Raw genomic sequence first — 142,640 nt, forward strand, 5'->3', positions numbered from 1 at the left:
ACTGAGCAGTCACTGACAATAACAAATACTGTGTATTTCTATGAGTACATGCTGTAGTGCAGCTCAATTCTGAAAAGACCTGTTGAGTAATCAAAGTTTCAGTTACTTCACTCTCATGGCATTAGAACTACATTCAGGACAATAACAAACAAAACAGAGTGAGAAAACAGGACAATAGAAGAATGGAGATTAGCAGAGATCTGGTTATGATGAAGGACAGAAGGACAACATTGCTACAGCACAGAAACCTGTTGGTATCTTTTGTGCCTGACGCAATGATCAGGTAGAAGCCACACAAGTGCCCTATCTGACAGTGGTCCTGGCATCAAATCCTGTGTAATTGAATCTAGTATGGAACCGTGTCATGAATCTGTAGTTATTCTGTGTTTGCTAATCAACTCCTGACAGTAATTTTTTAAAACACATGACCACTTGCATCTCTAAGTCATGCCAAAGCATATTTTTATAGAATCAATGTATTATGATATACTACTCTCAAACTTTCATTTTAGTGAAACATAAACACAGATCCTTTTCCAAACACAGATCCTTTAAATATTTATGAAATACAGGATACTTTTACTTAGGCAGCAGTCTCTAGACACCCAAGTTTAAAAGCAGATCTGTATCTGAGTTAGAATACATCTTCCTGGATTACATCGGAAAGGCCTGAAACTAGCTAACAAGTAGTTACCCTAATTCAGTAAGCCATGAGTCCCATATACTGGGCCTTTGGACGCTGAAATCAAGCATCTGTTCTCCTGCACCACATCGCACATTAAGATGACTGTGAAAACCTGACGTCTTCTAAATGGTGGCAAGCTATTTCACGTAGTTCAACAGACACAAAGACTCCAAAACCTTTAAGCTGTTTCTCAGACTAAGCTATGTTTCATCCCCTTGCTCACTGTTTCCAAGCTTGTATGTTTTATTTTCTTTCTATTTTTTAATCTACTCCTCAAATCCCTCCCGTTGTCCTTACTGCATCAATGGTCATCACTGCCATTCAGTTTGGTGATGCTCTGCTTAACTTGTCACAACTTGTACACGAACAACCAGACACAGGAACTAATGCCGCCATTCCTGTTCATTTTGCATAGTGACCCATGCTGTAGGTAGTTCATTCTAATGAAAATAAAAATATCAATGAAGAATTGTCATATAATATCTGGGAGCTTTTTCCTTTTGTTGATAAGAATAAGGGAAAAAGACACTGACAGTTAAGTTTTCTCCCAAGTTTATATGGCATGTAAGTTGAATAATAAACAGTTTTTAAAGCTAAAGAAAATAACTCTTCATTAGTGTTGTATTTCACATGTCAAGCTATGTTATGTTGATCTTTCATCTTCCTTCTTAATCTGAACTATCATCATGTCAAAGATCATGTAATAGGTGGAAATATTTTTTCTTTTGTGTGATCACACATCTGGGTGGGCTAGGGAATAGTACTTCCTGACACATCTCACTTTTTACCAGAAAGAAATTTTTACCACTTTTTGAATGTTCTCCAAAGCTGTAAGCAAATAGGCTTGGAGATGAAGGAGTGTAACAACTGATGTCAAAGCTGTTCTGCTTTGAAGAGCCAAGAAGGAAATCTAGAGAGCAGAATTCTGGAAACACGTGAACTCCCAATGTTTCGTCATACTGGGCAAAACGGACATTTTGAAAATATTCAGCCATCAGGTCCAGTAAAAATGATAAGATATCCCTCAAGAACAACTCAGGCTTTACAGATAAAAGGATTATGAGTCATGTTTGAAAGTCTGCTAGTTTTAAGATTTCATAGGCATCACTGAACACTCTCCAGTCTATCTGCCCGGTATTTAGCAAGCATTACTTACTAGTAAGGAAAAGTATCGCATTCTCATTACATATTACCATTTCCAAAAGCCGGAACAGTTTCCAAAATTTCAATTTCACTTCAAATATTGTATTATATCTCCAACTCATGAACTGCTAGTTTGGCATTAGAGACAATATAACAAATACGAAGTAATTATCTTTTTCTCGTAGTATAAGCTCAGTTTTTCCTGAAAACTCAGAATCTGTGTAAAACTTAAAAAAGAAATTACCATAATGATATAAAATAAAAGTACACCCAAAAAAGAGTCATTCAATTTTGCTTCAAGTCAGGATATACAGTTTCAAACTCTTTAAAAAGCAGAGGCATCCTGGGTTCTTGATCTAAAAAGGGGGCAAAAGTAGTCTAACTCAACCACCCAGATACGCTGTGAGGGGCACAGACATTCTGATACTGGGAAATGTGTGAATCTCTAAAATAATCAGTGACTCATCTATTGGTAATCTGCACCATGTCTTGACTGGCAGCTGTACACAGTTTTCTGTGATACAGAGATTGAAATTAAGAACATTATTTGAGCACTTAAAAGACTTTTTTTAAAGTTTCATTTCTGTGGTCCTATTTTCATGCCTTACTCAGAGCGTGGGTAGACATAATTTATCAACATGGACCGTTCAGACTGTACTATAAAAACTACATTGATAACAATATTGATGATGAAACTCCTTAAAAATGGAATATAACCAAACAACTGCATTAGAGCCTAGTAAAAGTAAAAGTACAAGTACAAGTAAAAGTTTCAGAAAAGTAAAAACGGTAGCCAACATCCTGTGCGTAACTCTATTTCTCTTTGATGCACCTCATTCTCCACAGATAATCATGCAATTTATAGCTAGTGTGGTACCATAAAGGAACTTTCCTTAGTAAAACAGGTGGGTGGAAATACTGTGGGAAGGCTCCCAACAGATATATAGCGCTGATCCTGAAGAGCAAGTAAAAGCAGTAACAGAGAGATTACAAGGTTAAACCAAGAACTGGGAGGCAGAAGTACCATACGTACACTGGACTAGTTGAACATCTTACCATACATCTACTGACAGTTGTTTACTTCAGAAAGGACTAGAACAGCCAGTTTAATGCAGGACTATTAAATACTCTTGCTGAATAAGAATAAATGAAGCACTTGACTTTGTGATATTTGATTTGTATATTTAGAGGTTTATTAGTGTTATTAACATCTGTTCCCTAAATAAAAGATAAATTCACAAACATTATATGGAATCCTTCTGAAAAAAGATTATCAAGGAACAGTAAATGTGAAGTATGTAACTAAGTATGTAACTGAAATGCAAAAAAGGACTTAAAACTTCAAGACTACTAGGTGACAAAGACTGTTTACTAACAGATAAATACAGAATAATGATGTAACCTTAGCTTATCTTTCTGGGAAGCATTAATCGTATAACATAGGGAAAAGAACTGCAAGAAGTAGTAGAACAAAGAAACAACACAAAACCTATTGTAAAGAGAAGAAAATCTACAGGAGGATTTTGCATTTCACAGAAGTTCATTTTTTATATTTGATTCTCTTTCAGATCAATGAAAGCCTTAGTAGACACCAAAAGCAGGGGAAATCTTGCTAGGACATGCAAAAACGGAGCACATCAGTAAAGGAAAATGAAATTAAGGAAATCACCTAATTCATGTCTGGTTTGTTTCCCACAAATACAAGGCCCCTTCCAGGCAAAGGAAAGCAATGCTTCAATGCTCAATGTGAGGTAAGGCTACAAGAACAGTGGTTGAGAGATAACAAAAAACACTATTTTGGGCACCCTTCTAAAGAAGAGGAAGTTGAAGCAACCATAATTTGCACATACAAGAATCTGTAGGAACATGCATCAAAGCAAACTGTGTGCATATACTGGAGTCAGTACGTACAAGAGAGAGAAGCTGGAAAGCTCTGCAAACCTTTCCTAGCTATTCCTGTTACTGTATCCTCATATAACACTTTCTCACTGTTCTGCTCCTGGGTTCCTTCCATGATTGAAACGATCAGACATATATTTTGAAACTACCCATAACAGCCCTGGCTCTTTTTGATGACTGCATTAGATACTCTTCCACCCACAGGCTAATACAAGCTAATTTTGAGAAGCACCTGAGATGCTCTCATGCCCAGATCCTCTCTCTTTAGCAACACTCCCCACGCGTCCAGAAGCTGCCTTCTGGATCACACCATTCCTCAGCACATCTCTGCCTTATTTTGGCATTCACACTCCATCAGGATATGCTGATAGTCATACCCAGAAGTTTCAGGCCTAGGCTGTCCCTGAGACCACCATTCATTGGAGACAACCTGCCACAAGCCCAATCGTTCCTGAGACTATTTTTTTAAGAGTAGCATTAATATAGCCTGTAGGCCTCAAACTTTATCCCTTCTGACTGCATACCTATATAAGTAAGCATGCAGCAGAATGTCTGAGATCTCTGCCACAACTTCTTTCCAATACCACTTCTCTTACTCTAACACAAACTTCAGCGGCACTGCTATGCTAAATCTTGCACATTTTGCAGTACACAAGGCAAAAGCAATGGAACACATCTTTTTACCTGTGGCAGGCAAAAGCAAAAGCTTTAACTGACTTCTTTACTATTTTTGATTAATGGATTTCTTTTCCTCCCTACAATTTATGATAGAGTTAATATTATCTTCTCTTTGTGGATGCAGTTCAGTAGTAACAAAAGGATAACTGGATTGGTGTAAATGGTATAAATCAGCCCACTGATTTTCACATTGATTCTTGCAAAGCTATTAAGGATCAATGCCTTATTTTGAAGAGTGCTTTTTCTCTCCCATCCGCAACTGTGTTAAACTGTATCCTTGGTTGCATCTTTATGCTCCCATTTTTTTTCTTTCATACATTCACAAGCCTACTCTTTTGATCCTCTCTACAAAATACAAAAAGTATAACTGTGCTCTCAAGTAGCTCATCCAGAAACCACCTCACCCTGATGTTACTACAATTTTCTATCTTATATGTTTGTTTACTTTCTCACTTGCAGGAATTTTGCATTTCTCAACCAGACACATCGGTACAATTATTTTTACTTTATTTTATGCACCCTGCTGGGTATGTCTACAGGCTCACAGTCAAACGTCTGCTTCCTCGGCAACTGATAATTTTCCAAGGCTCTGTGTGACTTAATCACTTGTCTGTGCTAAAGGGGCACAGTGTTCTTTAACTCGCTGCAGCAGGGAGCTGTTGAATTTTTTTTACCATGAGGAAAATTAATGATGAGCAAAAACAGGGATAAATTTGCTTTCACTCAATTAACTCAAACAAGTACTCATTCAAAGCAGAGTCCTATTTACTCAAGTCTGCTAAAATAAGGACATATACCTCCCATCTACTTGGGCTCTCCTTTTAACTAAAGCACAAACACATGCTCAGTCAGGCCATGATGTAAACGCCATCAGAATCTCTGTTAAAATACTCAAGTGAAAATACCAGCATGATCGTGACACGTGTACAGCATTAGTATATAAAACCATGATATAATCTAGGTAAGTGCTTAATCATGCCAGACTTTTAGTCGCTCTGCATCCAGTGTGTGCTACTGAATCAGACCTTAATTTTTTTCAGGCAACCACCTACCATATGGCATAAATAAGACAAAACAAATAGCAATTTTCAGCCTGTGCTCTACCGCACATGCGAGACAGCATGTCCCACTAGACAACAGCACCTAATTTTAATTCATGCACTCAGGTTTCCCTTCCTGATTCAGCCTCTGGGTGCACTGGACGAGTCATTTCAGCCTACTTTTCCTGTGAAACAGAACGATAATATTGACCACCACTACAAATCGCTTTGAGATTTAATGATCAAAGCAATGCAGAGAAGAAAGGAATACTCATAATAAGGTGATTATCATTTAATTGTTGACACATCAGTAAAACTAAAATTAAATGGTAATGCAATAACTTCAAACAGGATGAAAATTCAGCTATTGAAGACTGCTCTATTGTGCATTTGCTAAACAATGTGCTGATAGTTCCCAACATGCATTCTTCAAGTTACTATTACCTGCCACCTAGAGGTATAGCAATTACTAATAACTTCACTGATAAGCAATAACTTATGATATAGGACTGAATTCTCTCTCCTGTGAAATTTGAGCAATTGTTTTAGTTCTTTTGGGTACTTTCAGCATGCTCAAATCCTCCTTTTCTACCAAATGGAATGGCTAATAATTACTTCTGTTAAACCATCAACTGATCAGAAAAACCCCATGCAAAACCTAAGACAATGGAATTTCAATGTAAGGTTGACTTGGGACAGCATCCCTCTGAGATGCTCTCCCCTTTGGGAGAAAAATGGAGAAATTATGTGCTTCAGCTTTATCCTGCAAATTGAGTTTCCAAATCTTATGAGGTTGTATTTCAGATTCTTCTGCAGTATTGCTGTTAGAGTCTTACTAAACATAATCCTTGGAAAATCCCTGTTTTGTTATCATCTCCTTAACAGCTTCAATTAATTGAGATAGGAAGATTAAAAATAATGTGTGCTAAATAGCAGGAAGCGGTGTCAGATCCAGTAGTTCATACTAATTTCACAGTAGTTGCATTCATACCGTGGTACCAGCATATGTTTTCCCATTTGTTATCCCCCCAAAATAAAAATAAATAAGCAGGCCCTTCACTCACATCCACCTACCCATTCTAGAGCCTTTGATGAGTACTACTTCAGCGATAAAGTGTAAGCTAGCTATTCTATTGAAATGCATTCATATTCTGATTTAGAGAAACATTTTGTGTGCAGTTTTGAGTTTGGTTAATTGCCTTACTAGTCTAATGCTGAAATATGATTTCAGTGGTCATGATTATAATAACTGCATGCATAAGATAAGTAACATGTTCATCTTGTTGGTGTTATATCACACAATAAATATATATGGCTTGCTAGGAAACAAGTAGAAAGATTTTCTTATATTCTGACTAATGTCTTTTATCCCTGTGGGAGCCCAGAAAAAGCAAAAAAAAAAAAAAAAAGGTATGTACCAGAGTAAAATCATGTAACTGCTTTTCTCCTAAGGCCCTCAAAAGAACCTAGCTGTGGATATCAGGGGGCAAACAGTCAGCAATCATTTCATGAGAAAAACAGCCTCAAGAATGACAAAAGGAATGAAGACTTGATTAATAGGTCAAATTTCAGATTACTTGCTGAAGTAATTGTCAAATTTCCTCTGTCTTGGGTGATATACTCATTGAATGACATAAATTGTTATATAATAGTCGAAAAACTTTGATGATATTCAATTATGGTAACTTTCTCTTCTTTACATGACATACAAGTCAAGTATAAGGATGATAAGAATAATATATAGTATGCTACAGCAGAATTGATAGATACACTAATTAGATTAGAAACTGAAAAAGTTATGAAAATAAGCAAACAGAACTAGGTAAGCATCTTCTGCAGATTGAATATCTGACAGCTAATTGAAATATACAAAGTAAAACAAACATCCCTAATAGAACAAAGATGGAATGAGGTAATATAAAGCTATTAATTAATTCTGTAAATATTTATTTTGCTCTTTTCCTTATAATATATTCACCAGTTTTTTAAATTTATTGTTATTACTATTGGATAGTATTGGTAATGAGCTGTTTACTTTGGTTTGATAGGCAGATATTGCCATTAAGATTTAGCAGCCTCATTAAATATGAATAAATAATATTTTCAATGTCAAAGCATCTCCTGTACTTAATATTGCTGTATTACAATATGTTTTAGAGGTGTTTTAAAGCTCTCTATGTATCTACATAAAGTACTATGCTTACATGGAATGCAGATAAACTCTCTTAATAATGAAAATTACCCATTATTCTTTCTGTAACTTCCCAGGTCAGGCTATATGGGAGATACTCAGCTGTTTTCCTCAAGGGAGTCTACATATCAGAAGCAAGATAAAACACATTTGAGGGCACAGTAGTCTAATATATAAAGCTTTTGAAAGCATACGACAGATATTGGTACGCAATCCAGAACCCCCCCATGTTCAGCAACCATACATTAAAATTTTGTTTATAAAAATTACATTTAGAAATGAACTTTTAGCTTCCCTGACTCAGACATGAAGTTCTTATGCAGTAAGAAGAGGATCTGTTTGTCCACTGCTCTGTCATTTTCTCTGCAATAGATAAACGTAAGTTCTTGAAGAAATTCTCTGCATTAACAGATCAAATTGTCACTTGTTCACACAGACCTTCATCCTGCAAATATTTATGGGCAGATAAAATTCATTTCCTCACATTTGCAAGCAGCCCTATTGGTGTCCGTGAGAATACTAACATAGATAAAGTTAAACACAGAATCACAGAACAGTTGGCAGTGCAAGGGACCTCTGGAAATCAGCAGGTCCATAGCCCTCTCAAAGCAGGGTCAACTGAAGCAGGTGACCCAGGACCAGGTTCAGTCAGATTTTGAACATCTCCAAGGAGGGAGACTCCACAAGCTCTCTGAGCAACCTCTTCCAGTTTTCTACGACCCTCACAGTAAAGAATTGTTTTCGTAAGTTCAAGTGGAATTTCCTGTGTTTTAGTCTGTGCCCGCTGCCTTTTGACCTGCCACTGGCCACCGCTGGGAAGAGTCTGGCTCCACACTCTTAGCATCCTCCCTTCAGATATTTATACACACTGATAAGATTCCCCTGAACCTTCTCCTCTCCAAGCTAAACAGTCCCAGCTGTCTCTGCCTCTCCTCGTATGAGAGATGCTCCAGTCCCTTCATCACCTTTGTGGGCCTTCACTGGACTCTCTCCAGTAGCTCTATGCCTTTCTTGTGCTAGGGAGCCCAGAACTGGACACAGTACTCCAAATGTGTCTCACCAGTACTGAGCAGAAGGGAAGGATCACCTCCCTCAACCTGCTGGCAGCATGCTTCCTAATGCAACCCAGGATATTACTGGCCTTCTTGGCCATGAGGGTGCATTGCTAGGTCATGGTCAACATCTTGTCCACCATGACCCCCAGGCCCTTCTCTGCAGAGCTGCCTATACCAATGCAAGTACCTAAATACGTAAGCACTTACAAAGCTTGATGCCAAAAATTCCAGCATCACAACCTATAATATTAAGCAGTCGCTCAAGTAAACCTGAACACAGCTCACTGGCCTACAAACCATTTTAGAGACAGGGAAGTTCAGCCTGCAGATGGCAGACAGTACAATGGCCTTTTGATTTCCCAAACGGATGGCAATGCTCATAACTGGTGATTAGAACTCACAGAGTCTGATAGGTGAATGTATCAGTGGGCTCTGATGGGCAGGTTGCCTAAATTCTCCAGACAGGAATTTCTTCAATGGTTAAGCTACTTTTAGCATGATTCTTAAGATTATGCTGAAAATCACCTATACAATCTATGAACCTCTAGGAAGGATACACACAGAATGGGAATAATTATTGTTAGAATGTTTATTGGTTTAATATCAGTTTTCCTTTTGTTTTTTCTTCAAGTACACATTAATTTGGGGGACGTAAAGTCTTCAATAACATGACTGAAAACTGTGAGCAAACAATTATCCATGTAATATTTTCTTAACTAACATTTTCTGTAAAATGTTAGTATATTTTTGTAATTCTACTACAAATAACTCAGCTACAGGAAAAAGCACTAGGCCAAGTTAATTCTATGGTGCAATTCTACTGTTAATTAATGGTATTATTCCCAGCATGCATTTGTCCTATGTTTTGTGCCAAGACAGCACATTCAGGTCTCTAAAAAGCTAAATGAGTTTAGGTGAATCCTTTTCATCTCTGAATTGGAACCTCTTCCTACTGTGTTTGAATTAAATGCATTAATGCATCAAGGCCCACAGAACCAACTGTAAGTCTGTGTCTGAAAACTTCTGTTACATCCAGTTTAATAGAGGAAAAAGTCCTTTGAGTGCAGGGTGCTAACTGCAACAGCACTTTACTGTGAAGCAAAGGAGCGTAACTTACAAAAAGTTCACTTCCCAAAACGAACAAGAGGATTTCACTTCTGTCTCCTATGTGCTTGTAAATGGAGATGGGTGAATCTCCTTGACATTACTAGCTTTCTCAGATGATTAGAGATCCAGATAATGTTCCACATTCCTGCAGAATTCAGCTGAATTGAAAATAAAGTGGATTAGAAACTTCTGTCCTAAGGTCGAACAGTTCTGTAAATTACGTGTTATGTAACTCAGTAATTTCCTTTAACAAAAATATGAAATGAAACAAAAAAACACGTTCTATATTTGATGTCATAACCTATGCCTGATTTTCTCTCTATCATCAGGCATGGATAAATCTACACTCAGAGTACCAACTGCTTCCCAGCCAAACGAGGCTAGCAGAATCCAGTCAGCATCCCCAATCTGACAGACCAAAAGTACAGTCCAGAACCCTGACCATGAACTGGGGTCCTTGCTCAGCTCATGAGACTCTGCAATACATTCATTTTTGTTACAGGAAAGCGTGCCTAGATATCCTGAGACCACAATCACTTACATTTTCACACCTTTCCTTGAACTATCACTTAGTCTTTTTACTAGTTACTCTTTGGCCAGCATGGATTTCTAATTAAGCCTTCTTTTAGGCCAGTAGAGCAGAAAAATAGAGAGCACAAACTTAGCCATGTAAGCCTGGTTTAGCCAAGGAATATGTTCACTCTGTGCTTTTTAAAACCAATGCACAGTTGCTGTGATGATCTGTTCCTCTGCTCAGAAAAGCAGCCCTTTATTCCTGCTATGCAGGCAGGCTGAATATTTGCAGATTTTTCAACCCACTGTTATAAGGAGCTGGACCAGCAATTCAGAAGCAGTCAAGGCTCATGATCCTAAACTGATGTCTGATGCTTTCTCAGTCACAGGCCCTCCAGAACTTGTCACCAATCTTGTCTGGAATACATCAGAACAGATTTGCCTAGGTGAGCTTAGGTACACTTTGGGCACTTAACACAAAATGCAGGTCACAGTCTGAAGCAGGTGTATCCCCTGTGTCACAGCCACCTTCTACCTTTCCTCAGCTTAGAAATAAAACATTTGCTGATTGCTAGCAGTCACTGAGGATACTATGTGATTTTTCTTCAATGTTGTTTTATCGCCGATGTCCTAGCCAGATTCTAGACAGGTTGTTGCATTCTACTTTCCTCATCCTCCTTGTTATCTTTAAAGCGGACAGGATATTCTTTTTCATTTCCCTTCCTAAACTGACACATATTTATTTGTAAATAAGTTTCCATTTTACTACATTAAACTGACTGAAGAAATCCCTCTAACTATTTGAGCTTCTTGTGATTTTTATAACGAAACTGCTACAGTCAGTGTTGCCGCCTTTACTAATAGTCACTGAATCCACCAACAACTGTAAAAATTCAAAACTCTATCACATAGCCACATTTGCTATGACTAGAGAAATAACTTATGGGTCCAGTTAGATCTGCCCTAATTTAAAATGTATTCAAACTACATAGCAAAGGAATTAACATGTTGTGATACTAATTAGATAACGTAGTCTTAATCTTACTTAATTCACAGAACATGGTATTGATGATTTAGAATAAGGGACATAGTATGATGTACCCTCATAAAAATGTAATGATTACAATTCAGAATAACCAAAACCAGATAGGAGACTGAAAATAGCCTTGAGATTATCACTTTTTTGTAAATATGTATGAATATATTATTGACAAAAGGAAAGGCTTGGCTATTTTATCTCTTAGGCATCTTATCACTTGTCATAAAGGGTAACTACTCTACACTCTCACTATGTTCCTCCCTTCACTCCCAATTTGTGACCTTTCTGTGTTATGGGATTCTGTTTTCAGCAAAACACACTGAACCTAAGCAGTGGATGGATGAAGATTCCTCGTGCACCATCAATTTGGATGTTATGAACCAGTCGCCAAAAATTTAACAGAGATGCCTGCCCAAGTTCAGTAGCCTGCTTTGCCACTTAGCATACCCTGGGAGTAAAAGTGTTCGATGAGAAGTTCAAAACATATGTAGTTAAAAAAATATAACTCTAACACTGACAGATCTCCCCAAACTATTGGATTTTCACCTGAAATAAAGGATAACCAGTGACAGACCTTAAACAATGCTATTTGCATAGCTCTATTGAATCTTACCATAAATGCACCTCAAGCCATCTTCTGAAATGGCTCCCAGTTCTTCAGACCTACAGCTCTCAGCAATTCTTGTTTTCTTCTCACAGCTCAATCTCTTCATATTCCCACGTTCCACCCTTCAACGGTCTCTGCCTTTTCAATGCTTAGTCTTCTAAGCAGAAAGGTCTTCAATCTCACACACCATTTAACACACAGTCCCAGTTCTCAGGGATGAAGAGCAGCCCACAACCTTATCATACTGTTTTAAGGGGCAACATAGCGATTTTCTACATTTGCACTAGCCAATAGAAGCATTCCACAAGCCAACTTATTTGAGAGGCCTAGGACTATCCACAGTTCCTGCATAATCGTTCCATTCTGGAGCAATCAGCAGACCTTAATTGCTCCGTAAGAGGCTATCATTGTTAAAGTTCTAAGAACAAAGCGTAATCTAGTGGAAACTTACGATCTATAGATACCTTCAATAAGTGAACATCCTCATGATTTAGAGCAGTGTCTGTGAGTCCTTCCTTAAGGTGAGATTAAAATGAAGAAGTAACTCACAGCTCCAAGCATATAATCCAAAAAAATGGTTATCTAGTATATTCATTTGCTGATGTGACTAAGGGGATTCATTGACCTATTACGTCAATCTTAATTATAACTTTGATTTGATCATATTTTTGCTCTATTTTTAATCACTGTAATTGTAAAACTCAGTAATAAGGTGCTAAGAACAGGTCTCTCCCTTTACTTTTTATGTTCTGCAATGAAAGCTTGGTTGAAGACACTCAGACTGTCAACAGTAGATAGCATTAGTGAATTCCTCTACTTCAAATACTGATGTCTGGTAGTGGAGCTAAAGAGCTATGCAGCTGTTAGTAGTCTAAGACTGAAGAGCAGCACAACCCTAACAGGAATTTGGAGGGAAAGGCATGGCTAAAGGAAGGACAGAAATTCACCTTTGACAATAAGTGTTTATTTTGAATAATTACTGCACTGATGACTTATGCATGGCTGTTCCCAGACCTTCTATAACAGCATGAATGAGGTCTGCACAGGAATATCTGAAAGTATTATTTCTGTAAAGCCCAATTGTGATACTGTATCTATCTTTTCTACCTCACTCTCTCTCTCTTCAGTTCTCATATTTGCACTCCTTTTTAGACCATTTGTTCTACTTTTTTTCCTTTACACTAAGTCCCCGCCCATATTTCCTAAGAAAACTTTTCTCTAGACTGTACAAGCCTCTGCCTTGCAGGTTTGCTTCACACAGATTATAACCTTCTCTTAACTGCTTTTGCTTTTCTTTCCCCTTCCCTTGTGTGATTGTTTTCATTTCTTACCTCTCCTGCAAGACCGTTCTCTCTACTATGTCAGGTTTTTCATCTCTTCTTCATCTTCATCTTGCACCAGTTCACACCACCTTTTTGGTATTCTTTTTTGGTATTTCACCCCCTTCCTAATCTCCGATTTACATCCATATGCTTTCTGTTCCTTTGGTAATTCCTCTCTGCCTTCCTCCCACCTCATCTCCCCTCTACTTTCCGGCAATTAATATGAATTCCAGTCACTGCTGACAGACTCATGCCTCTCTACATCTTTGAGACTTCTTGTTCTACCCAAGAGCTAACATAACATGAACACCTGGAACCATATGAAGAAGGAACCATATTAATTTATTATAACTATATGACTTCCTTATGTCCTTGCCAAGAGCTATCAACATATAATTGCTGTGATTCAAATATACCCAGCCATAGCTAATATAGGAAAATCATAAAAGATTTAGATCGGACCTAGAAGGTTTATTGGGACTATTTTATCATTTCATGAGGTCACTTAGAAGATAAGTTTTTATCATATATTTTCACTGATGCAACTCCAAGAGTGGATGTAATTATGTCCAAAGGTTTTCATCCCCATATGGAAAGACGAATAAACTGTACTGACTCAGGGCAATATTACATTAAGTTAATTGTATCCCCCAGGAGGTTTTTCAGTGTTATGACTAGAGTTAAAATGTTCCAATTTCTGTGTATAGGCAAGACCCCAGATGATTTAGATATTTCTTAGGCTTGACCATTACAATCAAATATAGTCTTGTAAATGCTGTTATATTTTCCTAACTCATCTTAAGAGGTCCCTTTTTTTTTCCTTATTATATGTGGTATATAATTTTCTTTATTGCCGACAAAATGATGAAACTATTTTTCTCTGTTTTCAATAGCTTCATTGCTGGCAGCTAATAAGTTGGTGACAGCATCTGTTTTTATCTTTAATGTTCTAGTAAAAAAAAAAGTATAATTTTTAGGTCAGAAATTAGAAGGAATATATGAACCTAGTACACAGGCAGATGTTTTTTCTGCTGTTTGTGGTTGACTTCACACTTACTTTGCTTTTTGGAGTCTTACTCAGATCACTTTCATCACTGCCACTGTGGCTTACCAGGTATAGTTACACATATGTTTGGATATAACTTTGTATTTTATGTGCAGTAAAAGAATTTCAGATATCTTGCTCTAAAACAATATCTCTATATAGAAAAAGAAAAAACCTTTACATAAAGCAGACATGTTTGTTGTCCATTTCCAGTGGGAGCTCCATGGAAATCCAGGGGATTGTTTTATCCTCTAAAGCATATACCTTTAGCTAGAGGCAAGATTCCCTGTCTGATCGGACAGACTAAGGACACAAAGCCAACTCTTATCACAGGCTGAGCTAGAATGATTCTCTAACAAGTCTGCTTTGCTTGATGCCCCAAGAGACACAACCCTTTTCCACACCATTTTTGGTAGACAGCAGAAAAATTCAGAGAGCACATACTGCATTTTCGGACATACCAGATTAGAAATTGCTGCTGTGACTTCTTTCACTTTCTAACCAAGCTTACTACATACAGAAACGTATTCACTGTTAAAAAGATAACGTCTCACATTGTTATCCCTCCTTACCTGTCTGCGTTTATCTTGTTCAAATCCTACATTAGAAGGGGAAAGGCAAAGAAAAAAGATGCATTTGTTTCCAAAGCAGGGTCTGTTTTTGTAACTGGAAATACTGGGACATTTTTGAGATAGAGTCATCAGCTAATGCTTTATCTAACATATATTCCTGTACTCTGGCATCTTAAGAATTTCAGAGTCTTCAATAACCATAATCCCAGTACTGTGCTCCAGAGTAGTTATCCACATTCCAAACGAAATCAGTCATAGGGCTTTACCAAAGTCGACCAGGAAACCTGCTGTGGAAATGAAAACCTAAGCCCACAGTTTCAGGACCTCAGTCCAAGCCTTAAACCCTGAGCCATCCCAACATACTACTAGCCAGGAAATCATCTGTATTAAAATACAGGAATATGTTAAACTGAGAACAAGCTGATGGATGTTTTTCTATCCTATCCACTTGACTAGGCAGCCTAGAAGTCAGACATTTCCTAAGGCTTAACAAATTGTGACAAAGCATGCCAAATTTTACCACTACCTTTATCACTGCTTAAAAATAACATCAGAGTTTGACATTTGCATTGTTCTTTCCCTTGCTTCTACATCCATTTCTTTCTACCCACTAAACACAGCTTTATATTTTTTCATGACAGCGTTTATTCTAATGAATGGACCATATCAGGTCTGTTTCAGTATGTATGGGATCACGCCAGCTTCTAGTGGTTTAGTAGCTACATCCTATACCGAATCATGGGACAAATCCTACCACTTTATTGGCATAGTAGCTTCACTGACTTTAGTAGAGCTGCTAGTGTGAGTAAGATAGCTCTGACATACTCCTATAGCTACATCAGCTGTATATCATTATAACTAAATTCTGAAAAGTCACCAGAGCTATATGCTAAATATTGTTGTTTTATCTCATGAGTGAGTGCCCCAGGAACATAACAGGACCTTGACATTTCTGAAATCCATACATCTCTCCATACAATGTTTTAATGTTAAGGATCACAGAAACTTGTGTGTTATGCATTCTTAGTCCTGACAAGGCTGAATAGCTTAGTATCTATTTCACACATAAGTCTCTCCCATGTTCAGAGTCTAGGCCTCTTTCTAGTCTCTTTCCACATTTTGCCAGTCACCGACATTCACTGCTCCCTTTTAAGAAGATACTGGTTATATACATTTTCCTATTCCTATTCTTTCTATCACATAATACCAAGATATTACTACTATGTCTTTTCCCCCCTCTATCCAAAAGAGATATGAGGAAAGTTTTTTCAAATAGTAGTTTTGTTGACATAGTCCTTAATTTTTAATTAAAATACATTTAGTCTAAATATAAAATACGGTTTTGGACAACATACATACAAACCAAGAGAGGGATGCCACGATATACTTGCAGTTACTGGGTACATTTTCCAACTTAATTTTACCTGGAAGTCATGAAATGCAAGTCTGTTAGTAAACAGGTATTACACACATTGAAGATTTTTCCCCCACAAGGATATGTAAAGAAATTATGCTCCTCATCAAATATTATTTCCTAGGCAAAGGTAGAATTAGTCTGGCACCTGGATAAAGTAGATTTCTTTTCAGAATACTGTTTCCTTTCACCATTAAAAAAAAAAATCCCATTCCGATTTTTTTTTTATTTTTAGCAAGTATATTGCAGTACAAGAGCTTTGCTGAGGGAGGAAAAAAAATGAATAAAATGCATAAATGGAATGAATAAAATAAAATTAACAAATACAAAATAAAACATTCATAGAATAAATAAAATATATCAGGAATAAAAACACCTCTTAAAACTGGCAGCTAGTCTGAGTTGCTAGAGAAGCAGCTCCTAAACCAGAGGTTATAAAGGCATTTGGGGTCATAGAAATTACGAGTAAGATCAAGAACTTGATAGAAATTCTATTGCAGAAGTGGTATTCGCAACCAGACATGTTGACATCAGATATGAACTGGAAACCAACAGGTTTCACAGAGGAACTTAGCTCTCAGTCTAATAAACAACTTCACTTAAATCATAACTAAAAATACAGTAATAAATAAAGAATAATGCATTACAGATAAAACAGAAGAATCTATATGTGAAAGCAGTAGGAAATCTGAGTCTCTGGATAATAAACAACAAAGAAATGCTTGTACTCAAAACTTCAAATATTATCTTGACTATCACTAACCAATGGCCATTCCACTGGCAAGAAAGTTTACCTAAGTCCAGAGAGACAGTTTCAAAGAAGATCCAGAAGGATGGATCCAGTGGAAACCGCAGCCTGAGCCTGAATTTAAGTTCAGTGCAAGACAAGCACCATTTCAAGGCAGAGCACTTATTTATCATGTTGTCTCTAATATAAAATTATTAGTCTACCTGAGATAAGTGAGTATTATTGTGTGATCCTAACATCCTTAAGACAAGTAAATTCACTTATTACTAATCTAAAAATATTTCATTCCATGAAAAATCAAGCTGAGGCCATATTATCTGTGATTTTTAGTTATGCTTTGCTGAGCTTTTACCTATATAAATTTAAGCTTTTTAAAGAGTATTTTGGACTTTTAAATGAATTAAGGTTTTGGTGACAGACCTCACATTGAGGTCAAGAGTCTATAAATAGGGTCATCTGTGAATGTGTTCAGAAATGCCGCTGTGGAGGATGAAGATCTCTTTTCATTGACAGGCAGGGTAAAGAGCAGCCTCAAAGCGCCTTTATCAACATGAGCTATTTTTGAATACTAATAGAAGCTCCAAAACAAAGAAACTTTCTAGCCCCACCTGGATGAATACAGAGAAAGAGCTTCATGGCACAAGAGCTCTACCCAGACTTTTTTTCCAAAGACACTCTGAGAATTGCCGTAACTTAGCAGAAACGCAGCACTAGTTAGTATTTATACTCACTTGAGCAAAAATAACTCCCATCTTAAAGCCAGGAATTTAGCCTTAGCAACGGCAGTTTTCCTCAAGATTCTCCTATGTGTTAGTTCCCTGCTCCTGACAGTCATATGGAGTAATATGGTACAACTTAGGAACTAATAACAGAAGATTATATGGGGATGATTTTCTGGAAGAGCACAATGCAATGAGAATTTCTGTTGAAATCATTGAGGACCAAAAGTGCAAACGAGTGAATTCCGCCACGAGCTTTGCTATTTGGCTGCCATATAATTTTGAAACCACTAAATCAAAATGAGATGAGAGGACTATTAGGATTGGGCCTGACATCACTTGCTGAAAGCATAGAAGCAGCTTTTCTTGAGGGCATATCAAAACTGTAGAGTTGTACCTGCTGAAAGCAAACTTTAAGTGGGATTCATGGGACGAGAGAGGAGAAATGATAATGGGAAGAACAGTTTGCCTCTCACAGATGTATGTGGCTAGGTGCAGAACTACTTAACAGCTTCCTACCAATCATGTTATGCTCCCTTTTTCTTATGTTATAGATGTGTAATACCCTATACTGAATTTGTATGTTACTGCACTTCCTTCCCTCCCCATCACCTTGATGCCTCTGTTTGAAATTTTAGCTTGCAACAAACCAAGCAGAGAATGTTCACACTTTGTCAGATGCATTGTCCCTCCATTCTGTGTGCTGTCTCTGCCTTTCTCCTGATTTGTAGTACTAACGGAACAGCTTAAACCCTAAACTATGATGCTGGACATCTTTTCAAAATAATACTTTCTTACAGTGCTGGGTATTACCTTAGCTTATCAGTATGTCTAGCCAGCTTAAAAAAATCGCTAGTATCTTGATGTGTGGCAGCAAATTTTAGCCTTACACATTCTGGAAAGGGAGGTTTGGGGGTAGAAAAATTTAGTATTTTTTTGCTGAGAATCTTCTGATTTATTTCAGCCTTGCTTTGCTCTTGCATTGTCCTGTTTGCCCTGTTAGCACAGTATGCCAGACTTAGGAAAGTCCATTAATGCTTCACTGACATTTTCCTTTAAATATTATTAAAACATTGATATTTAGAAATTCCAATTTAGATCATGATTGAAGGTTTGCTTTTTTTTTTTTATCTTTAGCAATATAATGCTTAACCAGAAACATTAAGGTATCAAAGAGTAGAAGAATGTCAATTTTTGGATTACCGGTCTTCTGAACTTTTGACACCTGGCATTTTACTTGGCTCCCTAAAGAACCTGCTTCCTAGTGAAACTACTGTGGATAACATGACACAAGCTAATTAGGACTAACAGATTAAGTGTTGATTTATCACCAGAAGTAACACATGCTATAGGAGGGAAAAAAAAATTATTGCTGAAAGTAAATAAATACTGGTGATTAGCATTTATAATAATCTTTATTTGCTTGTTACATGGGAAGAATATGGAAGGAATTTTACACAGAAAGCCTATATTAAGGTGTCTGCACATGTACTGGAGGGAAGGGGGAGGACAAGGGAGGAAAAAGGAGGTAGTAGATGTGGTCACACAATCTCTTCACCTTCTGTATTTTCCCATAAGAGTTTTCTGTCACCAACTCCATAGCACAGATGCAGGTAGAGGCTACACAAGAGGCCATAAGAAAATATGGATTCAAAATAACTAGAATTCAGTACACATATAATGGAAGGTATTTGAGTGTGGTTTCAGCACACTAGTTGGAATAGCAGCCACAAAAGGAAGCTATATTACAACCAAATGAGCCTTGCTCATGAATGCTGGACTGATGCCGCTCGAGATGTTAACCAGGAAATCCTCTGAGGCTTTAAAAAGTAAAAAAACTTGAGTTATTGTAGCCCAATCCTTACACTACATGTCTAGCTTTTAGAGAGTAAAAGGTAGAGGAAATAAATCCCATTCTCAATGTAAATTAGCCATCTACCCTCCTCTGTAGTCAATGAAGAGAAATGGACACTGAAAAAGACAATTTATCTCATCCATCTTAAGATGGAATACATAGCTCTCTGGAGATGGCTATTTCTCTCCACTGACTACAGAATGAGCCTAGATGACTACCTTAGATTAGAGCTGTATCTTTTTGATGGCTGAAATGAAATGAGATGAATCTAGGCCAAAATGACTAGAACTTCTAGAAATCCATTTATTTTTCTTTCATCTCAAGTTACCTGCAATCACTGGGAACAGTACAGATGATTACATTTTTTTCTGCTCATTAATTTTAATTCATAGCATATCTTACTTTGTCTTATATAAATTTCTTCAAAGATGTCATATTCTGTTCAAGTCTAATAAATTCCTACTAAATCTTTGACTCTAGTTAATTTTGCAAAGAGATTATTTTAACCCTGCAGCATAAAATACACAGTATTTCAGCCTATTTTAAAAGTCTGAACAGTGGTCTGTGAAATGCAAAATCTCTGTTCATTAGTTCTCTGTCACTTTTCCATTTTGTCTTTTTACTGTTAATAGCCATTTAAAAGCCAAATCTATAGGCACTATCATATTAGAGAATCAACATTGAGTAATTAGTAGAAGTGTTATTCTGCTGCAACAGAAAGACTTTTAGCAGCTTGCTTTCCTGCACTGGAATAACTTTCCTTTAGTTTGCTAAGCTAATTAGTACATTTCCTCGCTTTGTTCATATCAAGACGTAAAAACTTCCCCTCCAGCATTGCACAGGCTAGATCTCTGGATCCAAAGGCACATGGACAGCAGTATTTTCTCTGCTTACTTATCTCTCTTCTCCTCTCCAGAGCAAATGCAAAGGAGAGGTTCTGAATGAGTTGAGTCTTGGTTCTGCCTTTAGCAGACCACTCTGCACAACCTAACTGATGCCAGTGGGCAGCAAATTAACACTCCACAGAGCTAGACAGGGCTTGGATGAACAGTATTTCAGGAGAATGCCTGTGTAGAATACCACTCAGAACAGATAATGGGTGACGAAACCAGTATTTTGCTCTGGTCAGTAATCAAAGAGAAGCAATCTATCCCTTAGTTAGCAATTAATGTTAAAAAAAATAGTCAATTTTTGCTTCTTCTAATGGTTTTGACTGAATGAAACTGAGTATTATCCTAAATAAAAGTACTGATTGGATTATGGGTACCATTCTAACTATAGCAACTCAAGAATATTCAGAAGGCTTGTTTATTCATGGTAGTATTTAGAAACTCCAAATTCTTAATAATTTTAGTACTACTTGTTCATCTCCAGAATTGTTTTTTTAACTGTAAAACATGTTCTGTTCATCAAATTAGGAATCACCAGTAGCCTCCTTCCGCTTACGGGAATCACTGTGTCACTTAGGTGGTAATAAATAGTAAAAAATAGGCAAGTTAAAGCAATAGATAGGTATGTCTTGAGACTATTTTTTTAAAACTACTCTTTGAGAACATGGGAAAAAGTGGTTATTTCTTAGGTGGCTAGTAGTAGCCCGTGGTTCTCAGGCATATAATTAGTAGTCAGCAGCTCTTGCAAACCACAGAGAAAGGTAGGGCTGAAGTTACTGCTTGAATGGGATGCTCCCAAAGAAAGCCCTGGCTGCAGAAGACAGCATCCTTGATTCAGTGACTCATTAAGTTCTTCATATTGCCACAGAGCTGGAGGAGTTCACACAACATAGGATTCTGTAGTCTGAATGTCACCCTTCCACCTAACATAACCGCTACAGAATCTCACGGCTATTTTTCCGACACTAGCCTTTTTCATACAAATTAGCAGCTTGGTGTATCCCAGTTTGCCTAATGACACTCTGCCCATCTTTGTAATTCATTCTTATTTGCTCGGGATTATTTTTGTACCTGGTTCGTCGTGAGGGCGGCGGCACTGCCCAGGAGGTGACCGAGAAGCGGCCTCGAGGCTTTCTGGTGGGCTCGTAGACTCGCCGGACGCAACAGGGCGCGGCGGGGCTGGGAGCGGCCGGGGGAGCTGCGGCCGACGAGGCCGGCCTCGGGCGCGGCTCCTGTTAGCGAGGGAGTTGCTCGGCAGGGGGCACCGCGGCCCGGCCACCGGCGGGCAGTGCGGGCAAGGGCACGGCCGCTGGCGGGGCAGTTGGAACGGGCGTGCAGCCGCTGGCGGGGCAGTTCGAACAGGCGCGCGGCCGTTAGCGCGGCAGTTGGCACGGGCGCGCGGCCGTTGGCGGGGCAGTTGGCACGGGTGCTGCGGTGTCCCGGGGCCAGTAGGAGGAGGCGCGCGGCCGCTGGCGGGGCACTGCAAAGAGGGGCGTAGTCGTCGGTAGGGAAGCGCAAAGGAGAGCGCAGCCGTAGAGGGTGGGTGTAAGCGGGCCCTATCATCGCGAGGCAGTTGAAGTAAGGTCTTGCAGTCCAGTGGGGCAGTACGAACAGGGGACCCGGCCATTGGCAGGACAGGACCCCAGGCTGCTGCCGGTTCATGGTCAGTGCTTTCAGTGTATGTACGGCAACCCCAGGCTTTGCTCCCAGTGCACCTGAGCGTGGGTAAATCCTAGAAGAGATGCCCTGAAAGGCTGTGAAATCTTTGTCCTTGAGGTTGCTCAGGACTTAAGTGGACATAGCCCTGGGCCGTGTGCTCTGATTAGACCTTTTTGGAGCAGAGAGATGGACTAAGATGACCTCTGGGGGTCCCTTCCAACCTAAACTAGGATTCTACACGTTATGTCTTTGAGTGTTGTTAAAGAGTTTGTGATGCTGCTCTCTAGTAAGGCAGGAAAAGTGGAACTACAGTGTTAGTTATTACGATCTTTAGATGCCAGTATAGACAAGGTTCATGGCAGGAAATGATACTCTAGGATGGAGCATAATAATGAACAACTGGAGCACACTTGTAATTAGATGTAGGTCTAATGGAGCCCAAATTGCATGTTAAGATGCTTGGAAGAGTCTGCTTAAACTGATATGTGGATGTGGACAGCTATAGGTAGCGCAGTAGGCTGGGATCTTTACGTTAGTCTTGTATTTACAATGCTTTTCAATACTCAGTGACGTTTTTACATGAGCAGTGAATTAGACAAGAAAAGGTAAAAGAGAAGCAAAGTGAATGGGAAAGGCAAAGCATGGAAAAGAACAAAGAACAGCGTATACAAAAGACAATGTATTTGATACTTTAAAACAATTGTGTATTTTGTCGTTAGCTTTTGAATATAATATTTAAGCAAACCTAATTATTAATAAATTTTATAATCAGTTGAACTCCTATGCTATAAATATGGATCATTATTTCAGTAGTTAGACTTGAAAGAGAAATTTTATTGAGTTTAAATGGCTTTTTCTCTGAGAGTTTGCCTAAAATAGAAGAAAGAAGTAGCCTTTGGAAGTAAGGTTTCTGCCTTTCATTGTGTGGAGGATTTTGCTAGAACCTTTCAGAATGGTCATCACGTTCTAACTAGCCAGCTGACATGTTTGAGGATGTATATAGCATGCATATGAACAGAGAACTGGGAGGCATTTTATACCACAATTAATTTTCTAATGCAACCCTGGAAAACTAGGTCGGGCCCCAGAGTTTTTCACAGGGAGCTATCAGATACAAATATGTGAGTTGTGTGAGACTGCAGACAAGATTTTTAACTTCCTGTGGTTTACTTCAGTAGTTACAACATATTAAAAATGGCATCTTAAGTAATTAACATCTCCCCCATAAAGCTAATGAACACTGCATTAATAATCTCACCAGTCTATACCCGCTTTTCCCATGTTTTTTTCTCATAGAAACAGAACAAGTGATCCTAAGTTTTCTGGTCTTATGGCTGGTTCTAGAGTAGTATTTATCTAGGAATCACCCTTTCCAGGGCTCAGCTCACATCACTGAAGAAGCAGGTACATTTGCACAGGCAAATAGGCTTTGATAAGAAAAAGTGTTATTTCCGCTGAAGTTGTGGTTCTGAAACAAAATCAGAAATGTTAATTCCAGTTTCTCTGGAGGGAAAATCAGCAAGGATTGTCGAAGTGATAATAATTTACACTCCTCTCAAAAGAGTGTTGCAGATGAGAAAAATGCTGTACTTTAGTCTGTGTTCTGATTTTTGTTTAATGAATGGAATTCTTTCTTTCTTCATAATGAACTTTAGGACTGGAAAGGCCTTAGCAGTTAGACCAATCATTGTTCTATTGTACTATATAATTAATGACAACATTTTAAGAAATTAACAGAATACTGCCTGATGAATAAAGTTACGAAATGATTACCTTGGACTGCCAGCCTCCAGCTCATTTGATCTTAGGTTTAAAAGTGACTTCCATTGAACACAATCTAGTTTGGGCAGTGATAAGGCATTTGAAAAAGCCATTTCATACTTTTTCACATACTTGGAGAAAGAAGGCCCTACACCACTGAACTTTGTTAGGGATGCAATGGGAGAGCAAAATTTAAAAAATGCAGGGAGATGAATGTATAAGTGCTTTCCATGCTTGATTGCATAGGTAGTCCCTTTGCTTTTACAGTGGAAGTACTTGCATTTGTGAGCATTTCTGTACTTATATTGGTCTTGCAGTTGATAAACTAGGAACTGTTGCTGTCATGATAGTCATGCTAATAATGGTGTTGTCTTCTATTTTCCACATTGCTGTGTAGAAATATTATATCACAAGTTAGCCTGAGATACCCCTCAGCTCAGAATTTTAAGGCTCTAACCATTAGGTAGCTGCAAACACCATGCCCATGAGGATGACCATCTAGGTACAAATCTAGCAGAGTGAATACATGTTTTAAGACCCTGTTTCAAAGACCACCTATTGTATTGATCTAATAGAGTATGTGCTGAAAAGATGCACTTTTCTAGCTATACTGACATAAGTCAGCTTTGTAACTTGAAAGTGGCATCTGATGGTCCAAGCTGCAAAGCAGTATAACCAAATTGTGAAAGAAGAAGTTGATATCTACAAGGAAGTTGTGCTCAATTTCCTGCAATACTATTTCATGGAATGTCTAGTCCAGAATATATATATGCATACAGACATTCATTTCCTGTCTTTAGCTTAATTTATATGTGAAAACTCCCAGCTCTATGTGTAGATGAATCATAATTCAGAAGACGATACTTCCTTGCAAACTTTGGACTTTGTCCTTTAATGTAGCTTTCCCACCTGGGCCAGACTTGGTTGCAACCTGACTGTATATATTTGCATATATTCACATGAGTATAATGACATATATAATCTTGGAAATCTGTAAAAATTTTTATTCCTTGAATGAGAAAAGGGGTGTGAAGGAGCTTAAAATGTTCTTCTTATTCAAGGATAAAGAGTATGGAAGTAGTGCCAAGCTTGGGTTCTTAATGTGTCCTTCGAGGAATGCAGCTTAAAGCAGACATGTATGTCTGCATCCTGTTCACTATTTTCAGAACGTAAGACTACATATAAAACAAGGGAGCACTTTGTCCAGTTATTTCACTTCATCTGACAGTCTGCATAAAATAGATAAAATACAAAGATTTAGCGAAGTAAATCCATGTGCCTGAAAGACAGCTGAATTCTGTCACTGATGTCAAGGACAGTTCCAACACTAGATATATCTGTTAAACTATCTAACCTGAGCAAAATTTGAAAACAAATAAAGTAAGTGAATGATTCAACTCTCTTTGATTTATCAGTTTGGCTTTGGTTCCTCCTGCAGCCTATGCATCTTTATTTTTCCTCTAAACAGCCAACCTACAAATATATGTAGAAACACATGTATCAGAAATAGCCTCATGCGGTTTGATTGTTTACACAGCATTTTTCAATGTTTGAATATCACTCCAGATAATAATTTAAGTACAAGACTTCTGATTGATGTGAGCTTTCTGAAACACCTTGTCTAATTGATAAAACCACTGTGTTAATGGAGAGTCAGCTACTTACTGCTTTGGGCAGGTTAACTTTTTCTTTACCAAAACCTATAAAGTTCTAAAATTTAGATACAAAGTTATACACTTTTTCTGTGATAGCAAGTTCTAGCATTGATACAACAGCCCTGTTTCATAAGTGAAAACAATGCTCTACCTAAGGAAGACTTTTATTTTACTTAGAATTTTGAGACAGAAAAAATTTTACTGTTTGAAAGCATTTTTAGAAGTAAGTCTCAAACATATCTTGAGCATTTGTCCATCAATATACAACTTCTAAGCAGGGATAAGCAGTCATGTTCCTCAATGCTGATGTTCCTAGTTTTAAAAAGGGGGGCGGGGGGGAAGAAAAAAGAGAGACAGAAAGACTGGTGAACGCTCATGCATTTTTCTGTTACAACTTTATGGCTGTTCATGATAAAAAGTTTGTAGCTGGGGGCCCATATGCCTCAGTTTTGATCAATTAAAAACTGTAGCACTTCCCTGGAATAGAAACCAGCCAGAGCAAACTCATAGGACAACAAGAAGTGTTCTTAGAATTTAAAAAGATGGGATGCTTCTGAATTCATAACAAGCCAGATGTACTCCTAGGTCATGTCCCTGCTGGAAGATGCTTCAAATTGAGGTCTTCCCATTGATATTAAAGAGCTGATATTTTTGCGAAGTTAAGGAAATTAAATCAGTTAATCTAGCCACATGATGCTAATTTCCAGTGCCCCTGTGAATTCATAGAATTCAGTGTTTTTCAATTTATGTATTAGAGCTGCTGAAGAACGAGCTTATTAATGTGATTCACCTCCCAGTTTGCCAAGTTCCCAACAGGAAAAAAAAGGGGGAAGGTAATTGTGTTAACCTAAATCTCTTATGAATAACTCTTAAAACAGAATGATTTTGTCTCAAGGGAGACATGGCAATGAGAGCTACGTAACCCAGCAAATGTGTCTTCTCTTAGTCCTGACTTCAGAATGAAAGAGTTTTAATTGTTCCTTCAGCACCGCTTGTCAACAATTGGCACAAATTTCACAGATTTCAGTTACCACAAATTACACTTCACTTGCTTTGTAGTATATGACAGCTTTGTCACCCCTTTACATTTTCCAGAGTTCTGCAGAGTTGTCAGAAGGGAAATTTGAATCTGTGTGACCTCAAAAATCCAGTAATTATTTGATGCCAGCAAATGTCTCTTCTAAATGGCGTCTGTTTCCCTTTGAGGTTAAGATGGAAGTATCACTTCCAAGCATACTTTGTTTTAATTTATATTTCCCAACTATCCTGCCTAAAAGTGGAAGGAAAACCTGTTATAAGAAAGAGGTGAGTCTGAATCATGAAATCACTAGTGCTTTCATACTTACATAATTAAGTCTGAAAGTTTTTCATGGAGCCCACTGCTGTATTAGCTCAGCCTTGTGTCACTAGAAATGGATTAAATTAGATTAAATGAATAGTATGCCTTTCATTTTGACATATTGCACTGGCAAAACAGAAGACAGTGAGCTTGTAGTTACACCATTAAAAAAGGTAGTTCCATTCTGATGGGTCTGAAATAGTAATTGACTCAGAGTTAAGTCTTCTGAATACACTCATTTCCCCTACCAGCGGAAATTAAAAGTAGAGTACTCTTGCATGGCTAAAAGGCAATTTTAAGTATTTAAAAATTAGAGTATGTGAATGAACGAATATTCAGTTGGGATAACATTTAAATATCCAAGTGCTCCTGACATACGTACATTAAAAACATAGCTCTTCACAGTTCATTACTTAATTCAACTAAATTACTTATAAAATGTTTTAATTAATTTCCAAAGGTGTTGCCAGTGCTATTCCTTATTCCCTGTACAAATATTCATCTATCCTGATTGTTCTTAAATCTCTGAATAAATAGAGATGCCTTTAATCCTACATGAATAGCTGAATTTCAGATTCTCTGTTATGAAGAATGACTCAACACAATGAAATCCTGCTGCTAATTAAAATTAACATGTGATTAAAAATAGAAAGAAATGAATACACATTTTAGAAAGTGATGATGTTTCCTCCATAGACATACCTGTCCCAAGATCTACCCATATACCTTCCAGAAGCTTCCCAGAATTAACTAGGGCCAAGAACTACAGATAGTGAGGCCCCATTTTGTAAATAATGAATGTGATACTATAATTATTTATAACACCATGACAAAAGCAGCAATGCAACAACAGTGAGTCATGGAGAGGGAAGAGGATGAAATGAGAGATCCAGAGATGCTAGACAGTAACTAAACCCAAAATATCAAAGGTATCAGGTGACATAGAGTTAATAGCAAATTTTATTGCCCTTTTCTTGTCAGAAAACATTCTTCAGAATTGAAGCTGTTCATGTAATAGCATCAGATTTTTTTATTCAATTTTTCTTATTAAAAATTAGACTTTGATTTTCCAGCATGTTCTATTCAACTTTTTCAAAAGGCAAGATTTTGACTTTCTAAGACTGTGATTGGACATATGTCATGGTTGTAATGTATGTATATCATAGCTATATGACTATAATAAAGTACAGATTTACTATGTAACTCCAGGATACATTGCTTTAGCCTATTATGAGCACAGTTATCTATGTGCTTTTGTGCATACATCTTCAACATTTCAGAGACTCCCACAAGCACACTGCAGGCAGGATGCAGTGCTCCATCCTTCCCTTATCTCCCATCTCTAATTGTATTTACAGACAGACTGGTACAAACACTGTTAATTCAGGCCTATTATTGATACGTAGCTCTTTAAATATCTGCTACTTGCCATTTTACAGCTTTACAGCAACCTGTGTTGGGAACATGCTGTCACTTACTTGAAAGGGGACCTATGTTTCTGTGTTGAAAATTGAGCATACACTGCTCTGTTACTACATCCAAGTATGCACCAGTCTCCAATCGAGCTTTCATAGCTAGGATAGAATGATTAAAGAACTGTATGGCCGGACATAGATCATTAGATCACTACAAACCTCATCCAAAAAGACTCTCAGAGAGAAAATCTATTGGATCAGGAAGGAACTCTTCCTGATCCAATGCCACCCTCTTAGGGTTAGGCACTGTGGAAGGGGATGCTAAGCAATGAACCGAGTCTTACATATGAACCTTTTCTCCTGGACCACTCCTACAGGACTTTGAGATTTATACCAGCTGTGAATTTCAGAAATGGATTTATCTGGGAGAGAGCTGAATCTCTGCTCAAAAAGAGTGTGATCCTGTGATATGTGATACCCTAATCTTAGGACTGTGCTGTCCCTGTTCTCCCTCTAATTTAGGTCTAACCTGTATCTCCACCAGAATCCAGACCAGTTTGTTTTACAAATCATTAAAATTGGTATTTCTGTTTTTTTGATAGTGCTTTTTACTACTATGCCAGTGTTTATTTTCTACTGACACCTACTTACTAATGGAAATAATTTAAGCTTCAAGCTTTTTTCCAGTCTGTTGTTTAGCATGTGAAAGCTCTGCCAATCATCAATTTTCTCTAGACAGTCTTTTAAAATAGAAAATAGCCAACACTTAAGCAGTATTTCCACTCAAACAATGGAATATTTACATCTAAGTCTACCTTACGTTCTTTACAAGTCCAGTTTGAGAACCCAGGCTTCTAACATCACCGTCAGTGATTAAGTACCAAATGCAATTTCTGATAAACTGGAATAAACTGCCACTAGCCACCATTATAAGGTATGTTTTCTGAAGGACATTGGCAGTAGGAATGAATGGCTTCATGCAGGAATTGTGTTGCTAGGGTGTAAAAAGGCGTACAAACCCTTTTCTTCCCAGCAATGAAAGCCAAAGCAGAAAACAATCTTTAGAAATTTTATAGTCTTCTAATTCATCAGAACAGGAAAGAGTTTTTCCTTCTGTATTTATAGTTTCCAGATGTTTCAAGTTTATAGCTGTATAGCTATCAACTCCAGCCTAAATTCTAATTTGACATCAAAAAGGAGAAAAAAGGAAAGAAAAACAAGTTGCAAAGGGAGGAAAGGACCAAAATATGTTTGTTGGAAATATCTTCAGTACATTTTTTAAAAACAATTACTCCTTCTAAATGTTGCACTGGTTTCCCTGCAAATCTGACTCTTCTGCAGAAGCACTGATATTTCAGACTCCCTGATAAAGCTGCTGTTTCACCCTGAGCAAATCACTTAACTATTTTATGTTTCAGTTCACCTAACTGTAAGACTGAGGAGGGGGGAATAAGGCTTTTCAAGCTCAAGCCCTTTCTGTTATGGACTGTATAGTTGTTTAATTTGTTAGTTCAAAGTTACTCCATGTTTACTTACTTCTGATCCTTTACAAATGTGTAGCTGGGCAGCAGGGAAGAAAGCTGCTTCGTTTTCTTTGGCCCAGCTTGTGCACTCTGGGTCAGGGAAAACCTGAGATGAGGGAGATTACTCTTCCTCAAGAGTAACAGAGGGCTTTATTGCAGAGAAGCACCCTGAACATACCATCAACATTTAGCCAAGCTGGGCGTATGGTAACATTTTTTTTTTTAAGTAATTTCTCAGCCTTTTTTGGAGCACTTAATACGAGCTCTTTTGGGCTTGAATAGCTAGTTTGGATTCTGATAGCAATAACTAAATTAAGTCTCCTTGATACAATCTTCTTTTTCCTAAACCTGTGAGGTATAAAGAAATGGAGATGGTTTTCTATCTTATAGCTGCAAAGGACTTTTAGCCACCACTCTTCCACAAACTATCCCAAGATTCGTGTTTTTGTAATTGTGTCAGATTTTGAAATCTTCAGTTTTTCCTCTGTGCTCTGGCTTGCTTCTGTCTCTCTGCATATACCTTCCTGGCTCAAACAAACTCAAGAAAAAACATTCCACCTGAATAGCTCCAACTTTTAAGTGATTATACATATTGCCTTCATTTTTATTTTATCTTGTAACAGAGCAGGGTTCAGATGAAGTTAATTTCCCTCTGACGTTCACATAGGCTGAAAGTGCAAACAAATCTTGCTCAGCATGAGCCCCACTCAGGTACAAATAATAAGGAAGACAAAACTAAATATCTTTGTTTCCTGATATTTCCCCCCAAGATGCTTCTGTCTCTCATGTTTGCAGCATATAGGTCATTTCAAACCCTAGGTGAAGGTATTTCATGGCTTTTAAAATTTTAGGTATTCCACTCTTACAGGTCTATGCATTTGCTTTGTTTTCTATTACTTATCTCCCTAAATTCAGCTTCCCAACAAGATGTAGTTCCAGGCTGAATTACATATAGAAACCTCAGCCAGAGGAATGCAAAACTCATTTTTATGACTGGCTTCACAGTGCCTCATTATTTTTTTGAAAACTCCTTAGGTACACTTGCTTTGAAAACATCATGAAGTGGGTTGTATTTAAATATGTAGGTGTGACTGCAAATGCAAGTTATCCAATTTCAACCATCTCCTACCAAACTCCATTGACACCTGGAACACTAGGTTAATTTATTTGCATTTTGAAATCTTTGAACTTCATTCCAAAATATGAGAAGCCTCTACAAATTCTGTTCTCTACAAATGTTCTATCAATCACAGCCTCAAGTATGAGGAAAGGGGGAGGAAAAAGGGAACAAACAGCTACAAAACACAACCTTCTACCTTAAAGCACGTATCTATATATCCAGAATATGGCTTTTCTCAATAAGAGTTCATTAGCATTACAGCTTTCCTCAGCCTGATTCAAAGCAAAAGCAACAAAATGTCAAGGTTAGCTTATTTTAGTAGAGGTAAAACGAAATGATTTTAAACTTTTCTAATCTTCTCAATGCCAGTTTTTCAGTTTCCAGCTCAGCCTGGAGCAGTTTTTCCTCCTCTTTTTTCCCCCTCCAAATCTTACCCCTGCACTTTTTTTAAAAAAAGACAAACAAACAACCCACACCACACCAACCTCAGCTGTACTCAGCCCCTATCTCACACCTCATCTTCTCACCTACTGTAGTGACCAGTCTGGGAGTGTGCAATGCGTAACATGCATAGGTAGCCTCATTGATCTTTTTAGCTGGATATGCAGAACAACATGGCTAAAATGATGCCACTGAAGAACTGAAAAATTTGGAACAAGTGGTTTTGGTTGGAAAAATCACTGAGCATTCAAACTTGTGAGGCTACCAGAGTGTTGGGAGCTGGGTGGGAGGGTTGATCCTCCCCCCTCCCCACCTCAATTTCTGTCCCTCCAAGTTGGGACACTTCTCCTTTAACAACCTTCAGCTTGGTTCTCTGCTCAGTCCCTTCGAATACAGCATTTTACTATCCTTTTGCATAGCTGGGAATGGTTGAAGAGGTATGAAGTAGTGGAAAATCAAGCTCCATATCCCAGATGCAAACTACAAAAATCTAGAAGGTGAAGTTGAAAGAATATGTAAAATCCAGCAGACAATATTTCTGCTGTGAATTTATTTTTTATATTTCTCTATAATATGACAAACTTGGAGTTTTTTTGTGTGTTTTTTTGTTTTATTAACTTTCAGGTTCTCGCTATTGCTAGGCTCATGACTCTAAATCTGAGTGTCAATAACACCATATTCCACAGGCTTTAAAATAGTGAGTTTTTTTTTTTTCTAAATAATAAACTGTGGTTCTCTTTATGTTTCCTGGTTCTTGAAAATGTAGACTTTGTATTTTCAAGCTTTCCTCTAAGGATTAGAAACAGTTCAGTTTTAAGTGAAAGCTGAATCTCACATAATCACATGACTCTGGGCCTGTGGGCTCTTGAAGGAAAAATAGCACATATTGCAAAACTCACTCATGGGAGTTGGCAGCAGTGAGTGCAATGCTTGTCTTTCAATCATCATAAGAGAATGTTTGGCATCAAATATATAAAATCAGAAAGAAATGTGGCAGAAATGTTTCTGTTAGTCTCAATTGTATAAAAGTCTGTTTGTATGCAACTTACAAGCCAAATCTAAGTTGGCATTGTCCCTATAAACCAGAATGAGGAAGAAAGTTGTAGAATAATATGAATAATATTTGTTTAAGAAGTAACAGCTTCTCTGAATCTCAATAAAAATAATTATCTTGGAGACAAGATAAACATTACTTATTTTACTTTCCCTATGTCATGCATCGGTAGTGATTATTTAGTAAGCCGTAGAAATGGATTTTTAAAGACAGTATTAACATGTGAAAATGAGTAAGAAGTGTGAGGCTTAGCTATGCTTCTTTTCATAATGTAAAATGTAGTCACAGCATAAAACAATAAGCATCTTCCTTCCATAAAACAATAAGCAACTTCTAAGAAATTGGGAGACACACTCTATCTATTTGTTCATAAGATGATTTTCTTACAGTACTTAACATTGTGATGTCTTATTGTGGCTTACCTTCAGTGATTTCAGTGAGCTCTGAGCCAGGTTCTACTCGAGAATCCCGGCAAAATATCTGACAATATCTGAAACATATGTAACTGTTCCATTAGAAATTCCAGACACTTACGGATGTAATTATGTGGGTGCCCAGACACAATAATTATTGCTTGAGGGGGAAAAATACTAAAGAAATTGAATACTAAAGAAATTTGAATATCCAAATCAGTTTTCTGCAGCAGCAGTAGTGGAATAAATTATTTCCTGGAATTTTTCTTGTGATTAGCCTTCCTTGAGCAATACTGTTCATTGGTTTAAATCAAAGGTCTCATTCTGCAAACTAGTATTTCATCAGAGAAATTTTATCTTGAAGCCCTCTCTCTTCCAACACACATTCTTTCTTTCTTATCACTATTTCATTCCATGCACTTTTCAGAATCATTCCACAGGCTGTTTGAAGTAACCATCTGCATTTTATACGCTATGTATGCAGTGGTAAAATATACTACCACTGATCAGTTTATATTCCTGACCCATACATATATATACGCACGCTGCCCAAGTAGTTGACACAGACATTAGATACCACGTATCAGACATCAGAGTTTTAGAAAACACGTTCAGTAAGTTTGTCTCCTCAGGCAGCCTTATGAGGTTTAGAAATTTTGTTATTTGTGAAGGGCTGGCACTGAGCTTTTGGTACAGTATAATGTTGAATTACATGCAGTCAGCAGGGTGGACCAAGTATCTGTTGAGAAGCATGGACCAAGATAAGAAATTCTATGGTAACAGCTCTGAAGCAGAATCCAAAACCTGTAATAAGCAGTCCTTCATTGTCTTGAAGGACTCAGTAATACTAAATTTAAAGGATAGAGGTGGAGAGAAGAAGAACTAAATAAAAATCAAAAACCCCACATGAGGCATCAGCATAAGACACTGACGCACTCATTGTTCTGGTTTGTACTGAAGAGCTGGTTTTCCTTTGGTTTGCTAAATGCTTTTGATCTCATTTAGTATGATGGCAGGCATTTGCAGCTTTTCTACTACCATGTCAAAAAAATGACCCTTTTTTGTATACAGAAGAGATTGAAATAATTTACAGACCCATTTCAACACGCTAAATACATGAAGCAAATATAAATAAAGCCAATGCAAAGCAATAATAAACAAATAAAGCACATCTTCAGGCTTGTGTGTAAAGTAGTGCATACCTTGTATACAGCTTGACCCCTAAAGTGGTATTTCCTCTATGTTTGAAAAGAATGTCCCAGAAAAGTATAGAAAAAATAGCTTGGAAATGATTATACGTAAGAAAACCTACAATGGAATGCTACATAAGACACTCTTCCAACACTGATTAACTAATTGGAGACTATCAGCAAACAATTGTGGACTAACACCCAGTGTTAGTAAGACCACAGCTAGCAAAGCTGTACTTTTCCTACTGTCTGCACATGAAGGATGTGAAAATGCAATGGCAGTTCAAAGGAGAACCAAAACAATAAACTAGGGGATAGGGAAAATAAGCTGCATGATATGAGACTTAAAGAGCTCAACTTATTTTATAAGTGCTTGATCATTAATACATGAAATAGCTGCTTGATAGGGGTAGGCTTTTGAACCTTGTTGACAATGACATAACAAGATCCAATGGCGAAAAATGGAAATTAGACAACCCAACTTCCAAGTAGCTGGAATTTCACAAAAGATGAAATTTTATAGAAATGACAGCGATTAAGTACTTCAGCAGCTTAGCTTTATTAACACCTATCTTGAGCTTGCAAAATGAGATTAGATACATTTCTCCAAAATAGAATTAATTTCTCTTTTGGAAGAAATTCCTTGGCTTTTGATTATGGTATGAAGCAAAGATTAAGCTCAGAGAATCTCTCTGGCTTTGGAGTCTGGGAGTTGGATAAATACCAGTCATCTCTCTCATTTCTGACCCAAGGCAGAACAAGATTGCATGCAGAGACCCCCGCATGCTCTGCAGTTCTGTGTTGTGATAGAGACTGCAAATTTCATGCTTTGGGATTATCAAAGTGCCCGTAAAGAACTGAAAAGAAAAGTTTTTCCTTGACACATTATTTGGTAGCAAGGGGACAAGGGTTTGATCTCCTTCAGAAACAACACAGTTAAGCTACAAGGAAATGGTAAGATGCTGAAAAGGGTGAACGTCTGAGCCTTCTAACTGGTTTTGTTCCAAATGAATATTAAATAAATAAATCATTGAATGTGGAGCAGGAAAGGAAATTTCCTCTCAAGTCAGAATGTCAGAAACCTTCACTTTTCACACTTTCTAACTTACAAAGACTCATTCTATTTCTTCTAAGTCCCTGTCATTGCAGAAAACACTGACTTTGAGGGCACTTCACTCTCTTACATGTGGTAAACATTCATTTTCTGAGTAGTAAAATATTTTGGTCTTATTTAGTAAGCTCTAATATAAGAGATCAAACAGCTCATTCTCATGGACTGACCTTTAACCTTATTCATTTCAAAGTGTGCATTTACCATCTGTCCAGTATTCTTTTAAGTAGAAGATAATATATATGCACACTTATATATTTAGATATGTACATATATATTATATTATTATATGTATTATATTATACATATATATACATTTGTATATGTAGATATGTACATATATATTATTACATGCAATGCAGTGCAAATATGAGAACAGTGCCTAAATAGCGTGATTTTAGTAACAAAGCCCTCTTTTATTTTGGAGGGTTTACTAAAATGTGACTAGATCTCTGTATGCTACTACTAATCCACTTACTATTTTTATGTTCATATTGGGTTAGCACTTAGAAATTTTGAATCCAAAGAGAAAGAATGGTTGTCTCTTTTTCTATTTCAGCCTGAATGACTTGGTCATTTCTAAGGTGGATACTAAGGGAAATTATAGTATTTGGACCATGTAAATACTGCTTTAAATATAATGTTTTAAGCATTTGAAAATACTTTTCACCATTTTATGCACACGTATAGTATTCCAACACACAAACATTAGAGAAAGGACTTGAGATGGGACACAGAAGTGACCTTTAGGTGACAGATGGTCTTTTTCCTGTGAAAAATGGCATACATTTCAAAATTAATGCAAACAAAATAACCCCACAAATCCACAGTTGCTTGGCTAAACAGAGATGCAAGTTTACTGAGCAGCTTCTAAGGGAACCATGCCATTTGTGATTCTGAGAAGTCCCCTCCTTGCAGACTACTCTAGACTCTTCCCATAGCTTAAGTTCCACCTTCACAGGAAAGAGTCCAGAAAATCAGGGATGTAATTCGTGTTGGGCTTCTCAGAGCTCCTGGGCTCTCTGCTGTGAAGATAAGTGTCCCGGTCCATAGCAGAGGAGTGCCCGCACCAATTAAAGGGCATTTTGGAAAAACTGATTATTCTCCTTGGGACTTACAAAATATAAAAGAATTGGGCTTGTTTAGGTGGTATAGGGTTACAGTACTCGAATCAGTAGATTTACAAATGATTTAACTTTACTAATTTCAGTTAAACAATCAATACAAACATACAGTAACTATATACAATGGTAAACAGTCAAGACAAACATACAGTAACTATATACAATGGTAAACAGTCAAGACAAACATACAGTAACTATATACAATGGTATTTAGTGGACGATTCCAGGAAAAATAACAACAAGTCAAATAAAGTTTCACAGTAAATAAAATTCTGAATGATATCCACGGATCTATATAAAAAAAGAAAAGATGTATGGAGTTGGGCTGAGGGGACCACCCTGATCAGGCCACACTGGGCAGGCGTGCCGATCCCAAGGGAACAAAGCCTGTAGAAGTGATCTAGCCCCGGGGGGGGGGGGGGGGGGGGGGGGGGCGGGCATGATCCTCAGTATAAAACCATGTTCGGGAACAAAACCCGTTTTTGCGATCCGGCCACATCGATGAGGTATGCCGATCCCTGGGAACAAAGCCTGTAGTGGTTAACTTACAACACCTCGTGTAGCTGCTCAGGAGTGGTGGACTCCATTGGGCGTGTAGCTGCTCAGGAGTGGTGGACTCCATTGGGCTTGTCCTGGTCCGGCGTCCAGTACCAGGAGGGAGCGGCGGGGGGAGGCACTGAAGAGGAACACTCGTCTTCCTATCCGGTGTTTTCGCTCCCAGCAACGGCTGTCCCGCAGCCATGCTCCTTCTCGATTCTTCTCTTCTTTCTTCAGTTACCACTGCAAACTCCAGAAGCCCCACTGTAGCACCAGCGGCCACCTTTTATAGCCAAGGTCCAATTGTGGGTGTAGTCATGCCGAGCCTGGTTTCCACTTCCTTTCTGTAAAGTTCCCTGTGATGGGTGGCCAGGGACCCTAGTAACACATGACCTCTCCTCACCAATGAGTTTGAATGGACACTGGTGGGAATCCTGATCAGGGCTGGGCAGTGTGATGGGGGTCAAATAAAGGTTAACTGAAAACTCCAACAGTAAGAGCTGAGCTCTAGCTAGAGCCTGTGTTCCTCAGAGAGGCTCCATTTAAATGGTGCTGCCCAGGACTGGGGCCTCTGGAGTCACATAGAATCACAGAATCACAGAATGGGGGAGGTTGGAAGGGCCCTCTGGAGATCATCTAGTCCAACCCCCCTGCTCAAGCAGGGTCCTCTAGAGCATATTTCCCAGGATCGCATCCAGACAGGTTTTGAATATCTCCAGCTAAGGAGACTCCACTACCTCTCGGGGCAACCTGTGCCAGTGCTCTGTCACCCTCACAGTGAAGAAGTTTTTCCTCAGGTTCAGATGGAACTGCCTGTGGTTCAGTTTGTGCCCGTTGCCTCTTGTCCTGTCGCTGGGCATCACTGAGAAGGGTCTGGCCCCATCCTCTTGACACCCTCCCTTCAGATACTTGTAGACATTGAGGAGGTCGCCTCTCAGTCTTCTCTTCTCCAGGCTGAACAGGCCCAGCTCCCTCAGCCTTTCTTCAGAGGAGAGATGCTCCAGTCCCCTCATCATCTTTGGAGCCCTCCGCTGGACTCTCTCCAGTAGTGCCATGTCTCTCTTGTACTGGGGAGCCCAGAACTGGACACAGTACTGCAGGTGAGGCCTCAGCAAGGGCTGAGTAGAGGAGGAGGATCACCTCCCTCCACCTGCTGGCAACACTCTGCCTAATGCACCCCAGGATCCCCTTGGCCTTCTTGGCCACGAGGGCACACTGCTGCCTCATGCTTAACTTGTTGTCCACCAGGACGCCCAGGTCCTTCTCTGCAGAGCTGCTTTCCAGCAGGTCAGCCCCCAACCTGTACTGGTGTGTGGGATTATTCCTCCCCAGGTGCAGGACCCTGCCCTTGCCTTTGTAGAAGTTCATGAGGTTCCTCTCTGCCCACCTCTCCAGCCTGTCCAGGTCCTTCTGAATGGCAGCACAGCCTTCTGGTGTGCCAGCCACTCCTCCCAGTTTAGTATCATCAGTAAACTTGCTGAGGGTGCGCTCTGTCCCTTCCTCCAGGTCATCGATGAGTACGTTGAACAAGACTGGACCCAGGACTGACCCCTGGGGGACACTGAGCGCAGCCAACAGAGGCAGCGAACAGACACAGCAGTTTGCGCAGCAGTTCGCGCAGAAAGGCGCCAGAAGGCGAAGAAGGCACCTCTCCATTTTGCACAGTGGTGTGTCCTTCCCTGGGGCATGGTGATGACACGCCGCAGAGCACATTCCCCAGTGGCTGCAGGAGGTGCTGCATTGGCTGTGTCTGAGGCTTCAACCCAGACAGACCCTCAGACAGCAGATGCAGCTCTGCAGGTGTCAGGCTGCAGGGAGTGCCTGGGGCCTCTCTGTGAGGCCTGGGCTGACAGTCAGCTCTCCTGTGTGAGGTGTGCTGTGGTTGACCAGTTGCGTCACCAGATAAAGGAGTTACAGGAGGAGGTTAGTAGGCTGCGTAGCATCCGAGAGGATGAGCAGGAGATTGACAGGGCGTTCTCGGAGACTGTTCAGCTCTGGGAGTCCCCTGCCCCCACTGCAACGGAGTTGTCAGAGGGCTCAGCACCGTGTGTAAAGGTGCATCATAACGCTGTTGAAGAGGGCTGGAAGCTGGTGACCTCTCGTAGAAGGAGAAAGGCTCTTGCTCCTCCTCAAGACTTACCCTTGAAGAACAAGTTTAACGCCCTCCAAGCTGAGGAGAGGCTGGGCATGACTCCAAGGGAGGCAACTGGCCTGGCAGACCCTGTGCCGTGCAGGAACCCCCGGAAGAAGCGGCAAGTGATTGTTGTGGGTGACTCCCTGCTGCAGGGGACAGAGGCACCTATCTGCCGACCTGACCTCTTGTCCAGAGAGGTTTGCTGCCTGCCAGGGGCTCGAATAAGAGATGTCATGGAAAGACTGCCAAGGCTTGTCCACGCGTCGGACTACTACCCTCTGCTGATCTTCCATGTGGGTGCTAATGACACAAAAGGCAAACTGGAAACCATCAAACAGGACTTCAGAGCTCTGGGAATGGTGGTCAAGGGTCTGGGAGCCCAGGTCGTTTTCTCCTCATTCTTGCCTGTGAGGGGAAAGGACAGGAGGAGGAGTAGACAAGTTTTCCAAGTTAACAACTGGCTGCGCCGCTGGTGTTGGCAACAGGGCTTTGGTTTCTATGACCATGGAACGCTGTTTGAAGATCAACAGCTGATGGGGAGCGATGGGATCCACCTTACCAAGCGGGGCACGCGTGTCTTTGCCAACAGATTGGCCAGCCTGGTAAGGAGGGCTTTAAACTAGGCAAGGGGGAAGGGGAGTGGTATAGTGGCAGGGGAGTCAGTAAAACACCGCTCAAGTCAGGAGGCCTCCAGTGGGTGCATACAGCCAGGGGAGACAGCATGCAACATGGCTATGGAGGGTCCTCTTGCACCTCTCCTAGGAAGCCTGCATGCTCGATTGGCTCTCTGAAATGCCTGTATACCAATGCACGCAGCATGGGGAATAAACAGGAAGAGTTAGAGATCTGTGTGCGGTCACAGGGCCATGATCTCATTGCGGTTGCAGAGACATGGTGGGATAGTTCACATGACTGGGATGCTGTCATGGATGGCTATGTGCTTTTTAGGAAAGACAGGCCAGGAAGGCGAGGTGGTGGAGTTGCTCTTTATGTGAGGGAGCAACTAGAATGTGTGGAGCTCTGCCTCGGGGTGGATGAAGAGCAAGTTGAGAGCCTATGGGTAAGGCTTAAAGGGCAGGGTAACATGGGTGACACTGTTGTGGGGGTTTACTACAGGCCACCTGATCAGGAAGAGGAAGTCAATGAGGCCTTCTACAGACAGCTGGGAAGCAGCCTCACGATCACAGGCCCTAGTTCTCATGGGAGACTTCAACCACCCTGACATCTGCTGGGAAGACAGCACAGCCAGACAAAAACAGTCAAAGAGGTTCCTGCAGAGCATTGATGATAATTACTTGACCCAGGTGGTGGAGACGCCAACGAGGAGAGGTGCAATGCTAGACCTTGTACTAACAAACAAAGAAGGTCTAGTTGGAGAGGTGAAGGTTGGGGGCAGCCTTGGCTGCAGTGACCATGAGATGGTGGAGTTCAGGATCCTACGAGGAGGGAGCAGGGCAATGAGTAGGACTGCAACGCTGGACTTCAGGAGAGCTGACCTTGGCCTCTTGAGGGACCTACTTAGGGGAATCTCATGGGGTAGGGCCCCAGAAGGAAGAGGGGTCCAAGAAAGCTGGTTAATATTCAAGCATCACTTCCTCCAGGCTCAGGATCGGTGCATCCCTCTGAGTAAGAAGTCCAGCAAAGCGGGCAGGAGACCGCATGGATGAGCAAGGAACTCCTGGCAAAACTCCAACAGAAGAAGGAAGTGTACAGAATGTGGAAAAGGGGACAGGCCACTTGGGAGGAATACAGGGACATTGTCAGAGCGTGCAGGGATGCGACAAGGAAGGCTAAGGCCCATTTGGAATTAAATCTGGCAAGGGATATCAAGGACAACAAGAAGGCCTTCTTCAAATACATCAACAGCAAAAGGAAGACTAGGGAAAACGTGGGCCCACTGCTGAATGGGGCGGGTGCCCTGGTCTCCATTGCTCTCCCCTCATCTACCCAGCCAGTCATTCCATCCTTAAGGCTAGCAGATTGGTCAAGCATGATTTCCCTTTGGTGAATCCATGCTGACTACTCCTGATCACCTTCTTGTCCTCCATGTGCTTAGTGATGACCTCCAGGAGGAGCTGTTCCATCACCTTTCCGGGGATGGAGGTGAGGCTGACAGGCCTGCAGTTTCCTGGCTCCTCCTTCTTGCCCCTTTTAAAGACTGGCGTGACATTGGCTTCCTTCCAGTCCTCACGCACCTCTCCTGATCTCCAGGACCTTTCAAAGATGATGGAGAGTGGCCTAGCGATAACATCCACCAGCTCCCTCATCACTCGTGGGTGCATCCGTCAGGGCCCATGGATTTGTGGAGGTCAAGTCTGGACAAATGATCTCTAACTGATCCTCCTCCACCAAGGGAGAGTCTTCCTTTCTCCAGCCTTCCTCTCTTGTCCCCAGGGTCTGGAATTCCTCAGGACTGGCCTTAGCAGTGAAGACGGAAGCAAAGAAGGCATTCAATGACTCTGCCTTCTCTGTATCCTTTGTTACCAGGGCACCCGCCCCATTCAGCAGTGGGCCCACATTTTCCCTAGTCTTCCTTTTGCTATTGATGTATTTGAAGAAGCCCTTCTTGTTGTCCTTGACATCCCTTGCCAGATTTAATTCCAAATGGGCCTTAGCCTTCCTTGTCACATCCCTGCACGCTCTGACAACGTCCCTGTATTCCTCCCAAGTGGCCTGTCCCCTTTTCCACATTCTGTATACTTCCTTCTTCTGTTGGAGTTTTGCCAGGAGTTCCTTGCTCATCCAGGCAGGTCTCCTGCCCGCTTTGCTGGACTTCTTCCTCAGAGGGATGCACTGATCCTGAGCCTGGAGGAAGTGATGCTTGAATATTAACCAGCTTTCTTGGACCCCTCTTCCTTCTGGGGCCCTACCCCATGAGATTCCCCTAAGTAGGTCCCTCAAGAGGCCAAGGTCAGCTCTCCTGAAGTCCAGCGTTGCAGTCCTACTCATTGCCCTGCTCCCTCCTCGTAGGATCCTGAACTCCACCATCTCATGGTCACTGCAGCCAAGGCTGCCCCCAACCTTCACCTCTCCAACTAGACCTTCTTTGTTTGTTAGTACAAGGTCTAGCATTGCACCTCTCCTCGTTGGCGTCTCCACCACCTGGGTCAAGTAATTATCATCAATGCTCTGCAGGAACCTCTTTGACTGTTTTTGTCTGGCTGTGCTGTCTTCCCAGCAGATGTCAGGGTGGTTGAAGTCTCCCATGAGAACTAGGGCCTGTGATCGTGAGGCTGCTTCCCAGCTGTCTGTAGAAGGCCTCATTGACTTCCTCTTCCTGATCAGGTGGCCTGTAGTAAACCCCCACAACAGTGTCACCCATGTTACCCTGCCCTTTAAGCCTTACCCATAGGCTCTCGATCATGCAGGTTGCCTGAGACTTGGGTCACCAGAGCTCCCAGAGTGCGTAACTCTGGGAACCTTTCAGGGCAGAATGGACCCAGTTTTTGCAGAATGCAGTGTTTCCCACAGATAATTTACCCCGTCCAAGCTGAGGGTTTTCAGGTTCTTCTCTGAAAATTTAAAAACAGAGTGTTGGAAAATGAGGCACCCAAGGTTTTCAGATGTCTCTTGCATGAGAGCATCCAGTGTGGGGATCTCTTCAAGAGCTGTAGAACTACCAGGTAGCCCATAGCAGGAGAGATTTTGTCAGTCTTTTCTTGAGTTCACTGATATTTCCTTAAAGTTGAGAGGTTTCAAATGAAACGTTTAGGGTAATTGCTTTTTTTTTCTGATTAAAAAAAAAGAGGGAGGAAGTTTGAGAAATGTGACTACTTTCATTAACTGAAGTCAGAGCGTGCTTTATTTTGGATAAAATAGAGTGCTATAGAAGGGTAAGCACTCTAAAAAATTAGATTTTTATCACCTTAGAGTGGATTCTCAAAATTAATGAAAGATTTTTACTTGAATCTCTCAGTTCCCTGTCAGTCAAATTTGGATAACACCATGCTGTCACTCCTCAAGGGTGTTGTGAAGATTTATTAGTTAATGTTTATGAAGCACTTGGATACCATAGTGATGATGCCATAGGAAAGTCTGTCAGGACCGTCAAGAAAGTAATTATTCTTTCTTCAAAGCAGGTTTCCAACAACAGGCAGTAAAAAAAAGACATGAGACACAAACTGAGCAGTGAAGAAAAATATAGCAAATCCTGTTCACTGTATGTATTCAGCATGGCATCCTGAGCGAAAAAAAGAGGAGCCTTTTTTTTCTGTCAATAAGAAATTAAACTATGTTTAATCTGGAATAAGTTTACCCACACAAACACATTCTGGCACGTATGAATTTGTGAGTGCTGACTGTGCAATCTTGATAAAGCTCTTTAATGCTGAATCTCTGCATAGCCTCTCAGAGATTAAAACACATCACTGAATATGTTTTAATGTATATATTTACCTAAATGAGAATCTAGCAGCTAAGATCTTCAGTGAATGTTAGTTCAACAAGTAGTTTTATTAAACAAAAGGTTATTTCTGAAAAACTATTCCAAGAAACATGACCAACCACAAAAAGCTTTTTAAATTGGAAGAAACACCTACAAAAAGCATGAGCATGTGCAGTGGTCTTTGTTTTTTAACTACAGTGTGATATGTTCAAGAAAACTATGCCATTTCATTTTTACTAGCTTGTCTCTGTCCAAAAAATTGGTCAGAACTTACTTGAATTGATAAATGTATCACCAGTAAAACTTATAAGTACTCTGTCTTGGGTCAAACTCAAGCACAGGATATGTTAAATTTGCTAACGAAAAACTCAAATTAAGCCACAGTCGTACATCACAAAAGCAGGGCTCAGAATTCACTGTCTCCCCCGTAACTTGTGCTTTGTGAACAGAGCATCAGCTCAGTGCCACTGATGTTGGAAAATGGCTAAATTTGGAATATGTGCAGAAGCCCAGTAGGAGATACCCAATTCTCATACTGGAGGAAGACCAGCTTGTCAGCCATTACCTTTCACAATGCAAATGATGGGTGATCACCTAGTCAACAGCATCTTGCATCCAACAGTATGGATCCAGCTCCAGACTTGTGCTTTCTGCTGAGCTTTGAGCTTAGCCGCAGCTGAAAGTCTTTGTTACTCAGAGCCTGGACACTACCTTTTTGAAAGGCAGCGAGTCTAATTAAATAGTAAGAACTGTGTGTCTGTACCAGGCAATGTTACATCAATGTGTTATCATCTCAAACATTACAACCATGTCCTTAGTGCTTGATACTGAGGTATACAAAGGGCAGGTGGGCTAATGCACAGAGGAAGGCCATGGACTTTTTTTTTTCAATTGGTTGGTAACCCTCCAAAGGAAACTATTTCAGAGCTGGCATAGGAAATAAAGCCACCACACACACGCACAATTTCTCATCTTTGGAACCTGAATACCAAGTTGGCTTTATTTAAGAAAAAATGCAAGGACAGGATATGATATTTTACTTTTGTGTCTGGAGAGTGATAGTGACACTGAAATGTAGATGAGTAAAAAGATACAGAAAAAGCAAGTGCCCTAATTGCTCAATTGCTCCTTCATGCCCCAATTAGACATGAGACAGTGAGTAAGTTATCTTGTCCTATCAGTTGAACTGGAAGAGACAGAAATAAAGCAGTTTTCTTCAGTATTTTAAAGGCACAGCAATCAGTAATGCTTCACTGATGCTTTTCGCAGTGCCATATTAACACCAAGGAGCCATGTGACAGAATGCATTCTGCAGGTTACTACCTACTCACAGCGCTTGCTGAGATGCCTCTGAATTTACTTGAAGCTCACCATTGAACTCCCCAAGCTCAAACAAATTATTCTATTGCCTAATTATTGCAGTCAAGCCAACAACAGTATCTGGCTTCAGTAATCTGTCTGGGACAAGATGATAATTCCAGCCTATGAAAGATCAGTTAGATCCAAATACCCCATTTTCCCTAAAGGAATTGATTTCGGCAGCCTAAAGGTTGCTAAACCTAACCCCAATTTGACAGCTGTGTTGTTTAATACCACAAGTTGAATACAAATGACCACATAATTTGAAATGATTTAAGAACAAATCATTAGTAGCTATTTTTTTAACTAGTGTATTCCATTGTTCTTGATGCATGTGTATAAACATCATAGCTATTTTAATAATATACTTCCTAGAGCTACCTGAATTAGAATAAAATGTCAATTGAGTCTATTTTCATGGTTCAGCCAGGCCTGATATGTTTTTATTCCTTAATCAGTGTAAAAAAACCCTTTCATCTGATTAAAGTCAAGCTTTCAGGCAGCACGCTGTGCAGATTACAGTATCTCTCTTAAAAAAAAGAAAAAAATCACATAGATGAGTTAATCAGCTTAATATCAATGAAATCTTGGTAAGTTACCAGTCAAAACTTCTATCTTTTTTTTCAGTAAGTTTTTATGTCTCCCAGACAGACATTTTAGTTATAAGAAAACACCATGTTTCTAGTCAAAGAGGAGCAAAACATGTAATAACTAATGAAAACTAATGACCATTTTTTTCCATATATTTGGTGAAAGTGTGATGTGTGGTCCTGGTCCCAAAATGGCAAAATTTATTTTGCAGACAAAAACAATTTTGGTTTGACAATTCAACAAAGTGAAACTTTTCAACATTTAAGGGGATGAGGACAAAGAAAATGATGATGCCCAACTTCTAGATGTTTACATTCTCTCCAAGTTCCCTGTACTGACAAGGAAAAGAGTCAGGGCAATTCAGAGGATGAAAAGATAATGCTCTGAATCACAAAGAAGAATTCAGTCTCTCTCCATTGACCGCGGAGTGAGCAGTCTCCTGATCCAGTTGAGCTGGGCACCTGAAGCTTAGACTACACAAATGAAAAAGCTTGTAAGAAGAAAAGAGCAAGAGTACTAACACTTAGCACTAGTCACTAAAGTAGTTGAAGCCTTAGGCTGCAGCCAAGGCTGGCTGGAGCCTGTTTTTTGCAGAACAAGGAATATTTTAACCACTGCAGATAACTGATGCTGAGGTAACCTAAAGAAACCCGTTGCAGCAACAGAGAGCCAGTGGACCACAAGGAAATGAGTAAGAGAAGTTGTGAGATTGGTTAACAGGGATCAGACTGTTGGGGAGGAGGCAGAAGTTTGCGATCAGATTGTAACGGGCTAAATAGAACCAAGAGCCTCTAGGTGGGGTGCCCTTGGAGGCACCCAGCTTAAGCTGTACCTTTATTGCACGTAATAAACCATTTTTTTAGTTTAGAAAAATATTCAATATTTAATGGGGAAAAAAAGCAGAGACCAAGGGTCAGACCAAGGCGGCCGGAGGTGGCAGCTGCGTAATTCCTGCAGCAATCTAGGTGGCAACTGCATAATGCATGTGGTAAAAGGTGGCAACTGCATAATCCCTGTCCAGGTGGCAACTGCATAATGCCCATGGTAAAAGGTGGCAACTTCCTGCGACATTGCTGCAACAAGGTTAAACAGAGATATTACCTGAAACATAAACCAAAACACTTAATTGTGCATCAAAATTACAGCTTTTTCACTTCATCAGAAAAGTCATTTCTGGTTTTGTTTGTTTGTTTTTAACCAGAACTGGTGCAAGTTTTGCCTGTTTATTTTCATTTTTAGTTCAATCCACCAAAGCAAAGCCTATTATTTTTTGAGCTTTATTGACATAATTTCCCTAACCACTATATAAAACTACAGTATAATGCACGGCATTCTCACCAGTAATTAAGCATCAAAGGCTCCCATAATACTTCCTGGCATTATGATCTTTTAATTTAGCATCTGAGGGCGAATGTTTCTGGAGTAAAAAGCTGTGGTCTGACCTCGTTTATATTGATGTAGTTGATATATTACTGCAGACTCTGTGAACTTGATTACATGTAGGTATTTTAAAAGAGGTAGTCTCCAGTCAAAAAATATCAAAGGCGCACTGTACACAGAACTTCCCAGTCAGATATACCAGCCCCATTTATATTAGCATAACACGCAGTTAAACAGTTCATCAGCACTCCCACCCCAAAATAATCATGCTGTTAGAAGCAGAGTTTTGCGATTCTGGCATTTCATTCTGTGTTGATGGCTACCTGTAATATTTTGAAATGTGAGTAACTTACCAGTGTTGTTATCACTAACAAAATAATTGACTAAAAGGAAAAAACAAAGGTGCACAAATGAAAGGGAAATAAAATTGACATCTGAATGCAGGAGTTTTAGTGCTATATCCAAGAGCTGAAGGGAATAATTAGAACCTCTTAAGGATTCAAACTTAAAATACATCCTCCAAAACAGGAAATGCAATGTACAATCCATTCTTCCCTCTGCCTTGCAGAGAATAATGTTCTGTGTCTATATTGTTCATTAAAGGGCATCTCTGTAGACCCCATTAAGAGTCAGCTCTTCTGTATGGTAGGCTTGTAAGAGCAACTTCACATGGGAAAGGAGAGCACCCTCCTCAGCGCAGGAGAGCTTCAGGTTGTAGAATTAAGCCTTTGACAACATCTGTTGCTCAGAGAAGATGGCTGCACAAACAAATTTTGAGGTTTGGTCTCAGGCTTCATAGCACCACAACTGTGCAGCATACCTTGCTGTTCAGTATAAAATAGAAACGTGTCACAAAGACTTATGTATGCTCTCCAAAGTCAGAAGAAGAAGACGACTTGCATCAGTCAAGTAGTGCTTTTGTAAATGGTATCTATATAAACTTTGTGAATGTAGTCTGAAAAAAATCAAATTGATAACTACAGAAATATCTAAACTGTTTCAAAACTGCTGATTTTTCACTTTTTTCAGCTGAACTACTAGGGGAACCCAGTGGGAACTAAGGTTGCAAGTAGGTCTGGGTCAACCAAAATTATTTTTATCAGTGAATAAAGCAAACAAATCTAGGCAAAAGCTGCCCAATCATACAGTCTTAAGCACAGCACAAAAGACACAATCCCGCCAGAAACTGACTGCCAGCTCCAGAATTTTCTATTCTGTAAAACAATGAGCAAAAGACAGACTTCTGGAACGAAACAAAGTCATGTTAGCATTGCCTCAGCTGGGAGAAACACTGATGTAAATGGAAAGCGAGGAGAGGATGAAACGGCTGTGGAGGCACTCCTGCAATATGTGTAGGAAAATACATACTGCAATAAACAGTATTAAATGGGACAGAGAAACTAGTGCCACCGTTGTTTCACTGTTAAGTCTCTTCCTAAGAATCGCTCTAATCAGTCTCCCTGAGTAGATAACTAGAACTGTCCAGAGCAGACTAAGAAAAGAAAGATGAAAACTGAATTTTCAGTTTGCTTTACAGGGAGATATTCATGCTCCTTCTGTAAAATGACAATTACAGATAGTGGTAGGACTCCTGTAGACTCCAGTTTATGTTAAAACAGGGCTCTGTAGTTTTGGAGTGTTTGATTATAAATTTGTCTGTCTGCCATAACAATGAGTATGTACTACATTCTAATTACATTATAATTATTTTATTTATGCACACAGTACTGTAAATGCTGTGGCTTCAAATGTTTGCATTAAAAATCTCAAATAAAAACCTAGCCTGCTCTCAAAATACAGGCAAAATACCCATTGGTTTGTGGGCTGTGGGCTGAACTAAGTGAGAATTGGAATAACCTATTCCCTATTTAACTTGTTTCTTGCCTGAAGAGCAGATTTTCAGCTAAAATACCCATCTTTTGAATATAATAAGCCTGCAGCAAAGCTGCTGTTGAGGGAGTCAGCCTATAGCATAAGAATTTGTTTTGGAAATTCCATCACAAAGGTTTATTGGGACTGCAGTGTGAGTGCCCCATGCATGCTGATTTCTGCCCCCCCCCAGCCCTCAAACTCTTAAACTGGACAGCATTCCTCATGGTACACTATGGGCAAATGTTTTCATAATGTGCAGCTTTCCCTTACCGGTTTTTACAAAATTCTATTTTTAGTGGAAAAAAGTATTTACCAAAGTATATACCAAAGTATATATTTAAGAAATCGCATACACTTTTCTAAATACATATCAGTCTTAAAATGTTTTCAAATGTAAGGAAAATATTCTTCATGGGCTACACAGTAGTCTTTCACATAGGTACAAATATCTACAGAAATCCCATGAAACTGAAGAGTAAGGTTAAGCACATTGCTTTCAGAATATTTATTTCTTTTGAGAAACAGATAGTGAAAATAGTTAAACATATCTTAAAATAACGTTAGAGGTCTTCAAACAGCTTGAGAAGATGAGAAAATTTAAAATCAGGAGGAATAATTATTTTTCCCTGTTAATTAAACAGCTGCTTATCAAAATAAATTTATTTTCCCCATACTAAGATTTGAAACAGCTGTTGACACAGAGGTAGAATTGTTAAGCACAGCTTAAGGTAGACAAGAGCAAAGAATATGTGCCCTCTCCTATCTCAGTGAGGCAGACTTTTTGAGGTAGAAAGGAAATAATGGGTACTCACTGGTCAAATCTCATAGCGCTGATTGGTGCCTGAGCATGTGGTAGCCATCCACAGGAAACTCATCAAAAAGCAACAGAAAGTTCTTCCACTTGCGGTGTTTCTACTTATGTGCATTGCTGACCTTCAGTTAGCTTTGTGAAGCATTTCGCACAGGGGAAACATCTCAGCGTTGTGCTAGCTCAGAACCTACTGAATTAAAGGAAAGGATCTGTGAGTTGCCTTTGTTTCTTCCTATGCTCTTCTGCTTTGAAAAGGTTTCTGCTGAAGAAAAGGGTTTTAACCAAGGGATTGGCTTGTGTTTCACAGTCTGTTTTTGCTCTAACAGATTCCTCCTATGACTTAAAACAGTAGGATTGCATAGGATATAGGTCCAAGAAATAGTCTGCCACATCTGATGACCTTATGGCGTACAGCAAAAACTGTACAATGCATTTTCAAACCATTTTCATCCCCTTCTCCATTAAGCAAATCGATATAGCCTCTACCAAGCAACTGGACCTTTCTTAATTAATTGTTCTGTATGTGGTTTTTGCATTGCTAATTTATGTTTCTATGTAAAAGTAATGTATTAAAACAGAATTTCATTATACAGTTAAGCTTAATAAAGCAGTGCAAATAGTTTCCTAAATAAATATCTTTACAGAGAACTTGATGGCTGCTATTTGAGATATTTTTTGTTACTACGAAACTTCTGGTTACATTTCTGGCAAGAGAAGGAATCAGATTAATGTGCTATTAAAATAAATTGAGCAACGTGCTAATTATTGCCAGAAACAAATTAGTGAAACCAGATTGTGTTCATTTAAATCAGATAGATAAGTACTTCTGCCTCCTACACGTGACTGTTTTCTGTTGTTTTGGAGAAGAAATTTGAAAATAATCTTGACAATGCCATTTGAGAGCTGCTTTGCACTTTCTGGTAAAATAACTGTTCCAGTTTCTAACACTGTTCCCTGTTGTGCTCAATACTCTCACTGGCCTAGTGCTACAGAGCTTTTCAAAAGGAGACAGAGGAGCAGGATAGTGGCTGAATAAAAAGTTAAGCTACCTAACATTTTGTGCGTCTTCACTGTAGCCCTACAGCTGATTTAATCAGGCATACTATAGCATCTGCAACAACTTTCATCCATTTCCATTAAGCTTTATTGTGAGAATACAGACAGCCAAGTGAGCGAGAAGGATAACCAGTATAAGGTCTACCTGGTGCCTCTGTAGTGTTGCGTTATCTAATTGAAGATCTCGTTCCTGGTAGACATTTTTAGCTGTTTATAGGAATTAATATAAAAGACAAGAAGCAATTATTTGCAGAACTGAAAGCCAAATTCTTCAGTCCTTCCTCAAACTTCTTCTTGACTCCAGTGAAGCCTGACCAAGAATCTGGCTCTGCTGTGAGCTTGATTTTCAAATCCAGTTTTCAAAGGTTTCTGAAAGTTTTATAAGTTTACATACCATTTTCAGAAGCAAGTTTCAGGCTTGCAAACCTATGTTTGATTTTAAAAAATGGTTCTGCACCAAAGCCATGTAGGTTTAGGGGTTTGGGGGCAGGGGAGGGTTCCCCTTAAATGTCATGTGGAACCTGTAGTTTTCTTATTCAAATAACAATGGCATAAAAGCCTGGAGTACTAATTAGCGCATGAATGGACAGTGATCTTACTCATTTCTAAAATGCAACATCTCTGCTTAGCATTTTAAGATACTGGATCATCCCAAGAATACTGCAGGTTTGCTCCATCTGCTTTATTGGAATAGACAGCTCATGAAACTTCCTGCAGAGGGCTGAAATCTTTTTGGGTTGTGCCTCCTTCCTCTGAAGGTAAACGTCTGTATTTTGTGCAACAGAGCTAAAACAAAAGCAAAGACAGATATTTTTACACATTTTCTCCGTCTGATTTTTAATTTGAAATTTCATCCAGGTAGCAATATTTAAAAGTTTTTGACGAGTCCTCAATGTTCTTGGCAAGTCTGAGTTCTTGCTTGGCTTTCTAACCATGCTTCAGATGTTAACTGTAGCAATTTTTTCAGATAGCCCATAAAAGCTAACAATGACATGATTCTTCCTCATTTTCTAGTTAAAACTAATTATGCTTTTCCCTGTTGGCGATCTGATTTTTTTTTCTTTGTTTGTTTTTAAGTTGAACAGAAGCACCCAGTCCAAGCCTAGCTTAAGGGAGAGTAGGTTTTATTGTTTTGTTTTGGGTTTTTTTGGACTACTAAGATGATGCTGTTCTTAGGACGGGGATTTATGAGGTGGATGTACAGCACTATGCAAAACAAGATGTATCACTTGGCTAGAAGAGTTCTAACAAACTATCATTAGCAGAGTTTATTTATTAGCAAGGGCTTTCTTGCAGTGTGAATTGCTCTGCTTTCCTGCACTGTGACTTGCTCTTCTCCTGTGCAGCCAGTTTAGTGTTCTACAACTGAAATAGAAACAGCCCCTGGGGAGAAAAGGACCTCTCTCCATCCCAGGATGAGGTGAGTTGCGTGTGCCCTTGCATCAGAGCTCTGGGCAGGGGTTGTCTGCAGCACAGGGTTGTAGCCGAGGAGAAACGGATGCTCTCCGTGGCTCCTGTGCCGTATGCTACAAGTCTCTGTGTCCCTGTGTTTGACTGACACGGGGAGAAAGACAGTGTAATCCTTGGAAGATCTGAATTTTGAATTTGAGTCAAGTTGACTAGTCTAAATGATTCAAAAAGGAGGGGGTTTTAATCAATATCAGACATGTTTGCTGATTTGACTGTTTTTTCCAATAATTTTGTTTCAAAAGGTCCCCATTCCTACAGTAAAGGCTGTCACCCAAATTCAGTAGGTGTGGACTGCCAAATGAGTGGCTTATCACAACCACTGTACAGCAGAGACACTGTATTTTGTTACTTCTCAGGTGGAGGTGATTTCTAGCTAGATTTAGTTACAAGAAATAAAGAGGTGTTTCTATGAACAGTCCATCAGCTGAGTTCTGCTTAGTGTTTTCTAGCATCTTTCTCAATTGAATCCTGCTAGTGTTTTCAGAATTCTCTCCCTACTTCATCTTTCATACTTAATGCTGACAATTTCAGTCATTCAGTACTCTAAAACAGAGCCTTAGAAAAACCATAGATTTGTTTGATTCTTTTTGAAGGGAGCTGTCTCATTTTATCATCCCTCTAGTTTAGACCTTGTACTTTTAAGCTTCATTCTATACCAAAAGGGCTAGAAATGTTCCAAAAAAACAGATTATTGTATAACGTTATGTAATTATTACATTCCTAACAAATCCCTCATATGCAGTACTCTGAATTATTGAAAACTATTAGAATTTTTATAAGTTTACAATTTGACTCACAGTATCTATGTTTGAATATTTTCAGAACAAGATTAACAACCTCCAGGAACACCCTAAAAGAGAAAATATAGGCCATACTTTTTAATAGATGATTCTTTTGGTGCTGTATCGTACATTCAGTGTCCAATTTTCAGATAGCTCTAGACAGCTTTCTTCTCAGTATTTATTTCTTTTCAGATATCTGAAATACAACGTCCACCGTTTAAGGCAGGAAAAATCACTGGTCTTCTCTTGTTACTCTGTAAGAGAATTTGACGCTTTGGGAGGAACTTTAAGAAAAGCCGTCATTGAGACAAAAACCCTATTTGCTGCACGCCTTCCAGAATTTTTGTTCTGCCTTAATTTTAAAAGGAACCATTTTTTTCTAGTGGTTCCATTGGAACAATTAAGGAATCGTTTTTCTTAATCAGATGTCCATCTACTTCTAATGTTGTTGCCTACTGCAAATCACAAACCATGGTTGGCTATTTGAACTACTTCAAACACATAATTGTTATTTCAGACAAAGAACAACCTTGCCATAGAAATCTGCGAAGAGTTCTGCAAATAGTGACTAAAATAACTAGCACAAAAAGACCAGCAGGAGCAAATGAAGTGAAAAAAATATCTTAATTCACTGCAGATATCATTCAGCAGTAGCTGAAATTGGGATAAGGCATTTTAAACTAAAGTGAATGTGTACACACCCCTGTAAATAGAAAGCTTAAGAATATTTTTGTGTGAATTTAAGGCCAATTTTGAAGCAGAAAAGTGAAAAAGGCTGAAGATAGATAGTGGACAGTTCAGAAGCAGTTGATAGACACATTTGCCAGGCCGTGCCATTTGACTGGCAGCTACACATTAATAGAGAAAAAAATAAGACTTTTTTTTTTCTTGCTAAAGTTAGTAAGCTGAGAGAAAATAATGGCAATGAACAATGAGAGAGTACATTGAAAAGTTAGAATTCTATTTTTTATGTTCAAATTATGGGATTGCTAAGGCTTCTGTTAGGAAATAACAGGTAGAGACAAGCGGTTGGAAATGGAAAATTGATTGAGTCATCAGCATAAGAGACACAGCTGACAACTCTGAAGCAGCTTTTAAAATTTTTGAATTATCCAACAACATTGCAAAGCTATGCTTTTTTTGAATTTATGTTTACACATATATACATATATATGCATGCGCACACACACACACACACATATATGTATATGACCCCCATTTGTCAACAAGGAGTTTCACAGACCCATAATGTCTACGTATGGTTTTGACAGATTCTTTTCAAACTGCATGCTCGGTTTATAAAACTTTCAGCTCACAAATTCTCACATAAATGCAGATCTGTATGTGCAAATCCCATCACTGAGTGCACAGATGGTAATGGCAGAACAACACATGCATAAATGAAAACTTATTCATGTAGAAATGGAGATTTCATTAAGGCCATCTTTGAAAATATGACTGAGCTATGCACTTTCTGGTGCTGGTCCTAATCATCATCATGTCTTGGAACAGACTACTAATGTCAAAAATGTCAAATATCTCATGCCTCAAAATAGATGGTATCTGAAATTAAGTTTTTTTCCACTTTAGCAAAAAGTTCTTAGCAATATCACCAGGCTACCAATATGCCAGCTCTGGGTAATTCTTATCTTGTAATTTGACAGGCAACTTTTGCTTATAAAAAATAAATCCATTTAAAAAAAAAAAAAAAAGATCCTCGATCTACAAATATATACATCCAGATTTTTGAGACCCTAGATAATTAGCACATTTACTTTCTCTTCACAGACTCATCTGAAGATTTTGCGCTTCCTTGAGTTAGAAATCATGAACAGGGAGTAAGTACTGTACTTGGATATTTGCCAGCCTCTCCGGGACTCTATATTTAGCTGTTATTGCATATGATTATTGATGTTTCACTCATACCAAAAGTTAGGTGACACTCTCATAATCTTTCCATATTTTCTGTAATCTGTTACTGCCTTTGTCCTTTCTGAAACTGTCCTCTCCTGCTTCACCTACTAGTTTTCAAGTCACTCCTCTAGGAGGATTTCTGAAGGGTGTCCTTAATTCCACTCTCTTACCTCTGGCATTCAGTGTGTAAACCTCATCCATCTTTTTAGCAGAGTATTTCAGGGGATCTTAAAGAAAGCTGGAGGGCCATCAGCCTGCCCTTGGTCGTATGACATTAGTGCCTGAGGAGACAGGTTGCATGAAGGCAATGAAGCCAGGCACAAAGTGCACACATTCAACCTTGAGCAGACGTCAGAGAGAAAGATAAACCTAAGCATCTTCCCATTCTTGGGAAAAACAGCTGCACCACCCTAGAGTTAGTTCGGAGAATCCTCTCGAAGTAAACAGTATGGATTGTCAGCAAAGTTTTGGCTTGATTCTGAAGCTAGTTAAAATATACTGAATACATGGCCGGAGTCATTTACCCAAGATCGTACAAGGTTTCAGCAGTACATCCCAACATGGAATGCAAACTTACTGAATCCCACCTCGATGTTCTCCACTGAGAAACAGTACCTAATTTTTTTTTCTTTTCAAAAGGGACATCTGAAGATTAAGTTTATTCAGAGCAGTTCCAGAATCATACCTGAGTGGATAGCTTTAAGAATGTATTTAAATTGAAAAAACTTGAAGCCAATAGATTTTTCTGTTGGTAATAAACAGACTTAAAAATTATTATTCTGTCTCAGTGTCTTATCATCCCTGAAAATATTTCTCTCATATGAGTATCCAAAAATGAACAGCTCATCTGGGACAGGGGGCCAATAATTTTTCACTTTCTTTATCTGTTTTGTTTCTTACATTGCATACTTTTCCAAATTTATATCTGCTTCCCACAAAAAATATTAAGACAGGACTGAGAAACAAAGATTGAAAGGGCCTTCTGTGTTTGCTGTTGGGATTTCTTCCCAAAGGAAATCTAATTCTCTAATACAGAAATCTAATACGGTGATCCATCTTTCTTCTACTGTAAGGCATCTTGCCTCCTACCCATAGTAAGTGTCTGAACTGCCCCTCAGGCTGCCTTACTCACACCAATGTTACATTGCTATTGCAATGTTGTACCACTGCAATCTTTCAATCTTCATTTTAGGATGGCTTTACTTTTGGATAACATCACAAAATAACTACTTTTAGCAATCGTCACCCTCTTCTCTGCTGTAGTGTGCGTATAACAGCATATTGACTGCCTGCAAGTGCCACGTGCTACATCAGGATTCAATAGCACACACAGAAAGGAAGTGTTCAGCGCTGAAGTTTGTTGCCTTTATTTGTCACAGACCAATTCAGTTATAAGGAGCAGAGCAACACAAACAGTGGCAGGAGGCCATTTTTTATTTTAAAGTATGTTTTGGGTTATCAAGAGTACTTAATGTAACTGCCGATAGGGGACAACACCCAGAATTAGTCTTTTGTTTTAGATCTTTGTGTTTTAGACAAAAAACAAACAAACAAACAACTCAATCAGAGCTATCAGCATGAAAAAGTATCCTAAGCCTGAGCTTTCTCCCAGCTTTACCTCCCTCCTCATTTATCTTTCTCTCACTCTACCTCTTCACTACTCTTCTCTCACTGCACAAGTTTGTCCATGTTTCCTCCAGCGATCGCACCTGATGGGAAACACCATTCAGGACACTTTTGTTGCTTATAGAGCTCCTCTGACTACTAACCTGAAAATGTTTTTGTAACGGTTGGAAAGCTTTCATGTGTTGTAATGTATGAATGGACACATCTTACACATGTAGCACAAATTATGTTTTGCTGCAGCACTTTTTTCCTATTCTTTCCCCATTCTCCTAACAGCCTTGTGAAAGGAAAGTTATTGACTGTACATACTTTACAGTCTGTACATACTTTAATGCCCGAGTATTGCCAGAGTGGGGTCTGTGTGTGTGTCTGAATGAAGGGATCCATCCTGTGACCTGTGCAGGAGCTGTTCAGGGACAGCCGTAGCTGAGCATCTGTAATTTTGCTTGAAGTTCTGAGTTAGAATCCATAGGGAGTATCCCCTAATCAGTTGTTTTCTTCCAAGGAGACACTCATAATTTACTTCTTACATCTATTGGCCTCAGAGCAGAACTGAAATTCACAGGGAACATAAGGGAGGCCATGTAATTTCTTAGTTACAGGCTTGCAAAACCCTCTGATGGAAGCATATTACAGAGGCTATGACTGAAGCCATATCTGGAAAGTCTTCATTTTCAGCAGCAGCAAAAATTTTTTATTTTCACTCTAACAGTCCTTTGTTCAGGCTCAGGTGCATCAGTCAAGATCACCTCATGACATTGTCACAAAGAACAGGAGACCTGGAGCGTCTGCTTGCTACCACAGTAGAAATTATGAGAATCTGTGAAAAACGTCCTTTTGGTAGAGGAGCTCAGTCTGTACTTCATTAAACTGGTCTGAGTGTGGGCTGCAGTTCAAAAGCCCTTTGAACTTCCTATTAGTGGATTTTATGGCTATAGTAGGCTTACTGTTTCCAAAGGCTGATTTTTATAAGAAATTTTTTAATTTGAAAACTTGGGTTTGGAATTTTTTTTGTTGCTGCTGTTTTTAGCCACTGCAGACACCAAGAAAAAGTTATTGCAGAAATACATCCTACAGCCACCGGATCACGTAAAGAAATAGCTAACTTAGCTTAAACTAGTTTGCTTAATACAGATAGTAATTTAGCTACAGCAGCTCAGTGTTTAATAAAACTAACCACCTGAGTGTTTACCCAGATAAGCAAGCAAGGTTTGCAGCTCTCAGTTTAAAATTAGCTTCATTAGATCCACCTGGGCTGAAGTCATTGTAGTAATAACATTAGATACACATTTAGGGTTTATGCATGTGTGGGAGGGTGGAACTGTGGATGTGTAAAAGCACTAAGATAATAATCTAGCACAAATACATTTTGTAGCAGGTACTTCTGAATTTTTGTCAACTTTTTACAGTAAATGAGAAGTTGCTGTATAATAGGCAGTATCAGTTCCTTGTGTCTGAAAAATGATATCTGTGTTGCAGTTGTAGTTTTACTTTGTTCTGCTCTGCACTTGTATTTTCTTCGGCTGGAAGAGGGAAGAAGTTTACAGTCTCAGGCTTAGCTAAATGAAAAGATTGCATAAATATTAATTTTTGAGCTATCACAGAAAACACAGGTGGCAGAAAGTTAGACTTTCTCAGGACACTGGACTTAGGAAGAAGAAGAGGCAAGTCTGACCTCAGAATTAAGAACAGCTGTTGAGGTCTTGCCAGGACTCTCAGATATATATACTTTGTCATAGCTTTTATAGCTGTCAAATATGTAGTTAGTTAGCCCTCCATTCTAGCTTATATACATTTTTGAGGTTGACTGATCAGTGGCAGCTCCCACACTATTTTTTTAACTGCCTTCAAAATTAAAGACTTATGTAAAGATAATGTATGAATGACATACCTAGGTGCCAGTATTTTATAAATACAGAAATTCAGTAATCACTGAACAAATTACTTCAGTCCCTGAACCTCCTTGCAATAAATCCCATGCCTGTGAACCTGACCGGTATAATTTTTGTGGAAAAACCTCATGTATATAAGGTCACTTAACACTTACAGCATAAGAGTTATAGTCAGTAAAAACTACAAAAAAAGTAAGTAAGTGATGCATGTTTTCTTCTCTTACTATAAGGAAGACAAAGCCATTTATTCTAACTTGGAAATCAATAGGAAGTAGATGCCTAAATACCTTTAAATCCATGGGCTTAGAACTATGTTAAAGCCCACATGCTTTTTCGTCCTCAAGCGAAGACATTCCCAAAATCTCTAAAAACCTTGCCACAGTCAATTCTCTACCGCATAGCCCAATTTTCTTGATATTTTTAAACAAAGACTGACAAGAAAAATAATGTCTAAAATGGTCCCATTTTTGTTCAGCATGAAAGAGTATCAAAGAGAACAAGCAACCTTTGCGGCTCACTTTTCCACATTTTGTAACTCTGTCAGTGCAGTAAAGAAATCGAGTCAACATGGAGTCTCTGAAACGCTATACTCACTCATTCTCTTTTCTATTTCATTTTCTCGTAAAACTGACCGGAAGGAAATAGGCACAAGGAAAAGAACATTAGCTAGCATTATCTTCTTCAGGTTCTTAAAACTGCCATCATATATATCACTTTAAAAATATATTTTTTAAAGGAACAAGTTGCCTCAAGGCTGCAGAGTCCTGAACTCGCCCACGTTAGATAAAACCACTGCTTTCAGTTTCAGCTTTGGTCCCTGCTGCGATTTCTCTTCTGAAGTGCTCACAGGTAGGGGCAGCTCAAAAGAGAAAGCCCTGCTGTTTTAAACCAAGGAGCCTGAACCCAGAGAGCTTACTTCTTGTTCTGGAAAAACTCTTGCTGAGCAGCAGGCAGAGGTATTCAAGTAAGAGGGTGATAGGTATGCTTAGAAATGTTTAAACTGATTAAATGACATTTTGCATGGGAAGGAGGCTCAACTTTAAGCTCAGGTCTTTACACCTAACCGTCACCTAGCTATAAACAGATTTTGAGCCTACATTTTAAAGCTGCTGACTTACCTTTGCTATGGGAGTAGATTTTCAACTACACTTGTACCTAGTATCACCTGCCTTTGAAGCAGACACAAGAATAGCTCTTTGCAATGAGAAGCAAGTCTTTAAGTCAAGTTCCAACTAAGCTACTAGCAAATTTAAAACCTAAGACAGCAGGCTGCTTTGTCTGCAGAGAGGAGCTTCAACCCCAGCTGTGAGTGCTTCAAAGGCATTGATGCCACAGCTGGAACTGGAGCTAGAATTGAGATGCCAGCTTCAATACAAACTAGGTTTTAGGATTTCCATCATCAGTTATATAAATATACACATTTTAATCAATTAGAAGTCATTTATAACATTAATTTGCAATTTTAAAAGAAGTTATAATGGGAAATGTTACTGTGCTCTACAGTCTTATTTAGATGAAGTGGATATTTTAGCACTTGTGAATTATTTACATTTATTGTAGGCCTACCTTCCAAAGGATCACATGCATACCTCCTATAGTTTTGTAAAGTACTGAAAGTAAAATTTGTCTTTATTAGCATGTCAGCTAGAATGGTTCCTAAGATCAGTCAAGGCGTCTGAAATATTTATATGATATACTGAGGATTTATTTCACAACATACCCAAGTACAGTGTTCGCTGTAGAAAGGCCAGTGCTATTTTACAGAGATATGCCATTATTCTCCTAATTTTGTTCAGAAATAACCAAAACAGTTGATGTACACAGTGTGATACCTGAAGGGAAAAAATAGAGCAATATCATGGCTTTTATCACTATGTGAAGTGTGGTGAGGAAGGTGAGAAGAAACTCCTCACCACAGAGATGCTGCATTCAAGGGAAGGTCTGTGCTCCCTGAGGAACATCACAGATTTTATAAAATGGTAAAAAATAAAAAGAAAAACAAAGTTAAAAAAAAAGATTTAAATGGTCCCTATGATACATTTTTAGATAGTATTTCCTAGATTAATCCACAGACCCCTGTCTCATACCTGATCAGCTGCTATATATTTCTGCATTTTCCTTCTCTTTGTGAATTTAGAGTGTAAAAATTGCATCTAGACCTGGGCAAATGACACATAAAGGAAAACTCCCTGCTGGTCCATTGTCTACAGGGGGTATTGAGCCAACAGGAGGAGTGAAATAATATCTTAAGAACAGGACTTTAGGCTTTTGTTTGACTGACTTTTCCATTTTTTAATCATGGCTTTTTTCCCTCTGAAATGTAGCTTTACTTTTTAGAGTCTGCCCTTTTATTTTTAATGAAAACACTAGGTCAATAATTTACAACCTTCCTGAGTAAAAGGACTCGTAAAAACCTTCTCAAGACTTCACTCATGAAGTAGCTTTATTTTACTTTGTCTTAATTATTCAGTGAACAAAATATTGTAGTTTATTTGTCTTTATTTACACATTTCATCTCCTTCAGAAACAAAATGGTAAAAAAGGAAAAAAATTGGAAAATAGGATGAAGTTAGGAGGAAAACTAAATTAAACTGGAGACAGCTCCATGCTTCCTAGGACTCATTTATACATACCCATTACACTTTCCACTTCCTCCCTTCTTCCTCTGGGCAGGAAGAAATAAGAATTATAAGAAGCAATAGAAATTTCTGCTATCTGACTAATGTGGAATTACTGTCAATTAGGCTGCTCTGTGCAACTGACTTTAAAGAGTATCTTTTACTCCATAAAGGAGCTTACATTCTGTCCATGGTTATGAAGCTTTTTCTGTTTTAGCAATGGCAGAACAATCTCTTTGGAGGGATTATTTGCTTGCTGTCTTTCCTACTCTGACTTAGAGAATAATAAAGAACTGTGCAGTAAATATAATGCTGTGATTAACTGGAATGGCTCTGCTGATGTTATTAACCATGAGTGTATAAACTCAAGTGATTTCTGAATAGCCACAAAGCTCCAAGGGTGAAATACAGCTCTGTATTCACTTCATAGCAACCTGTTAAAGGGTGTTGAATTTTCCAGTTAATACTGATAGTTTTAAAATAAGGTGCCGCTATGAGATGCTGAAAAGTGCTTTTCTATGTGGTACATGCTTGGAGGAGCAAGCAGAAATGATAATACTCTTATACTAAAACATTTTATTTAACTGTGTCACAGCAGAGACATGCTTGTAATGTTGATTACCAAGTTTTTTCATAATGTGATACTTTTTTTTGTTCTAATTCTTTAGTCTGAACATCTTATGTACATCTAACATAACTGTAATCTACATTAGGGAAGAATGGAAAACATACAGTTCCAAGCCATTATGCATCTCCCTAGTCTGGTACGAAGGCCAGCTCATGTAAGTTGGCACAGCTTTATTAACGTTAATATTCTAACAGCTGATAGAGCATCTGATGCTCATTTGTTGTGATCTGAACACATTCATGATTCCCTTCTTGACTTCATCTCATCTGCTTTCCTTTATATTCTAAACATTTATATTTCAAAAATTTTATGCTTAAAAGTTGGCCTTTTGATTTACATGGAAGCACTTAAATAAAGGTTTTGATTTTTAAGGTGCTGATGCCAGCTCTGACCACTGAGAAAGCAAGACAGGAACCCTGGCAGCAAGAGCCAAGTTTTAACAGGCGTCAGCCGTTAATCTTTTAGTTTAGAATTGGAATTTCCTGATTTTTTTACTGATTCCCTTATTACATACAACATTAATCTGTTTTTATTTTTAGATATGGAAGATATTTCAGTCCAGAGGACTGAAAACATGAAATTGGTCACAATAGGGAGCCAATCACAGGGAATAAAGCAATAAACTGTTAGGTCAACCCCAGCATTTTCTTTTGCAATTGTACTATGATCAAAAAGTCTCAAGTACAGCCAAGTATCCAAGAGTCTCTGGCTAGCCACTATACTTACACAGACTGGGGACTGAGATAAAGACAGTCAGTAAAAGTTTGCATTCACTGGATAATGGTTGGGGTGTGGAAATAGGATTGTGAATCATTGTTTAAATTTAGGATACAACCAGGTATGTATGGTTTATACCATCCAAAGTGGGGTACAACTGTACAAGGGTGGTCAAAAGCAAGAACAGGGATAACCTGGGACTAGTCAGGAACAGAGAGATGGCAATATAGAACTAATCAAGAACATGAGTTCTTGTACCAGGTTGGCTAATGGAAAGAGAGAGAAAGAAGCTGTTGAGTGGAGTTTTTTTTAATTTTCGGAGGCACTTAGCTAAAGCTAGAGAAAAACCAGTCTTTTCAAAAATGATTGCCTATGGTGAGTCAACAGCAGGGTAATTCAAATGCCTAATTCATATTTTAGGATACCAGTCTGAGTGCTATAAAAGTTTAAATAAGTAAGTATAACCTATTCAGCAAAGCCTCATCTCTGTGTCCCAAACTAGCATTTCTTATATTTTTTTTACTTTTTAGTGTGAGTTGTACAGATTGCTAAATCAGGACACAAAAATATTCCATGAAATTTACAGATAAGTAACAGATACTGTTTTTCAGTCAGACCCATACAGTAACCACTGTCTTACTATTTGCTGTCCTCCATGAACAACTTTGTGTTTAGGAACTGTTGATGGCTGTTTTTCTACCAAAATACAAACAGCTAAATTTAAAAAAAAACTTTTTTTTTTGGTCATTTAGTCATGATTCAAAAATGCCAACAATAAGCACATGACTGAAAGAACCTTCTATGAAAATATTTGCCTGCTTTCATTTCTACTTAGAATGACTACTTTACTTCCCTTTAATATGGCATGAAAACTCCTCCTGTGAGAATACCTGAAGCAGGCATTTTCAGCTACCTATAAATTGAAGTTCATTGGCTACTTGTAACTGTAGTCTAGTGTTGTCTAGTTCACAGATACTAAGGGTGAAGATACAGTTTTACAGTATAGTAGCTATAAACTGAAGGTTGAGTGCTTTAGTATATTCTGTTCTTTTCTCTAAATACACATTGCTGTCCTACCTTGGGCAGAATATTTGTTTCTTCCTGGACATTAAGAGCCATATTGTAGGTTTGACTCAATATCCATGATGAAGAAAACAAACATTTGCCTTATTAAATTCCTATGCAAATTACTCCACCTTGACTGAGAGTGAATAATTAAAAGCTATTTACTTATTAGCCTCTTCCTGACAGCAGATTGTGCAAGGAAGGACAAAAATGGCATGTACTTTTAGTTCTGTCTTGTTACTTGCTTGCTGTGTGCATTTAGGTCTGCTCGAACGGTTTATAATTTGCTATTGTAGAGTGGTAACAAACCATCAGTATTGTGGGAACAAGGAAGGAATTTTGATTCAGAGACCTACCTTTGAGTAAAATGTCTCCTGAGGCAGCAGGTCCTGGTCTATCCTTTGTCTATGGCAAGGCTGTGGGGAAGACGGCCAAAGTCCCGCATATGCTAGGAAGAGCTGTGCATGTAACGTAAGACCACTGGGTTGCTCACTGCCTCTGCAGAGCCCGTGGCAAGTAGCTTTAGCCAGCATTACATGCACTGAGATAAAATATCATCTGCCTGGCTTCCTGTCTGCTCCCAGGATATTGCTTATCCTTGGAGAAGGAAGGAGATAATAAACCTTGTGCTCTTCTGGCCACTGAGAATGGAATATCTAGATGTTATTTAGGCAAATGGAAAACTAGAAGGCTTTGGCTTCCCTTATCACACCAAGCATCCCCAAAAGGCCTGGCAGATTGTAACCCAAAGATTTCACTAGTGACAGAATTAAGTTAATTTTTTTTTTTCTCAGACTTCCTCAGGTGAATGGGGATTTATACTCTTTCTTACAGGATGCAGGGACAGAGATAAGCAAAGTATCCTAATATAGACACTTAAACAGTCAGCAAAAATACTTTGTTAGGCATAGAACAAGTCTGGAAACTATACTGTTTATGAGAGGACAGCAGAAGAGAAAATGAGTTAAAATGTACTTCTGAAAATTCTGAAAGACGTATATTGCAGACAGTATTATCTTTCAATGAGGTGTTTTCAAGTTTTGCATGTGCTCAGAAGAGGGTCTGTGTAACCAGGATCTTCATGAAGAAATAAAACATTTTCATATCCCATTCATATCTTGTCATTCCAGAAGAAACCGTCTGTCATTTAGATGTGAAAAATCCCGAGGGGCTGTACAGAAACTAAGAAATGTGGAAATGTAAATAGTAACAGGGATGCACTCTAAGAAGTGTCGATACCATCCCAGGGCCAAATACAGTTGAGGTATTGGAACTGAATGGCTCCATTTCTATGGCCAGAAACCACAATGCTTGAATAGCATCTTTTTATTATTATTATGTTACTATAAACCTTTTTACATGCTTTAAGGACTCCCCTCACTCAGCCCCGCTCACGTTAATATTTAGCTACTTAAATTGAAAAACATGAAGACCCTATCTGCATAATAGACATGGTTCATTTGTGCTTTTTCTGATCTTCCCATGGAATACATGATTTCAGGTGAGTTTAACAAAACTCACTGAGAGACCATTTTTATTCACACTTAATAAGCATTTCCATTTCAATCCACTGTTTGCCTAATCTGCCTGCTCTATGCTGTGCCATGACAGAGCTGCTATTGCAGATAAGAAAGTGCTTGGCATAAACACGCACAGGAATATGAACAGTAACCCGCAGGTACCAAAAGTCTCCCACTAGCATTTTTGCAAGTGTCAAATTCTTTGACTATCTTTCAGGTACCCAAGGCCCATGACTCTCCAAACACCATACGTTCAGCCAGCAAGTCACTGCTTGAAAATTTATTAGCACTTCAAACTACATGAATTTGACTAAATGTATAGTAGTTACTGTACGCTCCTTAGTATTTGGATTGAAAGGTGGAAAAACTGGTTGCTATGTTTAAACAGTATGTATTAAAATATTGATGAAGCTGCTTGGTACTACCTTGTGCAATGTACATCTTTAAGGAGACATACAGAAAGGGTAAGGCAAGAGGGAGGCAGGCTCACAGTTCATACTCCTTTATTTGGAGGCAAAATTTAGATACCATATCCAAAGAAGGTTTACAAAGCATTTCAGAATATATTGTACCCTTTAGCTTGAAATGTCCTAAAACACTGTCTTGCTGCTTGAATATGTTTTGTCTGATCTGATAGAAGAGTTCTGGGAGGGAAAATGTGCCAAACACCAAATCTTTTCCAGGCAGTTCTTTGCACAGCAGGGTACTAGGTACAACAACAGCAATAAAAATCTCAGTTTAGCAACAGTAGTTAAAAAGCCCCAGTCCCTGTGACTGTGTACAGTTAAGACTGAGTAAAATAGTTCCTTCTCCTTAAAGATCACAGATAGTTGGTTTGAAGCATGCCTTAGTACGGTGCCATAGTTTTCTTCAGCTACATTGGGTTATTATTTTTTCTCATTTTGATCTCTTTCATCCAGTGCAAAATCACCTGGCTAGGATTCATTACAGTAATTTCAAACCAAAAGATGAGGCTATAATACAAATAAAAGTGCATTCTATGTATCTTAATTGTCAGTCTGAATACCTGAATATCCCAGAAGTAGAAAAGTGAGATTCAGAACACATGCACCAGGAGACCTTTTTCCCTGATAAAGGCAGTTTTAATATCTGAGTGTTTTGTATCTTGAGTTTCAAAGAGCTGGCATTTTGTAGATTTTTAATGCAGTTTGGCACTAAGAAAACATATCTATTTGACATTTCTAAATTCTGCATTTAACCAATGGGATAACTAATGTTCATTATGTTTGTGTTTCTGTGGGGTTATTTGAACTGATATTACGACGTTTGCTTGGTGTGTGTGTATCATTTCTAAAGGTTGCCAGGGAAACATTGAACACTCTTTTTCAAAGAATATATTTCAAATTAATTATGCCAGTCACAATTTTTAAATAGTTTTGCAAATGATCAGTTACATAATTATGCTAAGACAGTATAGCCATTAATATTTATTATTATGTTCCTAACATTCACTTTAGCTAAAAACCAAAACAGGTCTCCACCTAGATGACACGCGTGGAGGACCACAGCCGAAGTAGTTTAAATACATTAATCATTTGAGTATCTGTTTTAGGAGTTTCTTTCTAATGCCACTGCACTGAATACAGTGTTGCATTGCATGTATTTTCCATGGATAATGTTACTGCTGATTCATAGAAAATTACTTTTATAAGTTAAAGGCAAAGATATGTTCCATTTTAGGACACCATCTGGGACAGATTTCAAAAAAAAAGGGGTTAGACCTTTGCCTGGGATGATGTTTATGTGCCTGCGTTCAAAACTATGATCCTGAAAACCCTGGGAGAGCTTAAAGGTCAAATGACTCTTCCCTCTTTTCTTTGGTTTTACCTGCCTTTTGTTGATGTACTACAAATTATCTCAAATACACAGAAAGGCATCTCTGTGCCTGTCAAAACTACTTCGAAAGAGCTGAAGAGGTAAGCACGTACCACAGGCTTAAACCAAGTCTGGATACAGAAACTCTGTGTCAGCCTATTAAAGGCCCTGAACAGCCCTGCTATGATAGGCAACCTCTGTGCATACCTGCCATCCATCAGTGGGATTGGTCGCAAAATTACCAGCCATTTACTGCCCCATAAGAGGTATGGTGGGAGTGATGAACCTCTCCTACTGCCGTTTTACACATAGTTACAGCCTTCAGGAAGTAGAAGATTGGGCTCACCTGTTCAGGGGATCAAAACTCCCATTTTGGAAAGCACCCAAAGAACTAGGACTATAAGGTATTTTGTCAAGAAGCACTCATCATCTTTCCCACCACTATGCAGAAAAAACATGACTCATTTGTCGTGCACAGCAGAACAGGCCCTAAGTGAACAGTCAAGAGGTTAGTGTGCTCAGCTAAGAGGGAATGCCGTGCCAGGATTCCTGTAGCTGTATTTTCTTTTCAGCAGAGAACAACTATAAGCAGAGTACGCTGTGGCCTAATGGTGCAAACTGACATACTGAGCAACACACACCCTCTAATTATTATGAGGTTATCTTATACAAAAAATGGTGGATAGCTAGCCTTCACTTTTCTTTGGAAGAAAGTGTCTGCCATATGTTCCTGACTGCATACTGTGAGTGCACAGATGCATTTCCTCTGCAGCTTGAGCAATCACTGAGAGACTCTGATTTCAGATACCTGCTCTTCCCTATCAGCTAGCCTAGGGTAACTCCTTTTTCAGCAAACTCAATATTTGGGATCCTACTTTGAGATGACTAACTCTACAGACAGTAGATACTGCAAAAGGAGCTCAGTTCAAGTCATGCTGAAGACCTGTATCCCTCTAGAGCAGCAGCTGGAGGCTAGGCAGGATATACTCGGGCATCCACAATAGCAATATTCAATCAATTTAGAAATCCAAGTTTATCTTAAGTAGTGAAATAGCCCAGTGACGCTTGGTGTATGGTCTCTTACCTGAGGTGTCATCTCCAAAAGTGAACTCTGCTGTGAGATCCCCTAGGGTCTTTTGGCAATGTTATCTGTTGTTAAATTTAAATAATACTTCTGTCCTACTGATTTCAGCTTGGCTTGATCAGGGCCACAATAGATGTGGCTAAGTCTCCTCAGAAGCAAAAACCTAGTTCTAAATAACAGTGTCTGTAGAGAGAGATGTTACCAAAAAAGGAAATGAACAATATGATGCACTGCCAAACCACTGTATAGCAGAATGACCTTGAAATTGTGAAGTCCCCAAAAATCTAATCACACTGCCACATGCAGTGCATATAACACATTTAGTCACAATGCAGGAAACAAGCTGTTTATTTATGGAGTGCATCCCCTAATAATCACCCTGGTAAACATTTACTGAGTAAATAACTTTAAGCCGTGGATCAGGAAAATCATAGTGATAAATAGTAGGATCCTATGGTTGTATTAAGTATTCTATAAAATTTAATATTGACCTCTTTCAACAGTAGTAATGATACAAAGACTGTTTTCTCTCTCCATGGACCTGACAATACCTAGATTTTCTAATTAGGAACGGTCCCCCTTCAGATCTCTAGTCTTAGCACAAAGTAAGCATACTCCACATTTTATTCCTTTCTTCATAGCAAAACTTTTTTTTCAGCTTCAGCTTACTGTCTCCCATTTGTTTTTTGCATCTATCTGTTTTCTCTTTTTTTCATGCATTCTTTGGACTGGGATTGATTTTATATTTTTGTGCATCATCTAGCACAGTGCAGATCTATTCTATGACTGGAACTTTCAAATATTTCTGCGAAACCAAATAAATATTCAAATAACTGCAAAAATAAGTAACAGCAAAAACAAATAACCACAATAATGTTTAACCAGTAGGGAATTGCTTCTGAATATTTTGGGCCAACTGATGCCATTTCCAATCTCTCATGAAGGAGGATTTGACACGTGTGACAGAGTCTTTGGAAAGTAGTAATCTACTGAACAAAGCACTGGGCAATATTGAACTGCTTAATGTAAAGCATTGTGTTAGAGGAGAGCTATTTAGTATGATACTACTAGTTTTTCATTGTTATTTCACTGTTAAGACAGAGGGAAAGAGAGAGGGAATGAAGAGCAGAAACTAGGACTTTTCTCTTTTTTTAGCATCTATACTTCTGCTGTTGGTTATGGCCACACTCTCATCTTTTTATTCCTGACAAGTAAAATTTACTCTAGCAATGATCGCCTTAAAGGCTGTAAAGTAAACAAATGTTCAAGTGAAGTAAATATCTTAAAATATGCCTCTTGATTAATGACTTTTCAAATGCCTCACAACTCTTGAAAATTTTAAGATTTTGGAATAGAAATTTTTATATAACCATTTCATCATAAATTAATCATAATTTGTTACAACAGAACCCAGGCAGATGAATTCAGTTGACATTAAGGTAAATATCATCTGTATGTCAGCAGGTGTCCATTACAATTTGTCTGCAGTTAAATATTAGTCAACAGTCACTTAAAATGAATGCTATAAACTTCCTCCTCAGTATGTCTTCTAGCCATACGTAATGTAACTTGAGTCTTGAGCTGAACAGGCATTACTGCTCTCTGTCCATGAACTGCACTGTCACAGACACAGAATTTTTATTTTTGTACATGGTCAATCTGGAATGAATAACACATACCCTCAAGGTAAAAGAGGTGAAAGGGTATTACGTTGCATAGAAAGACCTGCCCTTTTGCAAAAGGAGGGATCAATGTGGCTGTAGTGAGACCAGAGAATGAAGAAAATCCTGTGAAGGAAAAATTCTTTGGCACTCAGTTAGACGTGGGGGGGTTAACAAATGGTATGGCTACATTTTAAAGCAAAAATGATGAAAAGGACTTTTTGTAACCTTCTTAGGCAAAGCAGGGATTCTTTCAAGGTAGATCACTCCAAAAGCGCAGAATGTCCTTACAATCTGAACCTCCGATAAGTTTCTGTCTGATCCTGTACTTCTGAGCCATTAATGTTACTAGCTACCAGTAGGATGTGTGCAGTTCTGGAGAACTTAGAGACATAGCCAGCAAAAGAAGCTTTGGACCTCAGGGCTGCATCTCACTTGAGGACAAAAAAACATATTAAACAGACTAGAGTTATTTGCTGCAGGCGAGGCAGAATGTGCAGAAAGTCACTTTTCAGATGCATGTTGGGAAATTAATCATACGTAAGGGTGGGGGAGGAAAAGAGTAAATTCAAACACACAAAAACTACATTCATTGTATGTATGATATGCAATGGGCTTTTGCATTTATAGTGCACATTTCTTTAGGGGGAGCTGGGCTGACTTTTGCAAAAAAACTGAATTGTTCTCTTAAAGAAAAAAAGATTGTACCTGAATGATAAATCGCATAGAGACATTGCATTTCTGATGTTCCAGAGAGGTAACTTCAGTAGTATATATTTAATCATTTATAATTCTGGTGGTTGGAGGAGTACCACAAAGATTTTAAAGGTCTTATCTCGCAGCCTGAGAAATATGCTAAGACAAAATTCTCTACAGTTGCAGCAACTGTTCAAAATATCTCTGATGCTAACTCCAGAGCTGCAAATAAAATTGTGCCTTCTTGTTCCTCTAAAATTTGCATCTTCACATTTCTAACCACTAGGATTTGCACACTGACAATTAGAAAAATCCATTATCAATGTGCACATTTAAATATTGATTAAATTGTTGCTGTTTAGCAGCTGTTTTACTAGCAGTAGAGATTTTGGATAGATGCTTGTGGGTTTTAATTCGCATTCAGTTGTACAAGAGTTTAGTAAGTTAAGTTAAGTAAGTACCATACTCTAAAGAAACCAAAACACTGGATGTAGGAATTCAGTTTCTATCCTTTCTTTCTCTCCACAGGACATTGTTTTATGTCAAATAGTTAAAAAAAAAGAAAATCAGCATACTATACAGAGGTTAGAAAGGTTTGCAGTAGAGAAGAAGGGAATAATTCACATATATGTTTCCCAGATTAGAAAATTTGCCTTTTAATATTGCTCCCACCCAAATTTCTTTTCCACTTATTGCTGCTTGCTAACAATTAACTTTATTCAATTGTATCAGCATTAACAGGAAAACAATAGTAGAGCACCCAGAAGATTCAAACAGCAGGAAGATAACTTTGCCAAAAAATAGGTAAGTAAATAAATTCCTTTTTAAAGCATTGATAAGTAACTTTGATACAAGTTTCATTATGGATGTGTCTGTGCTCTAAGCAGTGGGCAATGAAAGATCAGATGAATCTAGTGTGGTTTAGAGACTGCTCACTGAACAGGAAACCACGAGCTTCGCTCTTTGTTCAAAAGTTGCTATTAACCTAAATTATTTTATAATTCTCAGAATAGGGCATTTGTAGCCCAAAGATTTGGGCTGATATTTCACAGACTACATTTTCTGAGGCAATTTTGAGGGTAGATTCTCAGATACTAGGTAAAATAAATGTGCATAAATGTGCATAATACTAATGCAATCCCTGACTGCATCTTTGTTGAAAAATAGTTCTTCTTGTTGTTGTTGCTGAATAGTAAGTAGGTGTTCACTTGCAGCAATGAGCCGTACGTGTTGCTGGACAGGCTGATACAGCTCTAAGGTCCAGTGTGTAAAGAGGGTGATGGTGAGAGAACTATCATCCAGGACACCAGGGTAAGGTCAAGACCCATTTGTATGTCTCTTTCATGCTCATATATCAATGTCCAGCTGGCCTGTATTTTGTATGGCTGAGTAATAGCAGAAGGAGAGAATACCACCTCAGGGCTTGGGGGAAACCATGATACCTATGAGGACTGGTGGAGTGGGAAGGGGGCCATGCATAGTGGCACAGCTGCATACTAAAAGAGGCTTTAGCTCTTATCTCCCTGAGCAAATTCACCTCTGGAACAATTTATCAAGTATGCTAAAGCATTGATAAGGCTGTTAAAATATTTACCTGTAAAGTTTATTTAATTAATATTTGCAAAATCAGTAGACCCTTCTGTAACTGAACCAAATTTTGGGCAATAAGCAAACAAAATCATAAGGTTCAACTCAGAATTGTCAAATTTCCATGTCTGGCAAATTATTTTCAAATTTAAGCTATTACCCTTGCAGCTTTCAGTCATTTTAGTCTCTTGGAAAAGTTTCATGAAACAATGGCAATTTCTAATATTTACATGGATTTTTTTCTTTTTTATATATCTAGGTCTTGCCCAAATATATGTGCAGCAATGAATCTGGAATCAAATCCAAAAGGTAAAATTCTTTCTGTACTGAAAGAGGAAGCATTATAACGCGTCTTTTTACCATACTTATTTCTCAGAGTGTGATAGTTCGTAGTATTTAAGGAATGAAGGATCAGAACATTCCAATATTATAAAATTAAAATGAACTATCAGAAAAAAAGAAAAGTAACTTCTTGTATACCCACTAATAAAGAAAGCAAAATCTATTTACTTCCAGAGCGCCCCCCAACATTTTGACTTCGTGATGTTATACACTACAAAAAGCCATCAATAAATGGCATCCCCTTGCTGGAGACGGAACACATTACATTTTGAATAAATTGGCTGATCACACCTAGAAAACAATTGAGGGAGCTTTCCTTTTCTCTATACTGCCACACAAAGGACTCCTCATTTTTAAAACACTTTGTTCATAGTTCCAAAACCATGGAACAATGACATATGATCTCTAACTGATTCCACAACAGATTAGGGCTATTATTAAGCATGTTTTTAAATCCCACTGGTTTCATAAATAAACACTGCTCATGATAAATAAATAAATTAATTAAAATATATTTCATTAATTAAAACACTGTCAAGTCAGTGGAAAATGATATTGTATTCCACAACTTTTAACTGAACTAAAAAAGATATTTAATGCAAAGCATATACAAATACTTAACTAAATAGGGTCACTACCAGCCAGATAAGCATGTTTGATATACCATATGATTATAGTGCTATGTGAAGTTTGCTTAAATGCATTCAATGTCAGGATAATACAGAAGAAATAAATTTAGGGCTGAAAACAACTAGTTCTGCTAAAATAAAACCCAATAGTCTAGCATCTTATTGGAAATCTTTTATTATCTGCAGATAAGGGGCCTTATCACAAAAGCTTGCCACAACTGGTATTTATTCACATAACTTTTTCAAAGTCTCTGAAGAGAAGCTGGCCTAGTCTTTTGCATGGCCCTGGAATTAAACCTATATAGTTTATAAAGGATCTACTAGTCCTACCTAACCCCTCTAACGGCTAGAGGGAGATGCCAGTATACTTAACAGGACAGGCTTTTTGGATGATACTTTTGGACCAAATAGGAAAAAGTAATTGAAAACTCCTATGCAGGGTCTTCCTTGCAACATTTCCAGCCTTTTTTTTTTTTTATCAAGGGGGTTTGGAGATACCTTGCAAGTAGAACAAAGGTTTTTAAAACATAACTCACAACACGTTATCACTGCCTGTAACTGTCTAAAGCACCACAAATAGTAACTAAAAAACAAGCACATTCATAGGCTCACTGAAGTCTATGGGAACAGATTTAGATTCTGCCTTCTCATTTGAATAAGGGGTATGTTTCTGACATCAGGTTTTCATGCCCTTTTGCACAGACTTTTTTGAGGTCGTTATGAAAGACAAGCAAGCCTGCCACAAAATGCACACGCTTTTATTCCATTGTAGGTTAAAGAAAAGTTCATTCCTTTCCTTTCGTCCTTTGACATCAGGCATTTTCTGTCAACTGTCAGAAAACACGTGCAAACATATACTGTAGAAATATAATACCTTGTTTATGTTATAACTGATATACTGCAACATTTAATTTCACAGAGGATGTAGCAAGGCAATAAGAAATTTTAAGACTTGAGTAAGAGATGATCAGTCTCTACAGCTTGAGGAAACTCTGATTCCTACCAGCTGTAAATCTTTAGCTTCTGGTGAAAATAAAATCATGAGAGATGATCCATTTGATTGTAAACTACCTGGCACAAAGATTCTGTCCTATTTTATCCCTGTACAACAACCAGCACAATGGAAGCCAGGAAACTGAGAGTTCCAGGCCAATATAAATAGTAAATAGCAGAAATCATCTCTCCTCAGTGGTCTGTTCAACAGTCTTCCACCACCCAGGCGGTTCTCAGCAGTTTTCATTCCAAAGGCTCAACACGTATTGCATAGCTAACAGAATGAAATACTCATCTTTGTTACCAAAATGTCATCCTTTAATAAGCGAAGGAGCAGTTTCTATCTGCTTTGCACTCCTCAGCTAGAATAAAGCAAATATATGGGAATTTACCTCATATAAAGGGAATGCCTGCAGGATAGCCTCAACTACACTTCTCTCTTCACACTCATTGTGTAAAGAAGGTGTTCTCAAAAGAACGGGGGAGGGAGGGCTGCAGTTCCTCCAAACTCTGGTCGCCCCTGGATAACAGAGTAGAGTAGAGAGTAACCTGAACATAAAATTATATATTGATGTTGGATATCAATAAATCATCCCAAAGGCTTGTGTCAAACAGTCCACTTTTACCATTAAGCTATGAAATGTTTCGCTAATAGAGCTGTTGTTTACTACTGTTATTCATTTCCTATTGTGGAGCATGCAGTAACCCATTTTTTTATTAACAGAAGTAAAAAGGCTACAAGTTAAAGACACTAACTGCATTTTTTCATTATTATATTGATACTATCTAATTATACACTCATCTGCACCAGTTTTTGTCTTTAATGCCATTGATTTAACTGGGCTTACTTCTGATCTGCACTAGCCTAACCAAACAGAACATCAGACAGGTAGTTTGCCTGAATATTTCTCCCCCTTGTGAATGACTTTCTGAGTAGAGATAAAAGTACTACATGTACAATATAAATGAACATTCAATGCCATCTGCTGGGCCATACAAAACTCTGCAATGCCAGGATCATGCACTACTGAGAACTTAACAATAGTGACAAATTTAAGTCAAGAGTACTTTCTTTCAAAATACAGCTAAAGGGAGGGTTGTGGGATGCTGCTCATTCACATACTAACAGGGTAGAACACCTGTGCATGAAATGGGTCTGGTTTGAGCTCCCTCCTCAGCACAAAAGGATTTCTGTCCACAGTTCTCCCTTCCCTGTAAGCGTTACAACATGCTGTAATTATATGCTTATAGGCTATGCTTCATAGAAGCCTGGTTGTAGAATCAGGCTATTATGTAGCCATGGATGCAAGATTTATGAGGTTAAAGACAGCCTAAGCAAGGATTGTTACAACAGTCCAGACAAAAACACTTACTAGTGTACAATCACTGGATTAAATGTGTAAATCAGATTGAGGGCAGATTTTGGGACTCTGTTCTCAAGACAGTGCGCTCTCTTGTTCACCAGATCTTTGGCCCTGTAATTCATGCTATGTTAGCTATACCATGATATAACTGCCACGAGTAGCCACCGGCTAGAATAACTTATAACCTGGGAGTTGGAATATTCTTGGTTTTTTGGAAATACAGATTTGGAGCTTCTTAAACTGAAGCCATGACTCCCATTTCCTGGACAAGTTTTCCAGGTCCTATGCTGTAACAGAAAAGACATCAGCATAACACCGGTAACATAACATCTTCTGGTTCAGTCTTGAAATCCGAAAGTCAGATTGTCTTCTACTGCTAAAGGAACAATATATGTTTCTGTTCATAAGAGGGAATTTCAGGCCAAGATTCACAAGCTCACGTGGATGAGCGTTTACAATTCTGAGCTAGGCCGATAAACTCAGAAGACAGAGAGGAGTTCAAGCACATCCTTCTCTGAGTATTTTCTGTGAGCTGGCTTAGGCACGCTAGTGGCTGTCAGTCGCATTTTCAGGTAGCTACTTCCTTGTGCATTGTACAGATTAACAAATTCATCAGTGGATTTGCCTCATCTTCTTTGTTTCAATTCCTTATCTGTAAAATACTGTGTTGTGTGCTGATTTCTATTCCTTTATATAAACTATTAGTTACTGTATCATTTTCCATAGAATGGCATTTGCTCTGTCATTTTTTCTTCATTTTATACAGAAAACAAGAGAAGAAATATTCCTGCTAGTACATATGGTTTTGTAAGTATCATACTGTTTTCCGAAAATTTTACTTTTCTTTCATTTCACATGTATGTTAATATTATATTAACTATAATGCTGGTAACAGAAAATGTAAATCTCACTATTTGTTAGTGTAAAATAGAACATGAGAATTTTTTAAGTATATAAGAGAACTTTTACTTTGTTTTAGTGGAAGCTAGATCAGTGAAGTGACCCACATACCAGCTTCTTATCCATTTATGATTCAAATCTAAAGTATACACTATCACAAGATTAGTGTGAAATTAACAGAAGTCAAGGTGAACCAGTATATAAATCATAAATCTGGAGGTTTAATATGCAAGCAATGTTAATGAAAGCTGAAAAAGTAACAGGAAACATTTCAACTTCTCATTTATATCTGAAAGCTGATTCTGAGTGTCAACTATCAAGAGATACAAGAAAAGACTCTACAAATGCATTACAAGTCAGAGAAAGATGGAAATAAAGTGCAGGTCTATTGCTTAAATGAAGGTGAACAAATAAAGGATGATTAAAGAAGGTTGATGTAATCAATGCTTTGGCTGCATTACGTTTCATAGGAAGGTTAATTGTGATCAGATGCTATATGCAATTAACATCAACTAGAAGACAGTAATAGCACAGAGCAGGACAGGCAGAGAAGAACTGAGAGAATGTGTGTTTATTCTAAAGCACTTAAGGATGTAGCTGAAGTAATTTCTGAGTCATTAATTGATCATCTTTGGGAACTCTCCAAAGAGTTATGAGTTTCCAAAAAAACAGAGAAGGACAAAGGTAACCTCATTTTCTTACAAGAAGGAAAGCAGACCCTAAAGGTACACTGGATACATGGAGAGTCTATTAAAGAAAGTCAGTTTGAAAGCATCTTTTGGAATAATAAGTCTGATTAAGAAAAAAAAATGCTATCATGAACATGAAGAACAACTTATCAAACCAATATAATTTCTTTCTTGGTAGAACTATTGGAGAGAAGGAAAACAGTAGATATCTTAAATTTTTTACATTTTTGACATTTTCCCAGAAGACAGTCTCATAAGCAGCTATGGAAACCTGGTCTAGATAAAATTATGCAGTGTTTGCACAACTAACTGAAAACATATCCACATTCAGTCTGGTTAAACAACCAGAGTGCTACCAAACTGGAACAAGATATCCAGCAGAATACCCTGCAAATCCAGGTATCCTGTGGGGGTCTGTCTAGGGTATGGTGGTATTTTTATATAGTGTGTACTGCTACAAAAAGGCAAACCTCATCCTGAAATGTACTATCAAGAACACTGTATGTAACGCCTGGAGGCTAAGATTCAGTGCTGGGGAGATTTCATTGACATTTTCTATCCACTTTGAGGTTTGTTGTTTTAATAAACAACGCTCTCAGCAAGTTTGCTGATGATACTAAACTGGGAGGAGTGGCTGGCACACCAGAAGGCTGTGCTGCCATTCAGAAGGACCTGGACAGGCTGGAGAGGTGGGCAGAGAGGAACCTCATGAACTTCCACAAAGGCAAGGGCAGGGTCCTGCACCTGGGGAGGAATAATCCCACACACCAGTACAGGTTGGGGGCTGACCTGCTGGAAAGCAGCTCTGCAGAGAAGGACCTGGGCGTCCTGCTGGAAAGCAGCTCTGCAGAGAAGGACCTGGGCGTCCTGGTGGACAACAAGTTAAGCATGAGGCAGCAGTGTGCCCTCGTGGCCAAGAAGGCCAAGGGGATCCTGGGGTGCATTAGGCAGAGTGTTGCCAGCAGGTGGAGGGAGGTGATCCTCCTCCTCTACTCAGCCCTTGCTGAGGCCTCACCTGGAGTACTGTGTCCAGTTCTGGGCTCCCCAGTACAAGAGAGACATGGCACTACTGGAGAGAGTCCAGCGGAGGGCTCCAAAGATGATGAGGGGACTGGAGCATCTCTCCTCTGAAGAAAGGCTGAGGGAGCTGGGCCTGTTCAGCCTGGAGAAGAGAAGACTGAGAGGCGACCTCCTCAATGTCTACAAGTATCTGAAGGGAGGGTGTCGAGAGGATGGGGCCAGACTCTTCTGTGTGGTCCCCAGCGACAGGACAAGAGGCAACGGGCACAAACTGAACCACAGGCAGTTCCATCTGAACCTGAGGAAAAACTTCTTCACTGTGAGGGTGACAGAGCACTGGCACAGGTTGCCCCGAGAGGTAGTGGAGTCTCCTTAGCTGGAGATATTCAAAACCTGTCTGGACGCGATCCTGGGCAATATGCTCTAGAGGACCCTGCTTGAGCAGGGAGGTTGGACTAGATGATCTCCAGAGGGCCCTTCCAACCTCCCCCATTCTGTGATTCTGTAATAAAGATGTGCACAAACAGGAGAAAATCAAGAGGAGAGAAACACTGAGAATAAGAGGTTCAAAATTCTTTGCGGAGGCTGGTAACTCAGAAAAGCTTTGAAGAATTGTTCCTGTTTAGTCAAGGAATGGGAAGACTACAAGGAAATATAATTATAGGCATTAAATATAGTAAACACTGAAATAAAGTGTATGGTAATCAATTCTTTTTAGTGCCCTTGGATGATAAAACAAAATGATTTAATTCATAGCACTTAAAAAAAAAGCATTAGCTGAAAAGTTAATTAACTCATGGAAGAAGATGCTTTGGTAAGCTGTTGATTTCCTATTACTAGTGAATTCAAGAACAGATTAAAACAAAAATCAGAGAAGATCCAGATGTGCTATGAGTGAGATTGCGTCAATGGATGCACCTATACTATCCCTGGTAGAAAAATGCTACTTACAAAGATTGCTGGAGTATCCTCACTTGGGTTCACATCCTAGTAATTTCAGCTTGGTGCTGTTCATGCATATGTCCTCCCAAAGGAAGCCAGCAGGTGTTTCCAGCATGTAAACAGTGAGTATGAAGTGTAGAGCAGGACTCCAGAAAAAAATCTGTAACAAACTTAGTAGAACGGTGTTGATACATCCGGAGACATCTTGAGTCACTGAGCGCCATCTGGAGTCACTCTCAGCACCGTGCTTGTGTGAATATTACTGTTCAATATATACCTGCTCTCTTGCTCACTTAAGCTGCAAATTTGCTAGCACACCACTCAGGATTCAAACTCTCAAAGACTAATTCACAAAAACAGTGTATGTTTTTGTTTTAAAACATGATGTTCATGATGGGCTACTTATTATTTATACATTACTCTTGCAAGTACAATACAAATACCACATGGATGATATTCTAATGAATGGCATAGTTTGAAATGCTGCAGTGATGAAAAAATTAAACACTCTGGATTATATTTTGAAGAGTGGTGACAGGTCAGAATCACAGAGAGACCTAAACTGTCTCCCAAATAGCTATTTTATGAATCCAAATCTAAAAGGTAGATCCTCAAAACACTTGCTCACCTACTTTCCAACCCCTCAATCTCCATCAGAAAATTTCCTGTGCACTTAAATGTCTGGTTCTGGTCATTAACTATTTCCAAATCTGAAACAAATCTTGAACTTAAATTTGTTTGTATTATCTGTGTATCTCTTTTCTTCTATCCAGAGCAAAGATTTGACAAGGAAGGGCAGCAATGAGTTAAAATCTCCCTCCAAAATATCACATGAGGAGGAAGGTGATTATGAGACTGTAAGTAGTTCCACTCTGGAAGCCATGCATGCTTTGAGAATTCTTCCAGCCAAACCTCTACAAGAATCTGAATATGCAGGTAACTTTTTATGTCTGCTAAAAGTAAGCCAAACCCTGATATAAACTGGGAGAGTACAGATTTGGTGTTTTCAGTCTGGATATTTTTCAAAATAAAATAGTTCAACTGAAAAGTAAAACACTGGCAGGCAAGAGAGAAGCCTTGTCTGCATCTTCCTGTTCCATTTACCTCTTTCTCCATTAGATTATGTTAACTTAATACTTCCATGCTACTTTTCTTAATTTTAGTATTACCTTCCTGGAAGAAATTCTGTGATCCCATTCTACCTGAAATCTGCAAAGAACTGACTGGTCAAACCCACCGCTAATTCAGTAAAGTTAACTGCTAATTAGACCAATAAACTGTAAGATGAAAAACATGAAAAGAGATATATGAAATTTTCCTTCACATGAAAATTTGCAGGTGAATAAATGTAACATTCATTTTAAAGGCATTCGCTACCTCTGTCAATATCAGTAATAAGCAATTATTTCGAGTGTGTTTCTCAAGCATTCTTAACGTGACAAGGTAGCTAGCTGCATTACTGAAGCTTTGGTTTACTAAAGCCACATTTAACCCCCAAACATAGAAAGCCAATTTACACACAATTTAGGGAAGTGAAATATCATCTTAGCTGTCATAGTGAAAAGCCGTTATAAACACTTTATGGAGATTTTAAATCATCCAGCTAGCCAGATAGGGAGGGCAGAAACTGAGAAAAAGGAAGAATGGGAAACACAAGCCAAAAATATTAGAAAGTATAGGATCAATATGTATGTGAAAGACTTGGTCCTGTTCACATCAAAGCCAAGCAAAGATTTTTCTGTTGATTGTAGTGAACTTAATTTGACGCCTAAACAAATGAATGGCCTTTTATGTCAGTAAACTTATCACTGATCTACTTATGTGAGTAGATCGCAATACAATCTGAACATCTGAGTATTCCTAAATTATGTTCCAAAGGCTCATTTGTGTATTTTATTTGGGAAATCTGAAGTAACATTCAAGTACTCCTTTCATCTTGGTTAGTAGTGGAGACTTTCAGTCAGCAGTTGGCATCTTTTGTTTTTTCTATGTAAGAAAGATTGTCCTGAAATATAGTTTGTATCAGAAAGACACCGTTTTTGTTTTATGGTCCCAGAGAAAAAACATTAAACAAAAAGCTGCTCTTTACCTGTATGTTATGCCCAGTAACTGCAATGTGGCAGGGATACAACAGTGAGGAAAGGTCTGAAAGTGTATTTCAGAAGGCAAAATAACAGAGGCAACACCCTATTTTGCCATCTTTCCTAGAACAATAAAAATTCCCTTAAGTTATAGAGTTAATGACTTTAGAGCACATGCTAGCATGCAAGGTTATTTGTCAATCTGTGCATTTCTTTTAGATGGTCATGGGTGCAGTATTTATTGAAAGCTAATGTAAAAATTTGAAATGCTCTCTAGAGAGTAAAGGAAAAAAAAAAGAACACATACAAGAACGCACACATCATTGCCAAGAACAAAGGTTCAAGTGAAAAACATTCACTAATTTATTCACAGATTAGGCAAACATCTGTCCTAACTGTGTAACAGCTTATGAAGGGTTTTCCTTACCCACAGTGAGGAGGTTAACCATAAAACTTTATTCCCAGGGTCATGCTTATGTTCTCAATAGAGTTACTAAAATAACACGGAAGAAGCTCTGCGAAGAAAAAATGAAAATGCTATAAAAATAGCAGTATCTGAGGTGAAAAACACACTTTAAACGTTAAAACCTCGTCTTTTTCAAACATATCACTGAACTACTAAAGTTTGCGTTTTCTTCCTCTTTTGCAGACACACGTTGTTTAAAGCCTTTAGGTACCACTTCCCGTGTGACTAACCAGCACACATCTTCTCAGCCTCCTCAATACTTGACTGTAAGTAAAGATATTAAGCCTAATTCATGATATATTTCTCCTTATCTGTGATAGTGCTTAAAGTTAAGTGCAGCTTACCTATAATCTTAGCCAAATAACATTTAATTTTTACAAGTTCACAACAGTTGCATTGTGTTCCTGTTTCACTTTGCAACAAATATTATTGTTGTTGTCCTTGTAACTTACGGGAACCATATCAACTGTATCTATCTATATATATCTAAGTATACTTATGTCATACCTATATTTATGGGAGACAATCAGCCCCACAACTGTGCTTAATGCCTAACCCTGCTGCTTTCACTTATTAACTGCACAAGATCAAGACTGGATCTACAAAGGAAGCATTTGGAGGCATCTCAGTCAAGAACAACACTGTTTCTGTTAGCTATAGTTTCATGTGTAATGACTAACATCGTATCTTGATTTTATTTTATTAACAGAAACACATGTCCGTTCTAGAGGGGATGAGCATGCCAAATGTTAAAGGTATAAAAAATATAACTGTTTCTGCAATCAGAAATAGAAAATGTTGCTTCCTTATTTAGTTTTGTACATATGTAAATAGACATTACAAATGATGAAAAAGGCATACCTTTCAGAACAGCAGCCACTTTCCAAAATAATCGTAGGGAAAAATTTAGACTACTGTTTCAACTACCTAGCACTGAAGTAATTACTTATAAAGGGAGATACATTTTATCTCATAAACCCCCTGTTCTGCAGGGGAAAAAGTCATTCTATCTAGAAAATCAGATTATCCTTTTTCTCTACAATTATAAAGATGCAAGAGGTTTTTTTTTTAAAAAAAAGCCTACATTATAATAAGTCCTTTTCCTGAGCTCAGTTATTATACTATATTCACTTTAACTTTCTCAGAAGTGAAACCCATATGCTTGTGAAATAACCTGTATCTCCTAAACAGTTTCTACGAAAGGCTATTAGATTCCTGCTGTTCTTTTCTTCTTCCTCCTTGTGCTGTTTTGTCTTTTCGATCCAGCATTCTGCTAGTGTTTCTGCCCTTGTAGATCCTCGTGCCAGCGTGGAACTGTGCTCTGGCAGATGTAGGATGGGGTCTTGCTGTGCTGTAACTCTGCTGCTAGCTACAGCAATGGTGACATCTCAGATTTCAGCAAGCGTTGCTAGAATCTGCTTGGCCTTTTGTATGATTGCTTAGACAAGGAAATATATTCTACAACATAATCTAATAACCATTTTAATAGTAGCATAATCTAGAATAATAGCTGTTAGGGATTTAATACCTATACTATGGCTGACAGTGTTCTCCAACTAAGGATATGCAAAATCTATTTTATCGCTTGGCATACATCCATTTCTCCATTGCTTTGCCATTAACTGTAAATTTATTTCAAAATTCTGAGGCACAAATGCATCTTTTTTGGTTTATTCTGTTTTGTTTCATATGCTGAAATCCTAGACAGATGACTATCTGATTCTTCAAGCATTTAATGAAATGTTCAACTAATAAATCTTTTAATTTACAATTTACTCAATTACAGGTTTATTTTAAAAGTACATTTCTACATACTTTTTTATATATTTGATATGCTTTAGAGGTAGCAATACCTCATGAAGTCAGCTACTGAAGGATTAAAGATCTGATTCACCTTGAAAGGGATTTTTCTCTTATCATTTTCAAATCTTTCAACCATACACCCAAACATGGTCAAAAAGAACAAAATTGCCAAATCAGGAAAATATGATCACTCTCTATGTTCAGACAATAGTATTATATTTGACAAGGTAGAAATATGCAAAGAATTCAATATAAAGTAGATTTTATGATTCGTCTTTTAGTTCATGCTGTAATACAAAGCACAGAGCCAAAAAAAAATCCTACGGATTTCGGGCAAGTAAGCAGTATATATACTGCTATATACATAATACAGTATATACATAAAGTTTGCAAAAATTAAAAGTTAGACTGAATCCTGTGAGCAAATATTGATACAGCTTGTACAAAAGCCATATTAAGAGAAAAACGCAGTAAGCCACCTTCAAAATCAACAGAAATCAGTAGGAAAGCTCCCACTGACAGTTAGCCAGTTTAGATATAACCTCAAATTCCACAATGACTTAGTAGATTGGATTTGCACATTTATCTGCTTCCCCAAGATACGTGCTGAAATTAAGAAAGATGAAGAAAAAGATGGTGCAGGCAGGCAAATTAAATTCTGCAACACTGAGAATGTACCTTATATATATTTTTCAGTACTTTATGCTTATACAGGGATCCTTTTATTGTTAGTTAATAACTATGCTGTTATTAAATATAATCTTAACATTTATTCTTGTGCACAGCGCTGTTGAGTGGCTTTGCCACAAGATGGCATAAACAGAACAGAAGATTTTCTCATCGGTTATTTTCTAGAATTGTTAAATATTAGTGTACATTTATTTTAATTCAGAGCAATCTGTTATGGTTTACTTGAAGGAGAACTGAAGATCTATTGTATCTCTTTTTGCATTAGCTAGGATGCCAGTATGTAGAATTATGAAAATGTTTTCAAAATAAAAATTATTTCAAATAGAGTAACTTTTTTGTTATTTCTAAGATGTCCTGTTTGCATTTAAATAATCAGTCATACTGTGGTAAACTTATATACAAAATAATATAGATTTTTGTTTCATTGCTTTTCAAGATTTTATTAGTTTTCTATAGAAAAATCAAATAATTAGCTAAACAAAATGAGTCCTAAAAAACATGATAAATGTGCATATAAAATCTCTGAGCTACATTTAAATTTGCAAAGTACCTGAATAAATATCACTGTCAAACATTTTATTCTAAAAGCTAGAGGTCAGTTCAAAGTTCACCCTGTTTTACCAAATATCACAAAAAAAAAATTGATTTGCTTTATTTTGTATTTCCAGCTGAAATAACCAAAAATACTTTTTCTGTAGAGGGAGCAGGGTGTATGTGGATGGGGTAGACTGCAGAGATATGCATCAGTGCTGTGTCTGGATGGTGAAGCACTTCTCGCTACCATTCATACAGTGCAGTAGGTTACCACTTCACAGATTTATCTGCAGGCACTGCAGTCCATGAGGGCTGCAGATAATAAATACCAAAATAAAACTGTGTATTTATTTGTGAATTATATGAACAGCACTCTATTAACAATTATTATTAATTATCTTAGGACAAAGAATGAACATAAATGAACCCCAGGTAAGCAGAATTTCTCATCAATTACAATTTTTTGCAGATCATTTTGCCCCTGAATATATGGGGACTTGATTTTTAAAAGCATGCCCCATTTTTACTAGCATTAACTTGTGCTCCCCAAGAATAGAAGCACACTATTATCTACAGTTCTACATTATTTCACTCATTTGCATTCAAGGCTTATATAGCAGTCTTTTAAAACTCAGTACCTTAAAAATGGAATATTGAAGTATGTGCTATATGTAGCAGAGTACATAAAACCTTTGACTGTTGACACAGCTATGTCTGCCTAATCTAAAGTTTTGTCTTTTCTTGTACTAAATCAAGGAGGGAAAAGCTTACACATATTTTTTGTTTCCCCTCTTCTAGAACCCTATGCCTCCCCCACGGTAAGATCACTTAAGAGATAGCTTACGTGCATTTCCTGAAAAGTATGCTCAAGGAATGTTGATGAAGTCTCACACCTATCTGTATCACTCATGTTAACAAGATAACTGGAAGTGAGAAGACATCATTTTTCTACCTAGTTCTATTTGGACTTTTCTAGCTTCGGAAATGCAAGTACAAAAAAAGATGAGCCATAACTCTTCATAACTAAATCTCAGGCTTGCATAGTTGAAATCAACTTGACTGGGAGTAAGACAAGTGAAATGTCTGCAAGCCTTGAATCTGATTCAGTCCAGATTTAAATCAGTAGGAAAAACTTTGGCTGATTTGTATTGGTGCCTGAGGCTTTGTTCACCCTGATAGTATTGTCTTCATTGCCTCTGAAATCTTTTTTGCACTTTTTTAACCTCATATCTAAATTGTATCCATAGAAATCAATTGGAATTTTGCCACTTAACCAAATAGAAGATGGGCCAAGCTCTGTTCCATGAATATATGTGCATATATTTTTCTGTGATATGCCCAGAAACAAAAATTAATGACTTCTTGATCTTTTCAGCTTCAAACAATAACAATTGCTGCAATTAAGACATACTTTCAGAAGGTAGTCCCTAACTACCAGGTTTATTTCTTAATGCCTGTACTGAGTGCCATGAAAACTGTAAACAGTTTTAAAATATGATTAACATTGCAGACATATTCAGATTGTTCCTTAAGTTAAAATATGAAATAAAACAGTAAAAAGAGAAAAGATACAGCTTTACAAATTCAAAATTGTAAAAATGCACAGATATGAACATTCTTATTTAATTATTCTACAGTGTTTCACTATTTGTTCTATTTGTATTATGGTAGCTACACTAGATTTTAATTTTCTCAGCTGACTTAATTTTGGTCTATACCATACGAACACATAAGGCTCCACTCCAAGAAACTCATCGCTGTCGGCTTTGTGCACTGGCAGTGCAGAACAGGTGCACCTCCAGCTTTATTTGTTCAAGCAGACCTGCATGCTGCAAGCAGCTATACAGTTTCTAGTTCAGAGCTGGTCTGTGCCTGGCTGGTTTCAGAGCATGGGCAGGATGAGCCGACCTCTCCCAGAAAATGCTGGGTACCTGTAAGTTAGGAGTTTTTTGGGGTAAAGAGTATCTTTTCCTAGGTGTGTCTGAATTGCAGTGCATTTCCTAGCTGGGCCTTATACACAGCCATATCCATCCACAAATATTGACGCTGGAGAGCTGTATTTGGTACATAATTTTGAAGTGTATGAAAACAGTGTTAGGTGGCACATAACATAGTACAGTAATGTATTGCAACTGTAGAGTATTATCCAAAATTGTCATTAATTTTGAAAGACCTGAATAAGATCCTGGACCTGAGCTAAGGTGAGCATGAATATATTGAAATACTCTTGGAAAATTCCACTATTTTACTTTTTGAGCCTGCGCTTACAACAGTCCTTGTGCCTCCTCTATATCCTAATAGTTCGTCAAATTCCTCTTTAACTTTTTTAGGCCTCTAAAGACACTGCCAAAGCAATATCAGCCACTTCCTCCAGAACCGAAGATAAGCAGCCAGCTCTCTCACACAAGGAAGACCTTCAGCCAATCTCATACCTTTCCAATATCAGCAAAAATCACAAGGTAATATTATGTTCTATTTCAAACAATGGAGTTACTTTACACTACACTCTCCTTGGTAAAACCATAAGACTGTACCTCCATCACACCCCATGCTTTTACTTAAGAATAAAAATGTTGATTCTTTAGACAGCTGTGAATAATCAAGAGTAGTGGTATTTAGCGTAATCTGACACTAAACTTTAAAAAGAAGAACCTGCCAAAATAATAGTAAAGTGAAGGAGTGGAAAAGTAGGTGGAATTTTTATGAATATGTAGTGTAAGTTTTGTCCTACTTTTTCTCACTAACATTTAGAGGTTTTGCAATCACTTCTGAGTAAAAACAATTGCACTTGCTTAGCACAGTTGGTGAACCAAGTGATGGAAAAACACAGTGAATGTTCCAGAAACATACAGAAAAACAATCCATATCCCAAGAGCGTTGTATTCAAGAAAAGAGATGACTAATCTGCAGCCAGAAATCTTGCTCCAGCCCATGAGACCAAGTGATCCAGATCATGAGTCACTTCTTGCCATTTCTTTACATGCTCCCTCCCTTCTTACTGGGCACACACAGAGGGCTGCAAGAAATGTCTAGGGAGGTCACTTCTTGCTGTCCTTCACACTAGAACCCCGCAGGCCTTTCTTCCTTTACAGCATATTTGGTCACTCACCATTTTAACATGAGAGCATGTGTGAATGTTGAGTCATGTAGCAGGGACCACTTGTGTCCACCCACCTGATAGAACAGGCATGTATTAAGTTACGAGAATGCTTGCTTCTTGAGACACGTCTCTAGTCACACGATCATGTATGCACGCTTCTCACTGTCACATAACCAGATACATAAGCGCTCCTGCTGTGTGACTAAAAGTGCACATCCGTAAATCGGGAAGGCAGCAGACGCATACTGGAAAATCAGGACTGATACACATCCAGGGGCCACAGAGTATAATGCTCAAATGGCCCTCTATGGAGAGCTATTGCCACCAGAATTTTGGGCACAACTGATTTGTGTCCATTCTGTCCATCCTTTTATAAGCAGTTCCAATTTCAGTTAGTCGAGATGGAATTTCTTCCACAAAGGTCACTACGTTCCAAATCCTACAGTCCAAATCCCACAGAAAAAAAAAAGAAGCAGAAAAAGAAAAAGAAAAAGCTTACAAATCAATGAAGTAATTTTCTGCTTAAAATTAAGTATATACTTAAGGAGCCTGCTGTAAGTATGATCTTTTTTTTTTTCCTGAATGATGCTTAAATTCTTTCATGGATTAGGTTCCAAAAGCTGTTGGATATTAAGACATTTTATTAATATGAAGTAGCTTCCTATTCAGATGCATGACCTGACCTATAGCTGAAAGCTCCAAATCCCATGACTGACTCTTCAGTCATGCAGTTGCTACAATATCCTTCCCCTTGGTAGGGCAGCACATAAATTAAAAGCTCTGTGAGAGCTATTATGAGCTGTGTTGGCCAGTAGTCATCAGTATGTAAAGAGCTTGGATTTGAAAAGTCCTATTATAAAGCCAAATTCTGTAATATAAATACATTGCATTTCATATTCTAGAAGTAAAAGAAGGCAGCAAAAATAACCACCACAAAACTCCACTTCACATTGCAGTTACAGATATCAACAGATTTCTAATAGTTTTGTTGTTTAATTGTAAGTTTTTTCAATTGCATGAGTAAGAGAGGAGTGGCACAGACCAAGATGACATATGATCTGCGAAGGCACATCACAGATTTCCCGCACAAGCCTAAGCAGGCACTTCATTCAAAATATCTGTCACCTGTCTTCAATCCAGTCCCAAGGTTGTATAGCACTACAGCCATTATCAGCTAGACTGTAAGCAAAGTCGTCCAACTGCAGACATGATTTAGGACCGCAAGTTACATTTTCCAACAAAATTTGGAAGACTTAGAGAATTACACACATCATTATTTTTACATTCTGTAAATAGCCTCATAAAAAATTAGGCCTGTGTAGGGTCATGGAATGCATCTTAGAAGCTTCAGTGAGATATCTGTGCCTGCGGTAAATAGGGCATATCAGTGGCAAATCCCCTCATGGCAGAGTTTAGTCTTGCAAGCACGCCTTTATTATCTCTTACGTTTACCATGCACCCAGTATCTTAAGCGTAGACTTTCTCATATCCGACAATGACCTTAGAGGACAAGCTAACAAATTGCACAAGCTAACACAAGGTCAGCCATCCAAATGCCAAACAATTCCTCTACTTTCTCTTACCCTTGCAAGAACTTTCCTCTAACAATTGTTTCAAAATTTCTTGCCTCTTAACCATAAGATGCCCTCTCCATTCTTATGTTTTCAACAGAGGAGCACAGAAGAGATTCCTTTTCGGTGAACAGGTGTTGAAAAATAGGTCCCAGAGTTTCCTATACAGTGTCTTCCTTTTGCCTTCTCTCTGACTAACAAAATAACTTATTGTCTTTTTTTTTTTAATCCCAGTGGTAAGCTGAAAGCGAAAAGGATTCCGGAGCTTTAGAAAAACTTAGTAGATGTTTATCCACACCATGTGTTCTTAAATAACTTCTAAAACTTGGTCTTAATCTCTCATATAATGAAATTCAAGTTTCTAAAAAGCACCTTTCAAAATTGCATCTTTCAACTGTCAAACAAAATTATCATATGTCAAAGCCACACTAAGGTTTTCCTGTGACAAAAGGTACAGAAACAAATCCTATTGCTGCCCTTCATCAAACTACTGAAGTAATCTGTCCGATTTTACATAAGAAGAGTCAGGGCCCTGGTACCCTCCTTGTGATAGGTGACTAGTCTGATATTCAGGTGGGGCAACCACCAAAATTAGAACTATTTAATGCCAGCTTGCAGAAGTCAGGGGTTTACTTTGATGACAGAATAGGCTGACCTGTAAACTCTTATATAAATCCTTTGGAGCAGGCTAGGAAGAAGGATTTCTGGTTCTCAGGGAAGAGAGCTACTTTTTGAAATATTTTCTGACGATCTTTCTTATGAGATGTGCCTGTCGATCAGGCATATCATGAGAAGGCGTAAACAAACCCTAAATACCTGCTTAAATCAGGACCCTCATGAGCATTCCCTGTTTCTCTTTACCTGTTTGTACCTTGCATTCCTCTTCTGCATCCCCTTACTTCTACACTTTTCATTCTACCACTGTGAATATCTCATTTGTGAAACTCTTCAATCTGCAAGGAACTTAACTCCATCTATAACTGATACTAAATTTATGATAAGACTTTTTGGCATGAGATGAAAGATTGAAGAAAGCTCATAATTACTCATATCTCCTCTCCTGTCCTCCCAGAATAAATCTTTAATAAGGACTTTTCTCTTTAACAATAACGAATTTGGTGGATGCTCTTCATTTTTATGGAAGTCCATAACCTTTTCCTGCAAATAGTTTTTGTAAAAAATAACCACCTTCTGAATTTATATACCAGTAATAAAATTCTTCTTTTGCCAATGGCTGTTAATTTTGCAATGAGAATGTAATCAAAGTATTTAAGTACTTGTAGTATTTTTTTTTATTTTACAATAATGAAATGTTTTGCATATAATTCTTTCTTTTCTAGACATCTATCTGTTAAGGAACTAAATGAAGTAAGTAAAAATCTTTCGATATAATATGACCATAAAAAAGCATGTACAAATTCTTTGATGGCACAGCATCTAATGTAATGGTATTTCAGTCCATGACTTGGCCTATTAGGTAAAAATATTATAATCATTATATTATATTTGGGCAGAAATATATCTTTAATGTATGTAGTATTTTCAAAACCATTACTCTGTGAAAGACAAATTTGTTGCTGAAGTTACTTACAGGAATAAAAATATGCACACAGTGAAAATTTGCCTTCCCAAGTATCTAGATAAAAGCATATCTCATAACTGCAAAGTGCTGATGATGTCTGTGAAAGATTAACAGCAGGGAGGAACATTCTATTTCAGAGAAATATAGATTCCAGATATATTTTGAAAAAGAGAAAACTGAAATGATAGGATCAATAGAGCTTAAAAGTATTACACTGATGTAAATACAAGGGTACCTGGAACAAAAAGCGACCCTTTCCGAAAGAGAAATAAAAACTGACAAATTTTATATGCAGAATTAACCTTATGTATTACCCCTCTCAACCTACTTCTTCGCTTTCCCCCCACAGGTATGGCTCCCTCTAGCCTTCCCTAGGTCTCAAACCACCTCCTTTACAAACCCTACAAAAGCTGTCACCTCAGACAAATGGCTGCTTTGCCTGCAAAGTAGCTGTGGCAGTCCCTGACAAAGCCACAGCAACACTCCTCAGTCCCCTGTGTGATCCTGTCGCTTCCTCCCTCCAAACTATTCACAGCCCTGCCAAGCAAGGTAGAGGACCACACCAGCCACAGCAAAGCACAGCACTCACCTCCCTCTGAACCCACACACAGCACAACATCCTCCTTGTACAGCATAACCCACTTGCCCTGTGCCAAAGCTCACATTTGCACTCCACTGTGTCCTCAGACACTTCCTCCTCCTGAAACATGGACGGCCCAGTAAGTCTCTGTATGTCCCCCAGTTCATGTCCTACCAACCCCATCCTCCAACTAACAGTCCACCTTCTTCGTGGCGAGTTTACAAAGCTTCCAGCTCTCCATCAGGCGCAGCTCTAGGCACAAGGCAACTTTTAGCATTCCCTAACATACTCTCTCAACTTCAGTGTGATTGAAGCAGCAGCTCTGAGGTCCCATGTCTGACGGAGAGGCTACAAAGGCTCTTCCCTCCCTCCCTCCCCGCCCTCCAAGCTGACCGCTTCTCCTCTCCCAACACAGCTACCTCTGTGAGGCCTAACCATGCTGCAGCAGTTCCAGACCCATAGGCCTAAATAAAACATAAAGCAATATGGCATAAAGCAAGTGGTTTTCCCCCCCTACCAGATCCCAGTTTCTGTAAAAAAAAAAAAGGGTGGGAGGTTTAAAAGTTCCTTCATCGTCTACTGAGGCCAATGAAGTAAAGCAGAGGAAATGGGTTTAGCAAAACCTTTTTAGAAATTAATAACAAGCAATAACTTCTTAAGTGGCTTTCTATAGTAAGCCAGTCCATAAGATGTATTAAGAGATATATTCCTTGCAATGACACTGAATGTTAGAGGATGTTTGCAAAATTCAGAAGTAGGTTATAATTTATAGCATTTTGCATTTTTTTACTGAACTTTTTATTACATACTGCATTTCTATAGTATTTTTTTTAATCTCATTACAAGCAAACAGGAAAGAAAACTGTCTACACTATTATAAAGTCCAGCCTCCTCCTATCACAGAAACTGTGTCATGAAACCACACACTGATCTAGCTCTAACTTCAGAATCCTTTGAATTTTTGTTCTTCACAATTCTGAGTGGAAGACTGTCCCAGAATCTCCCTCCTCCCATGGTTAGAAACTGTTTCATTTTTCAAGATGTTTACAGGCTTTGATTGCAGTATTGTAATAACCATTTCACAGAATCACACAGAATCACAGAATCGTTTAGGTTGGAAGGGACCTCTGGAGATCATCTAGTCCAACCTCCCTGCTCAAGCAGGGTCACCTAGAGCATATTGCCCAGGATCACATCCAGACGGGTTTTGAATATCTCCAGGGAAGGAGACTCCACCACCCCTCTGGGCAACCTGTTCCAATGCTCTGTCACCCTCACAGTGAAGAAGTTTTTTCTCAGGTTCAGATGGAACTTCCTGTGGTTCAGTTTCTGCCCATTGCCTCTTGTCCTGTTGCTGGGCACCACGGAGAAGAGGCTGGCCTCATCCTCTTGACACTCCCCCTTCAGATACTTATACACGTTGATGAGATCCCCTCTCAATCTTCTCTTCTCCAGGCTGAACAGGCCCAGCTCTTGCAGTCTTTCTTCATAGGAGAGATGCTCCAGCCCTCTAATCATCTTGGTAGCCCTCCGCTGGACTCTCTCCAGGAGTGCCATGTCTCTCTTGTACTGGGGAGCCCAGAACTGGACACAGTACTCCAGGTGAGGCCTCACCAGGGCTGAGTAGAGGGGCAGGATCACCTCCCTCGACCTGCTGGCAACACTCTGCCTAATGCACCCTAGGATCCCATTGGCCTTCTTGGCCACAAGGGCACACTGCTGGCTCATGTTTAACTTGTTGTCCAAATTTAATGCCAAAAAAATGAGATATTGGCAAGAAATATAATGTTTTATCTTGGTACACAAAAAGTTTTGTTTTGTCCTAGATGCTGGCTCATTACAGAAACCAAATATGAAAATACCCCCAAGAACAACAAATATCTTACATCTGTAATTAATATTTGTGACTGGGCACTGCACAGCTGCACAAATACTGCAGCTCATAGTAAGCTCATAGCTTGGCAGACATTTTAAGGAAAAATATTGCATGTCTTATGAAACAGATAAAATTTAATTTGGATCACTTCACATTCATATAGCTCCTAAGGCATAAATAGTTTGAGTGTGACCTTTTCAAGTTTGCAGACACCAAACTGTGGGTCAATATGCTTGAGATCTGGACCGCCATTCACAGGGACCCCGACAGGCTAGTGGAAAGGGACAGAAGGACCCTCATGAAATTCAACAAGGACAAATGCAAAACCCTGCATCAGGAATGGACTAACTCCCTGCAACACTGATGGGCTTGGTAGCAGCTATGCTTAAAAGGACCTGAGGTCAGTAGGCTAAACATAAGCCATCAGTGTGCCTTGGTAACTACGAAGGCTAACAGCATACAGAGCTATATGAACGAAAGCAGGGCCAAGAGATCGAGGGAAGATATTATTCCCCTCTACTCCTTAGACAACATCTGGAATACTACACAAGGCTGGTGTAGATAGACCGGAATGGGTCAGCAGAGAACTGGAACGCTCGCCCTGTGAAATGAGCCTGGGGGAGCTGGACCTAATAGCAGCCTTCCAATACTTAGTTAAAGATTACCAAGAAGGCAGACTCAGGCAGTTTACAGAGTGCACAGTGGAAGACAAAAACAGTGATCACAAATTGAAACTGGGGAGGTTTCAACCAGATACAGGAAAAAAACTTCAGAATGAGGGTAAGCGTTGGAACGGGTTGCCCAGAGAGGCTGTGAAATTTGTGGTGTTGAAGGTTTGCAAGACCCAACTGGATAATGATCCGAGCCCTGGTCTAACCTCACGGCTTACCCTGCTTTGAGCAGGAGCTTAGACTAGGTACCTGCAGGGGTCCCTTCCAACCTGAATGATACTAAGAATTTCTAATTAGTGGGTAAATGTTTTGGGGAAAGTAACCCTTAAGGAAGACTGAAGTAGCAACATCTACAAAGAGTGGAAAATTTTTGTCTTTAATATTTCTGTATTATATTCTTGTATATCAAAATAACAACCAAAATAATTACTATTCCTATGTGAATCAAAGTAATACAAAAATACAGTGAAAATTTACGAGTCAAACACTAGTCCCTAGACACCTATCTATCATTCAGTTGTTTGTAACATAACGTACTGCATTAACACTGTCCACACAGGGGTTTTGAATGAAATAGCTACCATGGCAATAAAAATAATTGTACTGTCAGTCAAGTAGCCTGAAAATAAATGACTGATTTTATTCTGTGCACGGTAGTCTCCAGTGTCTGATTTAATACAAGATCAGTGAAGGAAACATCTTGCTATAAGTCAAACCGATATACAACACTGATTGTGCAATCGTGTTTTAGCGAGTGCATCACAGGGACAAACTGTATGTCCAATTAAAAGCTGTAAAAATTCAGCTTTCATTGTTGCCAGTGAAGTGAGATCATAATTCGGTCTGAGTTTCTGACAAAGTCATTAAGATATTTAGGTATTCAGAATGGTGGATCTGTAAATGGTTTTGAAATGAAAAGATGTTTAGGACTCTTGTGATAAATTCAAATTGGTGATCCAAAAATGTATGTATTTGTCATCTATTTTATCATTTTATACAGGCACCCAGAAGAGAACAAGGTTAGTACGTAATAATGTAATATTAATTTGCTCTTTCCTTCATATGAGAACATACTGGCTGAAGCAATCAGTATAGGAGCCTGACATCTGTGCGGCTATATAGCATCACACAGTCTGGCCCTATATTCAAACTAGTAAGAGGCATCCCTCAGGTATACCTCTGCTGAGAATGCAGAAATTTATCGTGCCCTCAACAGTTGTGAAAGATATATTGGAAAAAAGAATTTAATGTGGCATTAACTACCTCTGTTTGGGCAACCAGAGCATCATATTTGTTCTAAGCAAATCAAAATCCTTGGGTCCTGGTGAAAACATAACTGTTGAAGCCTAACAAAATTGAGCAAAGGATATCCTGGAGAGTGAAGCCTGTGGATTAATTTGATCTGCACAGAGATCATCCCTCTTCTCTCCCTCTTGTGTCTCTCCAGTAATTTGAAGTTGGGAATTTTGAAATAAATATTTTTTAAAGTTTTAGGTTTTAAAGATACAAATGCATCCAAATCAGTTCTTAAAAACCGTATTTGAAAAACATGCCAGTTCTTCAGACTTACTGATTTCTTCAGCTTTGAAAAACTGGCTTGAGGCACTCACTTTGTATATATGTCCTGCTTCTTAAGGTCTGTGAAAAAAATATTACTTTGAAATACTCGAAGGATAGATACAGGATAAATAATTTTTATGTGGTTTATACCTCCATATCAATGCGTTCATAGTTTCCTCTGGCAGTTTATTTTGAGGTATATTTGCCTGATCTTTAACTAAAAGCAGGACCAGCAGCATTAATACATTCACTGCCTACCTATACCTCTCCACAAAAAAGATTTGTGAATCTTCTATGTACTCCTAGTAGAACATTCTGCATTATTTACCGATATGCTAATCCATATTTGCCATCAACAAAGCTTGTAATATTCTTTGTGACATGCAACAGTCAGTACTAGTATAAATGTTTCCCATTGAAATCAGTAGTTTAACTCTTTAAGTCAGACTGATTGTTTTAGCTTCTACTACTGAACTGCTTCCCATCATATATGAATTTAGATTAATTTAATTTAATTCACGGTAGTTGTCAGACATTGTCAAAGTTGCACATGAGAGGAAATAATACCTTTTTTATTATTAGCAGTGGCAGATTTGGGAAAGAATCTTCAATTACATTTCCAAGCAGAACAGTATAAACCAAAATACCATCCTGAAGACAGGTAGGAATACAAGAATTTCATGAGCATGTACTAGATGCTTCAAAACCTAAATATTCTGCACCTAAAAAACTTTACTTCACTATGCAATGAAAACAAGATGATAACTCTCTAATGCCGCATAGTGAAATATTATGATTTGCCCTGAAGCGTGGAAATAACTGCCTTTCAGAATTGCCTTCAAGTAATTGCACATGCAATTTTTATCTTTAAGTAATATACTACTGTACTACCTTTTTGCCTCAATTTCCATGATAGGGTGTTAAATATACTATATAAAGAAGCCATTTCATCCCCAACCTCAATATTTCCACTCCCCCATTTTTTTTATATATAGATAAAACATAGGCAGCCTTCTGAAGGCCAGTTATTCCTCTGCAGAAGTCTGCCAATTTTTCCTAATTTTCTGCTTTTCTAACCTATGCATATCTTTCTTCTTGTAAAGGTATTTTTAAATCTAAATCCACCACACCTCTCCTCTTCTCAAGCGCTTAATGAAAAATAAAAGATAGTATAGGATAGCGAAGTGGTTTAAGCATCTTTCCTAGACAAATACAGGTGACTGAGAAAACAGAACCTCTTGTCTAGCCTTATTTACAGTGCTAGAGTTTCCCAGAGATAAAATTGTCTATGCTGAATTTAGTAGTATTTGTGACTTGTTTCTTGATGTGTGGTAGCAGTGCACTTCCCAATGGAAGGGTTCTAGCTGATATTTTTTAGCACAATCAGTTGAATACTCAGCAGTGGCCTAGAAAATCAGAAATGACAGGAAACAATTGCTCGCTCTCTTCCTGTAGAAAGACTGGCAACATCAGGTGAAATTAGCAGGGAGACATGTTCAAAACAGACAAAGTGTGAAACACTTGTTATAGAGAGTAAAAATTTAGACAATTTCAAAAAGTGGCTGGGGAAGTTAATGGAAAAGAAATCCATCAAAAGCTATTAAATACAAAACCACTACCCAGGAAGGTGCTAAGCTGCAATTTGCTGGAGTATGAAAGGATACTCTGGGGAATATATGCACTGCCCTGTGCTTTTACTCTTCCCCAGACATCTGCTGCTTGCCACTATCAGAAACATTTGTCTGACATTACTTTCATTCATTGCTTTCTTCTAGTCTTCCATGTACACAGAGATCTAGACGTGTTTGCAGCTCAGGTAAGAACCACGTTCACCACACCACAACAATTGGCAAACTAAGCAAAAAAAATAAGCCCAGCTACACCACAAAATTCATACAGGTCATATAACTAGGTGTTTTGAAAATCCCATTTGTTATCTGGCTTTTTACATACCTAAGTAAGTGTAAAAATCTATTCTTAAGTGATTTACTAACTTGTCCAGTAGACACTTGAATATTTCCAAGGATGGATCAACCTCTCTGAGGAACTTGATCCAATAATTTAACCACTTTCATTGTGATTTAAAAAAAAAAACTATAAAAAAAGGGAAAAAAAAACCCACCACCTACTCAAAATTTCCTGTGTTACAACTTGTGTCCATTACTTTTTATCCTGTTCCTGTGTACCTCTGAGAAGAGTCTGGCTCCAGCTTTTATACACTTTCCCATTAGGTAGTTGCAGACAGGGGTAAGATCTCTCTTCGGCCTTCTCGAGATTGTACAAACCTAGTGGTCCTCCACTGAACTCACTCCAGGATGTCAATGTCTTTCTAGTTAATACTATGGAGCCCGGAATCATGCTTGCAATTACCTAATTTGCTTAAGAACTAGATCAAAGTATATCAATAAAAAGAAAAGTCCGTGTCTGGATTAAAACAAAACTTCTGAGAAGAAATCTCAACTTTGTTAAATTCATACAAAAAACATTTGATGTAAATAACTTCTACATATGTCTATCTTTCTCTCTGTTCGGGATTTTTAGCTTTTATTGTTGAAAACTAATGATTTTTTGGTGCAAAAATTTAAAAAAATTTTTTTCAATTTCTTGGCGAGCATTGCAAGAAATTTTCCACTTCTTGTCCCACAGGGCACCTAGAAAAAAGACATAGCAGGAAAATTTCTACAGAATGTACACAGCACCAGTCACAAAGCAAATATAGTCTTAGCTGTACTTGCAGATAGCCACCAAAAATGAAATGTAAACACAAATGACAGAACTTCAGTATCCAATAAATTGAATGTAGCTGCAAACTGGATATGGTGACCTATCTGCATTTTGACAACAAATGTAGAGGCTTGGTTTCAGACCTTTTAAATGAGTAGCTCATTGAGTTCATTTCTGAACTGATTGATTGCCCATTGAAGACAGCTGCTTTTCTACTGACATCAGTGGGCACTGTTTACTGCCTTAAAAATAAATGTAGTGCTGCCAGAAACCAGAACATAGCGCACATATGCATGAAACAATGAAACACAATGAAAACCATTCTTCTTCTGTAAAAGAACCCGTCTTCCTAGCTGAATTCCTTTAATATCCTATTATGCACTGTGTATAGGCAGAAAAGTAATAAACTGATAAAACATGAACATTAGATAAAATATAATGTAATATAGTCTCACCAGCACTGCTGTCTCTTGTCACAGTCACCGGCAAGAAAGATGGAAGGGACTGATAATCACATATTTCTCATTCACTTCTATAACATTCACTAGGTCAGTTCTCCCCATGGCATTGCACAAAAACAAAAATCCAATCTGTTGTATAGCAGGATACACTTGTTACTGTTTCTCAAGTAACCATTTTTTCCATGTCATGTATACTTAAACTGCATTTCAAATATACAACTAGAAACACTCCATTGCTTTTCCCCAGGCTGCAGTTCCACTGCAGCCTAACCCTACCCAGCTAGCACACCTTCCCGCGTTACCCCACGCTCTATGTTCCTGCTCCAGCCTTTGTGCCTACATAGCTCTCCTGTGACATGGCAAGCTAGTTCCAGCTGTTAAATGTGTAGTGTTACGTATACAGAATGCTGATCATTTTTGCTTCAGGAGGATGGTTTTCAATCAGCTCACTGTAATCTCACCAGCGAGGAGGGGGCAGGAACATGCAGCCTAGGAACACCACCTACATCACCTCCTTTATGCAAGAGGAAGCAGACTCACTTCTCTGCATTCAAAAAACAAGGCCTGGTCCAAAATTTGTTAATTTAAACAAGTTGCAGAGCAGACTGAAGTTTATCAGGACACCAGAACTTCTGAATCCTTTAAGACTACTACAGCTTGGTAGAAACAATACTATCTGCCAGTGGGATAATAAGTGGCTGCAATATACTGATCAAATGCAATTACAAGGATTGAAAAGGTGAAAGTAGAACAAAATGAATTGTTACACTTGTAGAATACAAATGTCCCTATATGTTTATTAAATATTTTATTAAGCATTAAATATTTAATTACTAATTTCTGTTTAACACTTAATTATCTTTATGCGCACATGAACCTAGCAGAGTGATGTCGATTAATGAACAGCTGAAAAATCTCTTTAGGCTTGATTCTGAAATTACTGGTGCTGTATTAGTGCAAGACCAATCGGAACTGACAATTACAAATTTTAAAGGTTAATATCACAAAATTGTACCTCCAGATTGTAAATGCTACGCTAGCACATATTGAGGAAAAAGTGATATGCTAAAATGAAGCTATAATTTAAGCTAAAACCATGTGATTTGTTTTTCCTTCTGAATTTACTTTTACAGGGTCCACGTTAAACGTAGAGAGCGTGTCAGTTAAGAGGTCAGCATCTCCTGCACCGCACCCATCATACAAAAGTAAATCAAATCTCTCATTTATAAAACGGGAAATGGAATCTCCTACCCAACCCACTGAAAAGGTAAATAATGGCTCATTTAGGAAAGAGAGTTTCTTAGAAAACAGGATGATCACTGTACAACGCGCACACATAAGAACTGCTGTTTATTGAATATACTTCTCTAAGAATTTATGTGGTCTTTCAGTAACCCTGAAAACAGTCTAATATGAGTTTATGATACTACTGATAATAAATTTGATGCCTAATTTGAAACAGATTTTCTAAAATAATTTATTGATACAGATGCAGTACAATTGTTTTGATAAACTGTGATAAACTTGTAAATGTAATTAGATGTAATCAGTTTTCATTGGCTTTTGCTTCTGCCAGCTGTGGTTAATTTCTACATACTAATTATCATATCTTAAAATTAAGGATTTAAACCAATATGACTGGTACATTGGAGAATATGATCGCCATGAAGCAGAGGATGCATTGTTACAGGAAAACACTGTAAGTACAATTTATCTTGAAACCAGTGGTGTAAACTTGTGGAGAAAACATTTGTAAACTAGCCATGACAGTTTACAAGTGCTTTGCAGACTAGCCATACAATCTATAACAATTTAAATTTGATACAAAAATATGTGATTTTATTGCATTTTGCTAAACACATATACATTAAAATGTTTAATTTTGATACTACCAAATGTATATTATTACCAAGTATTTTACTGATTGACTGTTCAGAGATTAGTAATGGGATTAGGAACAGCACATATTTCACTATTTTAAAGTTTTTTTTCTTAATAAACTGATAAGCATAGGAGTGTCCAGTTTTGCAGTCATTATTATGCTTAAGTTCTTTGCAAGAACAGAGCAGAGTGACCTGGACAACAGAGAACAGTAGAGGTTGAGAATATTGGTTTGTGATCGAGAGAAAAGATCCTTTCATTGTCCCACTCTAGGCAAAGTGGGTGGGATTAAAAAAAACTGCTTAAGTTATTGGTTTTAAAGAAAGATATATAGTATGGTCAACAAAAAGTATAAAATGTTCCTAACCTGCAACTTAATCAGGGATTGAAATCATGTCTGCAGGGCTGAAATATGAGAGTCCCATTCAGACCTATCAACCTCCAGCACCCAACATTCTGAAGGCTGGATTTTGTTCTTTTTATTATTAAGGACTACTTTTTTTTCCCCTCTTGTTGAGTCATTTAAGGGCACTTGTCCAACTTTTGTCTTCAGTAAGGAGGACTAGACATTTCCTTAAGCAAATAACAAATTTTGAGAAACTCACAATAGCATTAGGAGTTTTCAGCCCCGAGCACATTGTGGATTAGAATAAATACAGTTCAGGATAATTTTACCACAGAACCTCTCAGCTGCAGTCTCAGAAGAGAAAGTGTGTTCATCCAAAGAGCTAAGAGAATAATGACGACTCTGCTATAAAGGGTTAATCCTCAGTAGAGCGTTTCAAATAGCTGCTGCCCTGCAGGACACTGTGCAGCGCTGCATTTCCTGTTGACTCTCAGAGGTTCCCTGGCAGACGCACCTAAGAACCAGCTGTAGAGAGATTCTGAGGACAGTCAGGCTAAATTACAATAACATCAAGTTTTTCCGATATTGTTAACTTTCCTAAAACCTGTGGCCACTTCACTTCTTCAGCTGGGTTTCCAGTCACGTATGCTCAAAAAGGATTTTACAATGTTTCTTCAGACTACTTCTATGCATAATAATTTTAATTAAACAAACCTGTGGCATTTTCTCAATGGGCTCAACTATTCCTTAAGAAAAGAAATTTCATTTAGAGTGACGCTGTATGTTTATTGCACTACCCTGAACTGGCCACTCTGAGAAGACTTTAGAAAACAACCAGGACAGCCATTCTGTGTTGGTACAGGAGATTAGGGTCAGCAAAAAGCAACTAATATAAGTGGGCTATTTGTCACAGCCAAGTGTGAGAGTCACATCATTAAAACAAGGTTCTCTGATACTGTAGCCTGGTTCACAGCTCTCTGTACCTAGAAGGGCTATCAGCAAGAACAATGATATAGGGGATATGTTTTGGACTTCATTTTATTTATAGCATCTTCAAAGGAATGGCATAGTGATTTTCAGCCGTCCAGAAGTCAGGTTTCTTGATGAAGAAATCAAGAGATTATATTAATTAATGGCATGTCCTTAAAAAAAGGAAATATAATTCAGGACTCCTGGTACAGTTAAGAATTCTAGTATGCAATTCCTACAGTCCCTATTACAGTGACATTAATTTGTTATTATTCAGAAAGAATCTAAGAACTTGTGTGATATTCACATTTTTCAGAGGTTCTTCGCTTCATTGATCTACATTTTTTCTTTCATTCTTTCAAATAATTGTTCTATCCAAAAGAAGTTACCCACACAAAATAAAATAGTATTTTTGAAAGAAAACATGGATTATAATGTCCTTACTCTCACTGGATTTACTATCACTCTCTTCCTATCTACTGTCATCCATTAACTTTTCTCTTTACATTGATTTGGCTTTCAATACCCATTTTAATATTAAGATCATTTTCTAGCATGGAACTTCAATAAAGATTTCAGACTAACATTATACAGTATAGCAGTAGTTATCTAGCTATGATTTTTCACTAGTGTCAGTCAAAGTCTCTGTTGATTATATATGATTTATTATGGAAATTAGCAATTTTAATACAAGCAGTTTCACTATGCTTAAAAAAATACTTTGCTAAACTGCCTAAAAATAAATTCCATTTAAGAACGAGATTTTGTTGCAGCTGTATAATACAGCACTGTTATAATAATTCTGCAAGATTTACCCCCAAACTATAGTTATGGGCAAACGTATGAAAATACTTTTCATTAGGATTTACTGATATGACAGCTATTATAATTTGTGTTATACAGGATGAGACATTCTTGGTCAGAGATTGTTCAAAGAAATCAAGTGCTGAACCATATGTTTTGGTTGTATATTACGGAAAAAAGGTATACAACATTAAAGTACGTTTTCTGGAAGACAGCCAACAGTATGCACTGGGAACAGGGCTCAGAGGAGATGACGTAAGTAAAATACCATCTAATGTTATAGTCTACTGTTTGTGTGTTGCGCTTAAGCAGCTCTTCATACTAAAGGCAATTAGTTACAAACTCCCCCACATGGGAAAGCTGCTTTATGCCTCATTAAAGTTTCTTTTATAGTCCTGTCATTTCAATTATATTTCAGTGCTTCAAGCTATGTCAAGATAACTGAAATGGAATTCTGATGTAAAACTGTAAAAATGTGAAAATGTCCTAAGTATGGATAATACTTCTACCTACTCTGACTCTAAGTAACACCTACAGAGCAAAGGGGAAAAGTCCTTCCTTTCAAGGTATACATCTTTATACATGTTATTTTAACATATTTCGTAACTTTTTTTACAATATAAGCAGATATTTTAAAACATATGCAGCTCCATACATCTGACAGTATGCCATGCTGCTATTACTGCTGTATAATCAGCCAGTTTCTCATATTGTCTCTCTTTCAAATGGCAAACGAGAAGTCAGTATCTTTAAAAACAAATGAGGAAATACAAAAAAAGTTGTCATGGATATTCAGAAGCAATGAAAGAATGACTTATTTCCCTGCAGTCTTTGAAATATGACAAATTTCAATTAGAAAATCCTCTTAGATTAGCAGTATGCTCCTTTACATAATTAAATTTGATTAAATTCCCAATAATAGAATAGTAAATAGAATTTACTATTCTAAATATATGGTTAAATAACAAATACTATATCTGCATGTCTTTCACACATGAAGAAAAAAATATTTCAAAACTGAAAGTTATGTCCATAAAAGTGCAATACTTGCAAAAAAAATTAAGCAATTTACAAAGTCCTAGCTGAGCATCAGATCATGCATAAGGAGGATCAGACTTTGCAGTAGGAAGAGGAGAACAAGAAACTATTATGAAGATTATTGAATATGCAAGCAATGGACAGATATCCAACTAAGGTGAAGTGGCAAAGCCACTGCAGCTGTCTTCAATTATGTCCTTTTTAGGAGTGATAGTACTTTTAGAACTTATCTTTTCCATACGTAGACATGAAAAACTCAACTCAAAAACGATGCTAACTAATTTGATGAATTTGACAGGACCAAGACTAAATTTGGACTCTCTTACAAATTGTGGGATACGATTCATGAGCTTTAAGAGATGAGATGCAGGTTTTACTGGCAAATCGTTCTTCAGGAACACTGGTTTAATAATGAAGAAAAAAACTTATTTGTTCAAGTACGATGAAACAGTTTGGGAAGCAGAAGGGTAGAACAAATTGAGAACAATACTGTCTATATCATCATGGCATTGCTGCAGTGCATTATCAGTCCTCTTTATAACATGTCTACCTCTCTGAGCTGGAGAATTTCCTGGAGTTTTGGTATGACCTTAAGAGAATGCAAATTTAGTTTTCCATGACTGTTAGGTTTTTAGTCTTCCTATAATGGCCCAAATCAGAAAGTCTCAGATTAGAAGAGATGACTGGTTAAAAAAACTGAATGACACAATTAAAAATATACTACAAAATAATATAGTATGTGCATGGTACACTACAGATTAATAACAAAGCTAAAGTTTTAACATTTTAGCAGACCCAACAATTAAAGCAACTAGGAAAGAAAAACAAAAAGTGACCTGAACACAGTATGAAAACAATTTTAAAGGAGAACAAACAACTTTTACAGAACCAGAAGGAAGGAGAACATGATCCTGCTTAAAAATCCTAATATCAATCCTAGAAAATATCAAAAAATCATGACTTTCTAGTTGGTTTCAACTTGTTAGTCCGTAATCATGACTTGCATCTTAAGCCTTTTTTAATAGTGGATAATTTTTTTCTTTCTTAATTTAGAAATCTTCCCATAGGTCAACTACAACAGAAAAAATTACATAATTGTTTTGCTAGGTAATCAGTGAGGTGTAGCACTGGGGAGGCACCAAGATGACAGCCTCCCATTTTTATGCGTTACTTTCAGCAGATATGAAAACAAAATGAACACCCAGAAGTAGGCATGAAGTGCATGAGTAATAATGAACAATCAGTGGCACCAACCTTGTTCAGCAGAGCTAGTTTCATCTCAGATCACCTCAAAGGATTTCCCAAACTGCTCTTTGCTGAAAATTAAAATCTCAGCTTCTGCACCTCTCTTAAGGTTCTTGTCTGACAGGGGTTAAAACAATTTGTCAGGCTACTTCAGCAATTAAAAGTGCAGCCTATAATTTTCCAGTACCTGTTAAACGCTTTTCAGAATGCTCTGCATTGTCGCTTTGTTTCGAAGGGAACTTCTGTTGTACCACATGTTGCAGTACACAATGCAGACCAGATGCTTTATGAAAATTAGGTGAATATCCCCTCTTAACCTGGTAAGGGAAAGAAAACAAACCAAAAAAAATGCAGACCTATTACACAGTACCTATATATTAGAATTTTCTCTCCAGTTGTTCTTTTTATTCACAGTCTTTCTGATTTTCTGCAGTGTATTTTCACTTTTGGATTAGTCTATTTCCATCCCTTAAAAGCTTATCTTTTCTTACACATTTAATAAAATTATTCAAAGTTTTTCCTATCGTATTGCAACTCTTGATTTTCCAGGAACAGGTTATGAAGTGTTAACACTTTATACCACAAAGGTAGATTTTCTATTAACAATTTTTTGAAAATTTAATTCAACTTTCATGCAGAGCATCATTAGTTCTTATGAAGCCTTATAAGGATATTTTATCATCAGACTTTTGATTATCTTAGAAAACTGTTACTCTATGTCAGTGTGATGGTGATCAACAGCAAATAACTGAAGTCTCATGCACATAAATTAGTACTAAGCTGGAATGTAATGAATACAAGCAAGGAGAATACAGCAATTTTAACTCTGTTAGTATAGCTGTATCTCTTGCTAAGCCACAGATGTTCACGTCTACATATATATCTCATATATTTTGTTGAGCCCACTAGGGGCCAAATCACAGAAAGCAGTAATAGCCAGGTCCCCAAATGGGACATATGTGAAATTTAGGCATTTACATTCAAAATTGCTGTCATGAACACTCTCTACTTGGCTGTTGCCTTCACCTATTGCAATCAGTTTTCACTATTAAAGATCCACAGACACCTGTACCTCTTCTTTTCATGTACACAGCTGTTTTGATAGGGCTAAACAACTCAAAACCTTGCTTATATCTAAAGCTAATCATGACACAGAAATTAAACACCTTCTTATTAACTCCTTTGCAAAACTAAATCTGTCACACACCAAATACATTGTTTTAGCATGCCTGCAGCTTCAGGCTCAACTCAAAATGCAGCGACAACTGTTTTACTTACTAAAACCAAAGGCAGGAGTAGGTTGTGCTTCAGCTCACAACCTGTTTTACTTAATAACTCAGACCATGGACAGATGTGTACCTCTGGATCCAGCTGTGCTGGCCACAGATGTTTTCTCAGTTCCCTCAGCCCTTCCTCATAGGAGAGATGCTCTTTCCCCTCACAATCTTTGTAGCCCTCCGCTGCACTCTCTCCAGTAGGGCCATGTCTCTCTTGTCCTGGGGAGCCCACAGTTGGGCCCAGTACTCCAGGTGAGGCCTCAGCAAGGGCTGAGTAGAGGGGCAGGATCACCTCCCTCCACCTGCTGGCAACACTCTGCCTCATGCACCCCAGGATCCCATTGGCCTTCTTGGCCACGAGGGCACACTGCTGCCTCACGCTTAACTTGTTGTCCACCAGGACGCCCAGGTCCTTCTCTGCAGAGCTGCTTTCCAACAGGTCAGCCCCCAGCCTGTACTGGTGCATGGGGTTATTCCTCCCCAGGTGCAGGACCTTGCACTTCCCTTTGTTGAATTTCATTGAGGTTTCACTCTGCCCACCTCTCCAGCCTGTCCAGGTCCCTCTGAATGAAATGTATGAAATGAATGAAACAAAGTGTTTCTTTTAGATGCAGGTAAGTATTAACGTCACAGTAAACTTTCATTACTGTGTAGGATTCCAGTGTTTTAATAATGAATCCCAGAAGACCTGAGGAGAAACAGTAGTGTGATGACAGAAACGGATCACAATACTAGAAGTCGGCTTGTTCAGTCTAGAAAAGTGAAGGCTTAGAAGTTCTACACACAGGGCCAGCCACAGGAAAAAACTATTTAAACTGAAGGCAAGCGATAGATAGCGATTACTAATGCATTGACTGAACAGTAGAGGATTGCTAACCATCAGAATGGCAGAATTTAAGAGACTCCCAGTAGGAGAGGTGAGGATAAACACCCTGACAGTTTTAAGTTGCAACTAGATCAGTTCAGGAACCTCTATGCAGATCTTTATCATTGTAGGAACAGGATTAAAGGATGTCAATGGTTTGAACAGCAGAGAATAATGCTAAAACCCTGCAGAGACCCTTCCAGTTCCATCCTTCAAAGGGCTTTTACTTTCTCAGTAAACTGAACTGGAAAATAAAAGGTACATTTAAAAGAGGACGGAGGAACTAGCAATGTAGAGCACTGTGCATTACATAGGTGTGATCTGTAACAGGGTAAAAGTTAATAATGAATCACAGTTACTTCATCATTTCAAAAATCTATCATACATGTGCAATCACAAACTTTTACAGGTGATACTGCATTCCTGGGGTTTAGACATACTCCTTTTGTCCCAAGCAGGAAGCTGCTTTCTCCTAAAGATGACAGTTCTTCAGAGACTCAAAGGGAATATAAAAGGATTAGACTCTGGTGTTTTTCCTTTTTATGATAGTTTCCATTTAATCTTAGCATTCTATGCACAATATTGTCCATTTCTAATATCGTCAATTAGAAATCGTTTAATGTTAGACGAGACAAGGACTTCCAGCATTTCAATTTTCAGTCACTGATTAAAATTTTACTTTTTTTCCCCAGAAATTTAATTCTGTGAAAGAAATCATTGACTTCTACAGGTATGTTCCCATCACGCTTATTGACGGAAAGGACAAATCACGAATCCAGAAAGAACAGTGCTACCTTACATATCCATTCAAGTTGCGCAAAAGATGTTATCTGCCTTAATGTTGTTTGTATAAATGTAAATAGAACACTCATTTAAATATGTGGAAAAATCAGATTAGCCTTTGGGTCATGAGCTCCCCATGAATATTGTGAATCATTCTAAATCTTCCACTAAAAAAGTTTTCTTAAACTAGGACTATAGATCTACTTTTTTTTAATTCTTGTTAATTGTTTTATGTAACACATGTAAGTATATTAAAAGGATGTACTACAGGTAAAATATATGCCATTATATTAATTCACATGGCAGCGTTAAAAGAAACTGACTTCTGATATCCTGACAACAGTTGAACAAACTGCTTGTCTCACAGTACGTGCTAACACAAGATGAAAACCAAATTCACTCTTGCTTAGCAAAAGTCACTGAAGCTCAGGTTGTAGAAAACCTAATAAATCATATTATATCCACATCAAAAATTATTCTTGCTGTTAAAAATAGATATGACATTCTATCTGAGGGTTCACCGTATTACTATTTCATAGATTATGCATACGTATCTGTGGATGTACATTAAAAAGCTCTGCTCAGTAGCCACTGAAGTCAGTAGGTGTCAGTTGATGCTCACAGGTACTGGACCAGATTCTAAGGCTAGCTTTAATTAAGTAAATCCTGTTACTTAACATGACTAAGAGATACTTGTATTCATATCTGAGCTTTCAAACACTTACACAGTAAGACTATTTATGCAAACAGTCCCTCTGAATTGCCTGTGCAATTCCAGAGATTTAAAAAAAACATTGGTGGAAACAGCAGAAATGTTTAAACTCAAGAAAAAAGATCTTCCAATCTGTACCAAAGGAGATGAGAAGGTAGTATTTTTCAAGTGCAACATATAATATTATGTTCATATAATCAGAGTTTCGGAAGACTTAACTAAATTCAGTTGGAGTATGAAAAACATGTATGACTACTGTTCTATGAAGCATCAATAGTCTTCCTTTCTAAGCATGCTCAAAGTTTAACTAGTTAACTGAAAAATACCAGAAAGCAACCTCAGTTGCTTTATCCTTACAGAACAGGGACAAGAGGAATAAAAGTATTCAAGCCCAAAACATGATAGTCCAACCCAAGTTATGATGTAGTATGCAATGACACAGACTTGTTCCAAATAACATAGCAGCTGGTTGTTGATTTACTAGAAAACTTTTTACTTCTCTAAGCTGCATCAAAATGCAAAAGAGAACATTCGTTATAATTATTTACCTGAAACCAACCACTGAGACTACTGAACTTCCTGAAAGAAATTATTCTGATATGACATTACCTAGAAATTAGAACCAAAATTAACAAAACAGTAACTGCTAGGTGGTTTGGCAGAACTCATCAAAACGGTAGAGACATGAAATAATCTGCTTTAAGAGTTTTGTAGCCACCACACAATTTAATTTATGAAAGGTTATCATATTAAAAAAAGACATATTTTCCAAATTAAACACATGAAAAAAATAACACAGCTTAACAATTTAGATAACAGACTGTCTCTGACAAAAATACTTTTGTAGACATTTACTAAAGCAAAGACAAAAACATTACTAGTATGTTTAAACCACCTATAGTTTCTAATGCTGAGCAACACTTAAAAAAAAAACAAACCCACACACAATACAGTTTTTGTTAGGAATGTTCTAATTTTGCCAGTGACAACTCTTAAAAGGGAATTCAAAAACATTTATTTAGTAGCTTCTACAAAAGCAAAATCAATTCAAACAGTAACCTGGACTGAAGGAGTTTAAATGATGGAGAAATTTAACCATATGTTTTCTTATGTTAACAGTTTCAATATTTATTACATGTAATATGCCAGGATTTTAAAATGAAAGTATTTTCAGAATCAAAAACGCAAATAGTACTGTTAGGTTTGGCATCAAAGTACATGAAGTGAAAAAACCCTCTAGTGTACCCATCTAAAAAAATATAATTCCATCTGAATACAAAATGAGAACTGTCATTTCGTTATTACTGACAAAACAGATAAAAGGAAATTTGTTCTGTGGAACAGGTTAGCCTATGGCACAAGTGATACAAAAACTTTCAGTGTGCACACAATGATATATAAGATCCGACTTCTGAAAGCACCAAGTATCTGAAGGATTTTAACACTGTATTGCAAAATGGCTGGAAAGTAACGTTCTAAATGTTTTTTGTAAAATAAACCTCAGATGTACTTTATAGTTCTAAAATATTTACATTTCAATACAGATACCGTACATACTTTATCAAAAACAATGTATAATCTGCCAGAGTATATAAAAAAAAAAATATTCCAGCCTAGTTAAATTGTTTACAAAAATGCATCAACAATGAAAAGAAGTTAGGAACTACCAGTTCTCCTAAATAGTAGCCCCAGTTCAAACATATAATACATATCCAGCATAAGAGTCAGTATTGACTTTTTAATCTGTAAAAATGTAAGAAGTGATTTCAGTTGCAAATATGTGCTTAATTCATAGTTCATTCTATATAATTTTAGAATAGAATGATTTGGAATTAACAAGATGAAGAAAACATCCATTGTTCATGTACAGAAACATTAGACCTCAGTTTCATCCATCCTCCTTTACTAAAAACTTGAAATTTGGCCCTGATTTAGGAAAGTATTTAAGCAACTGAGTAATCTGCTTACACTGCACTAAAGTCAGTAGATACATCCTGTATGTATATATGTAACTAGGCACATGCTTGTATGAATTGAGGCCTATATAAAATATATTCTAACAACATCCAAGTCCTGAAGATTAAGAAGGATGAAAGACTGTACTGAAAATCTGGTACAACACTGTCAACATAAAAAGCTGTGTAACATGGTTTTTCCATCTTGAAAAGCCTTCACCTTCAGCGAGTTCTCCCTGTGAATAAGCATGAACTCACTGTCTAGAGATCTAACCAAACGCCCAATTCTGCACATGTGTTTCCATCAGGCTACACATACACATGGTGGCAGGGGGTTATACATTTGGCTCTTCACTCCTTAGACTTCAGAACAGTCTGTTGGGACCACACAGAAAAACTTCTCTCTCCCCTAAGAGCCTAAATTGATGATACCTCCGGCTTTGCCTGCTCAAAGCAAAGGTAGCACAAAAGGCTGGCAAGCTCTCTCTCTCACATCTACACAATACAGGCCAGGTAAAGCCTAGGTACTACACAGACAAGCTTTTCAGTGCCATTTGATGCAGTGGGAGCAACTGCTCTCACAGAGTCTTCATTTACATCCCTGTATACCAATGAAGTTAGCAGAGATGCTTCTGTCCCACTAAAACAGGTTACTTTCATTTAAGTTTACTTTTCCTGAATGGCACTTAATTTGTCACTAAAGCTATGACGTATACTTGCTGCCCAGAGAGGATCAAAGGTGCTTCTCAGTACGTGTATGCCTGATCTCTGAAACATTATGCTGTCACAAAAAAAAAAAAAAAAAAAAAACTAAATCCTGTTAAATTTACACATATCTTGTAGCCTAAGACTTTAATTCATATGAAACTAGCACAAACCAGTTACAGCACAGTATCCTACAGAAAATGGCAACTAGAAAGATGTTTGCATAGCAAATCATTTTCAGACTTCTCTTAGGGAACAGATGAAGTTGTCCTCCACTACATATTTCAAACATGAGAGTGCAAAGTAGTGCTTAGTCCTCACTATTGGCTTCTCAGTATCTGTATAACTCTATTCTCATTTCCCACTTTGCTAACAATACAAACCTTTTGACAAAATGAAGGAGTTACTTCTATCTTCCCTTCCAAGCAAATTAGTGTCACTCATTAAAAATAAGACAAATAAACTAATCTCTCACTTGATGCTTTTTTGTTGGAAGAGAAAGAACATCCCAACCCTTGGTTGCCTCTATCAAGTGTCTCTGTCCATGACTTATCCATTCTTCCTGGTCCACATACACCCTTCCACAAAACCAGCACTTAAACATACACTGAAGTGTCTCAGCCGGTAAAGCTTCCACCACCTGGTAGTTGTTTTTATGGGTCTTTTTCAGTTTCATTTTTAACATACTCTGCTTTTTTGCTTGGTTTCCTGTCTCAACATTCTGAAGAGTGAGGCGCTTTCGGTAACGTTTCACACCAAGACAACTACTTGTCCTTTCCGAAAGGACTACTTTCAGGACATGACCTTTATACTTGTTGATAGTCTTCATGACATTAATTATCTCTGGTGAGTCAACATCAGGATGGTTTAATACCACAACTGGCTGGTTACGACGAGGGCATTTTATCAGCTGATTCATTCTCAGAGGGACAAGCCTAAGACGTCTTGCTGTCAACAGATAGGCCATGTCAGAACCAGAACTGGTTTCTGATTGAGTTCTTGTTTTCCTCTTAGGAAGTTCCCTGAAGTTTGCTTGTTTTCCTTTATTTCTGGGTCCTTGACTCTTTGAATAGAGTTTGCTTTGCTTACTCACATCACTGCTTTTTTGATACGGTACAACACTTCGTTTACTGTTATTTTTCACACTTTCGTCTCGCTTTGGTCTTTGCCTGAGTGATACACTTCGGGATGGAGCATTCAGTTCAGTCTGATTAGATAAACCTGGCAAATTACTGCCAAGTTTCTCGGAAACGCTGACAGGAACTGGACGAGGCAGAAGCATTTCATTGCAATATGCAGAAGAAGCTGATGCTTCACTCCTGTTCTGTATTCCTTTCGTGTTTTGACTGCTAGTAGCATTCAGCACTCTCAGCATTGTCCCTTTGGGAATAAACACTGGAGTAGCAACATGGGAGTTTTTCGTCACCCTGCTTTTAGATGTTTTTGCGACTGTAACAAGTTGTTCTTTATCGTGTTCTTCACTGCTAATCACACTGTTCCCACCATGCAGCTCAGGCAAAGATGCAGACTGTTCCAACTCACTGGCAGGCACAATTCTCTCACAGCTTGCTGAATTTTCCTGAGGCAAAAGTACCTTCTTACTAGAGGCCTGACATCTCAAAGGCATAGATTTCATGTTTGACTCAGCAGCAGACATCAACTGAGCAATTTTTCTACACAGCAACGTTGCCGACTTTTTACTGCATGTTGTATCATCCCATCTGATGCCCTCTGGAACATTTTCAGCACCAGAGCTAAGAGAAAATACAGATGAAATGATAGGTCCCTCAAAAGGGTTGCCTTTATTTTCCATTTTCTGTATTTCTAATGATTCTAGGAGAAGATTGTTCTTTTGATTTACGGTATCAACTCTCTTTACTTTGCTTAAGCTAACATTCATATCCTCCAAAGGTGGAGCTTTAGTGATGTGAAACGTTCCTGCTTCAGAAGATTTAACAGATTTGTTATTAAAACCCTTACTAGCTAAATGCTTATCTGGAGAGTTCACTAGCGGACTCTTACATTCATTGTCTTCACTCTTGAAAGGCAATGTATCCTTTTCTTTAAGGACTGCAGAAGAGGAGGAATTTTTGCCTTCCTGAGCAGCCTTTACTGAAACATCCTTGGAATTTTTATCTTCAGAAGTAGTGGCGTATTTGGGAGGCGATGTATCCAGACTTTCTTCATAACAATACAAATCATAATGCAAATTATTTTTTCCATCTGTTTCCCTCCTTGACGATTTAGGATCACTTACTTTTTCAGTACTAGAAGTCACTAGAGCCTGAGAACAAAGTTCTATAACACCTGAATGGACATCAATACCTTTCACCAAATGAAAGCAGAATTTTGATGCATCTTCCTTCTGTATAGGTACAGAGTTACAGTCTGAGGGTTGACAGTTAGAAGAACAAAGACATTCAGAATTCTTACCATATATACTCTCTGATGTAAGCTGGTTACTAACACTGGATAATTTGTCTACATTCACTTCCATAGTTAGTAACTCATTTTGAAACACAGATGATTGTTTTTTTCCTTCTGCAGATGGTTCTAGACCTTGATTCTCAGGTTCTTCTTCAGCACAGTTCACAGGTCTGTAAGTTGCCTCTTTCATAGGAATTAATTTAAGAACCAACTGTTGTGCTCCATTCACTATTTTAATCTCTACTATTTGAGCTAAACAGTTAGAGGGAACTACAAGTTCAGATGGTGCAATTACTGTTAAAGGCATCCCAGGTTGTAAAGGTTCTGTTTTTGGAGAATATACCTCAACTTCCACACTTTGATTCTCACATATGCTTATTTCAGATGGCTCCAATACTGTTTTATCTTGGATAGATGCTGTGTTTATGCTACATTCTATATCACGAGACAAACAGACTATTTTAGTCACTTTATCTGGAATCTCACAAACCGTATTTGAAGATGAATTTGAAAGTTCATTTCGAAACGGAATTTTTCTATCATATTTCTGCTTTTCAAATAAAGTGCTTTGACTTGGCAAGCAAGACTTCTTTTGCTTATGGTTTATGATAGAATTTGTTAGCCGTTTTGTGGGCGTTTCATGAACTCTTCTTGTATGTTTTACTATATAATCATGTCTAACAGCACCATATTCGCAGTATTCACACTGATATGGAAAAGTTCCAGTGTGTTTCACCAAGTGTCTCTGGAATTCTCCTTTGGTGTAGGATATATAACTGCAGTGGGAACAAATAAATTTAATTTCTTCATGTTGACCTATGTGCTTTTTATACTGCAGAGGATCCTTTGTTGAAAATCTACATTTATCACAGTAATATTTACCTGGCAGAAAGTTTTTTACTTTAAAAGTTTTCTGGTTTTTACTTGGGGATGTTTTTTCACGATTTTCCAAGCCTACAGCACTGGCACCCTCAGGAACAAAATGGAGGGCTGGTGGTGTAACATGACTGCACTTCTTGCAGATGAAAGTTTTGTCTTCGGTCCACCCAAGTTTCTTATGCTTTTCTACATCTTGCATTGAAATTTTCTGAACACTTCTGCATTTTATACAGCTTATCAGTGACAACTTATTATTCTCAGCCTCAGTCCCTTGGTAACAGCAATTCTGATCATCATCCCCTTTTGATGGATTTGTTCTATCCTCAGAAGACTGCTTTGGGGATGTACTTAAGGAATTATTTTTACCATTAAGTTGGCCAGGGTACAATTTTGGTAAAATTTCCCTCATTTTTTTCAACTGCATTTCAGAAGATGTGACTCTGCACCAGTACACTCAAATACAGCAGCAACAGGCAGAATGTTTTCTTGGTATTAGTCTTGCATATGCTGCATATCAATCAATCATCCAGGTCACCAATCTGCAAAACACGCACTTCAGAAGAAAGGCTGCTCAGAGAACCGCATCCGTATTATATCCCGAGTTCTTAATTTTATTCAATCAGCTTGCAGCACTAAAGAAATAAAAAGCAGAAGATTAAGTCAGTTATGGTTCACTAATCAATGTACTCATGAACGACAGCTGAACTAGTGTGCAAATCTACCGTTACTATAATATTGATTGTATTGTGCATATACAACCATTAATTCTAAGCAAAGCATACACAATCAGTTAAAGAATCCTTCTAATATTTGCTCATATTCAAAGTGCTCTTGAATTCATAAAATGATCTAATATCTGTAAAAACCTAGACTGTTTATGCTACTTCTCTGTTTTCAAAAACTTTACATTACAAAAGTGTATTTATGCTTAAGAAGACCGACCCTTAATAACAGAACTGAGCACCAAAATATGATTTCAGTTCCCGATTCAGGAAAAGATATTATTAAGCATTACAGGTTTGTGAATCTCAGTAGAAAAAAAAGGAAAGAGACTGCAAGGGTTACTAGAAACACAAAACTAGTTTGTTTTTAAATATAAAGATTTTTAAGTTGCCTTGAAATTCCTGAAATACAGCTGGAAGTTTTTATAATCAGTGCCAACGTTTCCAATCCAAGAGTCCGGAATGCTAATTCATAACAAGAGACAATTTCTACTTCACATGTTCTCAAAATAATGAAGTCAAAATAATCTGCGGTTGCAGAAAATAATTACTTTCACTTCTATTAATACCACAGTATAATCATTTCTGTATATGTGGACAAGTATATAGATAATTCACTCCCTCCTGATAATACGAAGTGTATAAAGCAAGCAAAATAAACAATGCAACGGAAGGCAGAGGGAAAACAGTAGTATCAGTGTAAAACCACCACATCAACCTGTGCAGAATATCTGGCCTCACTGGTCCCACAACTCTTACTGTCTCTTTTCTATATTTAACGTGGACAAGAGCTTGCCTTTAAAAGCTTTTGCCAAGACTACAAGATGACAGATATTTTGAAAATAAACAAATAAAAGTTACCCTTTTGAGACACGTACAAGATGTTAGTCGTATGGTGTCCAAAGCTAACAGCAATGAGTAACAGCTATTCAACATCTTTCTTATTCAAATGTTCTTCCTTACAGAGATAGTGCTGCATAGACATGCATTCATCTTTAGGTATTTCTAGATTCCCTTACATTTCAATATATCCTACAGAAGATAGTCACTTCTGCTTCTGAAATCTAACTCTTCTCCATGTTTATCTACAGAGAGTAGGGTTTGATTTGTGGCTCCAAAAGTGCAGTGCTGGTATCACCTACTAACATCCTACCTATTCAGGAAGGCATAATCCTACCTGAATGAGATTTTTTACACCATGGTACACCTTCACAATGCCTTGACCTTTGTTAAGTAAGCATCTGACCCGGAAAGCTTTTCTTGCATGGCCCTGTGCTCCATCTGCTAGTGTGCCTGCCTGCTACAGTACGCTGCCCTAGAAATAGGGCTTTGCCAAGAGCAAGTGCTCTTGCAATGTTTGTCACTTGCAAAATGCTCAATGTTTGTCAACCTCAAACATCATTAAAAATAAGTTAGAAAATTGGTTAGGGACACGATAATTGGCTTTTTAGTCCTTAGCAGATGGACAGCTGCATACATATAAAACTTATTAGCAGGTAATTCTTACGACTAGTAACCTCATCTCGCTGTGATGCAGACAACTGTAGCTACATCTCTTGCTTAAAAAAAAAAAAAAAAAAAAAATTCAATGGCAGTCTCCCAGGAAGTCAAAGGAGGAAATATATGTGGAAAAAGAACTGAACAACAAGTCAATGCTAAAATTACACCCACGTCTCCCCACCTATTTCTTTCACCAATTGCTCCTTAATGCTGAATACCTAGTAAGAAAAGTTTTGATGCAAACACTTCTACTTTGCCATTATTTTGGATAAAATAAGCCCAGAAATACACTGTAATTTCATCCTTACACTTTCAGAAAATTTGATTTGCTTTTTCTGGTTATTTCAGAAAAATGAGATTGTCAACGCACACTCAGAGGTGATACAATCCAGCATCCATTCACTCCACGCTAGTATGATCGAGTTGGGGGAAGGGGAGGAAGGAAAGAGCAGGGGAAATTCCCCTGAAGAGCTGTTGCAATAGTTTAAAGAGTTGGCAGAGACACGTTTCGGGAGATTCAATTAAAAGAAACGTACTGGCGTTGTGCAAAACACAATCAGCTCCAGAGCACCAATTACAGAATAGATGAATGGTGGAGTAAAAGATAATAGTAAGAGTGTTAAAAATCAATTCCAGCCACTACCTTTACAAAAATGGATTCACAAAAAGTCAATAAAAACACTTCAAAATATAACAAAGTAGCTGAAATAGAGGAAACTGAAAAAATTTAGTGGTCCTAGTTTTGAGAAAAAGAAGAAGGAGAAACTCGCTAAGGCACATGAAGAAAGAACAGTAGACAGAAGATAAGCCAAATAATTCGCTCCTTCTGCCAAACATGTAATATTCAGTGGCATTAAATGTAGGGTACTTAATAAAAGGAAATATTCCCGCTTTTCATACAACACTAAGTATATCTTGGGCCTTGCTGTTTAAGACATTATTGAGATCAAGACATTTGAGGTCAAAAGATATTCCAAACACTGAATATAGTATTTATATAAAAGGTAGAACAAAGAAAATTTAGGAAGAAACATCCCCTTTGTCTTGGTTATCCCAAATTCATCTACTACAAGGTTTTTTGCACTGCACTAGATTTCAAACCCCTTGTCACTGTCAGAGACAGAAATTGTCAGCATCTTCCCATTACTCTGTATTAATGAGATTCTCATTTACTTCAAACACATTCAAACTATGTTCATCATTCCAAAGAAAAATATTTTCAGTGTTTCAGTTCTGTTTTTTATTTCAATATATAAACTGCTATCAATGAAGCGGATGTGACAAATAGCATGCACTTATTATATAGGAACAAATAAATAAGATTTAACTTCCGCAAAGTGCAACACCTCTCATACACTAAGTTCATAGACTGCATCCAACAATCAAAGTCTGCTTTGGTATTGCAAAGCCAATATTAGTCATTTCCCAAGAAAAATAAGGTTTTAAAGAGAATTGGAAGACACTCTGCTTCACTGTATCAGGGAGATACACACAGAGCAAATTTTATTTGAGTTTCTGTGAAAAAATGACTGTACGTTTAAATTGTTTGTACTTTACAATTACATACTACGCGTATACTACCAATTTAACATTGGCTGACTGTGTCTCTGCTAAGCAGAATTAACTGTACTACTGACCCAACAAAGCAGCCACAATTATCATTCACTAATTTTAGACCAAATGGCTGGGAGAGTTCCAAAGTGCTTCTCTCAAGTATAACATCCTGTACTAATTAAATGAATTGATTCTGTATTAAAAACAAACCATTCAAGTGTTCCAAAGAATTTTCTTCTACAATAATTTCTTCTTAAAAAGTCATTTTGTTTCACAATGACAGCTAATCACATAGTCACAATACTTTCTGTATCCGAAATTCACATAAATTTTTTTCCCTCAAAATAATTCAGAATTGTAAATGTGGAGGATTAAGAGAGCAAAGACCATGCACCAATTTTTTTAAGCCGACTTTTATTATAAAATATACAGTTATTTCACTCTATAGAAAAAAATCCTTAATTACACTCAACATTTTTACTAACTATGGTATAAAGTTATACAAAATATTGATTAAAACTATCTCACTTTTTGTAATGCACAGGTGAAAAATTGTCCAATGAAAGTAAGAAGCCAGATGTATATTAACTGTATTATTCAGCATTCTACTGAAATGGAGGTCTACTTCTGAGTGGCCCTAGGATCGAGGCCTAGGTTTATTTCTACGTTAAACATACAAAACTGTGACATGTAATTCAAGCAGCGTATTGCTTAGTAATGTTGTTACAACGAGCTGAACAAGACATCCTAAAATAACTACTGCCTCAAAAGCAGTGTTTTAGACAGTGCCCAAAGCTTATACACTTGTTTACGATTAGATATATAATTGCCAACTTTTAGATTTATACTGTACACTCCTCCATTTCACAGAATTTCCAGCCATTTTAAAAGCTGCCCTACACAACCAATGCATACTGACTAGCATTTAGTACTGTATTATTCTAAGCTTCAAGACTTGTAAGCACTAAAGCAAGGAAGCAGGGCACTAAAGAAAAGGGGAGAGAAGAAGGAGAGTCCCGCTAAAAATACATATTCCTTCATGCCCGGTTCTCACAACACCCATATACAAGCTAAAAGTCATTCTGGGAGATTTAATTCCTGCTAAAGTTACCCTCATGCATAAGTATGTGCAAGAACAGGGCCCTGACCATAACCTTTTACTGTAATAACAACACAGAACATAATAGAAGCAAAACTCTCTGTAATATCATTTAATAGTCTTCTTAATAATAAAGCAAACATTTGTTATAAAAAAAACCCGACATTCGTTGCTAAAATATATGTATCAGGACACTTAGTCTACATCTCCAATAACAAAGGATTATTTCCCTAGAAGAATTCAGTCGTTTCATGTCTTGAATACCTTACGCATTTCATCTAGTAATTTTTAGCGTATTTCTCTTGAATCAGAACTTAATGCTGCATTCAATTAAAATGATCTTACATCCAGATACTACAGTGGGGCAGAATTTGTGGTATAGTGCAACCTTACGTCAAAATACAAAACACTTGCATACAAAACGCCGTGTGTTTGGCTCAGGGACAGAACCGCTAAGCCAAGGCGTCTCTTCTTCAGGGGCAGCGGCCCACAGGCGAGGCCGGGCAGCGGCCTGGCAGCCCGCCGGCGGCGCCCGCGGCTCCCGGCCCCCGGCGGCAGAACCGCGCCGGCCCCGCGGGAGGCAGCGGCCGCCTCCCCTCCCGCCCCGCGGGCCGAGCCGCGCCGCTGCCCGAGCCAGGGCGGCTCCGCGCCGCGGCCCTCGCCGGGCCGAACCGGGCCGGCCCGCCCGTCCCTCCCCAGCCGCCCTGCAGCGCCCGCGCCGGCCCGCAGGGGGCAGCACCGCGCCCTCCGCCGCCACCAGCGCCCGGGGCTCCGAGCCGGGCCGGGCCGGGGGGAGGGAGCCGGCGGCGGCCGCGGCACTGCGACGGCTCCCGCGGCCGGGGGAACCGGCGACGCGTTACCTGGTTCCGGGGGCCAAGGAGGCGGGAGGCCCCCCGCGCCCCTTGTCTCCGGGCCCACGCGAGACGCGCCGCGCCGCACCGCTCCTCTGCCCTCCCCCGTCGGCGGCACGGAGCTCCCGCTCCCCGCCGCGCCACCCGCAGGTACTTACTGCAGCGAGGGCGCACCCACGCCCCCCGCCGCCGGCGCGGCGCGGCGCGGCGCGGCCCGGCCTGGCCCGGCCCGGCCCTGCCGCCCTCCGCCCAGCGCGGCAGCGGGCGACGGAACTGACCTCAGCGGCGCCGGGCGCCGCGCCGCCCCATTGGCCAGCGCCGCCGCCGCCGCTCCCGCCGGCGGCGCCGGGTAGAGCTCTACAGCGGCGGCCTGGGCGCGGCGGCGGCGGCGGCGGCGGCGGCGCAGGCGCGCTGCGCTCCGCGGCCCGGCCCGAGGCGGCCCCGGGGGACGCGCGGGAGGGTCCGTGGCCGCGGCGCTGCCCGCCGCCGCCTCCCGACGGAGGAGCCGGAGGTCGCGGCCCCGCTGGACGCGGTCGCGCCCAGGCCTGCCGGCTGATGCTCCTGCTGCTTGACCCGCACCGCGTTTGTTTTTCCGGTAGAGGAAAAGATCGTGACCAAACCAAAGGCTGAAGAATGACCTGTGCTCTGCAGTATATCACTGCGTTCCCGTCGGTATCGGTGGGCTTTGTTAGTATGTGACACTGGCGTAAATCTCGGTGGGATCGCTCGGTGAAGTGAACAGCTCGGTGCAGCTTCAGTAGCATGATGATGTATTAGTGGTTGCTTATTTTCAGCCGTTCCCAATAAAATCTAAACTTCTGTTTAAATTATCTTTAATCAAACTTCAAGAAGAAAATCAAAGTTTTTAAACTTACAGCTTCTTGGCTTTTGAAAGCCAGTGATACGTCACTACTAACTACTCCGCTTAAAGAGGAAACAATATTTAACATGCTTCCAACGTCTTTTTTTCTGATTGTTTATTTTAGCATGGATTCTACATGATAGTAAATTACATCTTCCAAGCAATTCTGCGTGGGTATGATTGGAAATGAAGGGCTTGACCTATCTAGATAGGCACAGGGATCTCCTGGGGTCGCACATCCTGGGGTGGACTCTTCAGGTCATAAAGCAGGAAAAGGAGGAAAGCTATCAGACAGGGAACTTGCATTTCTTAAAAGAGACACTGGACAACCTTTACTGAAGAGAAATCCAGTGAGGAATGCTAAACACACAGAAACCACCTGTGGCCTTGAGGTGGAAACAGCCAGAGGCTGGAGGGTACAAGGAAGAAATATCATGTATTACATGTCCTTATTCGTCTGTAGGTATCCACTGTTCAGTGTTCATTGACAGGTTATGGTGCTGGATAAGCCTTTGGACTGACCTAGTATATTCAATGAAATAGTTAACCTTGTAATTTAAGAGTTATTTTCCCAGTGGTGCCATGAAAGTCATGAGGGACAATTTATACTTAAAGATTTGTGTCAACTGCTCTGCAAAGATAAATACATAGGTAACACTTATTGGGTAGTTTTCTTCATAACCAGAAGGACTAGATTTATTCCTAAAATAAAAGACGGAATTCTGGAGCACAAGCGGGAACTCAAGACATTTTGCTCGTCAAAACAATTTTTTCTGCTCCTCTGTCTACATCTTAAACTGTTCAGATTGCAATGAACATATTTCTTGTTGGTAAAATGGAATCATTCATCTGATACGCAACACCGATTAAACAGTTGTACCATTCTTTCTTAGATATGCGTGTCTAACTTCCCGTGAAGTTAGCAAGGCAATTGTCTGTAACAAATGCAGGATAGATTAGTCAGTATTTAAATAAGGCCAAACTAAAGAACGTCACCCAAAACAGCCATTGTAATGGAAAACTTGAGAGTCAATTTACATCTTCATCTGTGCTTTCCAGCTACAGTAAATACAGTCCCTTCCCCTGCCTTTTCTAGCGTTGTGTTCAAAGCTGCTCCGTTTCCTTTCATTCATCATGTGAATTCCGTCTTCACAAAAATGAGTCAAACCTTAACGGATTCTAGCTTCTCTTATTTACTCTCCAGTCTTGAATCTATTTAGGCTACCAGAGAGATGGTAATTCCGCTGCAATTATCACCTAATCACTCTCTTTTCAGTTGCTATCGACCACTCTTCTGTTGTGATCTCTGATTTCCCAGCTCTTATCCAGTCTTTTGTTCCTTCCCTATTTGTTCGTTGCCTCGCTGGTGGCCATCCTGTTAGTACCAGCATTGGTTAGGCACTGTGTTCACCTGCGCTGAGGACTCTAAAGTGAAACGAGTCATTACTTAAGTAGGAGGCGGCGGCGGTAGTGGTACTAACGAGCAAATGGAAGCAGCACCCGAGCAAATAGCCTATTTTACTTGACAATGAGCCCTAGTTTCTACAACAAAGAGAAGATACCCAGCACGTGGGACCATATCTTGTGCTCCTTTGCGCCACTGCTACCCACTATGAGAGTGGTCCTATCATGCCCTGGGGGAGACCTAGTTACCAGCAATTCACCAAGGACTCCTCTGCCGCTGCTCCCTGCCCTGCTGTCAATCTGTGTTACTGTCCACCTGCTCACAAGATTACCTGGCATGAAATGCTGATCATGGCTTACACAGAGATAGAGAGTTATCACTGTAGAGCTGCTGCTCTGTAAGTCAACTGCAAACCTGTGAAAAAGCTGTGTTTGGAGAAGCACCAGGAGGAAAGAGGGTGAATAAAAGGACTACAAGATTCAAAGGGTGTTCTAGGAGTTTTTCCTGGAAGAGCTTTGCTTTGCATATTACCTTTTGGGGGCTTGTGAATCTAATAAGACAGAATTGTACTGGAAAACCTGAGAAAATCAGCAGTGATTATAGAACTTGAGAAGGATGGAGGGCACTTTTTGAAGATACATGGAATTTATCTCAGAGCTGTAGCAGTACTCTCACACAGCAGCTTCTCTTTTCCCTTCAGAACGGTATGGGAACTATAGCTGGATGAATGTGGTCATGCTTTATGGCCTGTAATGATGAAATGGTACGGCCTGCTGAACTCTGGGAAAGGAGAGGAAGGAGTTTCTTTTAGGGTTGTATGTTCTGTGAATGTACTTTGCATATCTGAATTATTTTAAGAGTGGAGGATTAACTTGCAACGGAGGAACATTTTGGCTTCCCGGGAGGAAATATACTGCTTTGCAACTGTTCAGTACGTTTGAAGGGGGAGGGAGAAACAAAATCCGATAATGAATCTTTGTTTTGCTAAACGTACTAACATGAAATACGTATAATGACAACACTGAGGATTTCAAATAGCAACAAAAGAAATTTCAGCTCCAACAATTTCCCAACCCTTTATAATGCAACCCCTCAAATAATAATGCCCTCAAATGGGTATAGAGACAGAAAGAACCTGGTTAGTTGTGCCTTTACATTTCTGCAACTGATCTTTATGCTGTGCAATATACATCTTTGATCCAACTGACTAAACAAAGTGCGTACCTTATACAAAGGTACACAGATTATAGATTGTTATTTACTAGAATGCTCCATCCTGCTATTTTGTTTGATTAGAGGGTGTAGTTATTATTAAGAAGTGTCGAGAGGGCAATTTTACGTTATGGCGTTATTAGAGCAATTTCTGTATCTGTATTTTAAAAGGTGTTATAGGGTGCTCGGATTTTGCAGTACCACTACATACAACTACTGGTTATCTATTGCTCTCTAGTGGTCAACATGCAACCCTGCTCCTATACCCTATAAAGCTTACCTTCATGTTTTCTTACCAGACTGTGTTACTACAACATTGCAAACCAGTCTGCAGAAGTTCACCTTGGAGAAGAGGAAAAAAAGTCTTTTGCATTTTTACACCTTATCTTGCACTGGCATTTCTAATATTTCTACCAACATCCCAATGTCTCTGTGACCTCACCAAACTCTTAGTATCCCTTTTCTTCATATGTACCCAAAACATACTGAAAGCCTAGCTCCGCTCTGTTCCTGACCTAAGTATGAGCACATCATTCTGCCTCTTGCCAAACAAAACATGTTTTGATGGGCTTGCAGCAAGCTAGGCAGAACAGATATTGTTTGGGTTGATTTAGTTCTCCCTCCTTCAGCAAGCTATCAGTTTTTACACTATTACAGAGAGCTCATTCCCGACTAGACCTCTAGTCACGTATCAGATTTGTTTAAATTGGGAAACAGATTAAAAAGTTATGACAGTAAGTGGGGGGTTAAGGCTATGGAACAGACTGCATGATAACGTAAATCTTGTTCACTTAGGAAATCAAGTTAACAGTTCAACTACAGATCAAAGTTACCACAATGAAAAGACAAACCAGCTATTAGTACATTCAAGGCAAAAATTAGAAAGAGGTTCTGAACTATGGATGGAGGGAGGTTCCGGAAGAACTTTTCAAAAAACATACTGTAAGCAGACAACTAGTTTTGGGTGACCTTGACTGTCTTTTGTGAAGAAGCACTATGTGCAATAATTATCTGTGAGAAAAAGACTAGAGCAGAGCCAGAGCTCCTTCTAGCTCTGTGTTCCCTGTACACGAATGAGCAGAGAAAAGCTGCTGAGGTAAGGACCCAAGGTGGCCACTCTCAGCCAGCCCATCTCCAGCGGTGCAGGAGGGATGCCGCAGTAAAGCTAGCAGGTAGTGGCGATGATCCCTGTGCACCTTAAGGCTTCTCTAAGGGGAGCAGGGAGGAAATACAAAGTGAGCAGAAGCAAAAAGAAAAAGTAGATCAGCTAGATTAAAAAAATACACATAGTTACAAGTGCCCAGCTCTCTTACCACTTACCTTTGTGGCTTGTAACTATTCCTTAAAAATATTCAAAAATACCCAAGATAGAATAACTTTCTTGCAACAATCAGCCAAAGCAACAAAATGTGTTCATGGTGGAGGTGCATTGCATAAACTGATATATCAAGCCAGAAATCTGAAACAGTCTTACATTTACATGGCAATTAGCAAAATATTCTGCTATCAGCAGAGTAACTTAATACTGTTTTCAAGCTTTTCCCTTAAAGTCTGCAGGTTCAGTAGAAAATCAAAGATACAATATCTTTTTAGTGGTTTGACTACCCCACTAGAAATTTGTTTCACTCCCAAATATCTACATGCAGTAGCATAATACATTTCTGCTGTATGTTGGTATAATCTAGTAAAAATAAGCTTTGCAACAATCCTCTTCTAACATCTCATTAACATCCAGCACTTTCCTAGGAAACCACTCCTATCAACATTGTCTCCTCATGCTTAATTCATCTATTCTGAATTCTCTAGAGTGCTTGTACAAGGAACAATATGGCTGTGTGCGAGAAATAGGAGAGGCTTACCCCACAGTAATGAGCGAATAGGTGGTAAAATCTGAAAGTGGGTGCCCATATTTATCCTAGCCTACTACCATAGGAAAATAATGGTTATCTTACTGTTAGTAGTTAGTGTTAGCTGCTGTGTGATCAAAAATATATTTATTTTTTCTCAGAACTAAACTATTTTCTTATTTTTGTTACAACAAAAGTAGCTTTGCCCCACACTAGTTAGGGCCTCATTCCCTAGTTTACCAAAATTTCAAAGGTGCCTTAGATCTCTCTTTAAGTAATGTAACTATTATAACAGCTCTCTTTCAGATAACTAGCTTTTCTGCAAAACATGACCTAAGGTCCTGTTTTCTCATTACTGTCATGTCATCTATGAGAAAATTGCAAACAGGTGGAAGAGCATCCTTGTTAAATCTAAACATATTCAACCCCTTTTAAAGCTATACAGGCCTTAAATGAGATTCCTTTATTTAGAAGATTTTTTTCATTGTGGCTTTTTATGAAAGTATCCTAGCTCCATATTAAAAAAAAATATTCAAGAGTACATGTACATCCAGAAAGAAACTACTTAATGTGTGCTTTTTTTTTCTTTAGGATAGATGAAGAAGGACAAAAGAAGAGTTTATTTTTTTCTATAGCTCAGAAATTCAGATCATCATTATTTGGATATGTTTTATTTTTATATTCATGGGTTTTAATTCCTAAATAGAGGGAAATATTGTTAGGCATTCTCAAAGCTCTAGAACTTGTAAATAGTCGTTTCAGTCAAGCCTAAGAAATCTGCTTCCCCCCTACACACAGTTTAACATCCTAAACCAGTGTAGCCACTGCTCTGTAAACACAGATCTTTTGAGTATGATGTGAGACAGCTTTATGATATACAAGTCTTTCCATACAACATAGAAACACGATGTGGTATCAAAACTGACTCATTCTGCATATCCTCTCAAAAATCACATTTAAGGGGCATCTTTCCATTTCTCCGCCTTAGAAAGGGCTGAGGAGCTGAAAAGTTTATGCAGGCTCTGGTTGAAGAATTTCCTGAACTACGATTGCTGGATTTATTTCAGACATCTGACAGCTAAGGGTGCCAAAGAGAAAAGACTGCACTTTTTAAGACAGTCTTCCAGCAAGTCTACTATTGTATAACTTTTTCCCCATTTATCATTTGATCTAGAAGAGCCTGTATTTTAGAAAATGCTGCAGAATCACAGGTATTCCATACTTGAGATCCATGGGGTTTAAAAGTTTTCTGCTGCTATAGCAACATTAGCAATAAATGCATCTTTAAAACCCCTTTGAGTCACAAGTGTCTATCAAACCCTGTGATGAACTACCATTTCAATTCAAAGAATCTCACTGCTTGCTTTATAGCAATCATTCACTCTCTGGAATCTTAATATTAAAGAAGGAAAAAAAATACTGTTTCAGATTTATACAGTCAAAAAATAAATCCTACCAAAATCCTTCATCTTCAGACGTAGTCCAAAACCTAATGAGAGAAGACATTGCACCAAATTACCAGAGAAGTCCAAAGTAAGCCTCAAAAAATCTCAGATATTTACAAATCCAAAAAACAATCTGTTAAGCACTGAATACAACATACTAAATGCTTTAAAATACTGGGTTGCCACCTCTACTGTTTATCAGAAGTTAGATCTGAGAAATACTACCACACTTGCTCTCTCTACACTGCAATTGTAGATATTTTTATTTTAAGCACAGTAAGATGATAAATTGCTTTATTTATATCAGGTTATAAAACAACCTTTTATGGTATAACTACTTTGCAGCCCCACAAACTTATACTCACTCTCTCCTCCCCCTCCACCGCCTCAATTCTATAGATAAGCTCAAGCAGCCAAACCTAACTGGTTCTCTGCAAAAATGGGATGAGTAATTGAGGGTATCTTTGAAGCTTCAGCTCTTTACTACTTAAATCTAGTATGATGGCATTGCTCTGGACATGATAAGAGAGCAATGCACAGTGGGTAGAGAATTGTACTGGCAGAATATTAGGTATCTGTAGACTTCTAGAGTTTCAGGACCACACCGTTAGGCCATTATGCATCACTGCTGTTGCAGTTCTTAGCAGCTGCATTGGAGGGAGGTAAGTTTAAGCTGCTTTAAGGCTTATAGCTTTCAGTGGGATGAGACATAGAAAGTAACGTATCCTAAGGTAGGATTACCTTTATTTTTTTTTTTTTTAACATATGTTTAGTCCTGCAAGCATCACTGGAAAGACATGCATAGTTGCAGAAAGAATTTTTGTTTTTTAATAAAATTTAGTTAGTAGACTGAACAGATAATGGATGCAGCTAATCTTTTGAATACACTGAATGAGCTTATTTGGCTTTTTGAAGTCAATTCTATGTCTCAACAGGCACCTTTAGTGATATTTTTAGTTGCAGTAAATCATTTCATAAAATAATGAGGTTTGCAGCAGGGAAATCTTTAGTCAAATTAGAATTTCAAGATTAGAATGCATTTCCAAGCAGCTGCAAACAGCTTCCACCTCCACCCCAAAAAAACATTCAGCATAAAGGGAACCAACAACAACATTTCAACAGGGTTATTCCTCCTTTATAGTACTCTATTCTATTCTGCACTGATATTGCTAAAACATGGCCCCGAGTTAAAACTGATTAATCTCACTAAGCCTTTAAAATGAACAATTTTTCTGCACGATCTTGAGATTATCCTCAAGCACGTAGATTTAAGCAGTGGCTTTACTCTAGAAGCCAGGTACTAGTCTGGTTTTGTGTTATTACAGTGAATTTCTGTGAGTCCTGCCTAGGGAAAAAAAAAAGAAAATCTATAGAGCAACATTTAACAAGCACTGATTTAAAGTATTAGCATTTCAGCTATTAAGAGGTCCAGAAATGTTTTATTTAAGGTTTTTCAGTGCTTATGTATCTAAATGGTCCCAGGACCCATTTACTTCTTTAGTTATCAGAAGAACTTTAAAATCCTAACCTGGCGCACATCCCTGATTTATTTAATAACATAGAATGCTATATAGTTTGTTAGCACCTTTAACTGTATTTCTTCAAAAATGATTATCATTAAGAAGTAAAGCTGTGTTCTATTTTTAGTAATCGCAAATGGCTTCCCTTTTTTACATTCTGTGTCACCCAATGAGATAAGAATACCAAAGTGAATAAATTTGTTTAGTTTATATTCTTATTAATTTTACGACAGATGGCTATCAAGATTTTTCGTAACACAGTCAGAATCATCATGAAGTGTGTGTTCAGTTCTGTATTGATAAAGTCAATTGTTAAGTACTTTTATAAAGTATGGAAGTATTTCCTGTTCCTCCTGTGCCTAGGGTTTCCTTCCTCTTTCCAAAGGCAAGTTTCAAAGTCCCCTTAAGCTGATGAAAATCTTTGAATCGATTTTCACTGAGCTTTGGTCAAACTCCAGATAAGCTAGATAATTATCTCAACGAGCAAGATGAAACTCATTGAAACTGCTTGCTTGTAAAAGAGAAGAAGCCACAGGTCAATGAATTCTCATTTAACTTCACAGCAGTGGACAGATCATTGATGAAACAACATACTGTAAAGGCAGATTTTTCAAGAGACAGAGCTGAAGCAACCCACTGCACAAATGTCATTTAATTGCCCTAGTTCAATGATTTTAATTTCTCTCAGTATAATATGCTGCAAACTGAATGCGTCAGAATTAACTTATGAACTTAGTTAATAGTATTGTTTCTGTTTCTTGACTTTGTTTTCGATTATTTTTCTTTTTTGGCAAAATGGGCACAGCTATGCAATTTTGTAAAGTGCAGTGCAAAGATCTGTGAGCTTAAGGGGAGTCTTAACCTGCTGGTAAAACTATCTGCTCCTGTCCAGCTCAGCACTTCTGAGACTGACTAGGGAGGTTCTTGCCTCCAGCCAGCTTATCTGTGCTTGACAACCCAATGTCTTTGAGCTGTGCTCTCCTCTCCAGACTTCTAGGTCTGAGGTTGGCAGAATGAAACTGTCTCCAGTCTTTCTCACTCCCCTAGACATACATGCATCTTTCTTAAGAGTGGACAGTCCATTAAATTAAGATTTAAATATGTAAAACAAAGTTTCTTTAAAAAGGTGCTACAATGTTCATTAACACTTGTAATGCATCAGTTTTAGTGAATCTTTTCACAGGGTAATTCTAGGCTTTGCCACATAGAGGAAGAGACACTAAATTGTAGGATGCATTTTAGCGCAGTGGCCAGCCAGCACATGAGCAAAACAAAGCTGAGTATGATGTAATCATTATGTAGTGTGCATACCAGTTCTGAAACAAAAAATAACACAAACGAAAGGAGAAGTCAAACTATTACATTTGTTCAGAATTTCCAGAAGAAACCATAATTCTCAACTTAGTGCTTATAGTGAGTTTTCATTAAAAATCAATGCACATTCATAAATCTAGACAAGACTTCAGGCAAAAGCCCCAAGTGGTATAAACCACCATAGCTTTGTTGTCTCCAAAGGAGTGGCCATTTACATTGGCTGAAGATTTCTCTTCATCCAAAGAGGTAACCCAAAACTTGAGGTGGCAAATTCCTCTGAGGGTCAATACAGAAGCCTCATGTGATTCTGGTATGTTTTACTCTGGGAAGATTATCTTCACCATTCGCAACAACCAGATCTATTTGGCGGTCCATTCATAATCACAGCATGATCTTCTATTTCTGCCATCCCTCATCACCGTAATAACCAAGTTATTAAGGACTCCAGTCCCTTGCTCCAACACACACACCCATACAAATATTCTGCTACTGCAGGTGTCACTCCCGGTAACAAAATAGGAGATACTAAACATTTCACTATCAATTACTAAATATGTTTCTGTGCTTAGAATTCATGGTAATTTATTTTAATGGCATTTTAAGAACCTATACAAATCATCTGAAATTTTTATTTGTTCTTGCATCAGCTGTTACATGGATTGTAAAACAGATGCAAGAGAGGTTCTAGACATACTGATTCTAGTAACTAAATGTTTGGATGCCAAATGAGCAGATTCACTGAAGCAAATGAATAAATCTCAACAAAACAGCCACACATCACAACAATTTTCTCTGTGCTACAGGAAGAACAGGAAGAGAAAAAAAACTAACTCAATAGAATACAAAATTAGTTCTCCTGGGATTGTTTCAATCTATATTCTAGGTGATCTGAAAGACTAAAAACTATTACATGAAAAATACACTAGACTGATACTGCTGAACACCTCCACTGGACTGCAGAAAGTAGAGAAATGGGAAGAAATAAAGAAATTTGCATCAATTCAGAAGCCTTTTTGCTACCTCTTTTTCTTCATCTCATAATTATACATGCAATCCGAATGAGTTTTTTTCAGCGCCCTATCTCTTACCTGCTACCGAGACAAGAAATACTTCCTTTTTTCCCTCTCTACTCCCTATCCAACCACCACATGCTGCTCTGCCTTCGATATTACTAATAACGTTTTTCCCAAAGAGATTTGTTTAATGAATGTTTAGTATGATCAGCAAGCAGTTCACAAAGAATTATGGTCAGAGCAGAACGTGTTTGTCATGCAAGAGAGGGAGAGACAGAGGGAGAGAGAGAGGGAGGGAGAGAAAGACATGAGAAACAGGGAAAACACATTAGCTGCAGTTTCCACGTCCGCAGCACTGACATAACAGAGTCTTCTGTCCAGTAAAAAAAGGAGTGTGTCTATCCTTAAGGGATTACAGTGTTAATGCAGAAGGTAGGTAACAGCAGGAGAATCAGTGATAGTGAAGAACTGGTCTGTGAACTCTGAATTGCTTCACAGGAAGACACCTGAATCTCAGAAAGTAATACAGCACCCTGGAGGATGGTTTGTCAGATGATAGGATAACCTTTGTAAAAACCAAGTATCCAGAAATTCTGGGAATTTCTTATTTAGTGCAATCCACATGGAAAACTTACGCTGTTGAAGGAAAAGTGGATAGACAAGAAGTACTTCAGAGAAGCTACAATGGGATCAGAATAAATGATATTAGATCTGATCAGAACTAATCTAATGAGGAAAAAAACCTGATGTAAATTTCTTTGTGGGAAGAAGTACACAGACATAATAAGGGCATGATTTTTATAAAAAAATGCTGCATATAGTCTAAGATAGAAATACAGGACTGTCTTGTGTGATGAAAACCTTGTTGAATTAAAATATGTCTCTGAATAAAAAGAGGGGATAGTAACCGTCTCTATTCAAATTAGGCATGGCTTTGAAGCAGAATTTAAATTGAGTGGTAGCCTGGAAGCTTTGATTTACATCTAATAATTGGATACGTACTTCCAACATGCAAAGCAGGCAGCAGCTGAAAAAGGTCTGAAGCAAAATAAGATTTTAAAAATCATCACTAAATTATTGGTAACAAAAGCCGGGAGTGGGAAAGTATTAACGTATAAAAGATCAGATGATTCACACAGGAAAACTTTACATATAAAATGATAGTCTATCTGACTACTCCTACTATTCAGGTTTAAAATCTTTTTTGTTATAACTGAGAATTTTATGAAAAAGTCAACTAGGTGCTCAGTGGCTCAGGTCAAAAAAGCAAATAAAATACTAGAAATGACAAAGAAAGGGCCATAACTATTTCTCTGTCTGAATCCAATGTGCCTACATCCGGGGTGCACTGGAACATTATGATTCTCCCCTCACAGAGACTAGAACGGGTTCAAAGAAGGGCAACAGGGCCGATCAAAAGGTCTGGGGCAGGTCTCCTGTGAGGAACAAGCAGACTAGCATGAGAAAGAAACCGCTGAGAAGGGAATACAACAGAGGTCTCTAAAGCTGGGAGCAACAAAGAGAGGATAAATAGAGAACAATTGTTCAGTGTCTTTCACAAGCCAAGAGATAGGGGTGTCATTATCAAATAAAACAAGCAGGCAGCAGATTCAGAACAGACAAAAGGAGGTGAAGAAATAGTTGAACTGCAAAAATTCTAGTGATAGAGTACTGTTAGTAATAAAAGTTTGTATGGATTCAGTAAGTGATTGGACGAATTCAAGAAGAAATATTCACTGGGGCTAAGTAGAAGGACATGACTGAGAAAATATCACTACATGATTGCCTGTTTTTGTACACTTCACTAGGCATCTGCTGTTGGTTACTAACAGAGACAGAACACTGGGTTAGAAGGACCTTTGGCCTAACATGCCATTTTTATATTCTTGGGATACTGCAGTTATATGCTTACATCTGAAACACAGGGGGCTGGTTCACAGTCTGAATGATCTTCCACCCTGCTGAAAAGAAAGGAAACAATATAATTAATTAGAAGGCTATTGATGGTAATTTTGCCATCAAGAAAAACAGCAACAGGCATTTATTAAACACCAAAAAGCAGAAGGAAAAAGTTAAAAAGTGATATAACAGGCTTGTAACTGAAAAATGCAAGGACTTTCAGGGTTCTTTAGTACACAGGGAAATAAGTTACCTAATGATGTTTTGCTCAGATATTCAAAAAACAGCATTAACTTCTTTATAGATTGTATATAATACGCACACCTGCCATATCTCTTACAGTATTACTCAGTAAAACAATTCTATAATCACAAGACCTGATCCAAAGCTCAAATCAGTTTGGAAGCTGACAGAACATTTGGAAAAAAAAAAAAAAAAAAAGAGGAAAGCTTAGAATCAGAGACAAGAAGTTACATTAATCATGGGAATGAACTCCAGCAGTGTAAATAATTTTTAGGAAAGTAAGCTATGAATAAAGTGAGAAAAGTTCAATGAAAAGGTCTATCCATAACATCTTTTCAGATGCAGCAGTAAAATGATTACTCAGTGAGAATAATTTCCTTCAAAGGTTCTCTAAATAGACTTATAAAGACTGTAATGATACCATAACATTACCAGATGAAAAAACTCCCTCCTTTGATTTTACTGGGATTAAAGTGTAACCTTGAAATGTGACAAATCCTTTATTTATTTTGAATAACAGAATTCAATTCGTCTGCTCAACTAGCTTATCGGTGGATTTATTTTTAGCATTGTCTGTCACTGTTGCACAGCATTCCCACACTGATTACTGCTTCAAGACAATTGTGCTTACTTAGCAAGGTTGTGGAGGAAATGGGTGGGAGACCATGGTTGGTGGGCAATTTATTCAAAAGCTGATATAACTTAGTGAGACCCAACATCCTGGGCTCCTTCTACAGGTGACAGTCAGAGGTGGGGTCCTCCAGAAGGCAATTCAGAAGGAAGCGGAATTCCAGTTTTCCCACTTTGAATTTCTCTCTGGTTCATCTCTCTCCTCTGACTGTGCAGGGAGGCACTTGTGAAATCGTCCTTATTATGTTAATATTGAGCTTCGGGAGTGCTATTACCCTTTGAAGATGTGGCATGATGTGCCATAAGCCTATTGGATTTCACAGTAGCATAGCAAAGGCCCCCTGAGAGTGCAAGCCTAGGATAACAGCAGAGGCCTTGAGAGTACAGGCACAGGCCCCCAGGGTGTAAGCACAAATCACAGAGGGTCAATTACTCTTCACTGCAGGAATGCAGCCTAGGGAGCTGGGTAGAGTTGATTTTAGGGCATCACAAAGGGAAGAGCGAAGATGTATTTAACATATGTAAAACATGCCATAAACCCCGAAAACACAAAGAAGATAACAAGGCAGTGTAAAAAACAGTCACAGTCCCTACCAGGGAACAAAGGGAGAAAAGAAGTAAAGGAATTGCTCCAGTATCCTCTCCTCCAGTTAAGGAGGCTGTGCCTGAGTAACGCCGCTACTTATCCACAGCACTCACCTTCCTCACCTTCAGTAGCGAAGGAGCATTTTCTGATCTGCCATTTCCCACAGCTTGAACTGTTATTCAGCAGTTATATGTAAAGAGTTTTCTTGTACTAAATAATTGGGTTAGGTAAACAAGAATTTTAAAGAACAGTTTGTGTCCCACATCAGTGTAAACTAGGGTGCAAGAGTCAAGATGGTGTGCATGCATCGAATATGTTTAACAGTTTCATAGAAAACTTCCATGAAAAGTCATTTCTTCAGAAAGTGAAACTGAAGCAATGAGAAGAGAAAGTATACTGTGAAAATATCTGTCAGAGGAGAGAGACAAAGATAACAAGTGACTTAGTAATATCTCATTAGTTTTTTCATAATATTTAAAAAAAATGGACTCATGGTCAAAAAACCAATTATTTCCAAAGTAGGTAGCTGGATTCTACCAATGTAAGGTACTGTACTCATCACTAAATTAATGTGCTGAGATACGAAACTATCAGTGTATTCCTTCATGGGTGAAATACGCCGTAGATGGTGTACCCTATTGCTGAGTGAATCTTGTTTTTTGGCCTGCCTAAAAGGCCTCATATATAGCGTGGAGAAGTTTCCTAGATGAAGTTAAGTAAAACTTATATTTTCCTGTATGACTATTCTGACGTTAGAGCAATATATTCAGACACTTCCTTGAACCATCATTCTCTTCTGGAGTTTAAGTAGCTAAATTCCTAATAATCTCTTGTGTACCCTCCTTTGCAGCACCCACCATTATTCTTTCCCTAATTATTTTCTTAAGGTTATTTCCAGCTGTACGCCTGATGTACGCCTAATTTGAAGTTATATTATTATTACAGTACCTTTCAAAGGCAGGAGCTGGGGTTCGGTCATCACAACGCTAATATCCCCCAAAAGCAGGTGACTTCAATACTATCTGTTCTCAGTTAAGGGCCAGTAATGCACAGCATGGGTGAATCTCATTGGTATGTTTGTATCATGGATGTTTGTCAAATATACAAACTTCATAGCTCAGCAGATACAAACAGTTTGCATTGCAGTACAAGTTAGGGAATTTTTACTCCTTTAAAAGCCAAAATAATCAGTGCATTGCGTGTAGGATATGATACCTGCCAAAATGACAGCTTTTTCTTGAAGGAGGTGAGACAGCCCTTAACTTAAGGAAGCAGTGTTAGAAGAACCTCCAAGTAAGTTAGAGACGAATAAGGACGACTTCAAGAAGGGGACTAACAGTCAGTTGCCAGGAAGAGATGGGTTCTGACGAATGTGACCAGAGGCATAAAGCCTGCAGGAAGAAACAGGTTCCTGGCTGTGTGGGTCAGAAAAGAGTCTACAGTAGGTTGGCTGAATGTAGACAGACAGACAGACAGATCTTTCAGATTTGGGTTTTGTGTAATAAGATTAAAAGCATGGCTTTCTTTCATTTTTTCACTAATGCCTTTAACAAATGCCTGTAGCTGTGTAGCTGTGGTGTCTATGATAATGTAAACAAATACTTTGCATTGCACTTATCTTAACCCAAATCAGGCTAAATGGGATGTCAGCCTTTGGATTTTTGTCAGCCTACAGATTTTCAGCCCTGAAGCAGTTATATTCCTTAGAAGTAGGAAAGTGGAATTTCTAATGAGGACATTGTTTTCCAATATTCTGCTTCAGATATTCAAATGGTAATAGGATGTTTCTTCACAAAAGCTGCGCAGGCCAGTTTGAGATCTAGAATTACGTGGGTCAGGAAAGACATTTCTTCTAGTGATTAGCTATAACTCTCTGGTCTCTAGTAAGATAATGAATACTGCATCTGACACACACCGTTCTCAAGGGTATATTTAACAACTGCCAGTTCTTCATACATCTTAGCATACTTTTCTTCATTAATTGTAAGAAAGCATTAAGAATTCTTCTCTAGCCTGCCTTCTATACAAATAATCATTATTATACCCGTTACCGAGTTAATTGCAGTGAGCAGTTATGATTTTATTACTTATCATGTCACCTTTTTAAAAGAAGTATGTATAAGCACTAAATAATATAGCTACTTAGTAACCAGTATTTTAAATGGAATTCAGATATTCTGGTGAAATAATACTAAGCTCACAATGTTAAAGTGCAACACAAAGCAGAATATGTAATTGGAAGGTAGGTAAAATATTTATTCCCTTTAAAATTAAGGGATAGTTCTTCCAACTCTGGTTAGACTAAAACCATACAAGAATATAAAATCAAGCTACACCTTCCCATTGCATCTTATTTTGGGTAGAATTACAACCTGAACTTAACATATAAACAGAAGAATAGAACATATGCCTCAACCAAGAGGATATAAAGGAAAGAGGCAGGAGAAAAGAGAAAAGAAGAGACAGTGTGTTAAATTTAACTGACAGTTCCAGAATTGTTACCTATTTCCAATGGCAGGCAAACTAACTCAGAACAGAGACATATTCTAAGAAACAGCACTATTCACGGACTGTCTTTATGTTTAACATTTTTCCTCGAATGACAGAAAAGACTTTCTGGAAAAGAGGCTGTTATATAACATAAAACTCTTCATACATTTCTTACTGAGGAAAAATGGAACTAAAGACCCAGGAGCTCATAAGAATGCAGTTATATGTTATAAACAAGTTGCTACTCGATAGGAAGATGTATTGAAAGGATAAAGATCCACTCAATTCACAGCCATATCATTCTATTTTTCATCTTATATTTTAAACATGGAAAATAAAATTTTACAAATGTTTCCTGTCTCACACCCTGTTAAAAACAGCAAGGGAAATGGTGTGGCATGGTAGTGGGGCATGAGGACGTTCTGTGCTTGCTGTTCTTTGACAGTGCTGCTCTGTCCTGCTCCCACAGCAGGCTATTTGGAGGACAGTGGGAAGCTGAGCCCAAGCTTTTTGTTCCATGTCTTCACATCTTTCTTTCTGGCCTGACTGCTGTGCTGCTGCTCCGATGAATGCTGCAGCTTGCTACCTCAGCATCACAAGGGAGCTCCCAGCAGTGTAGGATCCTAGGCTAATAACACACCTGTGATGTGAGATCTAGTGCACTGAATGTTAATCAGATCACTAAACTACTTTCTTATGGCTCCAACTAGGATATCTGCTAAAAGCTTCCTGCCACTGAGAGACTGCAATAGTGTTGGCTTCAAATGTATTACAACTCTCAGCCAGCTGTGAACAGCAACCAGTCGCATTCAGTGAGTCAGACCAGCTCTAAAATGGAACTTGGAGAATGTCCTTCTGTTTGGAATGGAACTCCACCTGAACCGTAACGCTGTCCAAACTATCACATCAAAACTGCAGTGGATTTCAAAAAGAAATCACGATTATTGATCAAAATAAAGTTTGATTATTGAAAGCCTTCTCAAAGATGCAAACAAAATGTCAAATAGATGTACATTTGTATCCAGAAAGCAGTTTTGGAAAGTTGCCACAATGTAAGTCACTGACTGGAGTGTGGGAAATCAAAGAGAGAATAATTCAATTATTTCCCCGAGGGGAGCCTAGAATGAGAAGTCAATATATCAGAAAGTTTTTGTGTACTCCCCATCAGCCTCAAACAACAAACGATGGATCACACATGAGGAAAAAATTATAGTTAACGAGTGAAGTTTGGAGAGCTTATAAAGAAAAACTAAAACTAACTCAAAATGACGCAGAAACAGAAATTGCATTATGTGGGAAAGATCATCTAGAAGATGCAGATTAGCGTTACAATGATTGACTCAAACGGCAGAAGTAGCAGCAGTCAATTAATCTGCTGATGGCAAGGGTATAACATTGAAGGGAGGTTGTTCCCTTGCCCAGATATCTGCAGATACAGGTTTATTGTTGGTACAGTTGCTGAACAAAGCAACAAAACTTTTGAGAGAGAGACCAAATGATATTTATAGTAATTAGACCATGTAAGTTATAAAGCCTGATTTTAGATTATCCTTCTAAATATCAGATAATTTATAACTCACCTGTGTAACTTTTGAAATTGAAGGACTTCTGACAGGAAATGAGCTTGCCCTGACAGCAGCAAAATGTGATGCTTTATCAGCATCTGAGGCCACTAAAATAACAGCAAAGATTTTCAGATGGAATAGCTGACCCTCAAGACACTTTTATAATGCTCAATTAAACTTCCAGGTGGAAACATCAAGCATTGCCAAATCCTTACCAATTTCAACGAAAGCAGCAGGAAAAAAGTCTTGAGTCTTTCAGTTCATGTATATACCCAAATATCAACTTCTGCTGCCATAGAAAGTCGAAGTTAAGGTAGAAGTTAGTGTAACACTGCCTTCTCATTATCCGATGGAACTCCTCCATAAATGAGTTTGTTTTTTCGTCTGATAAATGTTGAAATCCTTTCCATTGTTAGCATCCAGGACTTTGGTAAAATGGAGTCTTGTTTATAGAAAGGAGCAGATGCTTTACCATAGGTACAGTTTAAACTTCAGTATAAAACAAAAAGTTAAAAGGGGTCATTTTTTCTGACCTTTGACAAGAAAGTTAAAATGTGTAGTTTAAAGAAATTTAAAAGCTTGTTTGGACAACAGCCATCAAAACAAATCTTTCCACATCATTGCTTTACCGATAAATAAACATTTGGAGCATTTAATGCAGTTAAAAAACACTGATTTGCACAGACAATACTAGTTCCTCCAAATAGGAATTCAAGATGCCTTTATTTTCCTACACCTCCTACACTCAGCCCATCTGGAACGCATTCTGGCTCCATATTCTGGAACACATCATACAACTATTAATTAGCCATTTCTTAAAACAGCACCATTAACAGTAATAAGTGTCCCTTTCACGTAAAGTTAAACGTTTGCGTGAACTGATTTTTCAGAGTTATGTAGGATGGCATTATCCTTATTATTTTCTTGGTTTTTGTTGTTTGTCTGATTTGTTGCTACAATTTCCCAATTTTTGTTCCCTAATCAACAGCACTCAGAGGGCTTGTAACACTGCAACACTCAGCTGAAGTACTGTAAAACTCCTCTAGGATTTCAACTTATTCAAGGACAGTATTTTAGTTCACAGTTTTGTCTTTGAATCTGATACTGGCAGTGCAATAAATGGTGAAATTTACTTGCTTATGAGTACAGAAAAATAACCTCTGTCATAAATAATTTCGGAATAGTCAAAATTGTTATTATGATCTGAGTCTTTCATTTTACACAACTTACAGCCTGCTTTCAAGCCCAGGCTAGGCAGTGTTTCACCATAGCCTCTGAAAATCAGTCCCTTTCTTGTCATGGAACTGGATGGATTTGGCTAAAAACTTCTCAATGATAGATATTGTTGTAGTGTAATCTCATTTTGAAAACAGAGTATAATTTTCTGCCTAGTACTTCTCCTCCTATGGAACCATTTGATAGCCAGGATTTTCACATTAGTATTGGCCTTTCCAACAATGAATTTTACTCAAATATTTCATCAGTTAATGGGAATTTCATTCAGATAACGTGAACTAGGTGAAAAACAGATCCCGTTAAGACTCCTTTTTTAAACAATTTTATTGCAAATCTCAAAGCAATGTATCAATGTCTCCTGGATGTCACTTCCCTCTATATTTCCAGTATATTTTCCAACAATGATATACAGAATTCCATATATCAGTAACAGTAAAAATAATTATAAAGGCAAAGTTGTGGGAAGCTGAAATCTCAAATTTGAGATTCACCAGCTGCTTTTTCCACAGAATGAAAATGCAGTTTTGTTCAGAACCATTTTATACAAGCTCATTCTCCCATTCATATAAATGAAAGTTTATAATCTGTTTATTTGTAATTCATAATCTGTTACAAGCTAGGATTGTAACAGATTTCTTGTAAGCCTCATGGACAATTATCAGTCTTGTTCATATGATAATATCTCTGGTTAAATGATTCTTGTGTACCATGGCTTGGTTTCTTAACATCAGAGTCCTCATTTTTGTATGGTTATTTCATTACCTTCCTTTTAGCGGAAAGGGAGTAAGCATATGTGGCCTCAGTATGACACATGCAGAAAAAAATGCATGTGTGTCATACTGAGGTTTAAAAACCACATGCATTATTTGTGGAGAACTCACATGTGAGGCATAGAAAGCTTGTTTCTTACCAAATGTTGTATGTTGTTCCACAGCGCAAACCTAGAGAAGCAGGAGAATGGAACAGAACCACTAGCGATTGAATCTTTGTCCCATATTATTATTTTGCAATGCCAGAGGTTCTATCTTTGAGAAGGTGAACCTGGCTCAAAAACTGTAATGGGCAATATGACCTTCACAGACCTTGACTGTGCAGACTGTGCTGAAGAGTCACCTCATTGCATCTTGTGCCTACATCAAAAATGGCAAGTGTGTCAGCACTGCAGGAAGGATGCGGTTCACAGCAGAATCCAAATCTTCCCAAAAACGTGTAGCCAAGAAGCACAAGAAGAAACAATGAACTGTCACGTTATTCAAGCTTTATGAAAGTATAATTAAAATTTCTCTTGGTCCTCTATCCTTCTGAGATCCCTGAACACTGAGGACAATTTCTTATACTTAAGTGTCTGTCTTCTCACAGCATTTAACAAGCCTCTCTGTATCCCTCTGTGAGCCTCCAAACACCATGACTCACCTTTTAAGAAAGGTTGTTGGGCAAAATTCCCTTTCAGCTTTGTGGTTGGAAAAAACAGGAGAATTTCCCCCAGATAAACTGCAACATTGGCAATAAGCAGCTCAGAACAGTGCCACAGTGCAACTAAAGGACTGTGTCCCAGAAAGCAGGTAGCTTACACACATCAGTGGCAATAGTGTGCAAGCAGTATCTTAAAAGTGGTCTGAGCTCCCTTCTTTGCAACACAGTTCTTCTTATCCAGCCTAGTCTAAGCTACTCTAAGCGGGCTTGGGCACAGTAGTTGCTGCTACTTTTTCAGTAAAGACAAGACCTGAAACAGGACTCACAGGTGTATGATGTTATTATTCACTTCCTCTCCTAGAAGACTTAGAGCTAAGACTGAGCACAAGAAATAGGAAAGATAACATCTAATGTAGACAATTGTGACTATGCGTTTTAGCATGTTTTTCCAAATTATGATATTCAAGACTCCTGGCAATCATTTCAATCATGCAGGATGAATTACTTCAATATCCTGAGTGTGCGAGTTGTTAATTTTACCAAACAATCCTGTAACGTGCAGACACTCAAGAATAAACACAGAACAGTGGATCTACAGAAGCTACATCAAAATGTATGTTACCATCAGTGCCAATTACAAAAAGAAGTGAACAAGAGACATCAAACTATTATGGAAGTACTGGCTTAATGTAATAAGTACAGGAATAGGACCATCATAATTTTGAGTGAGCTTCTATTAAATGTACCGCATATGAGTATGGATGCTTAGACAGTTCTGGAACTCAGTATTTTATTCGGTCTATAATATTTATTCTGCATTTCCTGGAAGTTCCCTTTCTCTTATATATTTCAGGGTACACTTTGCTGAATTACAAAACAGACTACTTCAGAAAATGACATATTTCTAACACTGTGTTCTCATGGCTAGAAAATGAATTATTTCAAAGAATTTCCCCTTACGCTATCTCAATCAAGTCATTTTGATGTCTTGGAGCATGAGCAAGGAATGGGGTCCAAACTATATTTCTTTAATTATTTTTTAAAAGCGAGCTCGTAACACATATTATCCTTTATGTCAATGTAGTGGACATATTTCAGACAATCTATGAAAGAAAGACGTAACAATGACTTAAAGATTTCAATTGCTGAATATTCTCCGGTGAAAATATTATATACACACCATTCTTGAGCAGTTTTTATCTTAGAATTGTCAATTCTAATATAATTAACTTCCCAAGCCATAATTAATCTGTCATTCCTATTTCCTGTGATAATGCAAATCCCCTCTCCCACTGGGTTAGAATGCATGATTCTTGCCACATAATCGCTTGTCCTTGTGTAAAATATGAGTGTTTTTCCCCTACTGTTATCGGTGGTTTTACACTGAATAAATCACAATGGCAGACCTACAAGTGGGTTGCTGGGTGTACACTAAGGAAGGTGCATGAATAAAGAACAGTGTTTGTCTTTAGCTATCTTGTTTCTCACCACCTCTTCTTCATCTGGAGTGTGCAAATGGGCTCTAGTACAAGAAGTACTGAAGAAGTTAGGAACAGTAGAACAAAGAAGGAAGGGCAGGACTTCCTTCTCAGGGCAAGGCACAGTTTCTGTTTTGAATCAAAAGTCTGAGCTTACGCAATGTATTTATCCTGTGACTGAATAATTACATTTTTGCTAAGCATTAGGCCCATCTAGATTATTACTTTCAAGCTCAGGAAACAGTTAGTCCCATCATGCCCTTTCTCCCATGACACACTGGCCTAAGCATCAGGATTTCATTCCCTGGGAAACAGATGAGGGTTGACATACGAGGTTTCTGCTTGCCAGTGGAGCACTGCTGCTTTGCAGAAGTTAAAAGCACCCACAGGGACTGTGACTGACTCTCCCCAATACCTCGAAAATGTCACTATAATTCATTGGGTACTGGCTGCAAGTGTACTTGCAGGATTTCTGACCTTGCCATTGTCTAGTCTGCTATAGTGATGGTCTCTGTATAATAGCTTGCATGACAAATTTCACTCAGACATCTTCTTCTGAGGTGTAGAAAGTAAATTGGTATTTTGTGAACCTTGAAGACAAATTAGCTAACAATGCTGAAGGGGAAAAAAGTGAAACTTAAGGCTTCAAGAAGAGGGACAAGAACACAGGAACAGAGAAAGGGGGGAATAAAAACAAAGCAAAGCCAATAAACTGTCAGGGCCCTGAGGACACTAATAGGACATA

At 38.4% G+C, this 142,640-nt stretch overlaps 2 protein-coding genes across 3 annotated transcripts; one reads left to right on the top strand and one right to left on the bottom strand.

Moving 5' to 3' along the window:
- The first annotated feature begins 49,470 nt into the window (after positions 1-49,470).
- On the top strand, positions 49,471-110,829 carry CLNK (cytokine dependent hematopoietic cell linker). Its single transcript, XM_068943366.1, has 20 exons — positions 49,471-49,606; positions 51,748-51,871; positions 54,492-54,541; positions 70,693-70,764; positions 71,807-71,856; positions 75,642-75,682; positions 79,200-79,362; positions 81,157-81,239; positions 81,683-81,728; positions 84,404-84,432; positions 84,799-84,818; positions 86,331-86,459; positions 90,012-90,039; positions 94,381-94,399; positions 95,523-95,601; positions 96,716-96,756; positions 99,259-99,392; positions 99,747-99,824; positions 102,225-102,380; positions 107,243-110,829. The coding sequence occupies exons 3-20, from the start codon at positions 54,531-54,533 to the stop codon at positions 107,387-107,389; spliced, it is 1,326 nt and encodes a 441-aa protein (XP_068799467.1). The 5' UTR covers positions 49,471-49,606; positions 51,748-51,871; positions 54,492-54,530; the 3' UTR covers positions 107,390-110,829.
- Positions 108,752-119,985, bottom strand: ZNF518B (zinc finger protein 518B). Of its 2 annotated transcripts, none has more exons than XM_068943364.1 (2): positions 119,896-119,985; positions 108,752-114,643 (listed from the first exon to the last, which is right to left on the bottom strand). In XM_068943364.1, the coding sequence occupies exon 2, from the start codon at positions 114,433-114,435 to the stop codon at positions 111,169-111,171; it is 3,267 nt and encodes a 1,088-aa protein (XP_068799465.1). In that variant the 5' UTR covers positions 114,436-114,643; positions 119,896-119,985; the 3' UTR covers positions 108,752-111,168. The 2 variants fall into 2 exon arrangements, with proteins under 2 accessions (XP_068799465.1, XP_068799466.1); XM_068943365.1 differs by having other exon boundaries at positions 119,747-119,901.
- Positions 119,986-142,640: the final 22,655 nt, after the last annotated feature.

Source organism: Struthio camelus, chromosome 4 (assembly GCF_040807025.1).
Source record: "Struthio camelus isolate bStrCam1 chromosome 4, bStrCam1.hap1, whole genome shotgun sequence".
NCBI lineage: Eukaryota > Metazoa > Chordata > Aves > Struthioniformes > Struthionidae > Struthio > Struthio camelus.

Coding starts and splice junctions, on each gene's coding strand:
- CLNK (XM_068943366.1), top strand. Junction 84,433..84,798: donor TGAACATAAATGAACCCCAG/GTAAGCAGAATT, acceptor CCCCTCTTCTAG/AACCCTATGCCTCCCCCACG. Junction 96,757..99,258: donor TAGACGTGTTTGCAGCTCAG/GTAAGAACCACG, acceptor TTACTTTTACAG/GGTCCACGTTAAACGTAGAG.
- ZNF518B (XM_068943364.1), bottom strand. CDS start 114,435: ATGCAGTTGAAAAAAATGAGGGAAATTTTACCAAAATTGTACCCTGGC.